General features: G+C 42.5%; 6 protein-coding genes and 2 long non-coding RNA genes across 14 annotated transcripts; 3 read left to right on the top strand and 5 right to left on the bottom strand.

Annotated features, from left to right (window-relative positions):
* Window positions 1-521: 521 nt before the first annotated feature.
* On the bottom strand, window positions 522-19958 carry LOC106562750 (cystathionine beta-synthase). Of its 2 annotated transcripts, XM_045698222.2 has the most exons (15): window positions 19809-19958; window positions 14999-15310; window positions 11574-11680; window positions 11178-11312; window positions 10935-11014; window positions 10608-10812; window positions 10011-10102; window positions 9389-9514; window positions 9046-9130; window positions 8726-8831; window positions 8117-8194; window positions 5260-5394; window positions 4763-4871; window positions 3990-4074; window positions 522-2197 (listed from the first exon to the last, which is right to left on the bottom strand). In XM_045698222.2, the coding sequence occupies exons 2-15, from the start codon at window positions 15301-15303 to the stop codon at window positions 2070-2072; spliced, it is 1776 nt and encodes a 591-aa protein (XP_045554178.1). In that variant the 5' UTR covers window positions 15304-15310; window positions 19809-19958; the 3' UTR covers window positions 522-2069. The 2 variants fall into 2 exon arrangements, with proteins under 2 accessions (XP_045554178.1, XP_045554179.1); XM_045698223.2 differs by lacking the exons at window positions 522-2197; window positions 3990-4074 and adding an exon at window positions 4516-4607.
* A 1579-nt stretch (window positions 19959-21537) lies between these two features.
* On the bottom strand, window positions 21538-34761 carry LOC106596967 (splicing factor U2AF 35 kDa subunit). Of its 2 annotated transcripts, none has more exons than XM_045698221.1 (8): window positions 34631-34761; window positions 33931-34018; window positions 30818-30884; window positions 25591-25640; window positions 23691-23789; window positions 23368-23501; window positions 22655-22747; window positions 21538-21881 (listed from the first exon to the last, which is right to left on the bottom strand). In XM_045698221.1, exons 1-8 carry the CDS (start codon window positions 34672-34674, stop codon window positions 21722-21724), a joined length of 735 nt encoding a protein of 244 aa, XP_045554177.1. In that variant the 5' UTR covers window positions 34675-34761; the 3' UTR covers window positions 21538-21721. The 2 variants fall into 2 exon arrangements, with proteins under 2 accessions (XP_045554177.1, XP_045554176.1); XM_045698220.1 differs by lacking the exon at window positions 30818-30884 and adding an exon at window positions 29647-29713.
* A 3402-nt stretch (window positions 34762-38163) lies between these two features.
* On the top strand, window positions 38164-49202 carry LOC106575803 (uncharacterized). Of its 3 annotated transcripts, XM_045698214.2 has the most exons (6): window positions 38164-38472; window positions 42736-43056; window positions 43190-43237; window positions 43620-43748; window positions 44481-44530; window positions 44744-49202. In XM_045698214.2, the coding sequence occupies exons 1-6, from the start codon at window positions 38391-38393 to the stop codon at window positions 45143-45145; spliced, it is 1032 nt and encodes a 343-aa protein (XP_045554170.1). In that variant the 5' UTR covers window positions 38164-38390; the 3' UTR covers window positions 45146-49202. The 3 variants fall into 3 exon arrangements, with proteins under 3 accessions (XP_045554170.1, XP_045554172.1, XP_045554171.1); XM_045698216.2 differs by lacking the exon at window positions 43190-43237 and having other exon boundaries at window positions 42736-42864; XM_045698215.2 differs by lacking the exon at window positions 43190-43237.
* Window positions 49203-59701: 10499 nt separating this feature from the next.
* LOC106593712 (OX-2 membrane glycoprotein) lies at window positions 59702-96495 on the bottom strand. Of its 2 annotated transcripts, none has more exons than XM_045698212.2 (8): window positions 96288-96495; window positions 89950-90026; window positions 89732-89840; window positions 89205-89528; window positions 85732-86061; window positions 75221-75496; window positions 71346-71447; window positions 59702-61399 (listed from the first exon to the last, which is right to left on the bottom strand). In XM_045698212.2, exons 3-8 carry the CDS (start codon window positions 89805-89807, stop codon window positions 61395-61397), a joined length of 1113 nt encoding a protein of 370 aa, XP_045554168.2. In that variant the 5' UTR covers window positions 89808-89840; window positions 89950-90026; window positions 96288-96495; the 3' UTR covers window positions 59702-61394. The 2 variants fall into 2 exon arrangements, with proteins under 2 accessions (XP_045554168.2, XP_045554169.2); XM_045698213.2 differs by having other exon boundaries at window positions 89732-89813; window positions 96288-96494.
* A 1142-nt stretch (window positions 96496-97637) lies between these two features.
* LOC145861155 (uncharacterized) lies at window positions 97638-102688 on the bottom strand. The gene is made up of 2 exons (XR_014381005.1): window positions 102472-102688; window positions 97638-98269 (listed from the first exon to the last, which is right to left on the bottom strand). It is a non-coding gene; the product is annotated as an uncharacterized LOC145861155 (long non-coding RNA).
* A 2979-nt stretch (window positions 102689-105667) lies between these two features.
* Window positions 105668-116490, bottom strand: LOC145861153 (uncharacterized). Its single transcript, XR_014381001.1, has 2 exons — window positions 116315-116490; window positions 105668-106047 (listed from the first exon to the last, which is right to left on the bottom strand). It is a non-coding gene; the product is annotated as an uncharacterized LOC145861153 (long non-coding RNA).
* On the top strand, window positions 116128-124263 carry LOC106574975 (OX-2 membrane glycoprotein). 2 transcript variants are annotated; one of them, XM_014151111.3, is made up of 5 exons: window positions 116128-116342; window positions 116487-116825; window positions 118481-118816; window positions 119544-119642; window positions 123100-124263. In XM_014151111.3, exons 1-5 carry the CDS (start codon window positions 116174-116176, stop codon window positions 123156-123158), a joined length of 1002 nt encoding a protein of 333 aa, XP_014006586.2. In that variant the 5' UTR covers window positions 116128-116173; the 3' UTR covers window positions 123159-124263. The 2 variants fall into 2 exon arrangements, with proteins under 2 accessions (XP_014006586.2, XP_014006585.2); XM_014151110.3 differs by having other exon boundaries at window positions 116137-116342; window positions 116484-116825.
* Window positions 124264-129565: 5302 nt separating this feature from the next.
* LOC106595274 (OX-2 membrane glycoprotein) lies at window positions 129566-138697 on the top strand. The gene is given in 5 exon segments (XM_082963069.1): window positions 129566-129719; window positions 129721-129961; window positions 130150-130455; window positions 133125-133230; window positions 136221-138697. Coding segments are annotated over 5 exon segments (765 nt in total). The 5' UTR covers window positions 129566-129617; the 3' UTR covers window positions 136231-138697.
* The last annotated feature ends 4338 nt before the right edge of the window (window positions 138698-143035 follow it).

The following is a 143035-nucleotide window of genomic DNA, read 5'->3' as shown; positions in this document are numbered from 1 at the left end:
ACAGAAAACCTGCAGGCCCCGGACCTCGTGGGTAAGAGTTCAATACCCCTGGTAGAGCGTTTGATGTGGTATGTCAGTTGAACTAAGCTCATGGGGCATTTATAAAATGTATTCAAGAAATGTAATTAATTAAAGTCCAAAAATGGATGTACCCTTTAAAACCCTAAACAGTATCTTAAATAACGAAATTGTTGCAAGCCCAGGTAGACAAGAGCAGTCATACATGTAACGTTAGACCAACCAAATATATGCTCTTTCACTGCCACCTAGTGGTAGGGTGGTATAACTGCTGATTCTGTTATTCATATGCACAGCTCGGCTATACATTTTATCACAGAAGGTTCGGTTGTTTAGCTATCGAGAAGAGATGTCCAGAGAATTCGGCCATGCAGCCACTTTGTACATGTTAAACAGGTAATGGCTTAGGGTCAACATAATTAGAATCTCAAACTACTATTAAAAGCTCATGCATTTTCACTATACACATTATACACACAAATAAAATGATTGCATAGCAAATATAAATTCAGAGATGTTTTAACAACTTTATTTTTCATAAGATTATAAAGTGATTTTATAGTACACAAATCCCGATAAGACTTTTTACTCTGATACATCCAAAGTGAAAAGCAAAAACATTGTTGGCACTCCAAATGATCTCTGACCTTGTATTATACTGGCATATCAATCATACTATTTCATTTCATATGATCTTGTCAAAAAGGCTATTTTGGTACTTACCAGCTGGACATATTTGTAAAAAATGATATTTTGGTAGCTACTAGCTAGACATATTTGACCATTCCAGAACAAAACCTCAGATTTTTCATTAAGCATGACGTTGAAGAGTACGGTACAATTCATATGTTCTACATCTGCATTGCTTGCTCTATGAGTTTTTTGTATAAGGACTGTGTGACATCTACAGATATAAAAAGAGCTTTATAAATACATTAGATTGATTGAAAAAGTATGCAATCATTATTGTAAATCACTCGGATAGGAGCGTCTGCTAAATAACTAAAATGTAAATTTCGAAAATTACGATGCCCTTTTAGTGTAAGAGCTGTTTGAAAAGACCGCCTGAAATTCCAGCCTGTTTTGGTGCGACAGCATTTAAACACAGGAAAAACACTTTCTGAAAACTCTGTTTTTCCCGTGTTTTATATCATACAGCTGATGAAACTAACACTGTAAAAATGTGAAGAAATGTGATCAGTGTTATTTCCTGATAGTTGCTGGTTGAAAATGCAACACAGGACCTTCTAATCAGCAGGTTTGCATGGGTGGGAGTTTCGACTTTCCATGGTGACATCATGCGATACATTTTTTAATAGACCAACAGCAAAATGTTCCAATCCTCTCTTCCAATAACAGCTAGTTTTGAGTTTTCCCCTCCCCACTCAGACCACACCCACTGTCCTAGCTAAAGTCTTGCTTGAGAAATTGCTCTTTGCTAAGAAGCTACTTGTTTTAATTGAATACAATCACAGTAAAATACTTATTTGTCATTATGCATAGCGTTGAAATGCGTTGATTGATGTTTTCACAATTAAAACTGTTTTTTTTTCAGTAAAGATTGGTTTCACAATTATTGATTCAGTACATGGGAAGGTGTACAGTCTGATCATTTGAATAAACATTACAGAGCAACATGGCAATTCCCTCTGTAGACAGTGTCTACATTCTATGATCAAGCTAGCAAAATATAGCAAAGATTTAAGACTTTCATATGAACGCATTGTGCTTGCAACGCTAGGGTTGTGGGTTGGATTCCCACGGGGGACCAGTTGGGGGGAAACAGTATGAAAATGTATGTACTCGCTATCTGTAAGTCGCTCTGGATAAGGGCATCTGCTAAATGACTCACATGTCATGAGAAAGCAGCAACAGCAGTTTGTCCACCAATCAAGTTCATACAACCTCATATTCTTTATATTGTCATTAATATCACAGTGTGTTTGTGTATGGTCGTGAGCTGTGTGTGTAAATTAATGTGTTCCATGTGTGTGTACATGAGGTGTGTGTACACGAGGTGTTTGTGCGCACATGACCCAGCCGTCACAGGGTCACAGGTCACTGCACTCAGAGAAGGACCTCTCCCTCTTCTCCCTGGCTGTGACGAAGTTGAGCAGGTCGATGGCCGTCACCACACCAAACACCATCTGCTTCAGGCTGGGGGAGCCGTCCGTCAAGTCTGAGAGTAGGAGAGAGGGAAGGATAGAGAGGGTGGCATTAGCTCCCTCCTACAGCCTTCATTGGACCAGGGAAGGGTGGGGTTATGGTTGGTTGCAGGCCCAAATCAATGTTGGGACCAAACAACTGAGGACTTTGAGACTGGCACATACAGTACATTCGTAAAGTACTCAGCCTCCTTGACTTTTTCCACATTTTGTTACGTTACAGCCTAATTCTAAAATGGATTAAATCGTTTTTTCCCCCCTCATCAATCTACACACAATACCCCATAATGACAAAGCAAAAACAGGGTTTTTAGAAATGTTTGCTAAGAATGTGTTTTTTTTAAATCACATTTACATAAATATTCAGACCCTTTAAATATTCAGACCCTTCCCCAAATACTTTGTTGAAACACATTTGGCAGTGATTACAGCCTTGAGTCTTCTTGGGTATGACGCTACAAGCTTGGCACACCTGTATTTGGGGAGTTTCTCCCATTCTTCTCTACAGATCCTCTCAAGCTCTGTCAGGTTGGATGGGGAGCATCGCTGCAAAGCTATTTTCAGGTCTCTCCAGAGATGTTCAATCAGGTTCAAGTCCGGGCTCTGGCTGGGCCACTTGAGGACATTCTTAGACTTATCCGGAAGCTACTCCTGCATTGTCTTGGCTGTGTGCTTAGGGTCGTTGTCCTGTTGGAAGGTGAACCTTCGCCCCAGTCCGAGGTCCTGAATGCTCTGGAGCAGGTTTTCATCAAGGATCTCTGTGTACTTTGCGCCGTTCATCTTTCTCTCGATCCCAGTCCCTGCGCTGAAAAACATCCCCACAGCATGATGCTGCCACCACCATGCTTCACCTTAGGGATGGTGCCAGGTTTCCTCCAGACGTGAGACTTGGCATTCAGGCCAAAGAGTTCAACCTTGGTTTCATCAGACCAGAGAATCTTGTTTCGCAAACTCCAAGCGGGCTATCTCATGCCTTTTACTGAAGAGTGGCTTCCGTCTGGCCACTCTACCATAAAGGCCTGATTGGTAGAGTGCTGCTGAGATGGCTGTCCTTCTGGAAGGTTCTCCCATTTCCACAGAGAAACTCTGGAGCTCTGTTAGAGTGACCATCAGGTTCTTGGTTATCTCCCTGGCAAGGCTCAGTTTAGCCGTGCGTCCAGGTCTAGGAAGAGTCTTGGTGGTTCCAAACTTCTTCCATTTAAGAATGGTGCAGACATTTTTTGGTAGCCTTACCCAGATCTGTGCCTCGACACAATCCTGTCTCGGAGCTCTACGGACAATTCCTTCAACCTCATGGCTTGGTTTTTGCTCTGATGTGCACTGTCAAATGTGGGACCTTACAAAGAGACAGGTGTGTGTCATTCCAAATCATGTGGACTCCAATCAAGTTGTAGAACATCTCAAAGATGATCAATGGAAACAGGATGGACCTGTGCTCAATTTCGAGTCTCATAGCAAAGGTTCTAAATACTTTTTATAAATGTGCTAAGATTTCTTGAAACCGGTTTTCAGTTTTCAGTCATTATGAGATAGTGTGTAGATTGATGAGAACTTTTATTCATTTAATCCATTTTAGAATAAGGTTGTAACGTAACAAAATGTGGAAAAAGTCAAGAGGTCTGAATACTTTCCGAATGCACTGTATACCAGTTACATGCACACAGCAGACATTAAACCAGGCTGGTTTATAATGGGTTCAGACCAGCCACCTTACCACCTTGTTACTGCCCTCAGAAAAGGTCAATGAACCTTCACTCCTCTTATTGCAACATGTTCTCCACCATTATAGCAGGCAGAAAGACTTACATTGGATCTGTTCGTGTACCACCAGGGCAAAATGGTCCGTCTCCAGGATACGAGACAGCTTCCCCAGGTTATCAGTCAAACGGATCTGAGAATTAGATGAGACGGGAGGTTATCAGTCAGACGGATCTGAGAATTAGATGAGACAGGAGGTTATCAGTCAAACGGATCTGAGAATTAGATGAGACGGGAGGTTATCAGTCAAACGGATCTGAGAATTAGATGAGACGGGAGGTTATCAGTCAAACGGATCTGAGAATTAGATGAGACGGGAGGTTATCAGTCAAACGGATCTGAGAATTAGATGAGACGGGAGGTTATCAGTCAAACGGATCTGAGAATTAGATGAGACGGGAGGTTATCAGTCAAACGGATCTGAGAATTAGATGAGACAGGAGGTTATCAGTCAAACGGATCTGAGAATTAGATGAGACGGGAGGTTATCAGTCAAACGGATCTGAGAATTAGATGAGACGGGAGGTTATCAGTCAAACGGATCTGAGAATTAGATGAGACGGGAGGTTATCAGTCAAACGGATCTGAGAATTAGATGAGACAGGAGGTTATCAGTCAAACGGATCTGAGAATTAGATGAGACGGGAGGTTATCAGTCAAACGGATCTGAGAATTAGATGAGACAGGAGGTTATCAGTCAGACGTAAGATAGAGAGGACCGTTTCATCATATAAACAAACATTGGTGGTTTCAGTGTGTGTGAGACCTATTTACAATACTTACAGAAAAAGTGTGTGCTTGCGAACACGTGTGTGACTGACCTGTTTGAACTGGTTGTAGATCACCTTGTTGACTGGGTCTGAGGGTTTAATCTTCCCAGCCAGCACAGAGGCCAGCATGTTCCCCAAAGTAACCATTCCTAGGACCAGCCTACACACTCACACACACACACACTGTTATTTTAGCAGCAGAACAACACTAACCCATGGATTATGTCACCAGAACAGTTGAATTACTTGAATCAGATGGTCAGTGTCCAGAAGTGAAACATGGGTTTACAACATTTACAAATCAACAATACTAATGAATTGAATTCCAGGGTTATTTCAATGGAAGATATCTTCAGATTCTCTACAATAATTTAATTTCTTCACCATGAACTAGTAAGCGACACAAAGATAATGGATATGTCCCAAATGGCACCCTATTCCCTACATGGTCAACATTAGTGGCCTATGAAGGGAATAGGGTGCCATTTGGGATACAGATCTGGTTAATGAAAGAGGCAGGAGATGAGACAGTGAAGGAGGACACCCACCCAGCCTCGTCCACTACAGGGGCCTGGTCAAAGCCTTTCTCCTTCAGGATCTTGATGGTCTTCTGACAGCTGACCGTGGGCAGGACAGTCAGAGGGGCAGAGAGGTTCAACCCCTGCAGCTTCAGGTTCCACCACCTGGGGAGGGAGGGAGAGAGAGAGAGAGAAATAGACAACCAATTAAATAAATAAAAACAAAATACAACCTTTAAAAGGCACAATATACAGAAATCACCCCACAATTGCCTGGTTGCTAAAATTCTACAATATACGCCTGATATCAGTTTGTGACAAAACAAGCAATGTGCAAAATCATTGTACCATCTAAACCGCTGTGAAACATATTTTCAATTAACAAAATATATAGTATTTAACTGTTTAAAGCTGGTGTACCAAACCGAAAGTAAAAAGACGCAAAACTACACTTAAGGACAGGAAGCACAGAAATAGCACATAGAACGGATCTACTACTTCTTAGACTTGCTTCCAATTAGAATGACAGATCTATAACTCACATTTCTATGTGAGTTCGGTCAGGTCGCCCATTGAGCTTCATATTGCACTTTTAAGAGAAAACTACAAACAAATAGACAATGGAGCACTAGATGAAGACATGCTCAGAGACACAGACATACAGTGGGGGAAAAAAGTATTTGAGCCCCTGCTGATTTTGTACGTTTGCCCACTGACAAAGAAAGGATCAGTCTATCATTTTAATAGTAGGTTTATTTGAACAGTGGGAGACAGAATAACAACAAAAAAATCCAGAAAAACGCATGTCAAAAATGTTATAAAATGATTTGCATTTTAATGAGGGTAATAAGTATTTGACCCCTCTGCAAAACATGACTTAGTACTTGGTGGCAAAACCCTTGTTGGCAATCACAGAGGTCAGACGTTTCTTGTAGTTGGCCACCAGGTTTGCACACATCTCAGGAGGGATTTTGTCCCACTCCTCTTTGCAGATCTTCTCCAAGTCATTAAGGTTTCGAGGCTGACGTTTGGCAACTTGAACCTTCAGCTCACTCCACAGATTTTCTATGGGATTAAGGTCTGGAGACTGGCTAGGCCACTCCAGGACCTTAATGTGCTTCTTCTTGAGCCACTCCTTTGTTGCCTTGGCCGTGTGTTTTGGGTCATTGTCATGCTGGAATACCCATCCACGACCCATTTTCAATGCCCTGGCTGAGGGAAGGAGGTTCTCACCCAAGATTTGACGGTACATGGCCCTGTCCATTGTCCCTTTGATGCAGTGAAGTTGTCCTGTCCCCTTAGCAGAAAAACACCCCCAAAGCATAATGTTTCCACCTCCATGTTTGACGGTGGGGATGGTGTTCTTGGGGTCATAGGCAGCATTCCTCCTCCTCCAAACACGGCGAGTTGAGTTGATGCCAAAGAGCTCCATTTTGGTCTCATCTGACCACAACACTTTCACCAGTTGTCCTCTGAGTCATTCAGATGTTCATTGGCAAACTTCAGACGGGCATGTATATGTATTCTTGAGCAGGGGGACCTTGCGGGCGCTGCAGAATTTCAGTCCTTCACGGCGTAGTGTGTTACCAATTGTTTTCTTGGTGACTATGGTCCCAGCTGCCTTGAGATCATTGACAAGATCCTCCCGTGTAGTTCTGGGATGATTCCTCACCGTTCTCATGATCATTGCAACTCCACGAGGTGAGATCTTGCATGGTGCCCCAGGCCGAGGGAGATTGACAGTTCTTTTGTGTTTCTTCCATTTGCGAATAATCGCACCAAATGTTGTCACCTTCTCACCAAGCTGCTTGGCGATGGTCTTGTAGCCCATTCCAGCCTTGTGTAGGTCTACAATCTTGTCCCTGACATCCTTGGAGAGCTCTTTGGTCTTGGCCATGGTGGAGAGTTTGGAATCTGATTGATTGATTGCTTCTTTGGACAAGTGTCTTTTTTACAGGTAACAAGCTGCGGTTAGGAGCACTCCCTTTAAGACTGTGCTCCTAATCTCAGCTCGTTACCTGTATAAAAGACACCTGGGAGCCAGACATTTTTCTGATTGAGAGGGGGTCAAATACTTATTTCCCTCATTAAAATGCAAATCAATTTATAACATTTTTGACATGCGTTTTTCTGGATATTTTTGTTGTTATTCTGTCTCTCACTGTTCAAATAAACCTACCATTAAAATTATAGACTGGTCATTTCAGACCCACCAGGATTTATTTAAAGACACAGACCCACCAGGGTTTATTCAGACCCACCAGGATTTATTTAAAGACACAGACCCACTAGGGTTTATTCAGACCCACCAATATTTATTTAGAGACACAGACCCACCAGGGTTCATTCAGACCCACCAGGGTTTGTTCAGACCCACCAGGGTTTATTCAGAGACACCAGGGTTTGTTCAGAGACACAGACCCACCAGGGTTTGTTCAGAGACACAGACCCAGCAGGGTTTGTTCAGAGACACAGACCCACCAGGATTTGTTCAGACCCACAAACCCACCAGGGTTTGTTCAGAGACACAGACCCACCAGGGTTTGTTCAGAGACACAGACCCACCAGGATTTGTTCAGACCCAGCAGGGTTTGTTCAGAGACACAGACCCACCAGGATTTGTTCAGAAACACAGACCCACCAGGGTTTGTTCAGAGACACAGACCCACCAGGGTTTGTTCAGAGACACAGACCCACAAGAGGTTTATTCAGAGACACAGACCCACCAGGGTTTGTTCAGAGACACAGACCCACCAGGATTTGTTCAGAGACACAGACCCACCAGGGTTTGTTCAGAGACACAGACCCACCAGGGTTTGTTCAGAGACACAGACCCACAAGAGGTTTATTCAGAGACACAGACCCACCAGGGTTTGTTCAGACCTACCAGGGTTTGTTTACCATGATGTCTGACTCCTTCAGGAAGCCTTTCTGGAACATCCACTTGTCACTCAGGAACTTGGTCCTGGAAAAAAAGAGAAGAGTCGTTATTGGTTACTTCATCCACTAGGAACAGCTGTTAATGGTTCAGATTAAAGAGAAGGGTTATTGGTTACTTCATCCACTAGGAACAGCTGTTAATGGTTCAGATTAAAGAGAAGGGTTGTTGGTTACTTCATCCACTAGGAACAGCTGTTAATGGTTCAGATTAAAGAGAAGGGTTGTTGGTTACTTCATCCACTAGGAACAGCTGTTAATGGTTCAGATTAAAGAGAAGGGTTGTTGGTTACTTCATCCTCTAGGAACAGCTGTTAATGGTTCAGATTAAAGAGAAGGGTTGTTGGTTACTTCATCCTCTAGGAACAGCTGTTAATGGTTCAGATTAAAGAGGGGGTCATGAATCAGCGATACCCACATGAGGCAACAGCTGCAATATTCAGACATGGCCACAAGGGGTCAGGCTAAACTAAACGCTGACAGATCATTAGATTCACTATAGGACTACAGTATATTACAGTCATAATATAACAGTATATTCTAGACCCTGGTTCCTCACATGTAGTTGCGGATGGAGTCTGGCAGGATGACCACACATCGCTGGCCCTCCTTCAGGTCCTTGGCCACCCTCACCGCCGCTGCCACGGCCGTGCCCGAGCTGCCACCTGGCACAGGGGACAAGAGACGGGCACACTGGTTGGCATGATGACTCGTGGGCAGGTCAACCCACAAATCAGAACATGACATAGGTGGCGTTCTAGGTGGTCTTTATTGAAGTGGGAATGTGCAGATATCCCAGTCCCTGGAGAACACGGCCATAGAGTCCACACTGGTGACAGTGAGATGAGTGACAGAGAGACAGAACGGTGAAAAACGTACCACACAGCAAGCCCTCGTCTCTGACCAGCATACGGGACATGTTGAAGGACTCCTCATCGTTAGACTTGTACCAGCTATCCACCACCTACAGGTAGACACACACTGGTGAGGTAGTGGGTGGGTGTGTGTGTGTGTGTGTGTGTGTGTGTGTGTTGTGTTGTGGTGTGGTGTGGTGTGGTGTGGTGTGGTGTGGTGTGGTGTGGTGTGGTGTGGTGTGGTGTGGTGTGGTGTGGTGTGGTGTGGTGTGGTGTGGTGTGGTGTGGTGTGGTGTGGTGTGGTGTGGTGTGTGTGTGTGTGTGTGTGTGTGTGTGTGTGTGTGTGTGTGTGTGTCCATCTGACTCACTGATCTGTCCAGTACAGTGGGGATGAAGTCATATCCGATGCCCTCCACCTCGTACTGGGTCTTGTCTGTCTTGTTCAACTCCTCTGGTTCAGCCAGGATGGAGCCTTCAGGGTCCACACCGATGATCTGACCACACACAGACAGAACCACACCAGACCCGACAGAACCACACCAGACCAGACAGAACCACACCAGACAGAACCACACCACACAAGACCAGACAGAACCACACCACACAAGACCAGACAGAACCACACCAGACCAGACAGAACCACACCAGACAGAACCACACCAGACCAGACAGAACCACACCAGACAGAACCACACCAGACCAGACAGAACCACACCAGACCAGACAGAACCACACCAGACCAGACAGAACCACACACCACGCCAGACACAAGTTAACACCCAGTAAGGACAGCCATAGCCTCTGATCAGAACCAGAACCGTTTCTATTCAGTCATGTTGAAGTAGTGAATGTGAAGATTGAAGTTGAGACTGATTCTATTTGTACGGATCTTTCCATACTTGAATAGGAATTTCAATTGAACTGTCCCCAACCCTAGTCAGATGGCACCTGGGGATGGGAATTGATTCCAGGTGGACAGAGCTCACTCACCTTGATGTTGGGGCACCTCTCCTTCAGTTTGCGGGCAATGCCAGTGATGGTGCCGCCTGTGCCAGCGCTTGCCACCAGCATGTCCACTTTCCCTGCCAGGTCACAGATGTGGAGGGTGTCAGGTTAGCTCATATGTGAGGGCTACAAGCCCACACAACTGCTCAGACAATGCTTTGCTGTTGACCAAAACCACCAGTTAAACCTTATTCAGACACACACGCTTGTTTAACAGCGATTCTCAGCTAGTGGATGACGACGAGGTTCTGAATGGGTCGCGGGTGTCTGAGTAAAAAAAAGAAGTGTTTTTTAATATATATTTTTTTATTACTTATTCTATGAAAAAAATACTCCAGTCTGAACCTAAACCAGGTAGAAAGTGTGTAGAAATAATGAACTTACATTTCTAAATAACTTCCTCTCAACAATTTTTCTTCAATCACAGTATTTTGAGAGAGAGAGAGAGAGAGCGGGAGAGAGATAGAGAGCGAGAGAGAGAGCGGGAGAGAGATAGAGAATGCCAGCAAGACAAGAGAGAAGGAAAGAGAGAACAAGAGAGGGAGGAATAGAGGGAGGGAGCCGAGAGGAAGTCTGTCTCACCATCACACTGCTCCAGTATCTCCTCTGCTGTGGTGTCATAGTGGGCCAGGGGGTTACTAGGGTTACGGTACTGGTCCAGGATGTGAGAGTTGGGGATCTCGTTCTTCAGACGCCAAGCCACGCCCACGTGAGACTCTGGTGAATCGAAACGAGCGCTGGTGGGCGTACGGACGATCTCTGCGCCCAGGGCTCTCAAAACATCCACCTGGGTGCATGCAAACACAGACAGGCAGCGTTTTCATGATCATTTGTGCAGATTTCACAATCAAATAGGTCCTGTCAAATTCCCAGAGGGGAGATTGATGAGGCAGCATACAGCAGTCTTACCTTCTCCATGCTCATCTTCTCAGGCATGACAATGATACAGCGGTAACCCTTCACAGCTGCAGCCAGGGCCAGACCGATACCTGTCACACACACACACACACACACACACACACACACACACACACACACACACACACACACACACACACACACACACACACACACACCAGGTATTAATCAGTGAATCTACTACTAGTGAGACACATTCCTATTCATTTACTGAGGTAACACACACACAGTTACCTGTATTCCCTGAGGTGGGCTCTATGATGGTGTCTCCTGGTTTGAGATGTCCTGCCCTCTCTGCATCCTCCACCATACGCAGACTGATCCTATCCTTCACACTGCCGCCCGCGTTGAAGTACTCACACTTGGCCACTGCACAGAGACAAAACAGAATGGTACACACTGTATTACCACACTGGATCACACACACACACACACACACACACACACAGATGAAAATGTTTTTAATTCTGAATTAAAATACCACCTTGTCTGAAAACATCTGATAATGTAACCAGACCTGGGTCAAACATGTTCATTTCATTTAGTTTAGAGTTTGCACCCATGTAGCAAGTTAAGGTTTCTCCATTCATCTCAAAAGGGAAATGAGAAAAGACTCCCTGATAAACTCACAGATTTCACACTTGAGGCCGAAGGTCTTGGGGATCTTGTTCATGCGCACCAGCGGGGTGTCACCGATCCTCCGGAGGATGTCGGTGAGGATTTTAGGAGCTTTGGTCCTGGAAGAAGGGAGTTTAGATGTCACTGACTAACTCATTGACGTTGATGAATGATCAATGCTCATACCACATTGACATGAATCTGACTAAAAGATGGATAATAGAACAAAGTGGAAATGAGTAGAGGAGGAGACAGGTGGAAGGAATAACATAAAAGGTTACCAGTCTTACTGTTGAGGGTTACCTGTCTTACTGTTGAGGGTTACCAGTCTTACTGTTGAGGGTTACCTGTCTTACTGTTGAGGGTTACCAGTCTTACTGTTGAGGGTTACCTGTCTTACTGTTGAGGGTTACCAGTCTTACTGTTGAGGGTTACCTGTCTTACTGTTGAGGGTTACCAGTCTTACTGTTGAGGGTTACCTGTCTTACTGTTGAGGGTTACCAGTCTTACTGTTGAGGGTTACCTGTCTTACTGTTGAGGGTTACCAGTCTTACTGTTGAGGGTTACCAGTCTTACTGTTGAGGGTTACCAGTCTTACTGTTGAGGGTTACCTGTCTTACTTTTGAGGGGCGGGGTTACCTGTCTTACTGTTGAGGGTTACCAGTCTTACTGTTGAGGGTTACCTGTCTTACTGTTGAGGGTTACCAGTCTTACTATTGAGGGTTACCTGTCTTACTGTTGGGGGTTACCAGTCTTACTGTTGAGGGTTACCAGTCTTACTGTTGAGGGTTACCAGTCTTACTGTTGGGGGTTACCTGTCTTACTGTTGAGGGGCGGGGTTACCTGTCTTACTGTTGAGGGTTACCAGTCTTACTGTTGAGGGTTACCTGTCTTACTGTTGAGGGTTACCAGTCTTACTATTGAGGGTTACCTGTCTTACTGTTGGGGGTTACCTGTCTTACTGTTGAGGGTTAGGGTTACCAGTCTTACTGTTGAGGGTTACCAGTCTTACTGTTGAGGGTTACCTGTCTTACTGTTGAGGGTTACCAGTCTTACTGTTGAGGGTTACCAGTCTTACTGTTGAGGGTTACCTGTCTTACTGTTGAGGGTTACCAGTCTTACTGTTGAGGGTTACCTGTCTTACTGTTGAGGGTTACCAGTCTTACTGTTGAGGGTTACCTGTCTTACTGTTGAGGGTTACCAGTCTTACTGTTGAGGGTTACCAGTCTTACTGTTGAGGGTTACCAGTCTTACTGTTGAGGGTTACCAGTCTTACTGTTGAGGGTTACCGTCTTACTGTTGGGGGTTACCTGTCTTACTGTTGAGGGTTACCAGTCTTACTGTTGAGGGTTACCAGTCTTACTGTTGAGGGTTACCAGTCTTACTGTTGAGGGTTACCAGTCTTACTGTTGAGGGTTACCTGTCTTACTGTTGAGGGTTACCAGTCTTACTGTTGAGGGTTACCTGTCTTACTGTTGAGGGTTACCAGTCTTACTGTTGAGGGTTACCAGTCTTACTGTTGAGGGTTACCAGTCTTACTGTTGAGGGTTACCAGTCTTACTGTTGAGGGTTACCAGTCTTACTGTTGAGGGTTACCTGTCTTACTGTTGAGGGGCGGGGTTACCTGTCTTACTGTTGAGGGTTACCAGTCTTACTGTTGAGGGTTACCTGTCTTACTGTTGAGGGGCGGGGTTACCTGTCTTACTGTTGAGGGTTACCAGTCTTACTGTTGAGGGTTACCTGTCTTACTGTTGAGGGTTACCAGTCTTACTATTGAGGGTTACCTGTCTTACTGTTGGGGGTTACCAGTCTTACTGTTGAGGGTTACCAGTCTTACTGTTGAGGGTTACCAGTCGTCTGTGAGGGTTACCAGTCTTACTGTTGAGGGTTACCTGTCTTACGGGGGTTACCAGTCTTACTGTTGAGGGTTACCAGTCTTACTGTTGAGGGTTAGACTGTTTAGGGTTACCAGTCTTACTGTTGAGGGTTACCAGTCTTACTGTTGAGGGTTACCAGTCTTACTGTTGAGGGTTACCTGTCTTACTGTTGAGGGTTACCAGCTACTGTTGAGGGTTACCAGTCTTACTGTTGAGGGTTACCAGTCTTACTGTTGAGGGTTACCAGTCTTACTGTTGAGGGTTACCAGTCTTACTGTTGAGGGTTACCAGTCTTACTGTTGAGGGTTAATGTTTAGGGTTACCTGTCTTACTGTTGAGGGTTACCAGTCTTACTGTTGAGGGTTACCAGTCTTACTGTTGAGGGTTACCAGTCTTACTGTTGAGGGTTAATGTTGAGGGTTACCAGTCTTACTGTTGAGGGTTAGGGTTACCAGTCTTACTGTTGAGGGTTGAGGGTTACCTGTCTTACTGTTGAGGGTGAGGGTTACCAGTCTTACTGTTGAGGGTTAGGGTTACCAGTCTTACTGTTGAGGGTTACCAGTCTTACTGTTGAGGGTTACCAGTCTTACTGTTGAGGGTTACCAGTCTTACTGTTGAGGGTTAATGTTGAGGGTTACCAGTCTTACTGTTGAGGGTTACCAGTCTTACTGTTGAGGGTTAATGTTTAGGGTTACCAGTCTTACTGTTGAGGGTTACCAGTCTTACTGTTGAGGGTTAATGTTTAGGGTTACCAGTCTTACTGTTGAGGGTTACCAGTCTTACTGTTGAGGGTTAATGTTTAGGGTTACCAGTCTTACTGTTGAGGGTTACCAGTCTTACTGTTGAGGGTTACCAGTCTTACTGTTGAGGGTTACCAGTCTTACTGTTGAGGGTTAATGTTTAGGGTTACCAGTCTTACTGTTGAGGGTTAATGTTTAGGGTTACCAGTCTTACTGTTGAGGGTTACCAGTCTTACTGTTGAGGGTTAATGTTTAGGGTACCAGTCTTACTGTTGAGGGTTAATGTTTAGGGTTACCAGTCTTACTGTTGAGGGTTAGGGTTACCAGTCTTACTGTTGAGGGTTAATGTTTAGGGTTACCAGTCTTACTGTTGAGGGTTACCAGTCTTACTGTTGAGGGTTAATGTTTAGGGTTACCAGTCTTACTGTTGAGGGTTACCAGTCTTACTGTTGAGGGTTAATGTTTAGGGTTACCAGTCTTACTGTTGAGGGTTACCAGTCTTACTGTTGAGGGTTACCAGTCTTACTGTTGAGGGTTAATGTTTAGGGTACCAGTCTTACTGTTGAGGGTTAATGTTTAGGGTTACCAGTCTTACTGTTGAGGGTTAGGGTTACCAGTCTTACTGTTGAGGGTTAATGTTTAGGGTTACCAGTCTTACTGTTGAGGGTTACCAGTCTTACTGTTGAGGGTTAATGTTTAGGGTTACCAGTCTTACTGTTGAGGGTTAATGTTTAGGGTTACCAGTCTTACTGTTGAGGGTTAATGTTTAGGGTTACCAGTCTTACTGTTGAGGGTTAATGTTTAGGGTTACCAGTCTTACTGTTGAGGATGGGTGTGGGGGGAGTCGGCGTGGTTGCCCCCCAGTCTCCAGGTGCACCGGCTGGGCAGGTCGGGACGGATCCACTTCCTCTCCCCCACCGCCTGGATGGTTCCAGTCACGTTCTCCACCTGTAGCTTGTCTCTGACGCCCCCCTTGGTTGGGAGTTGTAACGGCCCTTCCTGGATCTTGGAGGATCCATTGGCATCCCCATTGCCGTTGGTGACGCGTAGCCTGGCAGCGTGCGGGCACACAGGGCCGATAGGACCCAGGACGCTGCTGTCTTTAAGGGAGGGGACCGCAGGCATGTCTCACCTAGGAAGGTAAATGGCACATGGGCTAGTAAATGGTACAGAGCCTCTGTCCTGCTTGTAAGCACAGATCTAGGATCAGATTCCCCTTACCCCAGTCCTATTTGTAACCGTTAGTGGGACAATAAGTGATCTGACCCTGTATCAGTGGTTTGGGACAACGTTTCAACACCATCTAGCAGTCTGAGGGACAGGAGCAGCAGAAGGCCACTCTTCAGAATGTTTGAGGGATTCGAGGAGCTGCTGCTGCTGTCTGTCTCATACTACACACTGCTGGACAGACTGACGACTTCAAACTAATTACAGTCAGGAAGCCATTAAGAACATTCCTGACAAAAATGACACAAAAAAATCTAAAAAGTTTGACCCCGAGAGGCCTAGTGAGGTGCATATTAACATGCACACCTGACACCACCATGCTGTATGTCCCTCTGAACAGTGGTACTGGGAGCCCCACCGTTCAGTTACAAATTACTCAGGCAGACGCAGTACCTCAACACGTTTGATGTTTAAGTCAGTGAACTTCCTCAGGTCAATGAAAAAAACAATCACTTAAAAAATGCGAAAGGCCAATTACGAAATTGCCTCCTATACCAGAGTTGCTAGGCGTGAGGCGCTACAATTGAAAGAAATATCCCTTGTTCAGAAAGGCTAATCATTAACGAGGTAATTGTGTGTGTCCAGCTAATTTGTCTTGCCTAAAGACCCAAGGTTATAGAAGACAACGTCCTGTCCCTAATGTATTAACAATACAACATACTGTCCCTAATGTATTAACAATACAACATACTGTCCCTAATGTATTAACAAGACAACATACTGTCCCTAATGTATTAACAAGACAACATACTGTCCCTAATGTATTAACAATACAACATACTGTCCCTAATGTATTAACAATACAACATACTGTCCCTAATGTATTAACAAGACAACATACTGTCCCTAATGTATTAACAAGACAACATACTGTCCCTAATGTATTAACAATACAACATACTGTCCCTAATGTATTAACAATACAACATACTGTCCCTAATGTATTAACAATACAACATACTGTCCCTAATGTATTAACAAGACAACATACTGTCCCTAATGTATTAACAAGACAACATACTGTCCCTAATGTATTAACAAGACAACATACTGTCCCTAATGTATTAACAATACAACATACTGTCCCTAATGTATTAACAATACAACATACTGTCCCTAATGTATTAACAAGACAACATACTGTCCCTAATGTATTAACAAGACAACATACTGTCCCTAATGTATTAACAATACAACATACTGTCCCTAATGTATTAACAATACAACATACTGTCCCTAATGTATTAACAATACAACATACTGTCCCTAATGTATTAACAAGACAACATACTGTCCCTAATGTATTAACAAGACAACATACTGTCCCTAATGTATTAACAATACAACATACTGTCCCTAATGTATTAACAAGACAACATACTGTCCCTAATGTATTAACAATACAACATACTGTCCCTAATGTATTAACAAGACAACATACTGTCCCTAATGTATTAACAAGACAACATACTGTCCCTAATGTATTAACAATACAACATACTGTCCCTAATGTATTAACAAGACAACATACTGTCCCTAATGTATTAACAATACAACATACTGTCCCTAATGTATTAACAAGACAACATACTGTCCCTAATGTATTAACAAGACAACATACTGTCCCTAATGTATTAACAATACAACATACTGTCCCTAATGTATTAACAAGACAACATACTGTCCCTAATGTATTAACAAGACAACATACTGTCCCTAATGTATTAACAAGACAACATACTGTCCCTAATGTATTAACAAGACAACATACTGTCCCTAATGTATTAACAATACAACATACTGTCCCTAATGTATTAACAATACAACATACTGTCCCTAATGTATTAACAAGACAACATACTGTCCCTAATGTATTAACAATACAACATACTGTCCCTAATGTATTAACAATACAACATACTGTCCCTAATGTATTAACAATACAACATATTGTCCCTAATGTATTAACAATACAACATACTGTCCCTAATGTATTAACAATACAACATACTGTCCCTAATGTATTAACAATACAACATACTGTCCCTAATGTATTAACAAGACAACATACTGTCCCTAATGTATTAACAAGACAACATACTGTCCCTAATGTATTAACAATACAACATACTGTCCCTAATGTATTAACAATACAACATACTGTCCCTAATGTATTAACAATACAACATACTGTCCCTAATGTATTAACAAGACAACATACTGTCCCTAATGTATTAACAAGACAACATACTGTCCCTAATGTATTAACAATACAACATACTGTCCCTAATGTATTAACAAGACCTACTCCTGTCCCTAATGTATTAACAAGACAACATACTGTCCCTAATGTATTAACAAGACAACATACTGTTCCTAATGTATTAACAAGACAACATACTGTCCCTAATGTATTAACAAGACAACATACTGTTCCTAATGTATTAACAATACAACATACTGTCCCTAATGTATTAACAATACAACATACTGTCCCTAATGTATTAACAAGACCTACTCCTGTCCCTAATGTATTAACAATACAACATACTGTCCCTAATGTATTAACAAGACAACATACTGTCCCTAATGTATTAACAAGACAACATACTGTCCCTAATGTATTAACAATACAACATACTGTCCCTAATGTATTAACAAGACAACATACTGTCCCTAATGTATTAACAAGACAACATACTGTCCCTAATGTATTAACAATACAACATACTGTCCCTAATGTATTAACAAGACCTACTCCTGTCCCTAACGTGTTAAAATGGTACTAATTATTTGGATTCCCAGACAGAGAGTTCAGTCCATTTGGTTGCCCCTGTCTAATACTAATAGGCAGTGTACACTTCCAAGCAGCTGTTCAAATGGACCTCTTTCTGAACTGCACTGAAGACACAAACCTCGCCTGAGTGGCTTGATACCAAATGACCAGCACACAATAAACCCACCGGAGAGCATTGTGTCCTTAGGAAACCAACATATGGTTGGAGACAGAGAGAGACCAAAGGAAACGTTCCCTCTGAGCCAGCGCATTTCTTAATGGACCTACTACTGCTGGTCATGCTACTTCTGTTACAGCGTCTGTCTAACTACTGCTACGGCAGATATGGGAGCAGAGGTTTGAGTGTTCCTTGGGTGAGTTCATTTGCAATCTGATCCCCCTTGCAGACAGGTTCACTGAGTGGCAATGAGGCTGAGTTGAGGCTGAAATGTTCAGAGGGCTGTGTTAAGTCACAGCTGGCCTTGGGTGTGTAACCAAACCAGTTGAGCAGACACCCTCCAGACCCAACCCACCGGTTAGAACACTTTTACTACATGAGATAAACTGCCTTTGGAGCTTCTCTCAACAGATATTCTCAATACTTTCTACCAAAAAGTATGTTATTTTTTAAATCTCTTTCAGAATTCCCAAAAGTAGTGGAATTAAAAGATAGCTTGCGATGATATATAGCCTGGCTAAAAACACGGGTAAATAACAGAAAGGACAGTATTTACAACCCCATAATAATACATATAACTGCCCTAAAAAGACAATGTCCAATAACCTCTATCATAACTATTCAGAGCCATCAAGCCCATAGCGGATTAAACTCCATGGTGAAGGAAGTTTCTGACGACTCCACCAGAGTGGAGCAGAGATCAGGCTTTGTGGAATCGAGCTCTGACTAGATTGGCTCTGCCTCTGAATAGTTATGACAGGCATTATTGGGCAATGTCTTTTTAGGGCCATACTAGAAACATGTTTTAGTCAGCTCTCAGGGCCATGGCACAAGAGTGCACTCAACTATGGCAAATTGTGGTGGGCAAAATGAACTAAGGGTGCAGCTCAAATTCATTGCCTGCAGCCCTCAGTCACCAGAACAGAAAGAGACAACAAATGTGATGGAGGATTCACAGGTCAATTCATTCAATAGTGCAAATTATAACTTTATTTCTCAACACAAAGCGATCTTGTACTCAGGTAACTGATGATAGACAGTAGGACCCAGAAATAGTCCCGTATGGTGGGTCAAAGGCAGATGTTTGTGTGTGCATTTTAGCTAACCCAAACCCGTTTCCTAAATGTACCCTAATTCTCCTAACCTACTGTAATACGAAAAGTCAAATCTGACGTAATTTGACAAACGTTGGATCTCTTCTAGCCATATGGTCGGGGGTTTATGGACACCCGGAAATAAACCATGTGCTTGTTTAAAACACGAACTGTCATTGTAATAACCCACCTCTTTACTATTATTTAGATTGCCATGACTCAGTAGGTACAGCATAATTATAAAACTATACAAGGACACGGAACTTTATTTCGATGAATGGAACATAAAAAAAAAAATTGCATAAAAAAATAGCACTAACATCATCATGCAAGTGATCGATCAGTTTGAACTTACCTATGTATCTGATGATCTGGGAATCTGGAGAGGTAAAGAATCTTCCTCCGGCGATAGAAAGAAACTTTTACAACAGTGAGATAATAAAGAGGACTATCAGCGCGAGGAGGTTGGCCAATCGTTGGGGAAGAATGCATGTTTAGGGCGCACTTTGATTGGCTGCAGCGAGGGAGTCTATTTCTGCCCCTTCTCCAATGAGAGATGCAGATTTGGTGAAACGTTGGGGGAAACAAGCCAGTACATGGCGAAAACGTTTAGAAGTCTAACAGGGATCTATTTCTATTCATTTCCAAAAAGCAGAGAACCTTTTCAAATGTTATTTTCAGAAACATCGGAACCTATACGCCACTCGCGCATCCCATGTGCCATTCAATGCCTTAACGTGCCATTCACGCATGGTTTATGGTCGTAAAGACGTTTTTTTTAGGTCTATTCTTTGAGGACTTTATTTTATTTTTCCAACTGGTGATCTTGGTTGGCCAATGTAATTTCCATGGAGTTGTTCATCCTTTCGTAACCATGAAACAAAATCCGGATGGATACATTTGGGTACATGATGGTCATAACATTTGCGGAGTTCAAAACAACTGGGTACTCGGAAAAATCAAGACGTCAGTGATCTTCATGTCGGAGCGCTAGAAAGAGGCTGGCGTTCCCGAGTTTGATCAATTCAAAACGATTTTTCCCAGTGGGCGCTTCTTTTTTCCCGACCGAGATCCCAGTTGTTTTGAAAGGACTGAAGTAGTTCCCAGTTCTTTTGAACGGGGCAACTGTTAAACTCATGACACACTTAACTATTGGCGCATTCAAAATAACTGGGAACTTGGAAAAAAAACGATCCAACTCTGGATCTCAGGCCTTTTTCTAGAGCTCCAAATGACGTCATGATTTGACCTTGTATTTTTCCAAGTTCAAATGCACCATTCAAAACTGGGAACTCTGAAAAATACGAGGTCAAATTATGACGTCAGTGAGCTTAAGGTCGTCTTACACACCCAGTGACAGTAGCGTTACCCTACATGTCAAACTCATACCACAGAGGGCCGAGTGTCTGCGGGTTTCAGCTCCTTCCTTGTACTTGATTGATGAATTAAGTCACTAATTAGGAACGCCCCTCACCTGGTTGTCTAGGTCTTAATTGAAAGGAAAACCCCAAAACCAGCAGACTTTTTTATTTATTTATTTGACCTTTATTTAACTTGGCAAGTCAGTTAAGAACAAATTCTTATTTTCAATGACGGCCTAGGAACGGTGGGTTAACTGCCTTGTTCAGGTGCAGAACGACAGATTTTTACCTTGTCAGCTCAGGGATTCGATCTTGCAACCTTTCAGTTACAAGTCCAACGCTCTCCAGGCTACATTAGGCCCAAACTCCATCCAGCTGTGTAGTGCTAGGATAAAAACCAAAACATGCACCCAGATGGTGCATGGACCGAGTTTGGGAAACCCTGCATACATTCCATTCAAACGTGTGGTAAATGCAGAGGGGATTTCTTAAGCTCATTGCCTATGCCAGGGCTCTCCAACCCTGTTCCTGGAGCGCTACCGTCCTATAGGTTGATATTCTGTTAGTTACAACTGGGGTTGGAGCGAAAACCTACAGGAGGGTATCGCTCCAAGAACAGGGTTGGAGAGCCCTGGCCTATGCAGTAAACCCTTTCACCCAGTCGTATCCCTGCTAGATTGTAACTCCAACCAACTGCAGCAATGAAAGAGGACACAGCAGAGAATCACTACAAAGTCTGTTTTATTGAGAAAGCAACGGAAGCTTGTATTTGTGTCTTTAAAAAAAGGGATAAAAGAAATGAAATTAACGACGATTCCAACATGTTACACACATTTTTCATCATGGGAGAGAGGTAGGAGGAGGGGGACAAGGTTGGAAGAGGGGGATAATTAGGTCTTGGCTCATCTTAAAACCTTCCAGAACGTTCCCGATCCCTGGACCTCCTTTTCTCGCGGTCCCGTCCGCCACCTCTTCCGCCGTCGCCACCACGGCCACGGTCTCGGGAGCGAGAACGCCTTTCCCGGGATCGTGAGCGAGAGCGGTGTCCTCCTCCTCCTCCTCCTTTGCTAGAAAGGGAGAAATAAAATGCTTGAACCACATAACAGCAGCACACAACTTAACCAGCCTAGAGAATACTCAAAAAAAATCAACTAAAAATGAGGCTTTTACTTTAGTCAACTACACAAGTACCAGTGGTGGGAAAAAGTACCCAATTGTCATACTTGAGTTAAAGTAAAAGATACCTTAACAGAAAATGACTCAAGTAAAAGTGAAAGCCATACAACAAAATCCTACTTGAGTAATAGTCTAAAAGTATTTGGTTTTAAATATACTTATCAAAAGTATAAATCATTTCAAATTCCTTCTATTCAGCAAACCAGACGGCACGATTTTCTGGTTTTTTTACATTTACGAATAGCCAGGGGCACGCTCCAACACTCAGACATAATTTACAAACAAAGCATTTGTGTTTAGTGAGTCTGCCAGATCATATGCAGTAGGGATGACCAGGGATGTTCTCTTTGCGTGATTTAGACAATTTTCCTGTCCTGTTAAGCATTAAAAATGGAACGAGTACCTTTCGGTGTCAAGGAAAATATCATGAGGAAATCGTACATAATTTTCTTTAGGAATGTGGCGGAGTAAAAGTTAAAGCCATCAAAGATACAAATAGTAAAGTACAGATACCCCAAAAAACTAAAGTAGTACTTTAAAGTATTTTTACACCACTCCCAAGTACAGTATTGGATGCTTCACCATTCAATCCCATCAAACAGTCAAACATTGACACAGAACAAGGTCTTCCTGGAATACAAACATTCCCTAGAATGTGTCCTACCCTTTTCTGCGGCGTCCATACAGGTCCCGGCGAAGTTCCCTGGAGATGGGTTTCAGGTGCATGAAGTTACAGAAGCCTCCTCTGGTGCACTCTCTGTGGATGGTAAGCAAGCAGAGGGTTAATACTGTTACCGTGAGAAAAGCTTTTCCAATCTCCACCTGTATCCACTGACTAATCACATTTACCACCCTGCACTCCAAACCAGAGGCTTAGCTAGCTACATGTATCTCTCCTGCTGGAGTTAGCCAAACAGTTCAACTGTAGCCTAAGCAAACGACGGGTAGTTCCAATGGAAAAACACTTGTGGTGCCATCCCAAATGACACCCTATATAGTGCACTACTTTTGACCAGGGCCCATAGGGAATAGGATGCCATTTCCTAACACAGCCTGAGTTATATGCTGCAGGGAGACAAGACTACATTCTTCCTGTTGGATAAGAGGTGGCAACTTAAGCCAAGGGTGTAATTAATTAGGAAGCAAATGGAACAAAACAGGGAGGATTCTGAATTTGTCCAATAGAAACTCTAGTTTTCGGTGTAAAACTTTTCCGTTTGGTTTACGTTGAAAAGAGTTTTCTGATTACATGGTGGAACTGTAAAAATATGGTGGAATGCAGTGGTGAAACAAGGCGTCTGGTTATTGTTGCAGGTACACTGACTGTCAAACACAGTAGTGTATAGATATTCATCAGAAAGAGAGATCGACACTGACCCCATCTCATACTGCCGACAGCAGGCTTCCCTGAAGTCAGTGACGGGGGAGAGCTCTGAGTGGACAGGCTGACCGTTGAACCAGCGGTTGTTCAGGTCCATCACCGCTTTCTCCGCATCCTCTTCCCGACGAAACTATACACACAGAGAGAGAAGAGAGGCCATGTTTTAGACAGATTTACACTGATGAAGGTCGATGAACCCAAAGACGAGAGACTATAAAAACAGGACTTTTTCCTGTTTCCCCAGACAGATTAACGCAACACACTGAAGATGGATGAAGGGAGAATTTAACATGGCTGACATGGGATCTCTGACCCTCACCTTCACATAGACGTTGCCGACCAGATGGTCTCCGAGGTTGTCACACACGTTCATCTCCTCCACCTCTCCGTACTTCTCCTCCATCTCTGTGAAGACTTCCTGTAGAGGTTAAGGTCAGAAGATGGGGTTAGGGTCATGTGTGACAAAACAATCACTGATTGATAAGTAAAGCAGCACCATGAAGACCCACTAATAAACTACACTGAACAAAAATATAGAAACAACATGCAACAATTTCAAAGACATTAATGAGTTACAGTTCACATAAGGAAATCAGTCATTGAAATAAATTCATTAGGCCCTATTCTATGGATTTCACATGACTGGGAATACAGATATGCATCTGTTGGTCACAGATACCTTAAAGAAAAAGGTAGGGCGTGGATCAGAAAACCAGTCAGTATCTGGTGTGACCATTGTTTGCCTCATGCAGGGCGACACATCTCCTTCGCATAGTTGATCAGGGTGTTGATTATGGCCTGAGGAATGTTGTTCCACTCCTCTTCAATGGCTGTGCGAAGTTTCTGGATATTGGCGGGAACTGGAACAAGCTGTCGTACACGTCAATCCAGAGCATCCCAAACATGCTGAACGGGTGACATGTCTGGTGAGTATGCAGACCATGGAAGAACTGGGACACTGTCAGCTCCCAGGAATTGTGTACAGCTTCTTGTGACATGGGGCAGTGCATTATGCTGAAACACGAGGTGATGGCGCGTGGATGAATGGCACGACAATGGGCCTCAGGATCTTGTCACATATTGCTGTGTATTCAAATTGCCATGGATAAAATGCAATTGTGTTTGTTGTCCATAGCGTATGCCTGCTCATACCATAACCCTACCATAGGGAACTCTGTTCATAACGCTGACATCAGCAAACCGCTCGCCCACGCAACGCCATACACGTGGTCTGCGATTGGAAGTACTGCCAAATTCTCTAAAACAACAGTGGTGGCTTATGAGAGATATTAACATTCAATTCTCTGGCAACAGCTCTGTTGGACATGTTCTGCAGTCAGCAAGCCAACTGCACACTCCCTCAACTTGAGACATCTGTGGCATTGTGTTGAGTGACAAAACTGCACATTTTAGAGCAGCCTTTTGTCACCAGCACAAGGTGCACCTGTGTAATGATCATGCTGTTTAATCAGCTTGTTGATATGCCACACCGGTCAGGTGGATGGATTATCTTGGCAAAGGAGAAATGCTCACTAACAGGGATGTAAACAAAATTGTACACAAAATTGTAAAGAAATTTGTGCGTGTGGAACATTTCTGGGATTTTTTTATTTTAGCTCATGAAACCAACACTTTATTTAGAGATCCATTAATAACTAGATCTGTTATGATTAGACTTATTCTAGAGACCAACTAGTCTAGACTCTTTTCTTTAAATGTGATCTAAGCAGCAGCAGTAAACAACAGCCTGCTCTTGGAAACAATACTAACATTATTCTATAGTACAGGTCATCACCGCAGGTCAAACCAATGACATAATACACTGACAGGCCCTGTTTGAGAGCATCAAAACCATGATGTATTATGGGTAAATTTTGACTGAGTAATCTACAAATAATATTGAGTAGTAATTTATGATACAAGGCGATTTGTACATCAGTTGTGTCTCGCCTTCAAAGTCAGCTGCAATGTGGAACATACCCATGGTTTCTACACGGCTGACAGACTCACTGAGGGTCTTTTCTATTACCCAACTACATATCCTCTACTGTACAAATACTGCCCCTTTCACATCAGTGAACAGGGACAATATTGGCACAGCAGTATTGATCCTGTTGTGAAAAGTAAATGGGAGAGAGGAAGTTGATACCGTGCACAACAGGCATGTTTGGCAGTGATAAGGTGAAACATCACAAGTCTCTCATGCCGAGGTCACTCACCTCAAAGAACTCGTCATAGTGCTCTTGCATCTCCACATCGCTGACGGCACCTAAAACCATGAACAAATAACCAGTCAGAAAGCAGCTAGGCGGAGGCAGAGTCACTAAGCATCTGCATCAGTGCAATTTCACGTCCAGCGACTTACGAGAATATATAGACAACATACCAAGCTAAACCATGAAACTAACATACAAGTTAACGTTGTGTACGTTTCACATTTGTCTTATAGCCACCATTTTAATTCCCTGTTACTTTATCCCCCTTGGAAATCCCCAGATAAACATTACAATGGTGCAGCAGCTTAGTAAATCAGGCCAGTAATCTATTAGAATTGTATCAATTAAACCAAGTTCATGTATACATTAAGATGACACCACTTTGGAACAACAATCTTAATGACAGTGTCTCAGCACAAGCCAGCTTCAGTGACGGCGTTTGAGAACACTGGCAGTGGAGCTGGCTGGTGCTGAAAATGAGTGCCAACGAAGCTAGTATGAGCAAGAAATGCATGCAAACTAGTCAATTTTAGAAGTTGAAAGTCTAGAAATATACAGAAACATTAACTGCATTTCAGGAGTATTTTACCCATAACATTCAACCTGAAGGACAGGACAGACGGCTCCCCATTTTCCGCTTGCCTGAGGTCTTGGTATTAAACTGAATGACCCTCATGCAAGAGGAAATATAATGCAAGCATGACACATTTACTCATACTAAATCGACATAAGAACCTAGGCTAGGTAAATATATAGCTGATATCTTGCCAGTCAGAGGGGTCTATGGGAATGGTATGCTTTTCAGAGCTATTGATCAAGTGACATGTCTGGCCTTCTCCATGACAAAAACACTACTTCAAAATGTATATTTTGCATGAGCAACAGCATTATTGTGTGCCATGGGGAAAGTTATCCACACTGAGCCCATCACATCAGGCTCACATCAGTGATGCCTCCAGGGAAAACAGTGTACATGTTTGGATTCAGCTAATAGGAATATAATAGCATATGGGTGTTGGCTGGGCACATTGTTTTTAGTAGCCTGGACCTGAATTCAAACTAAACATTTCCCAGGAAAAATATCTAAGATATTACTACTGTTTCCTGGCAAATGGGGGTGTTGTTGCAGCAAAGGTAGGTAGGTGTACACCAGATAACAGTATAATATAATGGAGGTGTTGTAGCGTAGGTAGGTAGGTAGGTGTACACCAGATAACAGTATAATATAATGGAGGTGTTGTTGCAGTGTAGGTAGGTAGGTGTACACCAGATAACAGTATAATATAATGGAGGTGTTGTTGTAGTGTAGGTAGGTAGGTGTACACCAGATAACAGTATAATATAATGGAGGTGTTGTAGCGTAGGTAGTTAGGTGTACACCAGATAACAGTATAATGGAGGTGTTGTTGCAGTGTAGGTAGGTAGGTGTACACCAGATAACAGTATAATATAATGGAGGTGTTGTTGTAGTGTAGGTAGGTAGGTGTACACCAGATAACAGTATAATATAATGGAGGTGTTGTAGCGTAGGTAGTTAGGTGTACACCAGATAACAGTATAATGGAGGTGTTGTTGTAGTGTAGGTAGGTAGGTAGGTAGGTGTACACCAGATAACAGTATAATATAATGGAGGTGTTGTTACAGTGTAGGTAGGTAGGTGTACACCAGATAACAGTATAATATAATGGAGGTGTTGTTGCAGTGTAGGTAGGTAGGTAGGTGTACACCAGATAACAGTATAATATAATGGAGGTGTTGTTGCAGTGTAGGTAGGTAGGTAGGTGTACACCAGATAACAGTATAATATAATGGAGGTGTTGTTGTAGTGTAGGTAGGTAGCTGTACACCAGATAACAGTATAATATAATGGAGGTGTTGTTGTAGTGTAGGTAGGTGTACACCAGATAACAGTATAATATAATGGAGGTGTTGTTACAGTGTAGGTAGGTGTACACCAGATAACAGTATAATATAATGGAGGTGTTGTTACAGTGTAGGTAGGTGTACACCAGATAACAGTATAATGGAGGTGTTGTAGTGTAGGTAGGTAGGTGTACACCAGATAACAGTATAATATAATGGAGGTGGTGTTGTAGTGTAGGTAGGTGTACACCAGATAACAGTATAATATAATGGAGGTGTTGTTGTAGTGTAGGTAGGTAGGTGTACACCAGATAACAGTATAATGGAGGTGTTGTTGTAGTGTAGGTAGGTAGGTGTACACCAGATAACAGTATAATGGAGGTGTTGTAGTGTAGGTAGGTGTACACCAGATAACAGTACAATATAATGGAGGTGTTGTTGTAGTGTAGGTAGGTGTACACCAGATGACAGTATAATATAATGGAGGTGTTGTTGCAGTGTAGGTAGGTGTACACCAGATAACAGTATAATGGAGGTGTTGTTGTAGTGTAGGTAGGTAGGTGTACACCAGATAACAGTATAATATAATGGAGGTGTTGTAGTGTAGGTAGGTAGGTGTACACCAGATAACAGTATAATATAATGGAGGTGTTGTAGTGTAGGTAGGTGTACACCAGATAACAGTATAATATAATGGAGGTGTTGTTGTAGTGTAGGTAGGTGTACACTAGATGACAGTATAATATAATGGAGGTGTTGTTGCAGTGTAGGTAGGTGTACACCAGATAACAGTATAATGGAGGTGTTGTAGTGTAGGTAGGTATACACCAGATAACAGTATAATATAATGGAGGTGTTGTTGTATAATATAATGGAGGTGGTGTTGTAGTGTAGGTAGGTGTACACCAGATAACAGTATAATATAATGGAGGTGTTGTTGTAGTGTAGGTAGGTAGGTGTACACCAGATAACAGTATAATGGAGGTGTTGTTGTAGTGTAGGTAGGTAGGTGTACACCAGATAACAGTATAATGGAGGTGTTGTAGTGTAGGTAGGTGTACACCAGATAACAGTACAATATAATGGAGGTGTTGTTGTAGTGTAGGTAGGTGTACACCAGATGACAGTATAATATAATGGAGGTGTTGTTGCAGTGTAGGTAGGTGTACACCAGATAACAGTATAATGGAGGTGTTGTTGTAGTGTAGGTAGGTAGGTGTACACCAGATAACAGTATAATATAATGGAGGTGTTGTAGTGTAGGTAGGTAGGTGTACACCAGATAACAGTATAATATAATGGAGGTGTTGTAGTGTAGGTAGGTGTACACCAGATAACAGTATAATATAATGGAGGTGTTGTTGTAGTGTAGGTAGGTGTACACTAGATGACAGTATAATATAATGGAGGTGTTGTTGCAGTGTAGGTAGGTGTACACCAGATAACAGTATAATGGAGGTGTTGTAGTGTAGGTAGGTATACACCAGATAACAGTATAATATAATGGAGGTGTTGTTGTATAATATAATGGAGGTGGTGTTGTAGTGTAGGTAGGTGTACACCAGATAACAGTATAATATAATGGAGGTGTTGTTGCAGTGTAGGTAGGTAGGTGTACACCAGATAACAGTACAATATAATGGAGGTGTTGTTGTAGTGTAGGTAGGTGTACACCAGATGACAGTATAATATAATGGAGGTATTGTAGTGTAGGTTGGTGTACACCAGATAACAGTATAATGGAGGTGTTGTTGCAGTGTAGGTAGGTGTACACCAGATAACAGTATAATGGAGGTGTTGTTGTAGTGTAGGTAGGTAGGTGTACACCAGATAACAGTATAACATAATGGAGGTGTTGTAGTGTAGGTTGGTGTACACCAGATAACAGTATAATGGAGGTGTTGTAGTGTAGGTAGGTAGGTGTACACCAGATAACAGTATAATGGAGGTGTTGTAGTGTAGGTAGGTAGGTGTACACCAGATAACAGTATAATATAATGGTGTTGTAGTGTAGGTAGGTGTACACCAGATAACAGTATAATATAATGGTGTTGTAGTGTAGGTAGGTAGGTGTACACCAGATAACAGTATAATATAATGGTGTTGTAGTGTAGGTAGGTAGGTGTACACCAGATAACAGTATAATATAACGGGCAGTCCATGCCGCAGGGCCTTGCAAATGTAGGGGGAACTTACAGCGTATACCATCGGCAGACTGGGCAGTGTTTTGAGGGTTACGGTAAATGTTCAACAGGGCAATGGTCTGAAATACAAAACGGACATTTTTGTGATACATGTCAAGCAGAAATGGGGTTTTGGGGGAAGAAAGTTAAATTAGATAAAGTATCATGCTCCTTACAGCAGGCCCTGAAGAGAACACACTAGGGTCAGCTAATACTTCCTCAATGGACACATTTGAAGCCATAACTAGCTTCATTAGTCCCCTGTATGGAACTCTGCTCTGAAGCATAGAGTGCATGGTGTGATCTGAAATGCTGAAAGAGAAGGTAACGGTGTGTCTCCTGACCACAGACGTCTCTGCCAGGGCTTCACAGGAGGCTGCAATCACAAGGAACTGTGAACGAATCAAAGTAATGCCAGTTAAAAAGAGACATTACTGACAAGTGTTACTGGAGAAGTAGCAAGGACTCTGGTAGGTTCATGTGTTGAACATTCAATCCAACACATTTTCCCAAAGGAAATCGCCGTTTGTGAATAGGTCACAGTACAAAAGCCATCTAAGTAAGCACATGTGAAGCCATCTCTGGGCTATGGAGGGAGGGAGGTGTTTGGCTAGTTCTGAGGTCCTTGTTTGGAAAGTCAGTCATCAGAAGAGAACAGAACCGTGGCCCAGACAGACTCCTGTGAGAGTCCACAGCCATACCTACCTGTGTGAGAGGAGAGGCGTCAGCTCTGGTAAGACAGGGCTCAACACTGGGTACTGCTCACACAGTGGAGGGTTACAACTAGGTCTACCCAATTATAGGTCTTGTGCTCAAGGAAGTTTGGGATTTCAATTGGTTAACATAGCCTATAGCAGAATGGAATATGTTTGTTTTGAGTGGCTGAGAGATTGTGTATAAGAGGGCAAAGACTGAGGCAGAGGAAACAAATATTTGACGATACAAAACAGAGATTGAGGAGCATCCTGTTAATTTATCTGGTAGTAATGGTTTGCCATTCAGGGTGGGGACTGGGAGGAGCAGTTACAGTAGCCGAAGTGTGAGAAAGGTACTATAATGTTGGGTTCCCTGCTAACAGTGCTGAGGCAGTCCCTCACAGCTCGGCTGCTACGTGACCTACATATGGGGAGCAGGAGGGGGGAAAAGGAGGGATTTCTGAACCCGAGGCAGATCTTTGGACTTACAGCGAGAGGCGTCGGCCGTCTGTGCACTGTTTTGGGGGTTACGGTAGATGTTTTGAATCAAGATGGTCTGCCGGGGATGACAAGAATACAAGAGATAAATTATTAAATTTGTGTAAATCCCAAATGAGTCTAGGTCCCTGATTATTGACGTAAATACACTATTGTGTTTACTGACTTAGGAATCGAATCTCTCCTCAGAATCTATGGGCTGTATTTCAGAGAAGTTGGGGTAGAGGAAAGAATGTGAACGGAGCGAGCAGCGAGTTTCCAAAGGCTGGAGCGCCAGCCTTCTCACCCGATTCCAATAGCGCTCACTTCCCGAGCTCAGGGCATGCCCAGCCCAGCATGCATTTGTAGTCTACCTGTGTGCTACTATAGCCCCTTGCTTTAGCTACTGTCATCAAGTATGCTACATATTTCCATAAAAAAATACAAATAATAATAATAATCAAGGTGACTTACAAAGACGAGGAGGATCAAGAGTGAGTGCGGTGATGTAGTCTCTACAACTAAAGAATCATTTTGGTGGCTTCCCGGGTCTAAGGCACTGCATTGCAGTGTTGCGGAGTCACTACAGCCAGGGGTTCGATCCCAGGCCGTGTCACAACCGGCCGTGTCACAACCGGCCGTGTCACAACCGGCCGTGTCTGGGAGTCCCATATGGCGGCGCACAATTGGCCCAGCGTCATCTGGGTTAGGGGAGGGTTTGGCCGGGGGGGGCTTTACTTGGCTCATCGCGCTCTTGTGACTCGTGGCAGGCCAGGCGCCTGAAGGCTGTCTTCGGTCATCAGTTGAACGGGGTTTCCTCCAACAAATTGGTGCGTCTGGCTTCCGGGTTAAGCGAGCGTGTGTTAAGAAGCGCGGCTTGGCGGGTCGTTTCGAAGGACACACAACTCAACCTTCAACTCTCCCGAGCTCGTTGGGGAATGGCAGCGACGAGACAAAATAGTGAACACGAAATCAGGGAGAAAAAGGGGGGGTCAAAATTACACCCCAAAAAAATCATTGTGGAATCTGAAAAAATATCCCGAAAGCATGATGGGAACTTACTACATGCACATGCTAACAGAAAGGAACGAGGCGGGTAGCTAGCTAAGAGTGTCATTGTAGCAAAGTATTTATAAACTAAGTTTTGTTCATTTTGGTTCTATTATCTATACAATAGGCCATAATTGATTTTGGCCCAATAGGTCTGGCATATTACCTCTTTCAAGGAGCTTTCCATTTAAATTGTGATTCAAACGAATGGAGCGGCTGTTTTTTTCTTCTTCTGTGTCTGCGGAGCGTTTTTTTAGCGGAGCAATTGGAAAGGACGTGGATTGCCGCGCAAGCACCCCTCCATGAGCGGGATTTCTGACCGGCTCAACTCCGCCCAGATGCTCTGGTAGAGGATCATCCAATCAGTCTACTGATAGAAAGCTTTGTTTTGTTTCTCATGGTTCGGCATAGGGCCAAGCACAACTATCCTGAGTTGGGAGACCTAGGGTTGGGTCAGATTGAGTCTTTCGATATGAAGTGGCTAAGCTGTTTAATGAAGCACAAGGACAGGGGAACTGAGCTGCCATCGTGTCCATCAAATGTCTACCAAAGAGCCAGGCAAGCCGTCACTAAATGAGGGGAGCAGGTTGGCCACATGTCCATGTGAGCATCGTCAAAAGACCCAGGTTGGAGGAAAATATATACCATTCAGGATAACACTACTTCATTTCATCAAGGTTGTGCCATCTGCCATTGCATCATGCATACCATAATCAGCATTAGCCTACCAGTGGCTAGGGTGACCACATATCCCGGATTGTGCAGGACACTCCCACATTTAAATTAAAACACCACTAACTTACAAAAAAGTTAGTTGTCTGTATTTAAGTCAGATTTCCTATTCATTTGATGAGAATTGACATTCTTAACCGTCTCTTTTGTAGTCATGTTGCACTTTTGACAAGATATTATAAGGCCGTGGTACTGGTAACGTTGAACACTTCTCCAATCGTTGAGGATCTCTGATATTCTGCACAGCGCAAGATGAGACTTAAGCCAATGTCGTATTGTCAACCAAAATCACATTTGTCAAATCCTTTCGAGATTTGCAGCTGACAGTGAGTGACTTACAAAAAGTTTGCTTCTGATGAATAGCTACAAGAGTAAATATTAGACTGACAGATAAGGTCATTTTGTCACACTTGTAAGGCTCTCTACTCAGTTCCTCATTCAACGTAATTGCTGCTACTTCACTCAATCCCGTTTTAAGTCCTCCTTCCTAACTGTATTAAATTCTCTGATAAACCAGAAATGGTTCCTTGGCCAAATATTCCCTGATTTTCATAACAGCCACACATGTGGTCTCTCTTGCGTCACGTGGTCTCTTTTGCGTCACCAAATTTTGTGCGAGCCCGGAAAAAGAGTAGGCTTCATGCGCTTCAATTACCCTGGTGCAGCTGCAAAAAAACATGTATTCATGTAGGCTACACTGTCCCACGAACATCTCGCAAAATCATCCTGTTGTACCACATTTGGGTATTTTAAAAATGTGGTCACCCTACCAACAGCAGTTGCTTCTCTTCTGATGATAAATATGGACTGAAAAGCATTGACATGCTGCCTATCCTCATCAACCATAATGCAGGTTCTCTGAAAGGCAACAGAACACAATGTTATATACACACACTTCTGTAGGTAAGCCAATCGTGGAATCTGAAATGCAAACGTGCACATGGTTAGTGGAAACAGATCGGCAAACATTTAGGTCTACTTTACATCTGCTCACATCTGCTCAGCAACCTGTTCTTCCACATGATGCTATTGCAGTATGTACCTAGGCCCATTGGAACATGGAAGCAACATTGCAAACGTGAATGGAATTAGGGCTAATTGACAACACTGCATGTTTCAGTACTTCATGAATGATTATTTGATCCTACACAAGGTTAAGTCCAATCGCCACACAAACAAGTAAACAATCAAATGTGATTATAATCAGTAACGCGAGCTAGCTAACAAAAAAAGCTAAGGAAGTCCTGATACATTCTAGTGGGCTATATCACAAGCATCGGGCAATTGCTTGCCATAAACCCCTAGCTACCTAATCATATTCAAGACATAATAAGTACACTTACCTGGCTGAAAGTTGGCTTGTTGTGCAACCTAGAGCAGCGGTCCCCATGTCTGCACGCTCCAATTTTAAAGTAGAATGAACAATTGACCCTTGAATATGGACAAGAAAGTAAACAAATTAGATGTTGATAAATGGCTAGATTAGTGTTTGCTTTGTATAGTTTTGTTGCTGCATCTAACTAGCTACAATGGAAAACAAACACGATTCGGTGTGTGCTTGTGCAGTAGCCAACCTAGCCACTGGAGTCGTCTCGAGACAATGCTAAAGAGTTAGCTAGCTACAGTAGCACGCTAGTTAGCTGCAGATTAGCTTAGCAAGCCAACTTTGAGGTTATACTAACTAGCAAACTATTTAACTACTGACTTGTAAAACATTTGATACTAAATTACTCTAGAAAATGAAGATTGATTTAGCTTAGTCTGGCCGATTTGGAGGGATACTGACGCGACGCAGCACATGCCACATTTTCAAACCAAGCCGCCGCCTCCTCCATTCAAGCAAGTTAGCTAGCCCTCTACAGTATAGTCAGGAAGCTACGCTAGCTAGCCACACAAGTCTGAATGAAAAGCAACGGGTGCAGCAGCAGTCGTATTTGTAAGTAAACTGGTAGCTTGTTGGGTTAAAACGTGCACGTTCTACAGAATAGGCATTTTACTAGCATTATTATTTCAGCTTTTTCACAAAAAGACGAAATAACCTACTTGTCTTTCTCTGTTCCGAAAATGGAGGCCAGGTACTCCGCCATCTTCGGTTTGTCAACTAAACTGTGCTCTACGTCATGTATTCAACACTTGCCGCTTTTTTGATAGAGGCAAAAATTGTGCTCTTCGTCATTGTCGTTTGCATACGCTTTTATCTTGTCTGTTTTTTCCCCTTAATACTCCCATGGGGGCGCAATTGCATCCATTTTGGTTTCATGAATAGGGCCAACGATTATGATAACTAAAGCCCTTTCATCTGTTTTAGGGCCCTGTAGAAAATATCTGTCTGTATGCTACGCTGAATGAAGAAGAAGAAGAAGAAGGGGAAGAAGTTTTAAGAAGAAGATGACTTTATTGTCTAACGTCCATTCATAATGTAAATTAGTAGCAAGGGGTTTCAGACTCCCTAGTATCATTCAATGAGAGGATAGTAGAGCTGACAAAACAACAACAGCATAGATCCTAAAGCCACCACACAATGTTGGCACATGACTCAATATTACCCTCTAACCACACAGAAAAGCCACAGCAGGGTTATATTAAAGACTATGTGTATGTTCACACAGAGAGATCTGACAGGTATTGTATGAGATATTGAGCCTACTGTAATGTGTATAACTGTAGCCTACTGTAATGTGTATAACTGTAGCCTACTGTAATGTGTATAACTTTAGCCTACTGTAATGTGTATAACTTTAGCCTACTGTAATGTGTATAACTTTAGCCTACTGTAATGTGTATAACTTTAGCCTATTGTAATGTGTATCACTTTAGCTTACTGTAATGTGTACAACTTTAGCCTACTGTAATGTGCTTAACTTTAGCCTACTGTAATGTGTATCACTTTAGCCAACTGTAATGTGTATAACTTAGCCTACTGTAATGTGTATAACTGTAGCCTACTCTAATGCGTATAACTTTAGCCTACTGTAATGTGTATCACTTTAGTCTACTGTAATGTGTATAACTTAGCCTACTGTAATGTGTATAACTTAGCCTACTCTAATGCGTATAACTTTAGTCTACTGTAATGTGTATCACTTTAGTCTACTGTAATGTGTATCACTTTAGTCTACTGTAATGTGTATCACTTTAGTCTACTGTAATGTGTATCACTTTAGCCTACTGTAATGTGTATCACTTTAGTCTACTGTAATGTGTATAACTTAGCCTACTGTAATGTGTATAACTTAGCCTACTCTAATGCGTATAACTTTAGTCTACTGTAATGTGTATCACTTTAGTCTACTGTAATGTGTATCACTTTAGTCTACTGTAATGTGTATCACTTTAGTCTACTGTAATGTGTATCACTTTAGTCTACTGTAATGTGTATCACTTTAGTCTACTGTAATGTGTATCACTTTAGCCTACTGTAATGTGTATCACTTTAGTCTACTGTAATGTGTATCACTTTAGTCTACTGTAATGTGTATCACTTTAGTCTACTGTAATGTGTATCACTTTAGTCTACTGTAATGTGTATCACTTTAGTCTACTGTAATGTGTATCACTTTAGCCTACTGTAATGTGTATCACTTTAGTCTACTGTAATGTGTATAACTTAGCCTACTGTAATGTGTATAACTTAGCCTACTCTAATGCGTATAACTTTAGTCTACTGTAATGTGTATCACTTTAGTCTACTGTAATGTGTATCACTTTAGTCTACTGTAATGTGTATCACTTTAGTCTACTGTAATGTGTATCACTTTAGCCTACTGTAATGTGTATCACTTTAGCCTACTGTAATGTGTATCACTTTAGCCTACTATAATGAGCTTAACTTTAGCCTACTATAATGAGCTTAACTTTAGCCTACTATAATGAGCTTAACTTTAGCCTACTCTGTAATGTGTATAACTTTAGCCTACTCTGTAATGTGATTAACTTTAGCCTACTCTGTAATGTGATTAACTTTAGCCTACTCTGTAATGTGCTTAACTTTAGCCTACTCTGTAATGTGTATAACTTTAGCCTACTCTGTAATGTGCTTAACTTTAGCCTACTGTAATGTGTATCATTTTAGCCTACTCTGTAATGTGTATAACTTTAGCCTACTGTAATGTGTATAACTTTAGCCTACTGTAATGTGTATCATTTTAGCCTACTATAATGTGTATAACTTTAGTCTACAGTAATGTACATTTGTTTCATTTACTGTATAACTAGTCTCACATCCTGCATCTATCTGTTCATGATCATAGCTGATTTATAGTAACAGGGCCACCGTGGAGGCGGTCAAAAAGATTCAAGTTCCTCGGCGTACACATCTCAGAGGAACTGAACTGGTCTAACCACACTGACACCTTGGTGAAGAAGGCATAACAGAGACTCTTCAACCCACACGGACACCTTGGTGAAGAAGGCACGACAGAGACTCTTCAACCCACACTGACACCCTGGTGAAGAAGGCACGACAGAGACTCTTCAACCCACACTGACACCCTGGTGAAGAAGGCATAACAGAGACTCTTCAACCCACACTGACACCTTGGTGAAGAAGGCACGACAGAGACTCTTCAACCCACACTGATACCCTGGTGAAGAAGGCACGACAGAGACTCTTCAACCCATACTGACACCCTGGTGAAGAAGGCACGACAGAGACTCTTCAACCCACACTGATACCCTGGTGAAGAAGGCACGACAGAGACTCTTCAACCCACACTGACACCCTGGTGAAGAAGGCACGACAGAGACTCTTCAACCCACACTGATACCCTGGTGAAGAAGGCACGACAGAGACTCTTCAACCCACACTGATACCCTGGTGAAGAAGGCACGACAGAGACTCTTCAACCCACACTGACACCCTGGTGAAGAAGGCACGACAGAGACTCTTCAACCCACACTGACAGGAGGCTGAAGAAATCCTGCCTGTTCCCGAGGGCCTTCACAGTGTTCTACAGGAGCACCATCGAGAGCATACTGTAATAGATGGTCTCTATTACAGAAGGTGGTACGCTCAGCCGAACGCACCATTGGGTGTACACTGCCTGCCCCCCAGGACACCTACAACACCAGGTGTCGTATGTGATAAGAAGACCTCAGCCACCCGAGCCACGGCCTGTTCTCCCTGCTTCCATCACTCAGACGTGGGCAGTATAGGTACATCATGGCAAAAACTGTCAGACTTCTACCGCCAGACCATCAGCCTGATGAATAGCCACCACTAGGCAGCTAGCTGCTACCCCTGTGTCCCCAACGGACGTTTATCCTGCCCCCCCCCCATGGACATTTATAATTGTTACAGTTGTAAATATGTATATATTATTATTATTATTTGTATTATTGTATCATCCACTTCTCTTTGACCAGCACTGTTGGAGCTCGGAGCTTAAGAATGTCACTGTACCCTGCTATTACATCTGCAACCTTGTGCATCTGACGAATAAACCTAATCTAATCTATAGTGATCACTACAGTCAATTTTATGTAGATGAGATAGGAAGAAGCACATGGGGAGAGAGAGAACGAGTGAAAGAGAGAGTAGGTAAAGGAAGTAAAACTGAAGAAATGTTACCACAAACACTTGTGCAGTGACGGAGAGACTATGATGCTGGGGTGTGTTCAGACTGATGTGAGAGACATTTGAAATTGAGGAAGAGAGAGCGAGAGAGAGAACAGACAGTGTATTTCACTCACTCTCACACACAAACACACAGAGAGATGATCATCTACCAATGCTGTGGCTGTCTTCCTAAACCACCTCTGGTGTAACCTGCTGATATAGAAGGCCTGTGGGCTACAAGTCACCATGGGGCCCCGTAACTGCTGGTCCTGGACCAGCCTACCTCTCACCATCTTGGTTGTGCTTCTCTTCCCCCGGGATGCCCATGGTAAGTTAGATCCAGGGGGGGAAAAAAACTTTTTGTATGTGATTAAACTACAGCGTATTGTGGTTGGTTCAGTTCCAACACAAAGTAAGAGAAGTGTTGCTGGTAAATAAAAGAACTGGGGTTCTCTTTGAGTGAACATTTTTGTAAATATCTGAAATGTCATCCTCTCATTCAAGACTTCCAGTTTTTGTCATCCTGGCAAAAAACACTTTTTTTATTTGTGTGTAAGAGCTCGATGACAGAAAAAAAGATATCCTGTTGTAGAAAAAGATAAAGGGACTAAAAATAAGAGATTAGCGGGGTAGGAAAATTTGTTCCAAGTCATCTTAATGTCCGCCCGATCTTCCTCCCTAAAGATGAATAATTTATGTTGTTAATGTTCTCCTCCCTGTTTTCCAGTTGTTGTTGTTGAAACAAATCGCTCTTCTGGCTTCCATTTTGTTTCCGCTGAATAGCAAATACTCCACATTTCACACTGGCATTTTGAACCCATCAACATTAATATTTTATAATTGACATTACAGAGATATTGTAGCTTACTGACACCCAGCTGAAATATTTTTTGGGGCACATCTCAGTTGTACCAATACTAGTGTCATGTATTTTAATTTATATGATTTCAACAACAACAATCATGAGTTAATTTAAAAATGTTGTGATTTAGCAGACAAATTTATCCAGAGCTACTAACAGGAGCAATTAGGGTTAGGTGCCTTGCTCAAGGACACATCGACAAATGATTTTACCTAGTCGGCTCCGGGATTCGAACCAGCAACCTTTTGGTAACTGGCCCAACGCTCTTAGCTGCTAGACTACCTGCTGTCCACTGTTATATTAACTTATTATAACTTGATAATTATGAAAATACAGGCCCTATTTTTCCTCAGTAGCTTATTATTAACCACAATGAGTCATACTATATATATCAGATCCCTCTGTGTGAACATACCCATGGTCTCTATTAAAGCTGCGATATGTCACTTTTTGGGCGACCCAACAAAATTCACATAGAAATGTGAGTTATAGATCTGTCATTCTCATTCAAATCAAGTCTAATAAGCGGTAGATCTGTTCTATGTGCGCTATTTCTATTCTCCCTGTTTTTAAGTTTAGTTTTTTGAGTCTTATACTTTCGGTTTTGTACACCAGCTTCAAACAGCTGAAAATACAATATTTTTGGGTATGGAAAATATATACTGCTCAAAAAAATAAAGGGAACACTTAAACAACACATCCTAGATCTGAATGAAAGAAATAATCTTATTAAATACTTTTTTCTTTACATAGTTGAATGTGCTGACAACAAAATCACACAAAAATAATCAATGGAAATCCAATTTATCAACCCATGGAGGTCTGGATTTGGAGTACCACTCAAAATTAACGTGGAAAACCACACTACAGGCTGATCCAACTTTGATGTAATGTCCTTAAAACAAGTCAAAATGAGTCTCAGTAGTGTGTGTGGCCTCCACGTGCCTGTATGACCTCCCTACAACGCCTGGGCATGCTCCTGATGAGGTGGCGGATGGTCTCCTGAGGGATCTCCTCCCAGACCTGGACTAAAGCATCTGCCAACTCCTGGACAGTCTGTGGTGCAACGTGGCGTTGGTGGATGGAGCGAGACATGATGTCCCAGATGTGCTTAATTGGATTCAGGTCTGGGGAACGGGCGGGCCAGTCCATAGCATCAATGCCTTCCTCTTGCAGGAACTGCTGACACACTCCAGCCACATGAGGTCTAGCATTGTCTTGCATTAGGAGGAACCCAGGGCCAACCGCACCAGCATATGGTCTCACAAGGGGTCTGAGGATCTCATCTCGGTACCTAATGGCAGTCAGGCTACCTCTGGCGAGCACATGGAGGGCTGTGCGGCCCCCCAAAGAAATGCCACCCCACACCATGACTGACCCACCGCCAAACCGGTCATGCTGGAGGATGTTGCAGGCAGCAGAACGCTCTCCACGGCGTCTCCAGACTCTGTCACGTCTGTCACATGTGCTCAGTGTGAACCTGCTTTCATCTGTGAAGAGCACAGGGTGCCAGTGGCGAATTTGCCAATCTTGGTGTTCTCTGGCAAATGCCAAACGTCCTGCACGGTGTTGGGCTGTAAGCACAACCCCCACCTGGGACGTCGGGCCCTCATACCACCCTCATGGAGTCTGTTTCTGACCGTTTGAGCAGACACATGCACATTTGTGGCCTGCTGGAGGTCATTTTGCAGGGCTCTGGCAGTGCTCCTCCTGCTCCTTCTTGCACAAAGGCGGAGGTAGCGGTCCTGCTGCTGGGTTGTTGCCCTCCTACGGCCTCCTGCACGTCTCCTGATGTACTGGCCTGTCTCCTGGTAGCGCCTCCATGCTCTGGACACTACGCTGACAGACACAGCAAACCTTCTTGCCACAGCTCGCATTGATTTGCCATCCTGGATGAGCTGCACTACCTGAGCCACTTGTGTGGGTTGTAGACTCCGTCTCATGCTACCACTAGAGTGAAAGCACCGCCAGCATTCAAAAGTGACCAAAACATCAGCCAGGAAGCATAGGAACTGAGAAGTGGTCTGTGGTCTCCACCTGCAGAACCACTCCTTTATTGGGGGTGTCTTACTTATTTCCTATAATTTCCACCTATTGTCTATTCCATTTGCACAACAGCATGTGAAATTTATTGTCAATCAGTGTTGCTTCCTAAGTGGACAGTTTGATTTCACAGAAGTGTGATTGACTTGGAGTTACATTGTGTTGTTTAAGTGTTCCCTTTATTTTTTTGAGCAGTATATTTCATAGCGGTTTAGATGGTACGATGATTCTCTACACTATACTTGCTTTTTTGTCACATAAACTGAAATTAGGCGAACTATTCGAATTTTAGCAACCAGGAAGTGGCGGAACAATTTCTGCATAGTTGTAACGGCTGTCTTCGTCGTCAGATGAAACAGAGAAGTCATCGTCGGAAAAGGTGGACCAATACGCAGCGGAGGATGTGTTCATATTCAATATTTAATTAATAGAAACACTTCAAACAAAACACAAAAATGAACGACAGCCTACAGTTCTGCTAGGTACAAAACTAAACAGAAAGTAAAATTTCCCACAAAACCCAAAGGAAAAACATGCTCCTTATGTGTGACTCCCAATCAACAACAATGAACTTCAACTGTGCCTGATTGGGAGCCACACACGGCCCAAAACAAAGAAATACAAAAAACCTAGAAAAAGAACATAGAACGCCCACCCAATGTAACACCCTGGCCTAACCAAAATAAAGAACAAAAAACCCCTCTCTATGGCCAGGGCGTTACAATAGTGCATCTTTATTTTAGCCCTACTGTGGCTTTCCTGTGTGGTCGGAAGGTATAATCGAGTTGTGTGCCATTGTGTGGTAGGCCTACAGTCAAGTGGTATATGATGCTATCATTTTGTCACCTCTACTGTCCTCTCATTGATACTGGGAAGTCTGACACTCCTTGCCATTAATTGACATTCTGAATGTTATTGATGGTCAGTTATAATGAGTTAAACTGAGACCATTTTGGATATACTCAGTTCCTCAGTGACGATTATGAAGTCTGAAAGTCTTTAGGTTTGTGATAAGTTCCCCCACGGTATGATGAGGTGGTCCTATTTAGTCTGAGACAGGATGCAGCACTGAATAAGTGCAGGTCTTCCTTGTGGCTCAGTTGGTAGAGCATGGTGTTTGCAACGCCAGCATGGTGTGTGCAACGCCAGGGTTGTGGGTTCGATTCCCACGGAGGGCCAGTACAAAAAACGGGGGGCCAGTACAAAAAATAAAAATAATGCATGAAATGTATGCATTCACTACTGTAAGTTGCTCTGGATAAGAGCGTCTGCTAAATGACTAAAAATGAATCTCAATTCCCTAGAACCTGTAGTCCCACTGTTTTATGCTAATTGAGTTCCCACTCTTCAGGATGTGAAATGTGTTTTGTCCTTTTTTTTATCTCTCTGTATGTATCCCCCTTCTATTAGTCATGAACATGTCCCTTTCACTGATACCACGGGGAAATTCTGATGTAGGGGAAAATCTCCCTCACCTGTCTGCAATCTTTAATCACCTCTCATCTCAGTAAAACATTTTTTTCCACCACCTAGGATCCAGATAAACACATTTTAAGGCCTATCCTTGTAGCCATTATTACAATCTATTTTTTATGTGTGTGTGTATGATTTGATATAGAGGTGATGGGTGATCTTATGGGGAACTATTGGTCAGGCAGTGACTTACTTCAGTTTAATTCTTTGCAGGTCAAGATTCTGATTGTTTCCCAGAGATTAGAGTGGCACGGAACACAGTATGGAAGGCTTCACCTGGGAAACAACTGAAGATGAACTGTTCTGTTGATTTCTGTTCCAACTTACCACCACCATCATGGTGTAAGTTTGATGAATCAAACAAATGCAATACTGTCAACACAACAGCTCTCATTCAAACACAGTTGACATATTTGACAAACACTACATGGATCTCATTTCTGACTTTCACAAACATATCCAGAGGTGATGCTGGTCTATACAGGTGTAAATTACACACGGCTGTGGGTCATTCTATAAATGTTACTGTCTCAGGTGAGCAATCTATTAATACATTTTCTCAGTTTGAAATGTTTAATCAGTTAAACAATAAACATTTAGTTATTTTTTCCCATTGTATTCATAGAAGCAAACCCCCGTGATGGGTGTCAATTGTTATGTATTTCAGAGAGAATCGAAGACACCACAGATTTATATCAGAACAATGAAACAACAAGTAAGAGGAGATTTTCGCTCTTCATAGCTTAGCATGCATTGCACACTGAACAGAAAGGTGCTGCAGCATGAATATACATCAAGGCACACCACAACACAATGCTATGTCACACCTAACTCTGAAACACTGTGGTAACCAGTAACACCCTAACAGCCAGTTAAAACTAGCAACCTAGTATCCCTGTTGAGTCAAACCTCCTCTTCAGGGGTGTAATTTTGATTTTAAATGTGTGTGTGTGTAATTAGGCAGAATTATTTTGCCATTGAAAACAAATTTCCTGCATTTCATATTTTTGAGTCTATAGCTTTTATGAATTCAAATGTGGCGTGGGGGGACATTTCCTCCCTGTTCATAGTGGAAATTAGGCCTCTTTCTCTTATAGACAGTACAGTGAGTCAGAGGGACAGCTTCCTGGAGTGGGTGTGGCCTTATGTTTACTCCTCGGTTGGGATTGTGGTGTTTGTCATCGTGGTGATAACCATATCCATGCTCTCAATGCGTGGCTGTAAAGGTAAGATGATCACGATTACCTCAGCATATTAATACAGACTAATGATGACCATAGTACATTAATACAAACTAATGATGACCATAGTACATTACTACAGACTAATGATGACCATAGTACATTACTACAGACTGATGATGACCATAGTACATTACTACAGACTAATGATGACCATAGTACATTAATACAGACTAATGATGACCATAGTACATTAATACAGACTAATGATGACCATAGTACATTAATACAAACTAATGATGACCATAGTACATTAATACAGACTAATGATGACCATAGTACATTAATACAGACTAATGATGACCATAGTACATTAATACAGACTAATGATGACCATAGTACATTACTACAGACTAATGATGACCATAGTACATTAATACAGACTAATGATGACCATAGTACATTAATACAAACTAATGATGACCATAGTACATTAATACAAACTAATGATGACCATAGTACATTACTACAGACTAATGATGACCATAGTACATTAATACAGACTGATGATGACCATAGTACATTAATACAGACTAATGATGACCATAGTACATTAATACAGACTAATGATGACCATAGTACATTAATACAGACTAATGATGACCATAGTACATTAATACAGACTAATGATGACCATAGTACATTACTACAGACATTTATATCTAGGACATGACATCTAATTTCAATGTTTTGTTCATGATTCCCTTGAAATTGCAGGTGCCTGTCCGGCCAGGAAGTCAAGGAAAGAGGACCAAACAGAGAACCAGGTCAAACAGATATACACTTTACACATCTCCCTTTCATTTAGTCCTATATTAGTACTATTAGTACAGATTCTGAATGGTGTTTAATGTGTTTACAGTATGTAACAGAGTCTTTTGGTGCGCTCCTTGTCTGTCAGTCCCAGGTGTGGCCCACTATAATCAATGGTGGGGTTTGCAAATACACAGAGTATTAAAGTTGCTTACTTGTTGTTGCAGTATATGGCTATACCAATGACCCAGCAAGCATTCCCACGACCCAACCCCCAACCCCACCACAGACGAAGCATCCGATCCCACCAAGCCCAGGACCGGCCCCAAGCCCAGCCCCGGCCCCAAGCCCAGGCACAAGCCCAGCCCACCCCACCGCCGGACTGTATCTATGACAACGCACCTGCCAGGGGCCCACGTGGCACTCATCCGGCACCCGTCCAAGATGCAGCCAATCAGGTAGCTGTCCCGGTGGACAGGGATGATACCTATAGCAACGGGAAGGAGAAAAAGGAAGAAAGTGATATCATGTACGCAGCGCTCAACCATCAGGTAAAGCCTCGAGCCGCACCGCGCCCTGCACAGCCTCAGGAGGAGGGCTCAGAGTACGCAGCCATACGAGTGTCCTGAGCCCTGGAACCAGGAAGTAAAACTTCTCTTCCCAGAGGGCCGCAGTCCTACTGGTCTTTGTTTCTCCCTGATTACGAGAAGGGGGTCGCTGCGTCCCAATATGGCGACCGGAATATGGACGAGTGGGTGTGTCGAAAGGGAAGTAGTGGGCGTGTGGAAAGGAGTGGGTGTGTCAAAGCGCTCTGCTATAGGTTAGACGGTTTTGATTGAGCTGTATTTTTTCTCTTCCGTTTCTTGCCACTCAACCAGACTGTGACACACAACTAGGTGCTATCTACAACCAAAAAGGATTATTTGGCTGTCCTCATCAGAGAACCCTTTGAAGAACCCCCGTTGGTTCCAGATAGAACCCTTCTGGGTTCCATGAAGAACCCTTTCCACAGAGGGTACTACATGGAATCCAAAAGAGTTCTACCTGGAACCAAAAAGGGTTCTCCTATGGGGACAGCCGTAAAACCCTTTTGGAACCCTTTTTTTCTACGAGTGTACCTCACATTGAGCTACCATACTGCGAGTTGGGACTTCTGTTTTTAAGCCAGAGGATGAGTCTGAGTGTTAGAATTACATGAACAATTGTACATTTTCCGGTTTAAAACTGAAGATTGTTTATTGGGGTGGCAGGTAGCCTTGTGGTTAGAGTGTTGGGCCGGTAACCGAAAGGTTGCTAGGTCAAATCCTATATTCTGCCCCTGAACAAGGCAGTTAACCCACTGTTCCTAGGCCGTCATTGTAAATAAGAATTTGTTCTTAACTGACTTGCCTAGTTAAATAAATAAAAAATAAAAAAATGGAAGTATTGATGATGGGTGTACTGTTGCTTTATGGGTTGTACGCATGTTCTTACTGTGACTGTCACCCTGATATATTACTGTGACTGTCACCCTGATATATTACTGTGACTGTCATCCTGATATATTACTGTGACTGTCACTTATGATATATTACTGTGACTGTCACTTATGATATATTACTGTGACTGTCACCCTGATATATTATTGTGACTGTCACCCTGATATATTATTGTGACTGTCATCCTGATATATTACTGTGACTGTCACTCTGATATATTACTGTGACTGACACCCTGATATATTACTGTGACTGACACCCTGATATATTACTGTGACTGTCACTCTGATATATTACTGTGACTGTCACCCTGATATATTACTGTGACTGTCACCCTGATATATTACTGTGACTGTCATCCTGATATATTACTGTGACTGTCACTTATGATATATTACTGTGACTGTCACTTATGATATATTACTGTGACTGTCACCCTGATATATTATTGTGACTGTCACCCTGATATATTATTGTGACTGTCATCCTGATATATTACTGTGACTGTCACTCTGATATATTACTGTGACTGACACCCTGATATATTACTGTGACTGACACCCTGATATATTACTGTGACTGACACCCTGATATATTACTGTGACTGTCATCCTGATATATTATTGTGACTGTCATCCTGATATATTACTGTGACTGTCACTCTGATATATTACTGTGACTGACACCCTGATATATTACTGTGACTGACACCCTGATATATTACTGTGACTGTCATCCTGATATATTACTGTGACTGTCACTTATGATATATTACTGTGACTGTCACTTATGATATATTACTGTGACTGTCACCCTGATATATTATTGTGACTGTCACCCTGATATATTATTGTGACTGTCACCCTGATATATTATTGTGACTGTCATCCTGATATATTACTGTGACTGTCACTCTGATATATTACTGTGACTGACACCCTGATATATTACTGTGACTGACAACCTGATATATTACTGTGACTGTCACTCTGATATATTACTGTGACTGTCACCCTGATATATTACTGTGACTGTCACCCTGATATATTACTGTGACTGTCATCCTGATATATTACTGTGACTGTCACTTATGATATATTACTGTGACTGTCACCCTGATATATTATTGTGACTGTCATCCTGATATATTACTGTGACTGTCACTCTGATATATTACTGTGACTGACACCCTGATATATTACTGTGACTGACACCCTGATATATTACTGTGACTGTCACCCTGATATATTACTGTGACTGACACCCTGATATATTACTGTGACTGACACCCTGATATATTACTGTGACTGTCACCCTGATATATTACTGTGACTGACACCCTGATATCTTACTGTGACTGACACCCTGATATATTACTGTGACTGTCACCCTGATATATTACTGTGACTGACACTCGGATATATTACTGTGACTGTCACCCTGATATATTACTGTCACTCTGATATTGGCTACTAGGTAGCTACTTCCCATGCCGTTACCGGACAGTAGTGCCTGTTAAGCGGGAGTGAACGGTACTGTCTCCCGGTGTTGTTGTTTTTCATGCGTACCCTCCCCATTGAGTAGTAGACTGTATGTACTGTATGTATCAAGGTGACATCTAGATGGTTATCAGTATTAGTTACTTCTTGTGTAGGCTGCTATCCTCTTTTAAATAAAATCATTTGAGAGAAAATGTTGCCACGTTAGCTGCCGCCTGTGACATGAATGACCATGATACCAGTGGCGATCGATGCCATTTAAGATTATTTTAACCTTTATTTAACTAGTCAAGTCATTTAAGAACAAATTCATATTTACAATGACGGCCTACACCGGCCAAACCCGGACGACGCTGGGCCAATTGTGCGCAACCCTATGGGACTACTAATCACGGCCGGTTGTGATACAGCCTGGAATCGAACCAGGGTGTCTGTAGCGACACCTCAAGCACTGAGATGCAGTGCCTTAGACCGCTGCACCACTCGGGAGCCCTGATGAGTGATGAGGGAGGACGTCTTTTTTTCTTCTTTCATGAGCATGGCCTTATTTCTATTACGGCTTATTGGATGACTGTCATTCATATTCCATTCACCCAGTTCAATGTAACATCGATAGGTTTAGGCTACTACATGATAGTCAAATTTTCCCTGTACCCATCATGAGGTTTCCTCAACCTATGAATGAAAGCTACAACATGGTGCTCTTTAGGCTACTGTAGACCTACATTGCAAAACAGTGTGTTTTAATCAATTATTTGGTGACGTGAATATATTTAGAATATTTTTTTCTAAAAAGGCTAACTTTTTAAAAATGTTTTACTATTTAATTTATTATGAAATTCACTAAGGAAGATGTTCCTCCCCTTCCTCCTCTGAGGAGCCTCCACTGCATGATACCCATTAGGAAGCAGGCATGTCGATACAACCCTGGTGCGCTGGTCCAGCTTATCGACTCGTCTTGCAGCCCAATCAGCCACGTGAAACAGTATTCAGTGGCAACAAATCTGCCCAATTAGCTGATTTCGCTTTCCATACACCCACTCTCCCATACTTCTGTCGCCATGTTGGGCTGCAGATACCCATACTTCTGTCGCCATGTTGGGCTGCAGATACCCATACTTCTGTCGCCATGTTGGGCTGCAGATACCCATACTTCTGTCGCCATGTTGGGCTGCAGATACCCATACTTCTGTCGCCATGTTGGGCTGCAGATACCCATACTTCTGTCACCATGTTGGGCTGCAGATACCCATACTTCTGTCGCCATGTTGGGCTGCAGATACCCATACTTCTGTCGCCATGTTGGGCTGCAGATACCCATACTTCTGTCACCATGTTGGGCTGCAGATACCCATACTTCTGTCGCCATGTTGGGCTGCAGATACCCATACTTCTGTCGCCATGTTGGGCTGCAGATACCCATACTTCTGTCGCCATGTTGGGCTGCAGATACCCATACTTGGTATAACAGAAATCGATCAGCTGGCTGCCTCTGAACTTTGAACTTCTACCAATGATAACATCAGCCTTAACTATGGTCTTTTGGATAAAACTTTCTTACAGAGGTTGATTCTTGAGGCCTACATGAAATATTCTACTGCACTGTAATCACGTGAAAATCAGTTGACTGTGAATGTAACTGTGATTGATTGTTTTTTTTAATGCATTTTTTTGTGATTGCGTGTTACCTATTTAAACAAATAATCAGATTTGATTTACTATAATATCATTTTCACTGCAATATTACTATTCTCCATTCCTTACTGTAATCAACCAGTTTCAGTGAAATCACTGTGAGTGATGACAATCCCCTGGCCTTGGGTTTAGTTGAGGTGTTACTGTCGTTATGCAGGGTGTTTTGCAGTTTACCTCTTGTGCTGGGATGTGATTAGGAGGTTTCCTGTGCTACACAAACCAAAAACCCCACATGCTGCAGCACACAGTTACATATCCTGTGATGCAGTGAGAAGCTTTCTCTCTCTGTGGTGTGTGTGTGTGTGTGTGTGTGTGTGTGTGTGTGTGTGTGTGTGTGTGTGTGTGTGTGTGTGTGTGTGTGTGTGTGTGTGTGTGTGTGTGTGTGTGTGTTCATGCCTGATCTACTGTTCCTGCATGTGTGTGCATGTATTATCCCAGCTAGCACATAATGTTCTGAGAACCATATATTTCTTAGACCTTGATGAGAGTATGCTTGTCCTATGATTATTTTGCACACATCCTTGCCACAATGTTCTGGGAATGGTGCAGGATACCCAGCTAGCACATAACGTTCTAAGAACCATACTTCAGCATAATGTTTTCTGCAGGTTTCCTCATGGTTCTATTTAAAGGAAAAATCCACCCAAAACCACTCATTCCTATAATTTACAGTGTTGCATAACACTAATATGTGAGAACAATATTTTTTGTGAACACATTTTTTATTTTGTCGTTATAATAAAGTTGGTAGCAACGGGAAAATCATTGTGGAAATCTGTTGCAGCTCAAGATGACTAAAAAACCCACAATGCAATGCTCTCTCTATGGGCTGGCTGGCTAGTAGCTAGCTAGCAAACGTAGCTACACACAATAATACCAAAGTCAATATCAGCATGTGAAGTAGCTAGTTGGCTTTATAATTGCCTAAACAAACTGCAATATTAATTTAGGAGTCTACAATCTCACCATGTTAAACATGCAGATCGATGTGCCTCAGAGTGGAGTCTGACATTCACAACGGCACCATGCAATGCACCCTGGACTGAAGAGGCAGATAAATAGGAGAAATGTGTTAGACCCTCTGTTAAATTACACATTTCTCCAGGTAGGAATATCGTGAAAATATGATCAATGGCTCATTGGAGAGAAGACTACCTCCCACGTTATGACATCGGCCAGTATTAGAATCTGACACGTATGATAGACGTTTTAACGATCTAAAAGTCAGATTCCTATTAACTTCCAGTGTAGTGAGAGACACTTTAACACAATGCTACATCATACTGGCCGAAGTTCTGCCTGCTTGAACGGCAATAACTCAGATACACATGAAAACATGAAATGACCCAGGGAATCGATAGAACATCACTCAGAGACGCACAAAAACATTCTAACATTCAAAATGGGTGAATCTTTACTTTAAAGTCATGTTCTCAGAACATTAAGAAAACTTTCCATAAAAATCACAAGCAAACATTAGTAACATTCTAAGAATGTTATTTAAAAACATATACATTCCATTCTCAACATCAACAAAACTCTCTCTGTACTCTATCTTGTTAAGTGTGTTCAGGTGTGTTGACCTTAATGGGTGCTTGTTTCCTTTGAAATGGGGTCTGTTTGAATAGATTAAAATGAACGGCTTTGTATCAGTACAAATACATGGCATGCTAGCTCCATCTTGGTGGCGCAGTGGACTAATTCCAAAACCTTCGGGAACCGTAGTAAACGTTCTCAGAACCTCCCTGTAAGCTACAAATGAACATTCCCAGAAAGTTTTCACTTTCTGTTTTACCGGTCAGGAAATGTATGTCTTCCTTCGCAGAAGCAATTTGAAACCAAAAACGCACGTTCCCCGGACTTCCAAGTAACCGCATTTAGTAGACTGGATGTGAGTGTTTATGTGCTTGCATGAGTGTGTTATGTGATTGCATGAGTTACTATATGTGATTGTGATCTCCTAACCATCACAAAGACACAGGGCCTTGAACAGGAAACACAGGGCTGACCACAGTGTCGTGAAGTACACCTGACATGGTGGGATTGAGACTGTGTTGTTTTACAGCACAGGTGTCAAACTCATTCCACGGAGGGCCGAGTGTCTGCGGGTTTTTGTTCCTCCCGTCTACTTCACTGTAAAAACAGAAAGTCTCAAAACACCATGCATGATTGTGTAACGAAACCATGGAAAATAGTGCACCTAAGCTGAGATTTGGTGTTTGGAAGGTGTTTGAATGTAAACCCAATGAGAGTGTTTTAAATACAGAGAATGTGTTTTAAAACAGAAATGAAGTACTTTGAAAGACCCAAAGTGGTTCATCAACCTGACTTGGTGTTTTTAAGAGAGTGTTGTGAAAACACTTTTTGTGGTTTCAGTGCATGTAAAAGGCAGCATCAAAACACAAAAACAGTTTTTCTCATGCAATTAATAGTTTATAAATGCAAATGGTTTATAATCCTAAATATTGATTGATGATAAGGTCCTATGGAGAATATTTTTTGTGGAGTTCTACCTTTATTTTTTTTCAATGCTTTTATTTAGACAGATTAGAATCAGGAGGTGCAGTAAAATGGTGCATTTTGTTGGAATTTTACCCACTCACCCACACAGCCACACTGTAAGAATTATTCAGGGGCGAATTGAAATTGAACCACCCCTCCTCCCCAAAAAAGAATACATTTACTTAATCAAAATGAATGCAAGTTGTGCAGAGCCCAAAGAACGGGGTTGAATTCCCCGCTCCAAGCCTTCAATCTGTTTCTCCCACCTATCTGTATCCTCTCTGGCATTTCATAACTGTCTCAATAAAGTCAAAATACCTCAAAAATATCTTTACAAAAAATGTATGCAATCATATTAATGATTTGTTAATTTCATTTTAACAAAATAATGTAAGAATAAATCCAACTTAACATGTTGCTCAAAATGTCAGTATCTTTCATGACTATAACCAAAGAGAGAAAATTAGTGATTGAACTCATTAGAAGTCTGGTTTTAATCATGTTGCATTTTCTATCTTGTCACGTGACTCTGATTTTAGAGGATTGTGTGTAATTTTTTTCTTTTTGACTTTATGATTTTTTCACACAATGATTCATGCATATTTGATGAAATCCAAGTAGATTTCTATATTAGTATTGAGCTTGTGCCATGAAGTGTGATGGATCATGATATCTAAACCGTCAAATTGACGTTCAATGAGGACAGCACCCATTCCCACATTCAAGATTATTAATGGTGAAGTGTAGAATCCCACATTTTTGCAGTTCAACCTCCAGTTACTGCTGGTGACTTGAACACTGTGCTTGACAATGCCTGCCCAAAATGGTATATAATGTCAAATGATCAAATACATAACAATGTTAAACATTAAGGCACTTCAGAGAAAGGGATCTAATTCTGCACTAGACAGGATTCAAAACATCACAATGGAGTTTAGAAGCTTTAAATAGAGGAAAGAGAAGGGATCTAATTCTGCACTAGACACGATTCAAAACATCAGAATGGAGTTTAGAAGCTTTAAATAGAGGAAAGAGAAGGGATCTAATTCTGCACTAGACAGGATTCAAAATATCAGAATGGAGTTTAGAAGCTTTAAATAGAGGAAAGAGAAGGGATCTAATTCTGCACTAGACAGGATTCAAAACATCACAATGGAGTTTAGAAGCTTTAAATAGAGGAAAGAGAAGGGATCTAATTCTGCACTAGACAGGATTCAAAACATCAGAATGGAGTTTAGAAGCTTTAAATAGAGGAAAGAGAAGGGATCTAATTCTGCACTAGACAGGATTCAAAACATCAGAATGGAGTTTAGAAGCTTTAAATAGAGGAAAGAGAAGGGATCTAATTCTGGACAGGACTTGAAAAACCAAAATAGTGTTTTCAACCTTTTCTGTGAGTGCTCCCAGTCTGGCAAGGTGCTGCACACCACACCGTGTCATGTTTCAAAACATCTCAGGATGATGTGTTTCAACACTCCAGCAAAGTTAAGGTTTCGTCTCCTTCAATTTGGTGGCAGCTCAGTTGCCACTAGTTTTGGCATTACAAAGTACTTCATTTTAACAATGTTGATTTATAAATGAAGGTCACTAATTAGTAAGGAACTCCCCTCACCTGGTTGTCTAGGTCTTAATTGAAAGGATAAAACCAAAAGCCTGCAGACACTCAGCCCTCCATGGAAGGAGTTTGACACTCCTGCAGCACAGTATTGTAGACAAGGTGAACCATGGGTGCACTGGTCATCTGACACCATGATTTAAAGAAACAGTAACCACTTAGCTGACTGGCATGTTTAGGCCAGTAATGGGACTTTACCTCTCAATACCATCATGCACATTTACGTAGACACTCTTATCCAGAGCGACATACATTTTCAACACTTTTTTTGTGCCATGCTCTACTGAGCTGCACGGAACACATACATGATAATGTTGTGTGTGATCACATCATAAAGGCTGTATTGTGAACACAGTTAACCCCACAAGGCATCATACTCTGACAAGTTCTTTTTTCTTTTATAGCAAGTCTAACCTGAGAATCTGCATTGTCTCCAGGTCTCTCTTGAAAAATAGATTTGTTTTATATCAACGAGAGTAACCTGGTTAAATAAAGGTTAAATACATTTTAAATAAGTGTTAATCCTTCCATGGTGCTGCTTGTATAAGACACTGCTTTGCTGTTCTCTCACTGAGTGTACTGGAACAGAACAGCAATGATGATTGCCATTGACTGGCTATTTAAAATGAGACTTTTTATAAAATATGTGTTGTTGCTTTTTTAAATGTATTATTCAATAAATGTATGATATTTTCTGAACGGCGAACTGTCCTAAATGATGAACTGTACATGAATTAGGATGAAGCTATGTATTATGTTTTGTTTAACTGCGTCTGAACTGCATATACAGTTAACCTGATTATTAAGCCTGTATGTTTTTTCCCAACCAAAACATGAGTGACATTTAAGACAGTCAGATAGGGAAGCACCTGTTCCCCTACAGACTATGCTCCCCCATGCTCAACGTCTCAACGTCCCACTGAATCCGGGAAATGAGCCATTTCAGTTCAAAACAGTGATCCAAAACTTAGACCACGCGGTGATTCTCTGGTCTCAACCACTTCAGTCCCGTGGTGTGAGGTGGACGTAGGTTGTTCCTGCCACCTCTCTGTGGTCTGTGAGTGGAAATAACTGTTGAAGCCTGACTCTGATAGCACCCTCCCTCCCCCCCACACAGACAGACACGTGGATGGGGTTTAGGCTGGGTTTCTGTAGAAGCACTTTGTGACATCTGCTGATGTAAAAAGGGCTTTATAAATACATGTGATTGATATGTGCACCCACCAAGTGCTACTATACAGCAACACCCAGACTGTGTGGCTGACCCCTGAACCCTGAAACTGAGGAGGAGAGGATGTATAGACCTACACCTACAGTAGACTGTGTGGCTGACCCCTGACCTCTGACACTGAGGAGGGGAGGATGTGTAGACCTACACCTACAGTAGACTGTGTGGCTGACCCCTGACACTGAGGAGGGGAGGATGTGTAGACCTACACCTACAGAAGACTGTGTGGCTGACCCCTGACCCCTGACACTGAGGAGGGGAGGATGTGTAGACCTACACCTACAGTAGACTGTGTGGCTGACCCCTGACCCCTGACACTGAGGAGGGGAGGATGTGTAGACCCTACAGTAGACTGTGTGGCTGACCCCTGACTCCTGACACTGAGGAGGGGAGAATGTGTAGACCTACACCGACAGCAGAATGTGTGGCTGACCCCTGACCTCTGACACTGAGGAGGGGAGAATGTGTAGACCTACACTGACAGCAGAATGTGTGGCTGACCCCTGACCTCTGACACTGAGGAGGGGAGGATGTGTAGACCTACACCGACAGCAGAATGTGTGGCTGACCCCTGACCTCTGACACTGAGGAGGGGAGGATGTGTAGACCTACACCGACAGTAGACTGTGTGGCTGACCCCTGACACTGAGGAGGAGAGGATGTGTAGACCTACACCTACAGTAGACTGTGTGGCTGACCCCTGACACTGAGGAGGGGAGGATGTGTAGACCTACACCGACAGCAGAATGTGTGGCTGACCCCTGACCTCTGACACTGAGGAGGGGAGGATGTGTAGAAGTGAGAAAAACAACACCTGAAAAGATTTTGAGCAGAAAGCTTTCCATGAACATTTATTTTTAAATCACCCTCATCATAAGGCAATCAATAAAGTCTAGCTGGGGTGTGTGTGCGTGTTTGTGTGCGTGTGTTGGTACTATACAAGCACCATAACAGGGGAAGGCGAGTCAGGGGGGACAACTTCCTCCTGTTATTCTCATGTCTCAATTCCCTGTTCTGCTCTCAGGAGGAAGTTGGATATTTCACATACTTTTACTGGTAAACGAGTGTGTCTGAAAAATGTGCTTAACTGACATCAGAGGACCAAGATTAGAGATCTGAAAACTATATAAATACAAAACAGGTGGACTGTCTTAAATTCTCTTCTATTAGAACCCCCACTACAGAGGTAACGCTGTAGGGGGTAATTAAAGGGTTCATTTACAGAAGATCATCTAGAGTGCCCTCTAGTGGATGTATAGTATATAGAACACAATTAGCTAAACCTCCCACTAAGCTGTTATCTTGTTTCGGACTGGTTGTTATGAACGGATTCAATCCACATGTATTCGTCTAGTTTCAACATGAGACCATGATCTGCTGCTCGGGCTCAGGTTAAGAGGCATGGTATGACCCTTAAAATATGTAGGTCCCACATAAAACCAGGCATAACCTTTAAGGCATAATGAAGCCCTATAGATGCTTCATAAGTCATCCATAAGCCAATGTGATGCTATATAAACGGGTAGAAAAAAGGTTATGCCACATTTGGTAAAGAACCAGGTGTACAGTCAGATCTGTCACATGACCCTTTGTAGTGCTTATGAAGACTTTACAAATTTATGTCATGTTATGTCAACTCAAATGAAGAAAAAACACATTCAATATAATGATAAATGTCTTTGGTCTAACAGAGTTGGATATAATGATAAATGTCTTTGGTCTAACAGAGTTGGATATAATGATAAATGTCTTTGGTCTAACAGAGTTGGATATAATGATAAATGTCTTTGGTCTAACAGAGTTGGATATAATGATAAATGTCTTTGGTCTAACAGAGTTGGATATAATGATAAATGTCTTTGGTCTAACAGAGTTGGATATAATGATAAATGTCTTTGGTCTAACAGAGTTGGATATAATGATAAATGTCTTTGGTCTAACAGAGTTGGATATAATGATAAATGTCTTTGGTCTAACAGAGTTGGATATAATGATAAATGTCTTTGGTCTAACAGAGTTGGATATAATGATAGCGGAAGGTGGTGGCTTTGGTCTAACAGAGTTGGATATAATGATACATGTCTTTGGTCTAACAGAGTTGGATATAATGATACATGTCTTTGGTCTAACAGAGTTGGATATAATGATAAATGTCTTTGGTCTAACAGAGTTGGATATAATGATACATGTCTTTGGTCTAACAGAGTTGGATATAATGATACATGTCTTTGGTCTAACAGAGTTGGATATAATGATAAATGTCTTTGGTCTAACAGAGTTGGATATAATGATAAATGTCTTTGGTCTAACAGAGTTGGATATAATGATACATGTCTTTGGTCTAACAGAGTTGGATATAATGATACATGTCTTTGGTCTAACAGAGTTGGATATAATGATAAATGTCTTTGGTCTAACAGAGTTGGATATAATGATAAATGTCTTTGGTCTAACAGAGTTGGATATAATGATAAATGTCTTTGGTCTAACAGAGTTGGATATAATGATAAATGTCTTTGGTCTAACAGAGTTGGATATAATGATAAATGTCTTTGGTCTAACAGAGTTGGATATAATGATAAATGTCTTTGGTCTAACAGAGTTGGATATAATGATAAATGTCTTTGGTCTAACAGAGTTGGATATAATGATAAATGTCTTTGGTCTAACAGAGTTGGATATAATGATAAATGTCTTTGGTCTAACAGAGTTGGATATAATGATAAATGTCTTTGGTCTAACAGAGTTGGATATAATGATAAATGTCTTTGGTCTAACAGAGTTGGATATAATGATAAATGTCTTTGGTCTAACAGAGTTGGATATAATGATAAATGTCTTTGGTCTAACAGAGTTGGATATAATGATAAATGTCTTTGGTCTAACAGAGTTGGATATAATGATACATGTCTTTGGTCTAACAGAGTTGGATATAATGATAAATGTCTTTGGTCTAACAGAGTTGGATATAATGATAAATGTCTTTGGTCTAACAGAGTTGGATATAATGATAAATGTCTTTGGTCTAACAGAGTTGGATATAATGATAAATGTCTTTGGTCTAACAGAGTTGGATATAATGATAAATGTCTTTGGTCTAACAGAGTTGGATATAATGATAAATGTCTTTGGTCTAACAGAGTTGGATATAATGATAAATGTCTTTGGTCTAACAGAGTTGGATATAATGATACATGTCTTTGGTCTAACAGAGTTGGATATAATGATACATGTCTTTGGTCTAACAGAGTTGGATATAATGATACATGTCTTTGGTCTAACAGAGTTGGATATAATGATACATGTCTTAGTTTCAAAAGGCAACAGAGTAAACTGCAACAATGAATTTGATAATGAAGATCAACAGAGTGAAATAAAGAGCATCTCTGGATGGTTTAATTGTCCATGTAGGTCCTGTAATAGTGCATTACATACTGTACATACAGCGCCTTCAGAAAGTATTCACACCCCTTGACTTACTCCACATTTGGTTGTGTTACAGCCTGAATTCAAAAAGGTATTAAATAGATTTTTTTCTCTCTGTTACATCTGCTCCTGCCATGCCATCTACTTCTCATCCTGTGTCTCCCTAACCTGCCGCCACTTCCCCAGTGCTCTCTCCCTCTGTGTGTGTGTGTGTGTGTGTGTGTGTGTGTGTGTGTGTGTGTGTGTGTGTGTGTGTGTGTGGAGACAGGTATGCTGGAGGCGGAGCAGATCCCTACCAGCTGCAACATGTTCCATAATCAAGCCTTTACAAATACTCAGCCCTGCCACTTCCACACTGCTAGTTTGTAGACTCTGCTCAGTCTGCGGTTCAAGCTGTTTGTTCCTGCATAGATCTTGTTATTCTCTTGTGCCTGGTTTTCCCTAGCCTGACTCTGCTTTTCTCTCCGCTACAGTTCCGTCCGCTCTGACTCTGGTCACTGTCTCCAGTCACTCGTCTCGTCAGTCCTGCTTCCCTGCCCTGGACCCCCGCACTACTGCTTCCTTGGATTCTGCTCTGGACTTGCTTACCCTGCCCCTACTCTCCTTGCTTCAGCCTCAGCTCCTGGATCCCTGCTACCCGCCCGAGCTTCCCCTGGCCTGCACCCCCCCCCCATCCCCCCCGCCCCGCTTTTCAATAAATACCTTATCCCTGTCTCCACGTCAGAGTCTGCACTTGGGTTCACCTGCTCCGCCCCGTGAAACACTCTCTTACCCAATCTACACATAATACCCAATAATGACATAAAGTGAACATATGTTTATAGACATTTTTTGATGTCTATGTGTTGAAAATGAAATTGTGAAATATGCCATTTACATTAGTATTCCCACCCCTGAGTCATTACATGTTAGAATCACCTTGCCAGTGATTACAGCCATCAGTCTTTCTGGGTGAGTCTAGAGTTTTTCACACCTGGATTGTACAATATTTGTGCATTATTCTTTAATAAATTATTCAAGCTTTGTTAAGTTGGTGGTTGATCATTGCTAGACAGCCATTTTCAAGTCTTTGTGACGTGGTGAGGTTGGACCCAGGTGCAGAGAAGAGACCAGACCAGGAATCAGTGGTTAAGGATAAACATAATACTTTACTGAGAAACGGTAGTCGCAGGATCACAGTAAGCATAGATGATTAGATGTTAAAATGGTGCTGGAATAGTGGAGGCAGCGCATGTTTTCTTACGACTTGCGGTAACTCTCTGTGGTTCTAAATCAATAGTTTAGTAGTCTGAAAATGTCTGAAAAATGTACTTGTTCTACCATGCTGTAGGTCATGTAACTGTTTGTTACATGCAATAAGCTTTCCAGACAGATGTCGCTCTCCAGTTTTGTGGTGAAACAAAGGTGTGGTTTAATTTATTCTGCCACTGTGTCTTATTGTCTCGGCCTTTAGGCCTATATATCACTGTGTTAAGGCATATGAACTAACAGGTTACAGAGCAAACAATGCAATTATCACAACATATAGGTTGAAAAATTGCTTTTTTCCCCTGGCTTGGCTTCCCCGGTGATTTTACCCACCGCTATTGATCAGCTCTTTTTTGGTGCTCTTATTGGTCAGGCATTGGAAATTCTCCGTGGTCTGTGTTGTTGAATCTGTGTTGGAAATTCACTGCTCGACTGAGGGACCTTACAGATAATTGTATGTGTGGGGTACAGAGATGAGGTAGTCATTACAAAAATCATGTTAAACACTTTTATTGCACACAGAGTCCATGCAACTTATTATGTGACTTGTTAAGCACATTTTTTACTCCTGAACTTATTTTGACTTGCCATAACAAAGAGGTTGAATACTAAATTGACTCAAGACATTTCAGCTTTTCATTTTTAATTACTTTGTAATAGGCCAGTGACACATAATCTCAATTGAATCCATTTTAAATTCAGACTGTAACACAACAACATGTGGAGAAAGACAAAGGGTGATTACTTTCTGAAGCCGCAGTAGATCTATTCACCAGTAATCCTCAGGCATCATTTAGAAACACACAGCTAAGCTCACTATTAGTGCTGTTTGACACTGCAACAGGAATATTCACAGTGTCGTAAGGGACAGCAGACTAAAAAGCTATTCTGATACACACAACCTGCCATCTAATGGCATATTTCATTGACACAATCACGTCAACTTCCATCGTTGTCTAGACTATTTTGGGTAGGCTGATTTGGTGTGACGTTAAACTATAGGGTTTGTAATACTGACTTTAGGAAGATGCTGAAGAGTTTATTGCTAATAAACAGTAGTACTTCATTTGTATTCCTACATCTGTTGTGAGGTTTAAACAGGCTGAAAAGTATGGAACCATTTTCCTGCTATAATTCCACCTTCAATTCAAATGGGCAGATGGTAGGAATATGCTTCAACAGGAAAGGCACACACGAGACAGACATTATGTCATACCCTGTTGTAAATATGTAAGTTAAATATTGAGCATGAGAAATATATATGATATTGTTTGTATTCTAAATGTCATCTAGCTAGCTGTAATATACATGGCAAGTTGCAATTGTATTTTAATACTGGAACTCCCATGAAGTCAACTTGTGTGTTTTTGAGTCATAAAATAAAGATATCTCTCTCTCTCGCTCTCTCTCACACACACACACACACACACACACACACACCCCCCCCCCCCCCCCCCCCCCCATAACAGCAGCAAAATTACACAAACAAATAACAGGAGAACTCCTACACAAAAAAGCAGCCTGGTCCTTAAACACACTGTAACTGTTAAAAAACATTACAGTGTGTAATGAGAACGTTTTTGCGAACATATCATTTAAAAACCTCCTACTAAGTGTCTCTATATCTACTGTTAATAGAAACATGGCTTTAGTGTTGTTGATGTTGTTGTCACTTGTGGGATGAAGGTTTATGTCCAGTTCACCCAGTGGGGCCTGGGGAACTGTTGGTGATGTGTAGTACTGTAGTGAGCTGTTCCTCCTAACAGACATGGAGCGTATGGTGATGTGTAGTACTGTAGTGAGCTGTTCCTCCTAACAGACATGGAGCGTATGGTGATGTGTAGTACTGTAGTGAGCTGTTCCTCCTAACAGACATGGAGCGTATGGTGATGTGTAGTACTGTAGGGAGCTGTTCCTCCTAACAGACATGGAGCGTATGGTGATGTGTAGTACTGTAGTGAGCTGTTCCTCCTAACAGACATGGAGCGTATGGTGATGTGTAGTACTGTAGGTGAGCTGTTCCTCCTAACAGACATGGAGCGTATGGTGATGTGTAGTACTGTAGTGAGCTGTTCCTCCTAACAGACATGGAGCGTATGGTGCTGAGGAGCTGATAGGCCTAGCTGGATGACCAGAACTCTGGCTTTTCATCAAAACAGTCCTTCTTCCACCATTCCAGGTCAAATCTCAATCTGGATGGTGGGAGAGCGAGAGGGTGGGAGGAGGGGGGGCAGAGAGAGGGGGGAGAGACACAGCGAGAGAGAGAGAGAGAGAGACAATTAGACCAAACCAAATCATGAGAATACAAAAAGTTAATTACTTGACACATTGGAAAGAATTAACAAAAAAACTGAGCAAACTAGAATGCTATTTGACCCTAAACAGAGAGTACACAGTGGCAGAATACCTGACCACAGTGACTGACCCAAACTTAAGGAAAGCTTTGATAATGTACAGACTCAGTGAGCATAGCCTTGCTATTGAGAAAGGCCGCCGTAGGCAGACCTGGCTCTCAAGAGAAGACAGGCTATGTGCACACTGCCCACAAAATGAGGTGGAAACTGAGCTGCACTTCGTAACCTCCTGCCAAATGTATGACAATATTAGAGACCCATATTTCCCTCAGATTATACAGATTCACAAAGAATTAGAAAACAAACCCGATTTTGATAAACTCCCATATCTACTGGGTGAAATACCACAGTGTGACATCACATCAGCAAGATTTGTGACCTGCTGCCACAAGAAAAGGTCAACCAGTGAAGAACAAACACCATTGTAAATACAACCCATATTTATGTTTATTTATTTTCCCTTTTGCACTTCCCTTTTGTACTAACCATTTGCACATCGTTACAACACTGTATATATACATAATATGACATTTGTAATGTCTTTAGTCTTTTGGAACTTCTGTGAGTGTAATGTTTTCTGTTCATTTTTATTGTTTATTTCACTGTGTATATTATCTACCTCACTTGCATTGGCAATGTTAACATATGTTTCCCATGCCAATAAAGCCCCTTGAATTGAAATGAGATAGAGAGGGGGGTGGGTGGGAGGAGGGGGGGCAGAGAGGCGGGGGAGACACAGTGAGAGAGAGAGAGAGAGAGAGAGAGAGAGAGAGAGAGAGAGAGAGAGAGAGAGAGAGAGAGAGAGAGAGAGAGAGAGTGTGTAGGAGGGGGGGCAGAGAGAGAGATATTTAATTCATCATCATATCCAAAGACGAGGTGTTATTGTGCTAGTTCTCCCATCATCTACTCCACAGTTTCAACTCAAAACAACAGTCCCCTGTCAGTCAGTCACTCCCTCTTCCTGACACTCTAATGTCGGAGTAGAGACTTCCTCTGGTTTGCTTAAGGAGCAGGACCAAACCTTGTCATATTATTCTTCCTGAAAGTGATTAAATCATGTAATGTTCCCTGCCAAACTCATCATAACATCCTGGCCAAGTGTGACACTCATCCAGACACATTATAGAGCAGTGGATGCTGGAATGGCATCAAACAGTGGAGGCTGGAATGGAATCAAACAGTGGAGGCTGGAATGGCATCAAACAGTGGAGGCTGGAATGGCATCAAACAGTGGAGGCTGGGATAGCATCAAACACCTGGCAACCACGTGTTTGATGTATTTGATACCATTCCACTCATTTCGCTCCAGTCATTACCCCGAGCCCGTCCGACCCAATTAAGGTGCCACCAACCTCCTGTGTTATAGAGGGTGTCTACAGTACACTCATTCCACCCATTTCCAGGAACATAGGAAACCCCAAAACACACAACCTTCCCTGAAAGACCACATGCACACTTAGAACTCATCAACTACTTCTCAGATAGAGTTCAGTGTGTCAAATCAGAGGGCCTGTTGTCCGGACCTCTGGCAGTCTCTATGGGGGTGCCACAGGGTTCAATTCTCGGGCCAACTCTCTTCTCTGTATACATCAATGATGTCGCTCTTGCTGCTGGTGATTCTTTGATCCACCTCTACGCAGATGACACCATTCTGTATACCTCTGGCCCTTCTTTGGACACTGTGTTAACTAACTTCCAGATGAGCTTCAGTGCCATACAACTCTCCTTCCGTGGCCTCCAACTGCTCTTAAATGCAAGTAAAACTAAATGCATGCTCTTCAACCGATCGCTGCCCGCACCTGCTCGCCCGTCCAGCATCACTACTCTGGACGGTTCTGACTTAGAATATGTGGACAACTACAAATACCTAGGTGTCTGGTTAGACTGCAAACTCTCCTTCCAGACTCACATTAAACATCTCCAATCCAAAATTAAATCTAGAATCGGTTTCTTATTCCGCAACAAAGCACCCTTCACTCATGCTGCCAAACATACCCTCGTAAAACTGACTATCCTACCGATCCTTGACTTCGGCGATGTCATTTACAAAATAGCCTCCAACACTCTACTCAACAAATAGGATGCAGTCTACCACAGTGCCATCTGTTTTGTCACCAAAGCCCCATATACTACCCACCACTGCAACCTGTACGGTCTTGTTGGCTGGCCCTCGCTTCATACTCATCGCCAAACCCACTGGCTCCAGGTCATCTACAAGTCTCTGCTAGGTAAAGCCCCGCCTTATCTCAGCTCACTGGTCACCATAGCAGCACCCACCTGTAGCACGCGCTCCAGCAGGTATATCTCACTGTTCATCCCCAAAGCCAATTCTTCCTTCGGCCGCCTCTCCTTCCAGTTCTCTGCTGCCAATGACTGGAACGAACTGACAAAAATCACTAAGGCTGGAGACTCATATCTCCCTCACTAGCTTTAAGCACCAGCTGTCAGAGCAGTTCACAGATCACTGCACCTGTACATAGCCCATCTGTAAACAGCCCATCTATCTATCTACCTCATCCCCATACTGTATTTATTTATTTATCTTGCTTCTTTGCACCCCATTATCTCTACTTGCACATTCATCTTCTGCACATTCTACCATTCCAGTGTTTAATTGTTATATTGTAATTTCTTCGCCACCACGGCTTATTTATTGCCTTACCTCTCTTATCCTACCTCATTTGCACATGCTGTATTTAGATTTTTCTACTGTATTATTGATTGTATGTTTGTTTATTCCATGTGTAACTCTGTGTTGTTGTATGTGTCGAACTGCTTTGCTTTATCTTGGTCAGGTCGCAGTTGCAAATGAGAACTTGTTCTCAACTAGCGTACCTGGTTAAATAAAGGTGAAATAAATAAATAAATAAAAAGAAGTAAAGCATGGCTGAAATTCCATAGTAGTGTACGTTTGTGAGTGTGGGATAGTCAGTGGTGGTTTATCAGTAAAATAGGCATCAACTTTAAAAAATATATTTTACTTTCTTTGCCTTGAAAAGTAAATGAACATGTACAGGCAACCACCAGCAGGTGTCTCCTAACCATCCAATAAGAGGATCTCTAACCAGGTTGCCAGATTGGTGATAGATGACCATGCTTAACGGTTAAGATAACGTGAAGGTGATACAACTAAAAATGTTATTTCCCTTCTTCTCTTAGACTGTTTCTGAAACTGTCTTCCCTACTTCCCCACAACCAATCAGAGTTGTGCCGACAGTGCTGCACTCATGGCGAGGTAAGGTCGGTTGAGCATGTTTGTGTGCCGGACAGGATATGGTTACTCCCCGCACTTCCTCCTGTGTTGCAGATTAAAAGTGCCCTATGCAAACTTACCCTTTCATCAAATAACATAAGTTCTTATCTGGACTTTACTTTCTGCATGACTGGCTGAAGTTCATATCCTACAAGATACACATTAAACCTTTTAACAGTATGTCTGATGACCGGGTCTCCTGCGTGCCACGACTATGTTATCATACAAACGCTAACTCTGTGTAGACATAAATAGAACTGGAGAATTTGACTGGAATACCTTTAGTTCTGGGTTGGGTTCTATTTCCCAGCTGTATTTGAAGCAGACAGACACCACTTTGGCCCATTGATTTAGTAGAACCATAGTAGAACCACAGAAACCCACTTGTGGTTCCATGCTGCTCCCAGTCTCTCCCCACACATGTCAATAATCTACTCCACCATCCAGACTAGCCACATCTCTGAGCTCCAAAAGTATTGGTACAGTGACAAATGTTTTGTTGTTTGTGATTTGAAATGATACAATGACTATGAGGTTAAAGTGCAGACTGTCAGGTTTCATTTGAGGGAATTTTTTTATCTATTTATTTTTGAACCGTTTAGAAATTACAGCACTTTTTGTACATAGTCCACCCATTTTAGGGGACCAAAAGTATTGGGACAAATTCACTTGTAAGTAGTCAAAAGTTTAGTATTTGGTCCCATATTCCTAGCACACAATGATTTCATCAAACTCTGACTCTATAAACTTGTTTGGATGCACTTGCTGTTTGTTTAGGTTGTGTTTCAGATTATTTTGTGCCCAATAGAAATGAATGGTAAATAATGGATTGAGTCACTTTTATTGTAAATAAGAATAGAATGTTTCTTAACACTTCTACATTGATGTGGATGCTACCATGGTTAAAGATAATCCTGAACGAATCCTGAATAATGATGAGTGAGAAAGTTAGACGCACAAATATCATATTTTCAAATTGGACAAAGGTAATTGTCAATTATGAGATTATATTAGATCAATTAGAGAAGCCATCTCTCATTCCATCGCAAGTGTTGGTGTAATTTCAGCCGCTGACATACAGTTGTTCGACCTATAATACAACACAGTGGGAGATAAATCTGAAATCAGAGATGCAGGTGCCTCTCTTGATACAACAACCTCACAGCAACGTCATAATCAAAACCGTCTTCTGACCCCAGCAAGTGTTTGGTCATGTCACTCTGCACAATGTCATTGAGGGCACAGCAATGCGTGAGGGCCGGGCTAGCATGCGGCAGGAACAGTTTGAGAAAAAGAGAGGCGTTGTTATCCACTGGGCAGTTTGTCAGATTTTGGGTTCTTTCTGCCCCCTCTTCCCTCCTCCTGGCCCCTTGTGTGAATCTGGCTCCAAGTAGCGGATTAGAGAGAGTCCTTTCTACTGAGAAACTAGCACTGGACAGCCAGCACAACCACTTGTTATTCTGGGGGGAGAGGAGCACGAATCATAGACAACACTTAAAACAAACTCAATTAGTAAAAATAAATGACCTCTGTGGTGTTTTTTGGCAGGGGTGACAGTAGGTCACCTCTAAGTTCTGTACACACATTAAAATCATAGCGAGTTACATTTACTCACACATATTCTATTTACCAATCAGAATATTTCTCATAATGACTTTATGAGAAACAGCTATGCAAAGTAAATTATGACCTCCACAGGTAATTGCAGGTAGTGCACTACTTTAGACCAGGACTCATAGTGCACTACTTTAGACCAGGACCCATAGGGCACTACTTTAGACCAGGACTCATAGTGCACTACTTTAGACCAGGACTCATAGTGCACTACTTTAGACCAGGACCCATAGGGCACTACTTTAGACCAGGACCCGTAGGGAATAGGGTGCCATTTGGGACGCATCTGTGGTCTTGAATCCACATCATGATTCAGGGGGTGAACCAACAAGGACATGTCTGCCCTCCAGGATGTTGATTTTGGAGCCATTGCTGGCAGTCTGAGAAAAGTAACTCAACAGGAAATAGTGTTGACTAGTTTGGAGTAGATGAGTACCAGTCTCCTCAACACATCTACCCACATGGCAGAGGTCTTCCTCATCAGTTCCAGCCTTTCTTATCACGTAAGAACACAGCAATGAGGAAGAGCAGCATCGTGATGAAAGCTCTGACCGACCAGTGGGTCAGAACTTATTGAGTCAAGTTGGACACTTTCATCAGCTATGGAAACTAAAATAATTACTAAACCTACGCAGTACGCAAACCATGGACGGTTCGTTCAATGACCCTTAAACTTTACAAGAGTGCAAAAGAGATCCGCCGAATCCGATCAACTTTTAAAATGTCTTGACCCATCTGTAAGAATTGAGAAATCAAATTGTCCCTATTGCTAAATGCTAGACCACTTCTAAGATATGGCTATGAGCCAACAGAGCCAACACTCATGGACTGTCATTATAATTCCTCCACAACCCTACCTGGCTTATCTTGACACCTCAGTGCCAGACTCAGCAGCAGTGTTTTGCAGACTACACCTCTCTCAGAATAAGTTGACATACCACTCACCCCTCCCACCACTGCTTATCATAGACCACAGTAACCCCAGAACCACTTCCCTCTCATTGGCTAAATCTTATCATTAGTGAGCGTAATGAGCCTCTTCAGTTTGAACATGTTGAGACGTAAACATGTTGAAACGGCAGGAGGATTTCGCAGTAGGAATACTGAGTAATACTGTTGTGTTGAATTCCTTGAAGGAACTACCTGAAAGTACTTATACAATTTCCTTTTGAATGCCAGGTAAATACCAATGGAAACTAGTGCTGCCAGAAACTGTCCCCACAGGATTTCACAATCGGAAATAGAACAAAAAAAATGGACCATTCCTGAAATCTCTCTCCTTTGGCCGACCAAAAAGCTAACTTCGACGGCAACTGTTGTTGGTAGTGTGATCTGTTCTGTTTCCTGCATCTACCTGGGAACTGGGAAGTCCTGTTATTATTTCCATTTCACCCAGCCCTGAAGAGGTCATGGGAAAAGGTGTTAGAGGTCAAGGGTCAAGGGAGCGATGATGACAGAGGACTGGCGTGCCCCCTTTCCCTTTCCTGTGGACCTCCCACCTCCATGTTAAAAGATGTCATCACTCTCAAAGAGTTATCCTTTTGAGTCATGTTTCCTTACCTTTGTGACATTGGTTTTGTGATTTAGGGGAATGGTAACTTTCCATTAGTGTACATTTTGAAGGTCATACTGTTGTGTTTTTGTTTGAAGCTTTGTGCCAGCTGTTACTGAGTGTTCTTTAACAACACTGATAGTCGCAGAAGTTTGAGATACTTGTTACCAAAGAGATAAAACAATTCGTTTTATCAACTGTTATTACTACTCTCTACTAAGCCCCAGAGGACATCCTGAGAGTCCACTGAAGTCACATAGAGATATGATGATGAGGCCTTGACCCCATATCATAAATACTTTATTCATCCCAGAGGGGAAATTTGTTCAATTAAGTTTCCCATACAGTTCAGTTTTTTTCCCCAATACAGTTAAAGTGATTGACCCAAAACTCCCATGCAACTCCCATGCTAACCAGTGGGAGTTGCAATCAAGATGGAGTCGCAATCAATGAAACATTAGAGCTGCCTTCTACCTTTTGTTTACACGACATGGTCCAACCGTGCAAACTCATAGAGCAAGATGCTAACTTTTCCCTCTGAGATTGACAGTTGGCTTTTAGAGATCGTAGATCTCAGGGAAGGTGACGTCACATTCCGATGCTAACAAAAAGGCTCCTCTTCATCAAGAACACATGAAACAACCACAGTAGGAGACAGATGACTAGGGTTATGAGAAGCACTCATAACTTAGCAAACATAACCCTGGTCACATTGTGTCTGCTGTGTCAGTTCTGAAGAGGCTTGTTCCCAGGACTCTTTAATTTATTATATTTTGCTTTATTTCACCTTTATTTAACCAGGTTGGCCAGTTGAGAACAAGTTCTCATTTACAACTGCGACCTGGCCAAGATAAGACAAAGCAGTGTGACAAAAACAACACAGAGTTACACATAAACAGTCAATAACACAATAGAAAAATCTATGTACATTGTGTGCAAATGTAGAAGAGTAGGGAGGTAATGCAAAAAAATAGGCCATAGAGCCGAAATAATTACAATTTAGCATTAACACTGGAGTGATAGATGTGCAGATGATGATGTGCAAGTAGAGATACTGGGGTGCAAAAGAGCAAGAGGATAAATAACAATATGGGGATGAGGTAGTTGGGTGTGCTATTTACAGATTGGCTATGTACAGGTACAGTGATCGGTAAGCTGCTCGGACTGCTGATGCTTAAAGTTAGAGAGGAAGATATAAGACTCCAGCTTCAGTGATTTTTGCAATTCGTTCCAGTCATTGGCAGCAGAGAACTGGAAGGAAAGGCGGCCAAAGGAAGTGTTGGCTTTGGGGATGACCAGTGAAATATACCTGCTGGAGCGTGTGCTACGGGTGGGTGCTGCTATGGTGACCAGTGAGCTGAGATAAGGCAGGGATTTACCTAGCAAAGACTGGAGCCAGTGGGTTTGGCAACAAATATGTAGTGAGGGCCAGCCAACGAGAGCATACAGGTCGCAGTGGTGGGTAGTATATGGGGCTTTGGTGACAAAACGGATGGCACTGTGATCGACTACATCCAGTTTGCAGAGTAGAGTGTTGGAGGCTATTTTGTAAATGACATCGCCGAAGTCAAGGATCGGTAGGATAATCAGTTTTATTTGTAGTTGTCCACATATTCTAAGTCAGAACCGTCCAGAGTAGTGATGCTAGTCGGGCAGGCGGGTGCAGGCAGCGATCGGTTGAAGAGCATGCATTTAGTTTTATTAGCATTTAAAAGCAGTTGGAGGCCTCAGAAGGAGTGTTGTATGGCATTGAAGCTTGTTTGGAGGTTTGTTAACACAGTGTCCAAAGAATGGTGTCGTCTGCTTTGAGGTGGATCAGAGAATCACCAGCAGCAAGAGCGACATCATTGATATATACAGAGAAAAGAGTCGGCCCGAGAATTAAACCCTGTGGCACCCCCATAGAGACTGCCAGAGGTCCGGACAACAGGCCCTCCGATTTGACACACTGAACTCTATCTGAGAAGTAGTTGGTGAACCAGGCGAGCCAGTCATTTGAGAAACCAAGGCTATTGAGTCTGCCGATAAGAATGAGGTGATTGACAGAGTCGAAAGCCTTGGCCAGGTCGATGAAGACGGCTGCACAGTACTGTCTTTTATCGATGGCGGTTATGATATCGTTTAGGACCTTGAGCGTGGCTGAGGTGCACCCATGACCAGCTCGGAAACCAGATTGCATAGTGGAGAAGGTACGGTGGGATTCGAAATGGTCGGTGATCTGTTTGTTAACCTGGCTTTCGAAGATTTTAGAAAGGCAGGGCAGGATGGATATAGGTCTAAAACAGTTTGGGTCTAGAGTGTCTCCCTTTGAAGAGGGGGATGACCGTGGCAGCTTTCCAATCTTTGGGAATCTCAGACGATATGAAAGAGAGGTTGATCAGGCTGGTAATAGGGATTGCAACAATTTCAGCGGATCATTTTAGAAAGAGAGGGTCCAGATTGTCTAGCTCAGGTGATTTGTAGGGATCCAGATTTTGCAGCTCTTTCAGAACATCAGCTGTCTGGATTTTGGTGAAGGAGAAACGGGGAGGGGGGCTTGGGCAAGGTCCTGTTGGCCGGGGTAGGGGTAGCCAGGTGGATAGCATGGCCAGCTGTATAAAAATGCTTATTGAAATTATCGATTATCGTAGATTTATCGGTGGTGACAGTGTTTCCTAGCTTCAGAGCAGTTAGCAGCTGGGAGGAGATGCTCTTATTCTCCATGGACTTTACAGTGTCCCAAAACTTTTTGGAATTAGTGCTACAGGATGCAAATTTCTGTTTGAAAAAGCTAGCCTTAGCTTTCCTAACTGACTGAGTATATTGGTTCCTGATTTCCCTGAAAAGTTGCATATCGCGGGGGCTATTCGATGCTAATGCAGAACGCCACATGATGTTTTTGTGCTGTTCAAGGGCAGTCAAGTCTGGGGCGAACCAAGGGCTATATCTGTTCTTTGTTCAACATTTTTTGAATGAGGCATGCTTATTTAAGATGGCGAGGTAAGCACTTTTAAAGAGCAACCAGGCATCCTCTACTGACATTCTCTACTGACTCTGAAGGACACTGGTATCATTAGCCTCACCATGGCAACAACACATCCATGGTGTTGGAGACTACACAAAAGTAGCAGTAATGTCCTTTTTGTGACTGTTTACAAAACACCTAGGGAATGTATTGAGTAGGACACAACATTTTAAACATTGCAGATATAATTACAATGTATATTGAATGGACAGGGTCCTCTATTCTGAATGAGAGAATCGTGTCAACTCTCTATGTTCAGGTTACATGAGAATGTTGCGCCCCACTAAATAAGCCCATGGAGTGTCACCTTTTCGACCAGGAAATGGACTCAAGGAGGATCAGAAACTGATTGGCTACTCACAGTCTCGGCACAGGAAGCACTTGCAGAGGCACACACACAGACAGCACAGGAGCAGGGCTGTCACACAGGATACTGAGATGATAGTAGTGAGGGCCGGACCAACTGCAACACACACACACACACCATGTTTACCAACAGACATATGACAACCCATGAGATGTGGATGGCGCCGGAGGGGATGGCTGCCGTCTTATCGGCTCTTAACCAACCGTGCGATTTTGTTTGTTTTTCGCGTCGTTCATAATTTGTTTTGTACATAATGTTGCTGCTACCATCTCTTATGACCTAAAAGAGCTTCTGGACATTAGAACAGTGATTACTCACCTCAGATTAAACAAAGAGTTTTTCTTCAATGAGTCGGACGGGAGGGATATAATACAGACACGCGAACATGCCCAGATCCCTGTCATTGGCTGGAGAAGAAAACTGAGATTTCGCGGAAAAGGATCAGGGTGTCTTGTAAGGATCAGGTGACGAGTGGCTAATCTGCCTTCGCCTTCTGCCTTTGCCTGCTAACTAATGTTCAATCGCTGGAAAATAAATGAGACGAACTGAAGGCACGTATATCCTACCAACGGGATATTAAAAACTGTAATATCTTATGTTTCACAGAGTCATGGCTGAACGACGACATGAAGAACATACAGCTGGCGGGTTATACACTATCGGCAGGATAGAACAGCAGTCTCTGGTAAGACACTTGGCGGGGGCCTATGCTTATTTGCAAACAACAGCTGGTGCTCGATATCTAAGGAAGTCTCGAGGTTTTGCTCACCTGAGGTATCTCATGATAAGCTGTAGCACAACACTATCTACCTAGAGATTCTAGACAACCTTTACTCCACACACAGAGACGCATACAAAGCTCTCCCTTGCCCTCAATTTGGCAAATCTGACCATATTTCTATCCTCCTGATTCCTGCTTACAATCAAAAATTAAAGCAGAAAGCACCAGTGACTCGGTCTATGAAAAAAGTGGTCAGATGAAGCAGATGCTAAGCTACAGGACTGTTTTGCTAGCACAGACTGAAATATGTTCTGCGATTCTTCCGATGGCATTGAGGAGTACACCACATCAGTCACTGGCTTTATCAATAAATGCATCGAGGACGTCGTCCCCACAGTGACTGTATGTACATAGCCCATCCCGAAGCCATGGATTACGGGGAACATTCGCACTCAGCTAAAGGGTAGAGCTGCCGCTTTCAAGGTGCGGGACTCTAACCCGGAAGCTTATAAGAAATCCCGCTATGCCCTCCTACGAACCATCAAACAGGCAAAGCGGTAATACAGGACTTAGATCGAATCGTACTACACCGGCTCCGACGCTCGTCGGATGTGGCAGGGCTTGCAAACTATTACAGACTACAAAGGGAAGCACAGAGCTTCCCAGTGACACGAGCTTACCAGATGAGCTAAACAACTTCTATGCTCGCTTTGAGGCAAGTAACACTGAAACATGCATGAGAGCATCAGCTGTTCCGGACAACTGTGTGATCACGCTCTCCGCAGCCGATGTGAGTAAGACCTTTAAACAGGTCAACATTCACAAGGCCGCAGGCCCAGACGGACTACCAGGACATGTACTGCGAGCATGCGCTGACCAACTGGCAGGTGTCTTCACTGACATTTTCAACCTCTCCCTGTCCGAGTCTGTAATACCAACATGATTCAAGCAGACCACCATAGTCCCATTGCCCAAGAACACTAAGGTAACCTGCCTAAATGGCTACCAACCCGTAGCACTCACGTCTGTAGCCATGAAGTGCTTTGAAAGGCTGGTCATGGCTCACATCAACACCATTATCCCAGAAACCCTAGACCCACTCCAATTTGCATACCACATCAACAGATGATGCAATCTCTATTACACTCCACACTGCCCTTTCATACCTGGACAAAAGGAACACCTATGTGAGAATCCTATTCATTGACTACAGCTCAGTGTTCAACACCACAGTGCCCTCAAAGCTCATCACTAAGCTAAGGACTCTGGGACTAAAAACCTCCCTCTGCAACTGGATCCTGGACTTCCTGACGGGCCACCCACAGGTGATAAGGGCAGGTAACAACACATCTGCCACGCTGATCCTCAACACAGGGGCCAATCAGGGGTGCGTGCTCAGTCCCCTCCTGTACTCCCTATTCACTCATGACTGCACGGCCAGGCACAGCTCCAACATCCATCATTAAGTTTGCTGATGACACAACAGTGGTAGGCCTGATCACTGACAACGATGAGACAGCCTATAGGGAGGAGGTCAGAGACCTGACCGTGTGGTGCCAGGACAACAACCTCTCCCTCAACGTGATCAAGACAAAGGAGATGATTGTGGACTACAGGAAAAGGAGGACCAAGCACGCCCCCATTCTCATCGATTTGGCATGATCCTCAGAAGGTTTTACAGCTGCACCATCGAGAGCATCCTGACGGTTTGCATCACTGCCTGGTATGGCAACTGCTCGGCCTCCGACCGCAAGGCACTACAGAGGGTAGTGTGTACGGCCCAGTACATCACTGGGGCCAAGCTTCCTGCCATCCAGGACCTCTATACCAGCCGGTATCAGAGGAAGGCCCTAAAAATCGTCAAAGACTCCAGCCACCCTAGTCATAGACTGTTCTCTCTGCTACCGCACGGCAAGCAGTACCGGAGCGCCAAGTCTAGGTCCAAGAGGCTTCTAAACAGCTTCTACCCTCAAGCCATAAGACTCCTGAACAGCTAATCAAATGGCTACCCTGACTATTTGCATTGTCAACCCCCCCCCCACCCCCCCCCCCTTCTACGCTGCTGCTACTCTGTTATTATCTATGCATAGTCACTTTAATAACTCTACCTACATGTACATATTACCTCAATTACCTCGACTCCTGTGCCCCCGCACATTGACTCTGTACCGGTACCCCCTGTATATAGCCCCGCTATTGTTATTTACTTATGCTCTATAATTATTTGTTATTCTTATCTCTTACTTTTTTTAGGTATTTTCTTAAAACTGCATTGTTGGTTAAGGGCTTGTAAGTAAGCATTTCACTGTAAGGTCTACACCTGTCGTATTCGGCGCATGTGACAAATACAATTTGATTTGATAGCATATACCATTTAGCAGGCGCTTTTATCCAAAATGACTTACAGTGCAGTGAGCGCATACATTTTGGTAAACAAATCTGACCCTCGGGAATGGAAGCCAGGACCCTGGCGTTGCTAGTGTCATGACCAACTGAGCCAGACAGGACCACAATATTGACTTCAAGGACATTAAACTATGCCTCATGTTGACCATAACTCATGATATGAGCTTCACAACAAGAGAGATAGATGTACTGTGGAAAAGGCTTGATGCTTATTTTGGTTTTCCACTTCCTGGAAACTGTAGCACTTAATGGTCTATCAAACGAGCCATAATTGTACATAACTAGAATAGCAACTGAAGCTTTCCTAGGAATCACTCCCCCAAATGGATACAATCACAAAACTAGATCAGGACAGTGTTACAATACAGGATTTCAACACACAACTCTACACATGTTGAACCACAATGCAGACCTGCGTTCAAACAGTGGTCCCAAGTCCTGGGCTTGATTGACCTCTCCTGGCGGAATGGACCCAAAACAATAGTCCTAAAAGTGCAAACCCTGCCCATCGCACTCCGTGTATGGCATTTGAAAAAAAAATACTATTTGAACCCAGCACTGTCACATTGCGAGGGCTGTTAAGCAGACTTGTCTTCATAAGCAGAACAAATCTGGGTGACACTTTATTTAAAAAAAGTATCATTAATATACCTTTATTAGATCAATTATAAGACATGTATTAATGATTTACTGCTAATATATAAATCTTTATTGAGCCAATGTGATTCTCTGAGCTGCTCACCATTGAGGTTGACGGACATGGGCGAGTCCAGGCCTCGGTGGTGCACCATGCATTTGACGGATAGGTCGTGGGGCAGACCCTCCTGGAGGAGGAGGGTGCTGGTGACCAGGGTGGTGCCGTCCCCCTGGTCGTAGGATGAGGACACGGACGGCCCCAGCGTCCGGTTGTCCCCCTCCACATTCCATACCATCTGGGCTGCAGGACGGGCTGCGGCTGTGCAGTTGGCCTCGATGATCCCGCTGGAGGCCATGTAGGTGATCTCTGGGTTGGGCAGCACTGAGGGAGACATCACACACAATGGATGAGAGATCATGTTTATGGTGAATGACAGTATATACAGTGTAAGACAGTGGTTCCCAACTCCAGTCCTCCAGGACCCCCAACAGTGGTTCCCAACTCCAGTCCTCCAGGACCCCCAACAGTGGTTCCCAACTCCAGTCCTCCAGGACCCCCAACAGTGGTTCCCAACTCCAGTCCTCCAGGACCCCCAACAGTGGTTCCCAACTCCAGTCCTCCAGGACCCCCAACAGTGGTTCCCAACTCCAGTCCTCCAGGACCCCCAACAGTGGTTCTCAACTCCAGTCCTCCAGGACCCCCAACAGTGGTTCCCAACTCCAGTCCTCCAGGACCCCTAACAGTGGTTCCCAACTCCAGTCCTCCAGGACCCCCATTAGTGGTTCCCAACTCCAGTCCTCCAGGACCCCTAACAGTGGTTCCCAACTCCAGTCCTCCAGTACCCCTAACAGTGGTTCCCAACTCCAGTCCTCCAGTACCCCTAACAGTGGTTCCCAACTCCAGTCCTCCAGTACCCCTAACAGTGGTTCCCAACTCCAGTCCTCCAGGATCCCCAACAGTGGTTCCCAACTCCAGTTGGTGTTATCTTGTCTGGTGTTATCTAGTCTGGTGTAATCTAGTCTGGTGTAATCTAGTCTGGTGTAATAGTCTGGTGTAATCTAGTCTGGTGTAATCTAGTCTGGTGTTATCTTGTCTTGTGTTATCTTGTCTGGTGTGGTCTGACTGATCTTGTTATCTTGTCTGGTGTTATCTAGTCTGGTGTAATCTAGTCTGGTGTAATCTAGTCTGGTGTTATCTTGTCTGGTGTAATCTAGTCTGGTGTAATCTAGTCTGGTGTAATCTAGTCTGGTGTAATCTAGTCTGGTGTAATCTTGTCTGGTGTAATCTTGTCTGGTGTAATCTAGTCTGGTGTAATCTAGTCTGGTGTGGTCAGTCTGATGTTATCTAGTCTGGTGTGGTCTGACTGGTGTTATCTTGTCTGGTGTGGTCAGACTGATGTTATCTAGTCTGGTGTGGTCTGACTGGTGTTATCTTGTCTGGTGTTATCTGGTCTGGTGTGGTCTGACTGGTGTTATCTGGTCTGGTGTGGTCTGACTGGTGTTATCTTGTCTGGTGTGGTCAGACTGATGTTATCTGGTCTGGTGTGGTCAGACTGATGTTATCTGGTCTGGTGTGGTCTGACTGGTGTTATCTTGTCTGGTGTGGTCTGACTGATGTTATCTGGTCTGGTGTTATCTAGTCTGGTGTTATCTGGTCTGGTGTGGTCAGACTGGTGTTATCTAGTCTGTTGTTATCTGGTCTGGTGTGGTCAGACTGTTGTTATCTGGTCTGGTGTGGTCAGACTGATGTTATCTGGTCTGGTGTGGTCAGACTGATGTTATCTTGTCTGGTGTGGTCAGACTGATGTTATCTAGTCTGGTGTGGTCTGACTGGTGTTATCTGGTCTGGTGTGGTCAGACTGATGTTATCTGGTCTGGTGTGGTCAGACTGATGTTATCTGGTCTGGTGTGGTCAGACTGATGTTATCTGGTCTGGTGTGGTCAGACTGGTGTTATCTGGTCTGGTGTGGTCAGACTGGTGTTATCTGGTCTGGTGTGGTCAGACTGATGTTATCTTGTCTGGTGTGGTCAGACTGATGTTATCTGGTCTGGTGTGGTCTGACTGGTGTTATCTGGTCTGGTGTGGTCAGACTGATGTTATCTGGTCTGGGGTGGTCTGACTGATGTTATCTGGTCTGGTGTTATCTGGTCTGGTGTGGTCAGACTGATGTTATCTTGTCTGGTGTTATCTGGTCTGGTGTAGTCTGACTGATGTTATCTGGTCTGGTGTGGTCAGACTGATGTTATCTGGTCTGGTGTTATCTGGTCTGGTGTAGTCTGACTGATGTTATCTGGTCTGGTGTGGTCTGACTGGTGTTATCTGGTCTGGTGTTATCTGGTCTGGTGTAGTCTGACTGATGTTATCTGGTCTGGTGTGGTCTGACTGATGTTATCTGGTCTGGTGTTATCTGGTCTGGTGTAGTCTGACTGATGTTATCTGGTCTGGTGTGGTCAGACTGATGTTATCTGGTCTGGTGTTATCTGGTCTGGTGTAGTCTGACTGATGTTATCTGGTCTGGTGTGGTCTGACTGGTGTTATCTGGTCTGGTGTGGTCAGACTGATGTTATCTGGTCTGGTGTGGTCAGACTGATGTTATCTGGTCTGGTGTGGTCAGACTGGTGTTATCTGGTCTGGTGTGGTCTGACTGGTGTTATCTGGTCTGGTGTGGTCAGACTGGTGTTATCTAGTCTGTTGTTATCTGGTCTGGTGTGGTCAGACTGGTGTTATCTAGTCTGTTGTTATCTAGTCTGTTGTTATCTGGTCTGGTGTGGTCAGACTGATGTTATCTGGTCTGGTGTGGTCAGACTGATGTTATCTGGTCTGGTGTGGTCAGACTGATGTTATCTGGTCTGGTGTGGTCAGACTGGTGTTATCTGGTCTGGTGTGGTCTGACTGGTGTTATCTGGTCTGGTGTGGTCAGACTGATGTTATCTAGTCTGGTGTGGTCAGACTGATGTTATCTGGTCTGGTGTGGTCTGACTGGTGTTATCTGGTCTGGTGTGGTCTGACTGGTGTTATCTGGTCTGGTGTGGTCAGACTGGTGTTATCTAGTCTGTTGTTATCTGGTCTGGTGTGGTCAGACTGGTGTTATCTAGTCTGTTGTTATCTAGTCTGTTGTTATCTGGTCTGGTGTGGTCAGACTGATGTTATCTGGTCTGGTGTGGTCAGACTGATGTTATCTGGTCTGGTGTGGTCAGACTGATGTTATCTTGTCTGGTGTTATCTGGTCTGGTGTTATCTTGTCTGGTGTTATCTGGTCTGGTGTGGTCAGACTGGTGTTATCTGGTCTGGTGTGGTCTGACTGGTGTTATCTGGTCTGGTGTGGTCAGACTGGTGTTATCTGGTCTGGTGTGGTCTGACTGGTGTTATCTGGTCTGGTGTGGTCAGACTGGTGTTATCTGGTCTGGTGTGGTCTGACTGGTGTTATCTGGTCTGGTGTGGTCTGACTGGTGTTATCTGGTCTGGTGTGGTCAGACTGGTGTTATCTAGTCTGTTGTTATCTGGTCTGGTGTGGTCAGACTGGTGTTATCTAGTCTGTTGTTATCTGGTCTGGTGTGGTCAGACTGGTGTTATCTAGTCTGTTGTTATCTAGTCTGTTGTTATCTTGTCTGGTGTTATCTGGTCTGGTGTTATCTGGTCTGGTGTGGTCAGACTGGTGTTATCTGGTCTGGTGTGGTCAGACTGATGTTATCTGGTCTGGTGTGGTCAGACTGATGTTATCTGGTCTGGTGTGGTCAGACTGATGTTATCTGGTCTGGTGTGGTCAGACTGATGTTATCTGGTCTGGTGTGGTCAGACTGATGTTATCTGGTCTGGTGTGGTCTGACTGGTGTTATCTGGTCTGGTGTGGTCTGACTGGTGTTATCTGGTCTGGTGTGGTCAGACTGGTGTTATCTAGTCTGTTGTTATCTGGTCTGGTGTGGTCAGACTGGTGTTATCTAGTCTGTTGTTATCTAGTCTGTTGTTATCTTGTCTGGTGTTATCTGGTCTGGTGTTATCTTGTCTGGTGTTATCTGGTCTGGTGTGGTCTGACTGGTGTTATCTGGTCTGGTGTGGTCAGACTGGTGTTATCTGGTCTGGTGTGGTCAGACTGGTGTTATCCAGTCTGTTGTTATCTGGTCTGGTGTGGTCTGACTGATGTTATCTGGTCTGGTGTGGTCAGACTGATGTTATCTGGTCTGGTGTGGTCAGACTGATGTTATCTGGTCTGGTGTGGTCTGACTGGTGTTATCTGGTCTGGTGTGGTCAGACTGGTGTTATCTAGTCTGATGTTATCTGGTCTGGTGTGGTCAGACTGGTGTTATCTGGTCTGGTGTGGTCTGACTGGTGTTATCTGGTCTGGTGTGGTCAGACTGGTGTTATCTGGTCTGGTGTGGTCAGACTGATGTTATCTGGTCTGGTGTGGTCAGACTGATGTTATCTGGTCTGGTGTGGTCAGACTGATGTTATCTGGTCTGGTGTGGTCAGACTGTGATCGGTCTGGGGGCAGCTGGCTGGTCTGGTGTGGTCAGACTGGTGTTATCTGGTCTGGTGTGGTCAGACTGGTGTTATCTGGTCTGGTGTGGTCAGACTGGTGTTATCTGGTCTGGTGTGGTCAGACTGGTGTTATCTGGTCTGGTGTGGTCAGACTGATGTTATCTGGTCTGGTGTGGTCAGACTGGTGTTATCTGGTCTGGTATTTGTTGTTTTATTGTGTTGTCTGGTGTTGTGTTAGTTCCTCTGTCTTCATCATGGCATAACAGACTCAAAGAAATAGGACATGGCCTCCAACCCTCCAGTCTCCACCTGACACAATGAGACCTCACTATATCAGACTGCACAACATGGAAACAGGACATGGCCTCCAACCCTCCAGTCTCCATCTGACACAATGAGCCCTCACTATATCAGACTGCACAACATGGAAACAGGACATGGCCTCCAACCCTCCAGTCTCCACCTGACACAATGAGCCCTCACTATATCAGACTGCACAACATGGAAACAGGACATGGCCTCCAACCCTCCAGTCTCCATCTGACACAATGAGACCTCACTATATCAGACTGCACAACATGGAAACAGGACATGGCCTCCAACCCTCCAGTCTCCACCTGACACAATGAGACCTCACTATATCAGACTGCACAACATGGAAACAGGACATGGCCTCCAACCCTCCAGTCTCCATCTGACACAATGAGCCCTCACTATATCAGACTGCACAACATGGAAACAGGACATGGCCTCCAACCCTCCAGTCTCCATCTGACACAATGAGACCTCACTATATCAGACTGCACAACATGGAAACAGGACATGGCCTCCAACCCTCCAGTCTCCACCTGACACAATGAGACCTCACTATATCAGACTGCACAACATGGAAACAGGACATGGCCTCCAACCCTCCAGTCTCCATCTGACACAATGAGACCTCACTATATCAGACTGCACAACATGGAAACAGGACATGGCCTCCAACCCTCCAGGCTCCATCTGACACAATGAGACCTCACTATATCAGACTGCACAACATGGAAACAGGACATGGCCTCCAACCCTCCAGTCTCCATCTGACACAATGAGACCTCACTATATCAGACTGCACAACATGGAAACAGGACATGGCCTCCAACCCTCCAGTCTCCATCTGACACAATGAGCCCTCACTATATCAGGACTGCCACAACATGGAAACAGGACATGGCCTCCAACCCTCCAGTCTCCATCTGACACAATGAGACCTCACTATATCAGACCTGCACAACATGGAAACAGGACATGGCCTCCAACCCTCCAGTCTCCACCTGACACAATGAGACCTCACTATATCAGACTGCACAACATGGAAACAGGACATGGCCTCCAACCCTCCAGTCTCCATCTGACACAATGAGACCTCACTATATCAGACTGCACAACATGGAAACAGGACATGGCCTCCAACCCTCCAGTCTCCATCTGACACAATGAGACCTCACTATATCAGACTGCACAACATGGAAACAGGACATGGCCTCCAACCCTCCAGTCTCCACCTGACACAATGAGACCTCACTATATCAGACTGCACAACATGGAAACAGGACATGGCCTCCAACCCTCCAGTCTCCATCTGACACAATGAGCCCTCACTATATCAGACTGCACAACATGGAAACAGGACATGGCCTCCAACCCTCCAGTCTCCATCTGACACAATGAGACCTCACTATATCAGACTGCACAACATGGAAACAGGACATGGCCTCCAACCCTCCAGTCTCCATCTGACACAATGAGACCTCACTATATCAGACTGCACAACATGGAAACAGGACATGGCCTCCAACCCTCCAGTCTCCACCTGACACAATGAGCCCTCACTATATCAGACTGCACAACATGGAAACAGGACGGAATGACAGATGGGCATCGGTGCCTGGGTTTACTGCTGTCTTTACAGTGGACAAAAGCAGGGCTGTTCGGATGAGATTGGAGCAGAGGGACTCACACAGAGACATACTGATCAGAGCACCACACACACACAGACACAGACAGACAGAGAGGGCCTGTGTCTAGGGAAAACAGTGACCCAGTCATCCCCTGTGTCTCAGCCCATTTAAATCCCCTCTTTCCTGTCTCCAGAATCATCACCCCTCCCTCTAACAACTTTATCACTCCCAAGTCCCAACACTCACATTCTGTAATCAGTCCATAGCCTGCCACACAGCATCTAAGAGGACTTCTGTAATCAGTCCATAGCCTGCCACACAGCATCTAAGAGGAGTTCTGTAATCAGTCCATAGCCTGCCACACAGCATCTAAGAGGAGTTCTGTAATCAGTCCATAGCCTGCCACACAGCATCTAAGAGGACTTCTGTAATCAGTCCATAGCCTGCCACACAGCATCTAAGAGGAGTTCTGTAATCAGTCCATAGCCTGCCACACAGCATCTAAGAGGAGTTCTGTAATCAGTCCATAGCCTGCCACACAGCATCTAAGAGGAGTTCTGTAATCAGTCCATAGCCAGCCACACAGCATCTAAGAGGACTTCTGTAATCAGTCCATAGCCTGCCACACAGCATCTAAGAGGACTTCTGTAATCAGTCCATAGCCTGCCACACAGCATCTAAGAGGACTTCTGTAATCAGTCCATAGCCTGCCACACAGCATCTAAGAGGAGTTCTGTAATCAGTCCATAGCCTGCCACACAGCATCTAAGAGGACTTCTGTAATCAGTCCATAGCCTGCCACACAGCATCTAAGAGGACTTCTGTAATCAGTCCATAGCCTGCCACACAGCATCTAAGAGGACTTCTGTAATCAGTCCATAGCCTGCCACACAGCATCTAAGGACTTCTGTAATCAGTCCATAGCATGCCACACAGCATCTAAGGACTTCTGTAATCAGTCCATAGCCTGCCACACAGCATCTAAGGACTTCTGTAATCAGTCCATAGCCTGCCACACAGCATCTAAGGACTTCTGTAATCAGTCCATAGCCTGCCACACAGCATCTAAGAGGAGTTCTGTAATCAGTCCATAGCCTGCCACACAGCATCTAAGAGGAGTTCTGTAATCAGTCCATAGCCTGCCACACAGCATCTAAGAGGAGTTCTGTAATCAGTCCATAGCCTGCCACACAGCATCTAAGAGGAGTTCTGTAATCAGTCCACAGCCTGCCACACAGCATCTAAGGACTTCTGTAATCAGTCCATAGCCTGCCACACAGCATCTAAGAGGAGTTCTGTAATCAGTCCATAGCCTGCCACACAGCATCTAAGAGGACTTCTGTAATCAGTCCATAGCCTGCCACACAGCATCTAAGAGGAGTTCTGTAATCAGTCCATAGCCTGCCACACAGCATCTAAGAGGACTTCTGTAATCAGTCCATAGCCTGCCACACAGCATCTAAGAGGAGTTCTGTAATCAGTCCATAGCCAGCCACACAGCATCTAAGAGGACTTCTGTAATCAGTCCATAGCCTGCCACACAGCATCTAAGAGGACTTCTGTAATCAGTCCATAGCCTGCCACACAGCATCTAAGAGGAGTTCTGTAATCAGTCCATAGCCTGCCACACAGCATCTAAGAGGACTTCTGTAATCGTCCATAGCCAGCCACACAGCATCTAAGAGGAGTTCTGTAATCAGTCCATAGCCTGCCACACATCATCTAAGAGGAGTTCTGTAATCAGTCCATAGCCTGCCACACAGCATCTAAGAGGACTTCTGTAATCAGTCCATAGCCTGCCACACAGCATCTAAGAGGAGTTCTGTAATCAGTCCATAGCCTGCCACACAGCATCTAAGAGGCATTCTATCAAAGTCAAATTCTATAACTTAAATTCCATAACTGTGAAATTACAATAGGCAATGTTGAGTTTCCAGTGTGAAATACTCGTATCTATCTCAGTATGCCACCAAGGGCATAACATTTGTGGTTCTTATATTTCAGTGGGCAGAATGCACTAAAACAGCCCAACCCTGTTCCTAGAGAGATACCCTCCTGTAGGTTTAGACTCCAACCCTGTTCCTGGAGAGATACCCTCCTGTAGGTTTATACTCCAACCCTGTTCCTGAAGAGATGCCCTCCTGTAGGTTTATACTCCAACCCTGTTCCTGGAGAGATACCATCCTGTAGGTTTATACTCCAACCCTGTTCCTGGAGAGATACCATCCTGTAGGTTTATACTCCAACCCTGTTCCTGGAGAGATACCATCCTGTAGGTTTATACAACAACCCTGTTCCTGGAGAGATACCCTCCTGTAGGTTTATACTCCAACCCTGTTCCTGGAGAGATACCATCCTGTAGGTTTATACTCCAACCCTGTTCCTGGAGAGATACCCTCCTGTAGGTTTATACTCCAACCCTGTTCCTGGAGAGATACCATCCTGTAGGTTTATACTCCAACCCTGTTCCTGGAGAGATACCCTCCTGTAGGTTTATACTCCAACCCTGTTCCTGGAGAGATACCCTCCTGTAGGTTTATACTCCAACCCTGTTCCTGGAGAGATACCCTCCTGTAGGTTTATACTCCAACCCTGTTCCTGGAGAGATACCCTCCTGTAGGTTTATACTCCAACCCTGTTCCTGGAGAGATGCCCTCCTGTAGGTTTATACTTCAACCCTGTTCCTGGAGAGATACCCTCCTGTAGGTTTATACTCCAACCCTGTTCCTGGAGAGATACCATCCTGTAGGTTTATACTCCAACCCTGTTCCTGGAGAGATACCCTCCTGTAGGTTTATACTCCAACCCTGTTCCTGGAGAGATACCCTCCTGTAGGTTTATACTCCAACCCTGTTCCTGGAGAGATACCGTCCTGTAGGTTTATACTCCAACCCTGTTCCTGGAGAGATACCATCCTGTAGGTTTATACTCCAACCCTGTTCCTGGAGAGATACCATCCTGTAGGTTTATACTCCAACCCTGTTCCTGGAGAGATACCCTCCTGTAGGTTTATACTCCAACCCTGTTCCTGGAGAGATACCCTCCTGTAGGTTTATACTCCAACCCTGTTCCTGGAGAGATACCGTCCTGTAGGTTTATACTCCAACCCTGTTCCTGGAGAGATACCATCCTGTAGGTTTATACTCCAACCCTGTTCCTGGAGAGATACCACTCCTGTAGGTTTATACTCCAACCCTGTTCCTGGAGAGATACCCTCCTGTAGGTTTATACTCCAACCCTGTTCCTGGAGAGATACCCTCCTGTAGGTTTATACTCCAACCCTGTTCCTGGAGAGATACCATCCTGTAGGTTTATACTCCAACCCTGTTCCTGAAGAGATACCCTCCTGTAGGTTTATACTCCAACCCTGTTCCTGAAGAGATACCCTCCTGTAGGTTTATACTCCAACCCTGTTCCTAGAGAGATACCCTCCTGTAGGTTTATACTCCAACCCTGTTCCTGGAGAGATGGCCTCCTGTAGGTTTATACTCCAACCCTGTTCCTAGAGAGATACCATTCTCCAGGGTTGGAGTATAAACCTACAGGATGGTATCTCTCCAGGAACAGGGTTAGAGTATAAACAGTAGCATTGTGACCCATTCTGGCTCCTTCCACCGGCTACATATAGCTCTTCCCTTTCCTGTGCTATATCTGGGAAACACACACACACACACACAGACAGGGAGAAGTGTATCATCTTATTATAATACGACTTCCTTCCTATCTACTATTCCTTCCAATTTACTATTAGAATGTCTACTATGACAACATCATCCGGGAAATCATCACATTTTTACAGTGTGATTACAGTGTGATTACCGTGTGATTACAGTGTGATTACACATGGCCCTTTAATGACCTGGAGTGTATAGACATAAACACACACCCTCTCATCCAGTCTCAATGGGCCTGTTTGGCCTTCAATGAGCACAACAACTGACTACCTTGGGGCACATGGCTACGTTTTCCAACAAACAAAATATAAAGTATACTAGAATGGCTGGGCAGTAGATGACTGCTACTGGTTTTGAGCCACATCTTTATCAGTGAAGATTGAGAGCAGGAAATTCCAGCAAAAACCATTATCAATTAAAACTTTCCTTACAGCAATAGCCTCAGTGGATATACTCCCTGAGATATAAGTTAATTTCAACAATACAACCTTCCAAATGACCCCTAATAATCCCCATCCATACACACCATATACAAAGAGGCAGGCCGTGGCACTCCTGGTGCCTTCTGGGTAGGTGTGGAACTCGCAGGTGTAGCAGCCCTCGTCCTCCGTCTTCACCGGCCTGATGGACAGCAGGGTGTCTCCCAGGGAGGGGTTCAGGGTCATGCGTCCCCGATAAGGTTCCTCAATGCTGGGTTGGCCTCGCTTGGCAAAGGAGGCCAACGTGGTCGTGTCGCCCTGCTCTGCAGTCTTTCTCCACAGGACCTGGCGTACTTTGTCTGGGAGGCCGTACCAGCAGGACATGGTGGCCAGCTTCCCGCTGATGGCTGTTTTATTACCCTCGTTGCCCACTTTGACTGGGTCAGACACAGGGAGACAGAGGAAGGTGTCAGTAGGTGAGCATTGGAATGGGAGGAGCACATTCATAGTAGTGGGTTAGAGAGATATGACAAAGTGTTTGGAGGCTTAAATTTCAGCAAGGCATTTAAATATAGAAATCATTTGGATCCATTTAAAACCTTATGCACACTACATGAACAAAAGTATGTGGACACCTGCTCGATGAACATCTCATTCAAAAATCATGGGCATTAAAATGGAGTTGGTCCCCCTTTGCTGCTATAACAGCCTCCACTTTTCTGGGAAGGCTTTCCACTAGATGTTGGAACATTGCTGTGGGGACTTGCTTCCATTCAGCCACAAGAGCATTAGTGAGGTCGGGCATTGATGTTGGGCGATTAGGCCTGGTCCGCAGTAGGCGTTCCAATTCATCCTAAAGGTGTTCGATGGGGTTGAGGTCAGGGCTCTGTGCAGGCCAATCAAGTTATTCCATACCGATATCAATAAACCATCTCTGTATGGACCTCGCTTTGTGCACGGGGACATTGTCTTGCTGAAACAGGAAAGGGCCTTCCCCAAACTTTTGCCACAAAGTTGGAAGCACAAAATCGTCTAGAATGTCGTATGTTGTAGCGTTAAGATTTCCCTTCACTGGATGGTCTTCAGAGATACAATGGCAAGAGAAAGCATGTAAACCTTTCGGAATTTCCTGGATTTCTGAATAAATTGGTCATAAAATGTTATATGATCTTTATCTATGTCACAACAATAGACAAACAGTGTGCTTAAACTACCATCATACAAATTGTTGTATTTTTCTTGTCTATATTGAAAACATAATTTAAACATTGGGGAAAAGTATGTGAACCCCTAGGCTAATGACTTCTCCAAAAGCTAATTGGAGTCAGGAGTCAGCTAACCTGGAGTCCAATCAATGAGACAAGATTGGAGATGTTGGTTAGAGCTGCCCTGCCCTATAAAAAACACTCACAACAATGTACAAGAAGTATTGCCTGATGTGAACCATGCCTCGAACAAAGGAGATCTCAGAAGACCTAAGATTAAGAATTGTTGACTTGAATAAAGCTGGAAAGGGTTACAAAAGTATCTCTAAAGTATCTCTGTTGCTACTCTCCCTAGGACTGGCCGTCCTGCAAAGATGTCTGCAAGAGCACAGCGCAAAATGCTCAATGAAGTTAAGAAGAATCCTAGAGTGTCAGCTAAAGACTTACAGAAATCTCTGGAACATGCTAACATCTCTGTTGACGAGTCTATGATATGTAAAACACTAAACCAAAATGGTGTTCATGGGAGGACACCACGGAAGAAGCCACTGCTGTCCAAAAAAACATTGCTGCACATCTGAAGTTTGCAAAAGAGCACTTGGATGTTCCACAGCGCTACTGGCAGAATATTCTGTGGACAGATGAAACTACAGTTGAGTTGTTTGGATGGAAAACACAACACTATGTGTGGAGAAAAAAAAGGCACAGCACACCAACATCAAAACCTCATCCCAACTGTAAAGTATGGTGGAGGGAGCATCATGGTTTGGGGCTGCTTTGCTGCCTCAGGGACTGGACAGCTTGCTATCGTCAACGGGAAAATGAATTCCCAAATTTATCAAGACATTTTGCGGGAGAATGATCTGTCCTTTAATTGAAGCTCAACAGAAGTTGGGTGATGCAACAGGACAACGATCCAAAACACAGAAATAAATCAACAGAATTGTTTCAACAGAAAAAATTAAATACACCTTCTGGAGTGGCCCAGTCCTGACTTCAAACCCGATTGAGATGCTGTGGCATGACCTCAAGAGAGCGGTTCACACCAGACAGCCCAAGAATATTGCTTAACTGAAACAGTTTTGTAAAGAGGAACGGTCCAAAATTCCTCCAGACCGTTGCGCAGGTCTGATCCACAACTCCAGAAAACGTTTGGTTGAGGTTATTTCTGCCAACCAGTTATTAAATCCAAGGGTTCACATACTTTTTCCACCCAGCACTATGAATGTTTATATGGTGTGTTCAATAAAGACATGAAAACGTATAATTGTTTGTGTGTTATTACTTTAAGCAGACTGTGTTTGTCTATTGTTGTGACTTAGATGAAGATCAGATCAAATGTTATATTATATGACCAATTTACTAAGAAATCCAGGTGATTCCAAAGGGTTCACATACTTTTTCTTGCCAATGTATATGAGAGGGGTTGGAGGTAGTTGAAGGATGGGATTAAAAACAAACTAAAGATTATTATTGTAAAATACATTGTGTCTGTAAAATGTATATACTATGTATAAGCTGGAAGAAGAGGCCTAAGTGTTGTTGTCCATTAATTTATTCCAATTAGGGCAGGGGTTGATTCGTCCTTTCGGACTGCCAGATGGTGAAGCGTGATTCATAAATCCAGAGAACTCGTTTCCACGGCATCCTATGACGGTGCCACGTTGAAAGTCACTGAGGCCATTCTACTGCCAATGTTTGTCTATGGAGATTGCATGGGTGTGTACCCGATTTTAAACACCTGTCAGCAATGGGTGTGGCTGAAATAGCCGAATCCACCAGTTTGAAGGGGTGTCCACATACACTATATATACAGCAGTATGGTCGTTATAGTTAGAGAAAGTATCGGGGCCCTGGTCTGTTGAGTATGGCTGACCTCAACCCACTTCCTGTTTCTGATTATCCACAACTGATATATTCCGGGACGGGAGGGCCAAGTGAGCATGCTGACTTTTCATTACCTTACACAATCAGCAGACAAATCAACTGTGCTGAAAAACATGGGAACTACAAGCCTTGTAAAAATAAACAAATTCACAGGAGGCTTTGTTTTACAATTTAGAAAAATGTAACAATTGGGAATGTGCCAACCCTATGAGAAAGGTCACCTGGTGCTGGAGAGAGAGTAGGAGGAGGAGAAATTAAGGAAGCTATTGCATGCCATAGTCCTGGAATCTACAGTATATCTGGAAGTCCTTGCTAGTGTGACTGACCGGGGTTCAAATCTTGCTCCCCCAAGACAGGGTTAGCATGCTGAGCTAAAGCCTATGCATTACCTCTGGGCACTAATGCAAGTCTTCAGATCTCAGTCAAGGCTACTCATCACATGAGCGTGGTTTACCAAACCACCTTGTTTAGACTGAGGCCAAACTCACCTTCGATACTGAGGCAGGTCTTTCCCTCCTGTGCTCCGCTGGGGTAGATGTCAAAGATGCAGTGGTAGCAGCCCTCGTCGTTAGGCCCCGCCCTCTTGATGGTGATGGCGCTGACGTTAAGGTGCGATGAAGTTAGCTCCACGTTGTCTTGGCGGGAGGTGGTTCTGACCGACTCGCCCGGCTCGTACGCCAAGAGAACCTGCTTGTGTTTGTTCAGCCAGCGGACCTGCTTGACCGTGTCGCCAGTCGCTATGGTGATGTTACAGCCCAGCGTGAAGGGGAGGCCCGCCACAGCGGTCATGCTGGAGGGGGCGATGACCTCACCTGACACATGACAGGAAGTCAACCAACGAGAAGCACTGAAACTCAATACAATTCACTATTTTAAGGTGGTCAACCACATACCAAGTCAAACATGCTTTCTCAAAGGAAGAATAGCATTTTCTATTGGAAATATCCACTACTTTTAATTCAACATGGCACCTAAACCTACTGTAACGTAGTGAAATATGTTGAGTGTTGGCTACCTTGTGTCCTGAAAACCAGCATCACCAATAGCTGCAGACACAGCATCAGCCACCGAGACAGGGCAGATCCACACATCTTGGTCTGCAGGAGTGTGTGGCATACAGGTTACTGATAAAGAACATGACTACTGTTAAAAATAGCACCATGGAACATCCACAGCCAACAGTCACAATGAACTTCAGCATATAAAGTTTCATCTGATTTTTACTTCCCCTACCTGTGATCCAGTGTGTGAGACGTGTTGTCGGTCAGCGTTGTAGCAACCTCATCTTACTGGCAGACGGACTCCTGTAGCTGGATCCAGGAACCAGAGGAGGACACAACTCTCTCAACATTGTAACCCTTTATTCAGCATTATAACCGATTATAACAGAGCATTATAACCTACAGTGGCAAGAAAAAAAGTTTGTGAACCCTTTGGAATTACCTGTACTGATCATAAAATTTGATCTGATCTTCATCTAAGTCACAACAATAGACAAACACATTCTGCTTAAACTAATAACACACAATTATAAGTTTTCATGTCTTTATTGAACACACCATGTAAACATTCACAGTGCAGGGTGGAAAAAGTATGTAAACCCTTGGATTTATTAACTGGTTGACCCTCCTTTGGCAGCAATAACCTCAACCAAATGTTTTCTGTAGTTGCGGATCAGACCTGCACAATGGTCAGGAGAAACTTTGGACCATTCCTCTTTACAAAACTGTTTCAGTTAAGCAATACTCTTGGGATGTCTGGTGTGAACCGCTCTTTTGAGGTCATGCCACAGAATCTCAATCGGGTTGAGGTCAGGACTCTGACTGGGCCACTCCAGAAGGCGTATTTTCTTCTGTTGAAGCCATTCTGTTGTTGATTTACTTCTGTGTTTTGGGTCGTTGTCCTGTTGCATCACCCAACTTCTGTTGAGCTTCAATTGGCGGATAGCCTTACATTCTCCTGCAAAATGTCTTGATAAACTTGGGAGTTCATTTTTCCCTCGATGATAGTAAGCTGTCCAGGCCCTGAGGCAGCAAAGCAGCCCCAAAACATGATGCTCCCTCCACCATACTTTACAGTTGGGATGGGGTTTTGATGTTGGTGTGCTGTGCCTTTTTTTCCCACACATAGTGTTGTGTGTTCCTTCCAAACAACTCAACTTTAGTTTAATCTGTCCACATAATATCTTGTCAGAAGCGCTGTGGAACATCCAGGTGCACTTTTGCAAACTTCAGATGTGCAGCAATGGTTTTTTTTGGACAGCAGTGGCTTCTTCCGTGGTGTCCTCCCATGAACACCATTCTTGTTTAGTGTTTTACGTATCGTAGACTCGTCAACGGAGATGTTAGCATATTCCAGAGATTTCTGTAAGTCTTTAGCTGACACTCTAGGATTCTTCTTAACCTAATTGAGCATTCTGCTCTCTGCTCTTGCAGTCATCTTTGCAGTACGTCCACTCCTAGGGAGAGTAGCAACAGTGCTGAACTTTCTCCACTTATAGACAATTTGTCTTAGTGTGGACTGATGAACATCAAGGCTTTAAGAGATACTTCTGGAACACTTTCCATCTTTATGCAAGTGTAACGGCCGTCGTCAGAATTAGACCAAGTTGCAGCGGAGGATGTGTTCATCATTAGAATTTTAATTGAAAAAAAGAGAACACTTGACAAAAATAAACCAAAGACGACAGCAAAACAGTCCTGTCAGGAAAACACACTAACAGAAGACAATCACCCACAAAACCCAAAGGAAAAACAGGCTACTTATGTGTGACTCCCAATCAGCAACAAAGAACTACAGCTGTGCCTGATTGGGAGCCACACACGGCCAAACCAAAGAAACAAACCAACATAGAAAATAAACATAGAACGCCCACCCAATGTAACACCCTGGCCTAACCAAAATAAAGAACAAAAAACCCCTCTCTATGGCCAGGGCGTTACAGTACCCCCCCCCCCAAAGGTGCGGACTCCGGCCGCAAAACCTGACTCTGAAGGGGAGGGTCCGGGTGGGCCTTCCAACGGCGGCGGCTCAGGTGTGGGACGTGGCCTCCGCTCCACCCTCGGCTTCGCCCACTTAGGTGGCGCCCCTGGCTGCGCCGGAGGACTGGTGGGCGACCGACCCTGGCTGCGCCCGGCTGGCGACCGACCCTGGCTGCGCCCGGCTGGCGGGCGGCCCTGGCTGCGCCCGGCTGGCGGGCGGCTCTGGCTGCTCCGGGCTGGCGGGCGGCTCTGGCGGCTCCGGACTGGCGGGCGGCTCAGGATTCACCAGGCTGGGGAGACATGAAGGAGGCCTGGCTCTGGGCGCAGGCACTGGACTCACCAGGCTGGGGAGACCCACTGGAGGCCTGGTCCGTGGAGGAGGCACAGGACTGACCAGCATGGGGAGATCCACTGGAGGCCTGGTCCGTGGAGGAGGCACAGGACTGACCAGGATGGGGAGACCCACTGGAGGCCTGGTCCGAGGAGGAGGCACAGGATAAACCGGGCTGTGGGGGAGCACTGGAGTTCTGGTACGTAGGCTATTCACCCATACTCCAGGCTGAATGCCCACTTTGGCCCGGCACGGGCGGCGCGCAGGCATAGGCCGAACTGAGCCCTCCCAGCGCCCTGGAGACACAGTGCGCAGAGCCGGTGCAGGATAGCCTGGACCGAGACAGCGCACCGGAGACCAGATGCGCTGAGCTGGAACACTCCGACCTGGCACGATGCCCGCTCTCACATGGCACTTGCGGGGGGCTGGCCTATAGCGCACCGGGCTATGAGCGCGCACTGGAGACACCGTGCTCTTCACAGCATAACACGGTGCCTGACCAGTACCACGCTGCTTCCGGTAAGCACGGGGAGTTGGCTCAGGTCTAACGCCTGACTCCGCCAATCTCCCCATGTGCCCCCCCCAAAAAAAATTGGGGGGCTGCCTCTCGTGTCTGTCGCGCTCCCTCGGCAGGTTGTTGCAGTGGTCAAATAATTGTTCCCATGTCCAGTCAATCCTTGACTCCAAAACCTCCAGCAACCAGGATGCCATTACCTCCCGAGCACGCTGCTTCATCCCCTCCTTGTGCTGCTCCTTCCTCCGCTGCTTGGTCCGTTGTTGTTGGGTGATTCTGTAACGGCCGTCGTCAGAATTAGACCAAGGTGCAGCGGAGGATGTGTTCATCATTAGAATTTTAATTGAAAAAAAGAGAACACTTGACAAAAATAAACCAAAGACGACAGCAAAACAGTCCTGTCAGGAAAACACACTAACAGAAGACAATCACCCACAAAACCCAAAGGAAAAACAGGCTACTTATGTGTGACTCCCAATCAGCAACAACGAACTACAGCTGTGCCTGATTGGGAGCCACACATGGCCAAACCAAAGAAACAAACCAACATAGAAAAATAAACATAGAACGCCCACCCAATGTAACACCCTGGCCTAACCAAAATAAAGAACAAAAAACCCCTCTCTATGGCCAGGGCGTACAGCAAGTCAACAATTAGGTCTTCTGAGATCTCTCTTGTTCGAGACATGGTTCACATCAGGCAATGCTTCTTGTGAATAGCAACCTCAAATTTTGTGAGTGTTTTTATAGGACAGGGCAGCTCTAACCAACATCTCCAATCTCGTCTCATTGATTGGACTCCAGGTTAGCTGACTCATGACTCCAATTATCTTTTGGAGAAGTCATTAGCCTAGGTGTTCACATACTTTTTCCAATCTACACTGTGAATGTTTAAATTATGTACTCAAAATAGACAAGAAAAAATACAATAATTTGTGTGTTATTAGTATAAGCACACTGTGTTTGTCTGTTGTTGTGACTTAGATGAAGATCAGATCTTATCCAGGTAATTCCAAAGGGTTCACATACTTTTTCTTGCAACTGTATAACATTGCATTCTAACCTTTGATGTACTGTAGCATTATAACACTCTGCTTAGTGGATGAAAACTAAACTCTAATCAATTGGAGCTTATTTTCAGTAGCATTGCACCGCACCAGGTTGGTTACGCTAAGTGACACAAACAGTGTTGTTAGTCTGAGGGGCTATCGCCATGGGGATTGACTCAACAGATCAACAACAGCAGCAGCAGCATACTCATCAGTTCTGTCAGATTATAGGTCTTAACCCCTGTGCTGCACTCCTACCCACTGAGACTGTAGTCACCTGGCAAACAGAAGGCCAGATGTGCTGCACTCCTACCCACTGAGACTGTAGTCACCTGGCAAACAGAAGGCCAGCTGTGCTGCACTCCTACCCACTGAGACTGTAGTCACCTGGCAAACAGAAGGCCAGCTGTGCTGCACTCCTACCCACTGAGACTGTAGTCACCTGACAAACAGAAGGCCAGCTGTGCTGCTTTGATGTCTGCAATGCACCAGGCCCCGGTCTCAAAAAAACACGTTTGTGCAATCAAACCAGAAGCAAAAATCTGTGAACGACGCAAGATGAGTCTATGACAAAAGAAACAGAGGGACCACTATAACAGCCAGTACTAGCCATGATAGAGCACGGTGGATACGTACAGCAGCCTATAGGATTCAGGCGTAGTGTAAAGCACTGTCTGTCTGAGCATAGGCTTAGAGGTCTGCCAGCCAAGCCCAGCGTGGTTCAGCGGCTATAAAAAAACACTTGTGGTTAAGCTCCTGTGTCTGCGTTGCTGGGAAATCCACTTGTTTAAGAGAGCCAGTGGGAAGTTGTGACAAAGTAAGGAGAAACAGCCCTCCAGGCAGAGGGTGTCCCTAAGAGCTGATTTGGGATCCGTTTACACAACCACAATGATTATCCCTTCTCTTGTGGAGGTACATAGCCAAACTGACCTCAGATCAGCTACAGAGGCAACCTTCACTTAGACAATGAAAGAAAAACTGATATAACCACACGGCCAGATCAGAGCTAACCCACCAGTCTTTTATAGGCAGTTCATTGGGTCTTTTACCACGTAAACCGTCTGGGTTCAAACATGCCGTCTGCCCGTTGGGCAAAGTTTAAAACGGCTCCTCTCTTTTTCCACTATACACATTAAAAAAGTAGTTCTGACATCTTATTGTTAATAAAACATAGTATATGGAGTGAATGTAAACATAGAAACCAGTATTTCAAGATGAAACAGTCCCATAACAGACCCTCGAATCCATGCCCCTCAGGCATCTCTTTGAAAAACATGACACAGAAACTCCATTCCTGTATCAAACTGACTTGGATTTCACTGAATATCATAGCATAGATTATTACTGGGCCATGTTTGACTGATTCCATATCAAAGGGTGCATGGCACAGCCAACAAACTTAAAGGTCAACCTCATTGCCACGGAGTAAAGGAAAACCTGGCCATTCACAGGCAGTAGGCCTATACAAGAATGGAACATGTTAGAGTACACTGGTCCTCAAGGGCCAAACAGTGTGCAGGTGTGTGCAGAGCGTTAACATCTTCAACAGCTGTTTGTTTAGTTGTCAGTAACAAGGTGTGTGGACTCCCTAATGTCCAAATCAAAGACTGGGGAGTCCAGACATTCTATGTGATTAGATCACCAGACTTGATTCACTGTAGGCATTTGAGGAGTACAGAGCCTGTTAAGGCTTGTTCAGTTGATGTACCAACCTATGGGTTTTCTGGAATTGTTCTGTTGATGGATTCACTACCATGATTAGGCAATTTGATTATAATAGGACATTGTTTTGGAGGGGAAAGGGGGGTCTATTGAGCATATAAGGTGATACATTGACGATATGAATTCAATAAAAGGTTGAGATAAGCCTACTAGCAATATGTAGGCTAAAAGATGATCCACATGAGTTGAATGAGGTCCTAGTCAAAAAAAGGCAATTGTACAAAATACAATTTAAATTTCATCCAACTTCAATATGATGCAATATTTAACATAATCCTTGATTAAAAACTGCACTGGGATACAAAAATATATAAACATGATATAAACAATTGTTATAACAATATTATTAACGTAATGCTGTGGTGGGAAAATACTAAATGATCATACTTGAGTAAACGTAAAGATGTTTTAATAGAAAATTACTCAAGTAAAAATAAAAGTCGCATTGTAAAATACTACTTGAGTGTACAGTAGTGTCATACTTGAGTAAAAGTAAATGCTATACATCAAAATCCTTATATTAAGCAAACCAGAAGGCACGATTTGTTTTTGTTTTTTACGGACAGTCATGGGCAGACCAACACTCAGACATCATTGACAAACGCAGTATTTCTGTTTAGTGAGTCCGCCAGATCCGAGGCAGTAGGGAAGACAACGCGTTATATTCATAGGTGCGTGAACTGGATCATAATCCTGTCCTGCCTGAGCAGTAAGAGTAAAAAATAAATAAAAGTATATATACCCAAAATAAACGGCTTAAGTAATACTTTAAAGTGTTTTTACTTAAGTAGGCTACTTTACACCACTGACGTAATGTATAGGCTAACCCTACAGACTTCTCCCACCTTTAGAAAATAATGCAATATAGACAACGTTATTATGAACGTATTTATATGCATATTAAACAGAACACAATGTTTTATTTTAACTTGGCCCTATAACAAATGAATACTGGTAAAAAAAAAACGACTTACCCGTTGAGCAGTACATGGAGTTATTTGGATTTATTTAATTCCGTCCTCTGCAATAACACAATATTCTACAATTCGACTATCAAATCTATGCTTCAAAAGTCTTAAAGCTGAACAGATCGGCTGTGATGCGTTCCGCCTCTACATGAGTGGCGTCAGAGAACAGAGACTGCAAGTCAAGTGAACCTATATAGCGGACTGTCTATGGACTGTCTTGGGTAGGCTGTTGGCGATGTTGCATGAGCGCTGCAAAACTATCAAAACCGTTTCTCTACCACCTCTCTCCCTAAATTATATTCAGGCGACCCCTAGTGGCAATTGTTTGCAACATTGGCTGGTCTCGAGTGGCAGAAGAATCAGACAATTCGTTTAAGCTTTGCCAGCAGCAGATTTATGACAATTCCATAAATTACAACATTGTTACAGCATTTGATTTATAAAGTGATTAAATAATGAAACGAAAACGCACACAAAACACACCACAGAGTACATTATGATGACATTGTGTAGGCTACAATATTACAACACCTAGATTTATAACAAACATAAGAATGAAGCATACACTTCTAGGGGTTCTTCATGACCAAACTGCTAATATATTTACATAGGCTACATATGAACATATTTATACAATAACCCGCAGGACTACGTGTGTGTCATTAACCGTTCAGTCAGCTAATCAGTATCTGTCAGTATCTGTCCGAGACAACTCAACTGTCTCCGTGCCACAGATGTGTGTGTGACAGTATGATAGTCACTCAGTCATCCTTTAGAAACGTTTTCATATTGTTCTGTATAAAGAGAGTCATTAACATATTGTTCTGTATAAAGAGGGTAATTAACATATTGTTCTGTATAAAGAGGGTAATTAAGACAAAATATCTGTATAAAGAGGGTAATTAACATATTGTTCTGTATAAAGACGGTAATTAACATATTGTTCTGTATAAAGAGGGTAATTAAAACAAAATCTCTGTATAAAGAGGGTAATTAACATATTGTTGTGTATAAAGAGGGTAATTAACATATTGTTGTGTGTAAAGAGGGTAATTGACATATTGTTCTCTATGAATGGTAATTAACATATTGTTCCGTATAAATAAGGGTAATTCACATATTTGTTTTATGAAGTATGTAAGTGACATGAGTAACATCAGAACAACAATGCAGGAATGCAACTCATTTGAATATGTGTCTTACTAGACCTGTGGATTTCAGTCATCATGTTGAGGGTTGAGTGTTGATAGTTCTTCCTGTTCTATGTTATGGACTGTGGGAATTTGGGCTAAAGACAGTTTTGGTAAGTTTGACAATTAATGTCAAAGTAATACTGTAATTTCTCTTTGTCATCTGAACAGTAAAACCTACCTTCTCATTTTATTTCTCAGTTTGCACCACAGTACCACAGCAGCTCCACAGCACACAGCAATGAAACACAGTGAACCCATCACTGCAACAATCCCTGTTGGCTTAACTGTGAAAGATGACAAGATGAGAATGGTACAATTCACAGATAAGAGTCAGAGATTAGTTGTGGTCATTATATTAATGCCTGACCACTGATCCTGTCACCATCAGTGACCTCAGGTACACCTAGCACAGAACATACAGAGACAGTACTTCAGAATGACACCAGCATGTTGGTTGTTACTGTAGACATGTACTGAACCATTTCTCACCAGGAAATGAAGCTTGAGTTCTAGCTGGAATAACCATGGAAACGTTCTTGGTGACACCTCCAGAGAACAGTGACACCACACAGCCAACCCTGGTGTCTTTGTCAGGTAGTCTGAATGCTGCCAGCGTGGAAGTTATGATGACAGTGACAGTACCATTGAGATGGGTGACATTGATCATTGTGGAATTTTCTAGAATTTCTGTGTTGTCCCAGGTTACTATAGGAACAGGTCGTCCAGTAGCAGAACAGGACAGAGTGGTGTGACTGTTGTTGGTTTGTGTGATGAGGAGTGAGGGTCTATACAGCTCTATAGGAAAACAACAAACAGGTCACAGTCAATGTAAATACTATAATGTTTTCAAGCCCATCACATGGTCAAATTGATCTATGATGTTTGGAGGCCATTGCTCCTGTGATAAATGGATATTACACATTGTTCCTGTGTTAAATGGATATTACACATTGTTCCTGTGTTAAAGGGATATTACACATTGTTCCTGTGTTAAAGGGATATTACACATTGTTCCTGTGTTAAAGGGATATTACACATTGTTCCTGTGTTAAAGGGATATTACACATTGTTCCTGTGTTAAAGGGATATTACACATTGTTCCTGTGTTAAAGGGATATTACACATTGTTCCTGTGTTAAAGGGATATTACACATTGTTCCTGTGTTAAAGGGATATTACACATTGTTCCTGTGTTAAAGGGATATTACACATTGTTCCTGTGTTAAAGGGATATTACACATTGTTCCTGTGTTAAAGGGATATTACACATCGTTCCTGTGTTAAAGGGATATTACACATCGTTCCTGTGTTAAAGGGATATTACACATTGTTCCTGTGTTAAATGGATATTACACATTGTTCCTGTGCTAAATGGATATTACACATTGTTCCTGTGCTAAATGGATATTACACATTGTTCCTGTGTTAAATGGATATTACACATTGTTCCTGTGTTAAAGGGATATTACACATTGTTCCTGTGTTAAAGGGATATTACACATTGTTCCTGTGTTAAAGGGATATTACACATTGTTCCTGTGTTAAAGGGATTTTACACATTGTTTAAGACCTAAAAAGTAGCCTTAATGTTAAGACGAATCCACATTATATGCCTGAACTCCAAATGGATGGAAAAGATGAGCACAGCAGATCTGTAAAGGACATGCTGCTTATCTTCTCCATTGATTTGGGAGTCTGGCAAATAGCTGAATCTTCAAACCAGATGGCCTAGAACATGGACTTATCTCAACTGAAATCTACGTTTAAAGGTCTAAAAACATCTGACAAACTTACCATTTATCCAACTTGCTCATAAGAGAGAGAATTGTTCATAAGAAGGGCCTGAAATCAAAGTCAATATTCAGACCACTAGGGGTCAATGTTTTTAGATAGAATATCCAGTAAGCCTCCCTTTGTAATAGTAGGATCCCGAGGTTTCCTCCTCTCCTTGGTAGAGCAACATGCTCAATGCCTGTGTATTTGAGGGAGGAGATGGGATGGTTAGCTTCAACAAAGTGAGCTGCTACTGGATAGTCAATGTTCTTACACCTGATTGAGCTGCGGTGTTCAGCTATGCATTGTTTTAATTGTCTTTTCGTTTGTCCTACGTAGGCTTTGAAGGAAAAAGTCTGATTCAAAGACAAAGTCGTTTTTGGATAATACCAGTTCAGTAAATTGTAAGATGCAATCATTGGATGGAGCAAGGGTAGTCTCTCGCTGAAGGAAGTGTTGCAGCGCCTGCAAGCCTCAGTATGTGGGACGTTAGTGTACAAGTTCTCCACATAAAAAGTGGCCAGCAGGGTGCCCTCTGGTATCCTTCTAATCTCTCTATCAATGAGATCATGTGACTAGTGTCTTTGACATAAGGATGGGAGATTCTCAACCATCAGTTTAATGTGGTGATCCACAAACTTAGAAATGTTGGCTGTCACAGAGTCAATTGCTGCTACAATGGGCTACCTGCGGGAGAAGACACTTGTTTGTGTAATTTTGCAACTGTATAACAAGTTGGTATCTTAGGAAATTTCACACATAGAAATTCACATAATTTTTTGGTGATTTGTCCTGATTCCAAACAGCTTTCCACTGTAGATGAGATAATATGCTGAAATTCTAGGGTCATTATTCAGTTTGCGATAGAAGTCACCTTTAGATAGTTGTCGGCGATATTCATTCACATAGTCACATTTGTTTTGTATACAAATTCCTCCTCTTTGTCACATTTTTTCATGATAATCGAAGGATCCCACTGTAATATTTACATAAGGCCAGTTTGCGCTGTTCTGTGACGGGAGTAGTACACAGCGTTGTACGAGATCTTCAGTTTCTTGGCAACTTCTCGCATGGAATAGCCTTCCTTTCTCAGAACAATAGACTGATGAGTTTTATTGGAAAGGTCTTTGTTTCTGGCCATTTTGAGCCTGCAATCGAACCCCCAAATGCTGATGCTCCAGATACTCAACTAGTCTAAAGAGGCCAGTTTTATTGATTCTTTAAATCAGAACAACAGTTTTCAGCTGTGCTAACATAATTGCAAAATGGTTTTCTAATGATCAATTGGCCTTTTAAAATTAAAAAACTTGGATTAGCTAACACAACGTACCATTGGAACACAGAAGTGATGGTTGCTGATAATTGGCCCCAGTACACCTACGTAGATCTGCCTTTTCCAGCTACAATAGTCATTTACAACATTAACAATGTCTACACTGTATTTCTGATCAATTTGATGTTACTTTAATGGATTTTTTGTTGTTGTTGCTTAAATAAATAAAAGGACATTTCTAAGTGACCCCAAACTTTTGAACGGTAGTGCAGCTGCAGACATAGCCTATAGGCTTATGTTGACATTGTATAGACAAAGCTAATATTGTGAGGACTGGACTAAATATCAGGCAGAGCCAAAGCGAAGTGTTATATTTGATTATTTCCTACATTTTATATTTTCTACAATTTCTTATGTTAATGTTAAGTGAATATTATCATAATTTATGATTCTATAGAAAATATTTTATTCAATAAATATTTTGTTTGTGCCTCATTCTGTTCTGTATTGGTCTACTTATTCTTAGACAGACAGATGGAGCAAACTGTTTTAAAGGAGGGAGGATTGACGTGGGAGCACTGAGGTGTCAGGTGTGACTGTGTGGCAATGGTAAATGGTTTACATGGCTCACGGGTCACGTAGGAGGGCCCCTTAGCAGAATTTTGCTTAGGGCCCCAGGGAGGTCAGGACCGGCTCTGGTTGCAATACTCTGCTAGGGCATATAAAACTGTGACACAATAATCTACCGTTTCATTTTCCCCCTGTCTCCGCACATTAAAGCGTCCCTCTCATACATCACGTTCTTTTTAACAATAAAGAATGCATGAGATCCGTCTCTTATTTGTCCATAATGTTTTTGCTAGAGTTCGTTTAGGTTTAGACCCCTCAAAACGTAATGTGCTTCGTCGCCCATTACAGTACATGAGAGTGTTCACCTGGTTCTCCTCCGTAGATGTGTGAAGATTAATCGCCTGACAAAAGCGCTCAAACCTCCTAATCCATCTGGTCCATTCTTGAGGTTTAGAAAAATCTAACGGCTGTATGCTAAATGTAGCACTTGGGCCTGTATGAGCGAGTATCTGTGCCCCTCCGGCTGCACCTTGCACGGGAGGCTGGCCTCTTCCCACTGTCACCGGTGGCTTCTGCGCTTCTCCCGCAACGTCTTCCATGCTGATTAGCCTCCTCGATTTTCTTCCCAAAACTTTTCAACCAGGTACTGTAAGCTAAACTCTGTAAGTAAATACACTCGTTCTATCCCGCTTCTGACACCATGTCGTGTAGTCAAACTTGTCTGTATGTGAGTAAAATAACTACTAATGGATGCATCTTTATGAAGGCACATGTATTGCTAACTTGACGTTGCCTCACATTACAAGCCCCCATGCGAGAGATGCTTTCCTCATGAACCCTTACCTTACCACAGGCCCTCATTAGCATATGACCAATCAGGATGCAATATGCACATAACACCACAGACTGGCGCTCCGGGTACCGCTTGCCGTGCGGTAGCAGAGAGAACAGTCTATGACTAGGGTGGCTGGAATCTTTGACAATTTTTAGGGCCTTCCTCTGTCTGAGACCGCCTGGTATCGAGGTCCAGGAAGTAAGCTGGGGTTCAAAGTTAAAAGCCTATATTTATTGGGCAAAAAAAACACCTATTGGGTTTCAGCATAGAGCCTTCATCTGTGTGAAATTCATGGTGTTTTTTTTAAGAGCATTGCACAAAATAACATTTTGAAACATATATTCAATATAACATAATCTTTCACATAAATAATAGTGAGCAATTCATTAAATTAATTATTTTGAGGCCTTGGCTGGACCTTAGATGCTTCAAACTAGTTCACATTATTTTGTTGAATTACATTTTTCCTCTTTGTCTAATATATTGTGCCAATTTCGAAGTGGCTGTCAAATGCAGTATATTATCAATAAAACTAATTAAACTTACCTTCGTGGAGAGCTATCAGCAGGACAAACAGGTAGTTGTTAGGAGCCATGGTAAAATGTATTCTGTAGGGATCGAATAAGCAGCAGAGATGATCCGTCTCTGACCATTTGTGTACACTTGTGCACGTGGTGCCGAGCGGTGTTGCCAGAAAACCCCGCCTCCATTAATTATGAAATTCCGCATCCAATTCATTTTCAATGGAAGGAAAGCGGTGAGAAGCGGCGAGGGCTTGGGAGGCGGTGAAAAAGAAAAACTTTTCCCGACTTTGACGCAAATCACCAGCGGCGACCGCTGTGCGATGACCAATCATATCGAGTGGTTTCCATGACGAATTTGACGCTATGCAACCCATGGCTGGAGACTTTCTTCAGCAAAGATGGCTTGCAAAAATACTAGAAAGTGATAACGTATCATGCAACACATATGTACAGTTGAGAGGAATATGTTAGTTAATGTAGAGACTAACGATTATGCATATGCTTTTGTCATGAAGTTAATTTACAAAAATCGTGATTTAGCAAGCTAGCTGACTAGCTAACATTAGCTGGCTAGCTTTATGGGTGTTGTGACATGAGTTGGACATTGTAATTCTGGTTGTTTAATGTTTTAGGGACACCTGAAACAACCAGCAAACCAGGCTGTCGTCTTGTGAAACAGTGGGTGTAATGTACAATTTTGTAAGCTTGCCTTGCTGATATTTGCCATGCAATGCAGATTAATTAACGTAGCTAGCGAACTATTTTCTTGCTTATTGTGCAGTAGAGGATAAAAATACATGTATTCCTACGGATGTGTAGCTAGCTATGGAGCCGATCTGTGTATGGACCCTAAAACGTTTGGTATACAGTCGTGGCCAAAAGTTTTGAGAATGACACAAATATTAATTTCCTCAAAGTTTTCTGCTTCAGTGTCTTTAGATATTTTTGTCAGATGTTACTATGGAATACTGAAGTATAATTACAAGCGATTCATAAGTGTCAAATGATTTTATTGACAATTACATGAAGTTGATGCAAAGAGTCAATATTTGCAGTGTTGACCCGTCTTTTTCAAGACCTCTGCAATCCGCCCTGTCATGCTGTCAAGTAACTTCTGGGCCACATCCTGACTGATGGCAGCCCATTCTTGCATAATCAATGCTTGGAGTTTGTCAGAATTTGTGGGTTTTTATTTGTCCACCCGCCTCTTGAGGATTGACCATGTGACGTCCTGACCAGTAAAAGGGGTTATTTGTTATAGTAGTTTGGTCAGGGCGTGGCAGGGGGTGTTTGTTTTGATGTATGTTCTATATTTCTATGTTCATTCTATGTTCCCTATCCTTGTTTTGTATTTCTGTGTTTTGGCCTGGTATGGCTCTCAATCAGGGCCAGCTGTACTTCGTTGTCGCTGATTGGGAGCCATACTTAGTTGATTTTGCATTGCTGTGTGTGTAGCCTGCAAAACTGTCTAGCAGTCGTTTGGTTTCTTGTTTTTGTTTAGTGTTCAATAAAAGTTAAAGATGAGCACTCAACCCGCTGCGCCTTGGTCCATTCACTACGATGGCCGTTACAGACCACAAGTTCTCAATAGGATTAAGGTCTGGGGAGTTTCCTGGCCATGGACCCAAAATATCAATTTTTTGTTCCCCGAGCCACTTAGTTATCACTTTTGCCTTATGGCAAGGTGCTCCATCATGTTGGAAAAGGCATTGTTCGTCACCAACTTCCTGGATGGTTGGGAGAAGTTGCTCTTGGAGGATGTGTTGGTATCATTCTTTATTCATGGCTGTGTTCTTAGGCAAAATTGTGAGTGAGCCCACTCCCTTGGCTGAGAAGCAACCCCACACATGAATGGTCTCAGGATGCTTTACTGTTGGCATGACACAGGACTGATGGTAGTGCTCACCTTGTCTTCTCCGGACAAGCTTTTTTCCGGATGCCCCAAACAATCGGACAGGGGATTCATCAGAGAAAATGACTTTACCCCAGTCCTCAGCAGTCCAATCCCTGTACCTTTTGCAGAATATCAGTCTGTCCCTGATGTTTTTCCTGGAGAAAAGTGGCTACTTTGCTGCCTTTCTTGACACCAGGCCATCCTCCAAAAGTCTTCGCCTCACTGTGCGTTTAGATGCACTCACACCTGCCTGCTGCCATTCCTGAGCAAGCTCTGTACTGGTGGTGCCCCGATCCCGCAGCTGAATCAACTTTAGGAGACGGTCCTATCGCTTGCTGGACTTTCTCTCCTTGAAGTTCTTAATGATCCGATAAATGGTTGATTTAGGTGCAATCTTACTGGCAGCAATATTCTTGCCTGTGAAGCCCTTTTTGTGCAAAGCAATGATGACGATATGTGTTTCCTTGCAGTTAACCATGATTGACAGAGGAAGAACAATTATTCCAAGCACCACCCTCCTTTGGAAGCTTCCAGTCTGTTATTCGAACTCAATCAGCATGCCAGAGTGATCTCCAGGTGTGAGTGATCTCCAACACTCACACCTGTGTTAACGAGAGAATCACTGACATGATGTCAGCTGGTCCTTTTGTGGCAGGGCTGAAATGCAGTGGAAATGTTTTTGGGGGATTCAGTTCATTTGCATGGCAAAGAGGGACTTTGCAATTAATTGCAATTCATCTGATCACTCTTCATAACATTCTGGAGTATATGCAAATTGCCATCATACAAACTGAGGCAGCAGACTTTGGGAAAATTAATATTTGCGTCATTCTCAAAACTTTTGGCAACGACTGTACATATTAGTTCAGAACCTAGCTATGAACCTCAGCTATCATAGCTGTATCAACTTCAAAACAGTTTGAATAACATTAATGGCAAATAAAGGTGCAGTTCAGGTATGAATGTCTTTGAGATAATTTTTCAGTCATATCAAATTCCAGTCTTTGAATGATGCTGTGTCTGCATGTATGTATTACAATTATACACTTCAACAGTGTTTATCAATCTTGGTCCTGGGACATTAATGTTTACACGTTTTAACTATGCAATTAACTAGAAACATGATTTAACTAGTTAATTAAAGGCTGATTTGTAATTCATTTATACAGAAATATAATTTAAAAACACTACACTTCCTATGCATCGTGTAAGTACTCTAAAACCAGTTCATCTCAATATCTAATTTCCTTCATTCTGCATTGATCTGATAAACACAGGATAGGTGTAGTATTTCATCAAATCATAAACTTAATTTCAGCCAGTAGAGAATGTGAAACGCTTTATTGAAAGTTCATTATCCATGTGTTATAAATACATTATAAATATTATAATGGTAATATTATAAAGTTCAATCTGTACTTCAATGCACATCTGGTGTGCATTATAAAAATAGAGGAAGAAAGAGGTGGCGAGAGAGGTGTAAAAGACAGAAAGGGAACGAGGTAAGACAAGAGAAGCAGGGAACGCAGCATATGATTAATGAATTACAGTGCTACTAAACTTAATATTCTCTCAGTTCATCACAATTACATAATAGTGTCTTTAGCGCTGTCTCCTAACCAGCCTTGGGCCGAAGGTTCTCTTAAGAGCGGGTGAGGTGGTGATAACGGTACTGGGGATTGGCATCCTCTCACATCAAAACACCTGCAGACAGACAAGAGACAGATTCTTGACGCACAATCGAACTTGCTGCTATATGCTGCAAGCACACCTACCAGCAAGCCACTCTTGGCGGCAGGAGTGGCACGCAGCAATTTACCGCGTACTAAATTAACAATAAATTTAAAATAAAATAATATCATGCTCCACGTCCTCCATAGTGAAATGAAAATGTACTGTCAGTATCATAAACAGTTACTGGTCCCAGAGAACCAACATCACGTTTTGGACCAGCAGGGGTCGCACATGACTGCAAGGAAAGGAGAAAATACATGGGGTCTAAAGAAGCTTTCCATTGAGCTGAAATAAATAAATTAGGGCTAAAATATTGCACATTCACAGAAAACAATGTAAAGTAAAAAAAACAAAACAACTATGACTCTAACATCGCTCTTCTTTCTGGTCTTTCAGTAAGTAAATTGTAGCACAATTCATATATCTGACCGGCCCAAAAGTTAGACAGCACTTGTGAACCCAGAGTTACACTACGTATGTAATTCCAATGTGACATCTACTGTAAAAACCCAAGCTATCCCATTATCACATTTTAGTGGTAAGGCTGAAGCAACTGACTGTAAAGGAAAGTCTAGAGTTGTGTTCCAATACCCATACTAACATACTGTATACTACATACTTAATGAGTATATACTACATACTATTAGTTCATTTTAGTATACTGTAAACGAACAGTATGCTTTCAGTTGAGGGAACTAGCTCTTCGCCTGTCTACCAGAAGTTGATGCTGTTGCTATGCAACCTCTTGCTAGCAAGTTAGCGTAACAAATTACTAGTTAGACATTTTATGATTTCAGGTGTGTTCTTAAATTCAATCTGGGGGGGGGATGCATCTGCGACAGCCGAAAGTCAGACACTAATGTCGTTTTCCAATAGCAAGGCTCAGACCAACATGGAAGAGTTGCCTAAAAAGTTTTTCTTTATAATGTCGAAATAAATATGTTTCCAACCCCCATATCACACACTCACAAACTGATATCATACGAGTGTACATTGTACAATCAATTAGTGAGAGAGAGCCTCAAACATAACATTAATTTGTAAAGATCTGTATGAATCATGGCAAAGTTGATTCCTGTTTCAGTCATGTCTTTGGTCACGTTAGGGTGAGTAAAAAACAGATAATGATTGGTTGACAATAGAGCCTACCACAATGCAGGCAATTGCTGCAGGATGAAGTTAGAAGGGTAACTGCAGAAACCTTTTTTATAAATTCATGTAGTCGTCAAGTTCATGTAGACGCCACTCTCAACTATTATTCTGACATTTCACATTCTTAAAATGAAGTGGTGATCCTAACTGACCTAAGATAGGAAATGTTTACTAGGATTAAATGTCAAGAATTGTGAAAAACTGAGTTTAAATGTATTTGGCTAAGGTGTAGGTAAACTTCCGAATTTAACTGTCTGTACTTCCAAAAAAAATGGCTAAATAAAAATTTACACGCAACTGAAAAAAATAAATGTATCTTCGGCACCTCCAATATATTGAGCTGTTGTAGACTTCTGACCTGTGTGTGGCAGTACTGTATACAGTGCCTTCGGAAAGTATTCAGACCCCTTGACTTTTTCCACATTTTATTACGTTAGCCTTATTTTAAATTTAGATAAAAAATAAAATAAATCTCCAGCATTGAAGGTCCCCAAAAACACAGTGCTCTTCATCATTCTTAAATGGAAGAAGTTTGGAACCACCAAGACTCTTCCTAGATCTGGCCGCCCAGCCAAACTGAGCAATCGGGGGAGAAGGGCCTTGGTCAGGGAGGTGACCAAGAACCCGATGGTCGTTGTGACAGAGCTCCAGAGTTCCTCTGTGGAGATGGGAGAACATTCCAGAAGGACAACCATCTCTGCAGCACTCCACCAATCAGGCCTTTATGGTAGTGGCCAGATGGAAGCCGCTCCTCAGTAAACAGCCCACTTGGAGTTTGCCAAAAGGAACCCAAAGGACTCAGACCATTAGAAACAATATTCTCTGTTCTGATGAAACCAAGATTGAACTATTTGAGAGCAAAGTACAGAGAGATCCTTGATGAAAACCTGCTCCAGAGCGCTCAGGACCTCAGACAACGCAGGACAATCTTCGGGACAAGTCTCTGAATGTCCTTGAGTGGCACAAGCCAGAAGCCGGACTTGAACCCAATCGAACATCTCTGGAGAGACCTGAAAATAGCTGTGCAGCGACGCTCCCCATCCAACCTGACAGAGTGTGGTGTTTAATTTCTTTACTATCAAATGAGAGACAAACGTATCATACAAGTCAGAGTTATACTTAAACTAAATCTTTAATCACTTATTAATAAGGGAGCAGGTCAATACAACACACACAAAGTGAATCGATTGAGTGCTCTCTTGAGTGCTCTGGTCAACGAATCACCCTCAGATGATTCATTGAGAGCCCCGAGACAAAGGTCTTTTATAGCCAAGACACACCCCCTTCAGTCTACATGACAAACAGCAGATGTATGGAATGGGTCACAAGGTTAAGATTTGTATGAAAGATACTGTCTGCTGTGAATTATAAGGATCTACTATAAAAACTGTTCTCATTGTATAGAGACCAGGGTCTGGCCATGGAGTCATCTCTCCCTGGTACCTTATAGAACAGAAACATTAACTCATGCTCTGGAATGTGGTATCACCCAAAGACATGTAAATCTTCCAGAGGCCCATCCTCAGTAAAACACACACACGAGCATTCTAACAACCCCTTATTCTGTTGCATAAAACCACAATTTGATGCAATAACAGCATTATAACAATCTTGTAATTTCTCCACCATAAGAGCTTGAGAGGATCTGCAGAGAATGGGAAAAACTACCCAAATACAGGTGGGCCAAGCTTGTAGCGTCATACCCAAGAAGACTCGAGGCTGTAATCGCTGCCAAAAGGTTCTTCAACTGAGTAGAGTCTGAATACTTATTTAAATGTCATATTTTTTTTTTTTTTTTATACATTTGCAAAAATGTCTAAAAACCTGTTTTCGCTTTGTCATTATGGGGTATTGTATGTAGATTGGGGGGGAGGGGGGGGGACACACAATTTAATCTATTTTAGAATAAGGCCATAACATAACAAAATGTAGAAAAAGTCAAAGGGTCTGAATACTTTCCGAATGCACTGTATATATATATATATATATATATATATATATATCACAGCTGTCGTGGAAGAGAGAATGGGACCGAGGCGCAGCGGGTTGCGTGCTCAACATATTTATTATAATAATGAGAACACCACGGAAAACAATAAACAAACTAACGACAGGAACAGAAGCAGGCTCAACAAAAGCAGTGCTCTCAAACAATTACCCACAAGTGACAAACAAAACACACACCTATTTATAGGACTCCCAATCAGAGGCAACTAGAAACACCTGCCTCCAATTGAGAGTCCAGCACCCAACCTACACATAGAAAAACTACCCTACAATAAACACATAGAAATACAAACATAGACCAGTGACAAAAAAAAACCCGTAATACATAAATAAACTACCCTCTGCCACGTCCTGACCAAACTACAATAACAAAATATCCTCTATACTGGTCAGGACGTGACAATATATATATATATATGCACACAATGAAAATGTTATATTTGGCCTTACTGCTATTAGTCCATAAACATTGACTAACACATTCACTACATGGAACAGATAGTACCCCACAAAAAAATCAAAAGAAAGTTTGTTCTGAAGTGTCTGTCCTATATCTGAGAGATATAAGAAAGATCATGAAACAATCATCTTTTTTTTATTTGCTAAACAGTCTCCATATATACTTCCATTCATTTTTTTCAACTGGTACCGGATACCAGGTGAGACAAGTCTCACCTTTCCACCGAGGTCTCAACTTTCATATTAGTGTGTAGCCAAAACTGTTCGGACGCTACAGACAGAGGTTGGCAGATCGGCTGTACCGACTTCTGACAAGTTCCAAGAAGTCCCAAGCAAAACGGAGAACATAGAGGGGTCCTAATAGGTTTCTAGGCCAAACCATTCAGGCGGTTTTGTGAGAAGACCGATTTTCGGGACGTCTCATGGTCTGACAAACATTGCTTTGTACACCAGCTTCAAACATCTGAAAACACTATTTTTTGTTTAATAAAAATATATTTCACAGCGGTTTAGATGGTACAATTATTTTCTACACAAACCATTGCTTGTTTTGTCAAACTGAAATTAGGCAAACTATTAGAATTTTAGCAACCAGGAAATGGGGATTTCTGCATATTGCACCTTTAAAAATTGGATTTCTAGTACCATTACATCTTTCTTGACAGACATGCAATTTGAACCAGCAACCCTCCAGTTGCTGGCCTGCCTTTTCTACACCAACCGGTCAATCGCGATCAAATGGTCAATCTCCAAGGCGTTCCTAGTCGATCACCAAACGTCTGTAAAAAACCCAACGATAAAGCCTTACCTTCCCATTTTTTTCTTTGTTTCAAGCTTATGGCGGTAGGTGCACTTGATTCAGCAGACCTAGAAGGTAGAACTCCACCTACCAGGCAGGCCCAAAGAGCAAATCAAGTGCACCTATAGAACTACCGCTGGCCAATCAGATAGCTCAGATCACCGTGTCTGCAGTTTCCTTGACTCAGAAAAGGTTATTGACCGCTGCTCTAGGTTAACTACAGTTTTACCAGAGCAGTCTAGTTATCAGATAAGGAGCGCCTCCCGTAAGTATCTTTCTGACTGCGTATCCTTCCTGGATTTGGAATCAGCATATTTGTTTATTAGAATCCCCATTAGCTTTTGCAGAGGCAGCAGCTACTCTTCCTGGGGTCTGCAAAAACCACAAAACATGTAACAAAGTACTAAAAGGCAAGGACTGTCACACACATTTTTTTAAAGCATAACCCTGAGGTTGGGAGTGGCCAGAGTACTGTAATAAACCTCCAGCCCAGATGGTTCCTCTTTCATTTGACTCTTTTCTACAGTAACCCTGACTCAGACCTCCTGTTGGGCCACATAGCTAAGCTACTTGGTACAATTATAGAATGTTTTTCAATTGTGGGAACAAAGTAATGATGCAACAAAGTAATGAATCTCCTCGGCATGGCGGACATGACCACGACCCCTAACACTGGAGAGAGACTCAGGACCAGCATCGGGGAACTTCCTGCTGACTCAATTACCAGAATCGCACATACTATGGGCATGTGAGAAGCATGTGGTGAAAACTGTAAACCTCTATGACACACACACACATACTACTGTAATAGATTTAAAATCTCAAAATAAAATCCTCACCCTATTCCCATAACATGGAGTCATCATTTCCCACATTGTAAAACGTTTAATTATGTAAATTGACTGAAATGTATGCTGCTATTCTTGTTGCAGTTGTATTTTATGTTCTTATCTTTTAGGCCTATGAATTAAGTGTAGGCGTGTTTAGTTTCTTGGGTGGAGCATTAGCAGCCAATTGGTTTGGAACTTGCTGTGGTTATTACAGTACTCTGGCCAGTCCCAACCTCAGGGTTATGTATTTTTTTTAAAGGGGGAAAAATGAGGGCAGCAAAAGGAAGAGCTCAGCAAAAATACATCAAAACACAGCAATCATTCAACAAACAAGAATTATCCATGACCCAGGCCGTCTACTTTATTCTCTTGCATCGTTTGATTGTGTCCTGCATTTTGTGTCCTGAATTTTCTATCCATACCTTTTTATTGTCGTTCCACCTAGTGTTTGCTACTGCGCCATGATCCGCTGGATATTCTACATTAATTGATAAAAGAAGGATGTATACTTCAGAAAATGTATTGTCTGTCTTCAGTGTCTGTGTTTCTAGATTTAAGCATTGAGCTGCAGCTGGAATCGTCCTCTGGTTGAGTGAGACAGGTTCACATGTATCAATGTCACCACAGTAACATAAGACCACACCAGCCAACCAGAATATGAGACAGGTACTTCCCAAGATATAATGAACATGTTTTGTTCAGATTAAAACACCTTGCTGCTCTATTTCTCCTTTCAGGGGTTTCTATGGAAACTACACACATCCATTTGCCACCATACAGTGTTTTGACACTGTAAACACGGACATATGCATACCCTGAGGGTCCGTGTGCTGTGGTGCAGCATCATACTGTATTTCCTGACGGACCTGTGATTCGAACCAGCAACACTCTAGTTACTGGTCCGCCTCTCTAACTCTAGGCTACCTACAGTTCTACCAGATGACCCAGTACACATTTCAATACAATCACAGGATATCAAAGTTTACAGTAGCTTAGTCATCAGATAAGGAGTGGCTACTGTAAGTATCATTCTGACTGCTCATCCTTTCCTGGATTCAGCATAACACTTACCATTGAGGACATATATACACGTCAGAGCGGCATTGGACATCTCATATGTATATACTGTATTCTATACCACTGTATCTTAGTCCAATGCCACTCTGACATAGATGTATATATTCTTAATCCATTCCTTACTTAGATGTAAGTGTATTTTGGGTATATGTTGTGAAACTGTTAGATATTACTGCAGTGTTGGAGCTAGAAGCACAAGCATTTCACTACACCACAATAACATCTGCTAAACATTTACATTTTAGTCATTTAGCAGAATCTCTCATCCAGAGTGACTTACAGTAGTGAATGCATACATTTCATACATTTTTTTGTTGTTGTACTGGCCCCCCGTGGGAATCGAACCCACAACCCTGGCATTGCACACACGATGCTGGCGTTGCAAACACCATGCTCTACCAACTGAGCCACAGGAAACACGTGCATGTGACCAATACATTTGATTTGAGGCTGAGAGTGGTCAGAGTATTGTAATAACCCTACAGCCTAGACAGTTTCTCTTTCATTTATGATTCTATTCTACAGTAACCTTGACTCAGCCCTCCCACTTGGTCAAATACTATTCCCAGCTAAGACTGTCCATAATCAGGTATGACAAGAGGACAGGGGGATACCTAGTCAGTTGTATAGGGAACGAGGGATACCTAGTCAGTTGTACAGGGTACAGGGACAGGGGGACACCTAGTCAGTTGTACAGGGACAGGGGGACACCTAGTCAGTTGTACAGGGACAGGGGGACACCTAGTCAGTTGTACAGGGACAGGGGGACACCTAGTCAGTTGTACAGGGACAGGGGGACACCTAGTCAGTTGTACAGTGACAGGGGGACACCTAGTCAGTTGTACAGGGACAGGGGGATACCTAGTCAGTTGTACAGGGACAGGGGGACACCTAGTCAGTTGTACAGGGACAGGGGGATACCTAGTCAGTTGTACAGGGACAGGGGGATAGCGAGTCTGAATGCATTCAACTGAAATGTGACTTCCTCATTTAACCCAACCCAATTCTGCTCAGGGGCAGAATGACAGATTTTTACCTTGTCGACTCGGGGATTGGGCAACAACCTTTTGGTTGCTGGCCCAACGCTTCTACCCACCAGGCTACTTGCCGCTCGAGATACAGGAGGAATTTATATTCACATTTCATGAGAATATTATATATTTTATGGCAGCCTACAATAAAAATCAGTATTTAAAAACATATCTAACTATGTTATAATACTAAGGTTACGACATGAGCTTCTAGTGATAAACTCACAGATCTTTCGGTTTCACCTTTTCTATAATGCGTCTTGGATACAAGACTCTGGGGCAGTGGTCATCTTGCAAATTTCTCCATTTGCTTTGACATGTGGGAACAAAGTCCCTCACTGCACATCCCCTCAGCATGCACATGACCCTTACCACCAGTCTGGTCTCATAGACGTAACATAGTAAAGCTTTATCCAGGACACTCAATATATAATGTTTTGTTTGGTATGGTTACATAAGACAGATGGTTACTTAATGCAAAAATGTATAACACAAATGTCAAGCAACTCAAAGGTTGCGTGTTTGAATCTCATCACGGACAACTTTAGCATTTTAGCTAACCTTCCCCTAACTCTTTAACCTAATTCCTAACCTTCCCTTAACTCTAATGCCTAACCTAGCTAACATTAGCCAGCCAGCTAACGTTAGCTATCTAGCTAGAATTCGTAACATATCATGTGTTCTGCAAATTCGTAACATATTGTGCGTTTTGCAAATTCGTAACATATTTTACTTTATAGGTTACCCAGCTAGCTAACGTTAGCCACCTAGCTATAATTCGTAACACAGGATACGAATTGTAATTCGTAACACAGGACACGAATTGTAATTTGTAACAGAGGATACGAATTGTAATTTGTAACAGAGGATACGAATTGTAATTTGAAACACAGGATAGGAATTGTAATTTGTAACACAGGATACGAATTGTAACATATCATACGAAATAGGTGATGGATATCCTAGTGGGGCGGCAGGGTAGCCTAGTGGTTAGAGTGTTGGGCTAGTAACCGAAAGGTTGCAAGTTCAAATCCCCAAGGTAAAAATCTGATGTTCTGCCCCTGAAAAAGGCAATTAACCCACTGTTCCTAGACTGTCATAACTGACTTGCCTAGTTAAATAAAAATCCACAAATGAATGTACTCAATGGATGTTTCAGATTTACATACATAACAATGCAATGCTGGTTGCACCCCAGAACAGCATATCCAAGTGACAAATCTGTAAATTCCAATGACACACTTAATTACCTTGAAACTATTTTCTAGTCATTAGATCGTACAGTAAAATCCTCACCCTCTTCCCAACAACATGGAGTCACTATTTCCCCACATTACAAAACTATTTGTAGGTAGATTGACTTCAGTTTATGCTTTGTTCTTCTTGGGTTTTTTTACTGTTTCATCTTTTATACATATTAAGAAGACTATTAATGTGGTATTTAGGAGACTATATTGTTCTATTTTACCTGGAACAACGCAGACTTGCTTTGGAACTAGCTGTGGTTACAGTAGCCTTAATAATGCCTTTGATGTGGTGGCCTTCAAGTGGAAAATACACAGTGCCAGTGAACCATGGGCATAAAATGTACTTTTTATTCGACCAAAATCTACCAGCTACTCAGATTTTTTTACAAGACAAAATGTGTTTTTTTTGCGCTAAAATTACACAAACAAAACACAAAAAAACAGATGAGCATGCTTTGTAATGTTTTACTAGCAAGAAGCAATGTGGTATATTGTTTAATTTAATTTTTTGTGACCTTCGTCTTTTAACCAAAATATCATGAGACACAAAATTCCCCTGCCCCTTTAAAGGGCGGGTGATTACCGTGGTAGCGTGACTCGAGTCGTGTTTGTGTCTTCTAGACTGGGTCAATCTGACTTTTAGAAGCGTTGTTTTCTCTTCCCTAGCAGTTGAAACTCAAACATACAAAATCAACCTAGCTTGTGAACAAAATGTAAACAGCCAAGAAACACACGAACTAAGTGTCACTTCAATGGTCTTTTTTTCTCAAGTAAATTAGAGCTATTTTTATGCCTGTGCTCACAGTGGCGGTTCTAGACCATTTCAACTGGGGGGGCCAGTTGTACTGGGGCCAGTTGTACTGTTAGAGGGGCCAGTTGTACTGTTAGAGGGGCCAGTCACATTAGACGTTATTGTTGTCATATTGTTTTCTTCACTGCGTTGCAGGCATTAGCAGGCAAAATACCATGTTCATAATCAGTAGTGTTCCACGTTGCCACTGTCTAATAATGGATGTAAAAAAAGGACGATAGCAGAAATTAGTTATGTAAAAATGATCCCCCCCCCCCCTCTAGCCACGCAGTGTTGCAGCGCGAGGTGGAATAGGTTATTTAAGATTCGGAGTTCTTTGACTTTGTGCGATTAATTTACCAGCTATGAAACAAAACGGCAGAAATACTCAGAAAACAGTTGCTGCAGCATTTATTTAACTATACATGTGATCATACTTTACTATTTTTATTCACAAATGCGAGTGAAATGCTCGCACTGTGGAGCCATGACCACCCGTCAACGTGTCTGGTGAAATAGACATCTTAACCCGCAAATGCCAAAATCTACACGCATTTGGCAGATGTTTATTTTAGGCCCTGTATATCAGCTACAGTATGACATTAAGCTTATTGTGAGCCACACAGAAATACTAGAACAACCTCGTTTCTTCCACAGAAATATAATAACTTACTCATTCTAGTTCCGTGATAACTTCATTATCGATGTTTATTCTACATTGGTTACCGGAAACCGCCCAACGCCACCCGCTAACTTTCACTTTCACTCGCCAATATTTAAAGGTCCAACGCCAGAAACAGAAACATGATCTTGTCAACATTCACCAGCTGAGAATGAACACTTACCTAATTATCTTATGCATTCTGTCTGAAGGTACGTTATTTTCCATGGATCTGATCAGTTGATTCTGCTCGTATAAGATAAAGGAACATTTCCCACGTTTGACAGGTCATAGATTTTTTTTGTAAGGCTAAACTTTTATTTACCCGATAACATTCCTTCTTCCATTTCTAGCAGTCTCTGTCAACGTCGTAGCTAGAGGAGACACCAGGGTTGACTTCAATGCCGACGCATCATATACCTGCACCCATGCGGACTCGACAGGTGTGCTGCAAGTCACCTGGCAGAGGCTGTTCAAAGACGACTCGGTGGAGAATCTGGCCACCTACAGCAAGCGGTTTGGAGCTCAAATCATAGACCCGCACCGAGGCAAGGTGGTTTTCACGGAGGCATCTCTCAACTCTACGTCCATTACGGTGAAGAATGTAACATGGGCGGACGAAGCCTGCTATATTTGCTCCTTCAATGTTTACCCGAGTGGTTCAATACGCAAGCAGACTTGTCTTACCGTTCAAGGTTAGTCAAGTAATTAATTAACGAATTAACTAATTTACTAGTTACTAATTAATTAACTAATTAACTGCTCAACTAATTATCCAGCCCTTGATTAGGCCTATTTGAATCAGGTGTGCTGGTAGTATAGGAGCCTAAAAAGTCTATGGGGGTATTCTTGGAGAATCCTTTTGGGAAACACTGTTATACAGTATTCATAAAGTGTTAACAATACATATATGCTTCACAAGTAATTATGAGCAAAATCATAAAATAGAGGGTCATGTTAGGCTTTGTTTACACAGGCAGCCCAATTCTGATATTTTGACCAATTATTGGCAAAGGAGCTGATCTGATTGGTCAAAAGACCAATTAGTGGAAAAATATAAGAATTGGGCTGCCTGTGTAAACGAAGCCTAAAGTTCCTTGCATCTGGTTCTTTGCCAAATAGCATAATCCTTTAGTCACCCTTTATAGCGTCACTGTAAAACTTTTCCCTGTAAAATTAAAGCATTATACTTGCACCACAGTGGCCAGCTTAATACTGTATTTTTGCATTACAGCAGAGATGCTGTAATATGTTTTACAGTAATATTTTCCTTACTGTAAAGACATATTACAGCATCCTTGCAGTAAATGTAAATGGATGCTGTAATGTTTTACAGTAAGGAAAATGGTAGTGTAAAGCAAAATTACACTGGTGCACTGGTTATTCGCGTCAGCTTTAGCGGCTTGCGAGTACGGCCCACAACGCGGTTTGTGTTCAATGCGGCTGTCAATCATCTTTTGAACTGCTAGAAACAAGCCATTTTCTCTGTAGTAATGAAGGTCACGAATCTGCGCTTAGTGTATTCTCTATGGCACTCAGAGGCTGCGATACAGCCTATAATTACAATATTCTCTGACGTTTTTCTAGGTCGCACAGCTAGATATCTACGAGCAATTTAGAGCAGACCGAAATGGCTTTTGTCAACTTGAGCTAGCTAGCTAGCAAACGTTAGCCAGCTATCTAGCTAGGTTAGCTAAAGAAACATGCAGTTGAAGGTTGGCTAGCATACCTATGCTTATAAACAAGGCAAGGTACTGAAAATATTATTCCACTTCACAGCCGCTTCAAAAATATATTTACTAAAATAGTGTGAGCTTCATGTGTCTCACCTGACAGCATGAGGTAGGCGCCTGAAAGTGATCATTTGAATCTACAGTAGGCATAAACTATTACTGTAAAGAAACAGTATGTTAGAGTAATTTTTACAGGAAGCTTCCGAACTACAGTTAATAACAGTATTTTTCAGCATTGCACTGCATTAGGGGTAAAATCATACAGCATTGTAAAACACATTTATGGTATTATACTATGCATCCTACAGTGTTTTACTGTTGAAATTACAGAAAAGTCTTAGTGGGACCTTTGCTAAGGCATGATTTCTGAATCATACAGTACAGGCCAAGGGTTAATTATGGTTTTATTAAGTCTTTTTAACCAAAATATAAAATTGAATTATGACTTCTCACATTTATTGTGTTGACTGTCTTGTCCTAGACTTTTAATCCCTGCCCCCTGCGCCACAGGATTCCTTTTGCCATCTTTGTAAATAATAATGTATTCTTAATTGACCTGCTTTGTAAAATAAATAAAATCAATATGATCTAATATTCCCTGTTTCATCTTTTCAAAGGTGTATCTGAAGTGAGAGCCACAATGCAAAAAGTCCCCAGCACTGAATCTAAAGCAGACATGGAAGTTGTGGTCAGCTGCTCTGCCACGGGTAAACCAGCACCTTGGATCCAATGGAACATTTCTGCAGCAGTACCCATAAAGACACCTAACAACTGGACTGTCATTAACAAAGACCAAACTGTCACAGCCATTAGCAACATCACCCTCCAACTGTTGCCAGGCTCAGGTGGATACGTGGACTGTATCGTAAACAATGGGATGAGGACACAGAGACACGAGCGGGTCCCGCTTCCTATTCTCCCTGGAGAGAGTGGAGAGAGGGAGGTTGAAGAGGGTACGTAATGTTGACGTGTCATATACTTTTAGACCGTACACTATTAGCGTGTCAGTACAGAATGGTTCAACTTGAAAACAACATTGAGAAAACATCATCATCCCCAGTGACATGTTGGGTTAGCCTAGTGAACCAGCCAGATCATGTTACAGCTCACTATTCTAACATTCCAACAGAATGGTGAGCACAATGAGATCAGGCTGGTTGCAAGAGCCTAATGTTGTGATGCTAGTAGTGCTGTTATCTAATCTCACCAGTTAAGTTTCATTTTGACTACTGTGGTAAAGAATCATGAGTCACTCCCTGTAGAGTCAATTGTTTTATTGAGTTCTGGGTAGTTTCCGGCCCCTCAGGGAAGCTAAATGAAGGATGGATGATATGTTAAAGGTGGAAATCCATATCAACATGCTATTCAAACAGACTTCTTTGGAAAGAGGATGTACAATTCCCAGCTTCCTCTTCTCAAAAAATTGATCTCTCCAAACACATGATCACTGCAATTTCATAGGGGCGGCAGGTAGCCTAGTGGTTACAGCGTTGTGCCAGTAACCGAAAAGTTGCTAGATCGAATCCCCGAGCTGACAAGGTAAAAATCTGTCCTTCTGCCCCTGAACAAGGCAGTTAACCCACTGTTCCTAGGCTGTCATTGTAAATAAGAATTTGTTCTTAACTGACTTGCCTAGTTAAATAAATGTAAAAAAATAAATAATAATGTTTCACCTTCCAGATGACAGGAGGACTTCCCCGTGGGCGGTTGGCATTCCAGTGTTCCTAATCGTTTCCATTTTAGTCATCTGCGGCAGTGTCATGCTTCAAAAGAAAAAAGGTGAGTCAGCACAAGATTATCTGATGATGTCACTTTTGTCAGTCTTGTTTGCTTAAGTCATGAGAGACTAGATGTGATGTAATAACACCTTAGAAAGACCAATTGAGTGAATGTTTATAATCAGAACCATAGTATATCATCTCTCTCTCTCTCTCTCTCTCTCTCTCTCTATATATATATATATGTCTCTGGCTTTATGAAATAAACTGTGTGAAGCATCAGCTGTGGGCAAGTCATGTCTTAGAGCTCTAGAATGGTTACTGATAAAGTGTACAGTGCATTCGGAAAGTATTCAGACCCCTTCCCTTTTTCCAAATGTTGTTACGTTACAGCCTTATTCTAAAATGGAACCTTATTCTAAAATTAAATACATTTTTTCCCTTATCAATCTACACACAATACCCCATAATGACAAAGCGAAAACAGGTTTTTAGAAATGTTTGCAAATGAATTAAAAATAAAAACAGAAATATCTTATTTACATAAGTTTTCAGACCCTTTGCTATGAGACTTGAAATTGAGCTCCGGTGCATCCTGTTTCCATTGATCATCCTTGAGATGTTTCTACAGCTTGATTGGAGCCCACCTGTGGTAAATTCAATTGATTGGACATGATTTGGAAATGCACACACCTGTTTATATAAGGTCCCACAGTTGACAGTGCATGTCAGAGCAAAAACTGTAGAGCTCCGAGACAGGATTGTGTCAAGGCACAGATCTGGGAGAGGGTAGAAAAAAATGCCTGCAGCATTGAAGGTCCCCAAGAACACAGTAGCCTCCATCATTCTGAAATGGAAGAAGTTTGGAACCATGAAGACTCTTCCTAGAGCTGACCGCCCGGCAAAACTGAGCATTTGGGGGAGAAGGGCCTTGGTCAGGCAGGTGACCAAGAACCCATTGGTCACTCTGACAGAGCTCCAGAGTTCCTCTGTGGAAATGGGAGAACCTTCCAGAAGGACAACCATCTCTGCAGCACTCCACCAATCAGGCCTTTATGGTAGTGGCCATATGGAAGCCAATCCTCAGTAAAAGACACATGAAAGTCCGCTTGGAGTTTGACAAAAGGCACATAAAGGACTCACAGACCATGAGAAACAAGATTCTCTGGTCTGATGAAACAAAGATTGAACTCTTTGGCCTGAATGCCAAGCGTTTTCCAGCGGCAGGGACTGGGAGACTAGTCAGGATCGAGGGAAAGATGAATGGACAAAAGTACAGAGAGATCCTTGATGAAAACCTGCTCCAGAACGCTCAGGACCTCAGACTTGGGTGAAGGTTCACCTTTCAACAGCACAACAACCCTAAGCACACAGCCAAGACAACACAGGAGTGGCTTCGGGACAAGTCTCTGACTGTCCTTGAGTGGCCCAGCCAGAGCTCGGACTTGAACCAGTTCGAAATTCTCCGGAGAGACCTGGAAATAGCTGTGCAGTGACGCTCCCCATCCAACCTGACAGAGCTTGAGAGGATCTGTAGAGAAGAATGGAAGAAACAACCCAAATACAGGTGTGCCAAGCTTGCAACGTCATACCCAAGAAGACTTGAGGCTGTAATCGCTGCCAAAGGTCCTTCAACAAAGTGCTGAGTAAAGGGGCTGAATACTTCAATATATATATATATATATATATATATATATATATATATATATATATATATATACACACTGCTCAAAAAAATAAAGGGAACACTTAAACAACACATCCTAGATCTGAATGAAAGAAATAATCTTATTAAATACTTTTTTCTTTACATAGTTGAATGTGCTGACAAGAAAGTCGCACAAAAAAAATCAATGGAAATCCAATTTATCAACCCATGGAGGTCTGGATTTGGAGTCACACTCAAAACTAAAGTGGAAAACCACACTACAGGCTGATCCAACTTTGATGTAATGTCCTTAAAACAAGTCAAAATGAGGCTCAGTAGTGTGTGTGGCCTCCACGTGCCTGTATGACCTCCCTACAACGCCTGGGCATGCTCCCGATGAGGTGGCGGATGGTCTCCTGAGGGATCTCCTCCCAGACCTGGACTAAAGCATCCGCCAACTCCTGGACAGTCTGTGGTGCAACGTGGCGTTGGTGGATGGAGTGAGACATGATGTCCCAGATGTGCTCAATTGGATTCAGGTCTGGGGAACGGGCGGGCCAGTCCATAGCATCAATGCCTTCCTCTTGCAGGAACTGCTGACACACTCCAGCCACATGAGGTCTAGCATTGTCTTGCATTAGGAGGAACCCAGGGCCAACCGCACCAGCATATGGTCTCACAAGGGGTCTGAGGATCTCATCTCGGTACCTAATGGCAGTCAGGCTACCTCTGGCGAGCACATGGAGGGCTGTGCGGCCCCCCAAAGAAATGCCACCCCACACCATGACTGACCCACCGCCAAACCGGTCATGCTGGAGGATGTTGCAGGCAGCAGAACGTTCTCCACGGCGCCTCCAGACTCTGTCCCGTCTGTCACATGTGCTCAGTGTGAACCTGCTTTCATCTGTGAAGAGCACAGGGCGCCAGTAGTGAATTTGCCAATCTTGGTGTTCTCTGGCAAATGCCAAACGTCCTGCACGGTGTTGGGCTGTAAACACAACCCCCACCTGTGGACGTCGGGCCCTCATACCACCCTCATGGAGTCTGTTTTTGACCGTTTGAGCAGACACATGCACATTTGTGGCCTGCTGGAGGTCATTTTGCAGGGCTCTGGCAGTGCTCCTCCTGCTCCTCCTTGCACAAAGGCGGAGGTAGCGGTCCTGCTGCTGGGTTGTTGCCCTCCTACGGCCTCCTCCACGTCTCCTGATGTACTGGCCTGTCTCCTGGTAGCGCCTCCATGCTCTGGACCCTACGCTGACAGACACAGCAAACCTTCTTGCCACAGCTCGCATTGATGTGCCATCCTGGATGAGCTGCACTACCTGAGCCACTTGTGTGGGTTGTAGACTCCGTTTCATGCTACCACTAGAGTGAAAGCACCGCCAGCATTCAAAAGTGACCAAAACATCAGCCAGGAAGCATAGGAACTGAGAAGTGGTCTGTGGTCTCCACCTGCAGAACCACTCCTTTATTGGGGGTGTCTTGCTTATTGCCTATAATTTCCACCTGTTGTCTATTCCATTTGCACAACAGCATGTGAAATTTATTGTCAATCGGTGTTGCTTCCTAAGTGGACAGTTTGATTTCACAGAAGTGTGATTGACTTGGAGTTACATTGTGTTGTTTAAGTGTTCCCTTTATTTTTTTGAGCAGTATATATATATTTACAAGCATTTCGAAAAACCTGTTTTTGCTTTGTCATTATGGGGTATTGTGTGTAGATTGATGAGAGGTGGAAAACATTGTAATCCATTTTAAAATAAGGCTGTAACAAAATGTGGAAAAAGTCAAGGGGTCTGAATACTTTCTGAATGCGCTGTATGTCTTTACTACCTACAGTAAAGTCTAACCTTCACGTTCTATCTGGCAGGTTACAGGCAAGCAGCAACCACAGCAGACAAGCAGGACGCTTTTGGGGAAAGTGTGTAAATGTTCATCTGTGTTGATTGCTATACTTATGTACTTTAGCTGACAGAGGTTTTTATTGAGCATCGGAGCGCTGTTGATATTTAGAGTCCAGTTGCAGAAGAGCCCTGTTCCTCAAGAGATGAGATCCTCTAAAATGTCTCAACTAGACTACTAATCCATCTTTAGAATATTACAGTATATTCTAATTGTATGACAAAGGTCATATTAAATGCATGGTGACTAGCAAGATACAGTACTACTATTCATGAATGAGGATGAGAGTGTCTGGGAGTCTTGGGAGGATGAACAGTGTGCAGGCCTTCCTGTTCTTTATTAGTGTTCTTTATTAGCCCAGCTCCTACGTTTAGAAGGATGTAGTTATGACAAACATTTCTAATGAGACAGTCAGACAGATAGATGCACTGTGTTCTAGATACATATATTGAACCTTTTTGAGTTGTCAGAGTCATATTTCTTCCCCAGTCATATGTAAGATGATTTACACCTGCACCATACATTACATAATGGCGCTAATATTGTTTTTTTATTTTGAAATTGCACTTTAGTTTTGAGAAATGAGGTTTGTCAGTGAGGAAATAGATTATATTATATTAGAACACAGCACCACCTACAGTTAACTTTATGACACACCAGGAAGAAGACAGGGGAGAATGTCCTTCTATTTCATTTAACATGAATCCGTTTAAATATGATAGCACTTGTGTTAATGTGAGGTTTATGCTGTTATTATTACATACTATACCTATAGTAATACAGATACATGGATGTTTTACCTCCTTTATATCAATACAATGTATGAATGTATTTGAGCCCTGAAAATATAATGATGATGATGATAATGTTTTGCACTTTGATTGTTTGATATACTGTACCTTGTTCACTAGATTTAAGTGTATCACGTTTTAGTTCCTGTTTGTATTTATTTTAATCATGGATGTTGCTTGTTGTGTTTGACCCCACTTGATTTGACACTGTTTATAAATCAGGCTATTATTCTCACTTGAGATGTACAATGTTTTATATTGTTTAAGATTCAAAAGCATTCTTTAAATATATTGTGTTCTCCCCGTTTGATATAAAACTATACGCTGTATTTAAAAAATCACCCATTGTCACCTTGTTTTACAGTAACATCCCCATTTAAAATCAGGACTACTTTGTTCTAGCTCTGTTTACAGTAACATCACAATCAGGGCTAGGTTGTTATAGCTCTGTTTACAGTAACATCACAATCAGGGCTAGGTTGTTCTAGCTCTGTTTACAGTAACATCACAATCAGGGCTAGGTTGTTCTAGCTCTGTTTACAGTAACATCACAATCAGGGCTAGGTTGTTATAGCTCTGTTTACAGTAACATCACAATCAGGGCTAGGTTGTTATAGCTCTGTTTACAGTAACATCACAATCAGGGCTAGGTTGTTATAGCGCTGCTTACAGTAACATCACAATCAGGGCTAGGTTGTTCTAGCTCTGCTTACAGTAACATCACAATCAGGGCTAGGTTGTTATAGCTCTGTTTACAGTAACATCACAATCAGGGCTAGGTTGTTATAGCTCTGCTTACAGTAACATCACAATCAGGGCTAGGTTGTTATAGCGCTGCACCAGGCTCCATTGGCTGTGTGTGTGTAATATGTAAACTCCTATCTGTTTTAAGAAGAGTTCAACTAACACTGGTAATACACCAGCAGAGTTAACTTTCACTTTTAGTGTAAGAGGAGGGGCATCCGGAAAAGCAAAATTCTTCATATTAGAACTCACATTTTCACCATGGCTCCTCTGCTCCACAACTATCTGTTTATTCAGCTAATAGTCCTCCCTAAAGGTGAGTTATATCTGTTTTATACATGATATACTGCATTTGTCAGCTTTTTATTTGAATTGACACAGTATTGCTGACACTGTTGCTTTTCTTTATGAAATGAGGTACTTTCAAACCTATTTAACTGTTCAAACCTATTTATTTCAATACTCTGCTTTCATTATTTAATTTATCTTCCACTACACAGATTCAAATATATACAGATAAATGACATTATGAATGTAGTGAAAGTCACTGTATAAACTGTATAGTGTAGTGAAATTCACTGTATATACTGTGTAGTGTAGTGAGAGTCATTGTATGAACTGTATAGTGTAGTGAAAGTCTCTGTATAAACTATGATTTAATCAGTGAACAAACGAAGGATTGATCTATAGTCATAGTTCCTTCTATTCACTGATGTCCACACATTCTGTAGGTGATGTTACTTTAATAATTCAACACATTGAACCCATACTGCAGTCAGTTACTAACCCATACTGCAGTCAGTTACTAACCCATACTGCTGTCAGTTACTAACCCATACTGCAGTCAGTTACTAACCCATACTGCAGTCAGTTACTAACCCATACTGCAGTCAGTTACTAACCCATACTGCAGTCAGTTACTAACCCATACTGCAGTCAGTTACTAACCCATACTGCAGTCAGTTACTAACCCATACTGCTGTCAGTTACTAACCCATACTGCTGTCAGTTACTAACCCATACTGCAGTCAGTTACTAACCCATACTGCAGTCAGTTACTATTCCATACTGCTGTCAGTTACTAACCCATACTGCAGTCAGTTACTAACCCATACTGCTGTCAGTTACTAACCCATACTGCAGTCAGTTACTAACCCATACTGCTGTCAGTTACTAACCCATACTGCTGTCAGTTACTAACCCATACTGCTGTCAGTTACTAACCCATACTGCTGTCAGTTACTAACCCATACTGCAGTCAGTTACTAACCCATACTGCAGTCAGTTACTAACCCATACTGCTGTCAGTTACTAACCCATACTGCAGTCAGTTACTAACCCATACTGCAGTCAGTTACTAACCCATACTGCAGTCAGTTACTAACCCATACTGCAGTCAGTTACTAACCCATACTGCAGTCATTTACTAACCCATACTGCAAGCCAGTTACTAACCCATACTGCAGTCAGTTACTAACCCATACTGCTGTCAGTTACTTATCCATACTGCAGTCAGTTACTAACCCATACTGCTGTCAGTTACTAACCCATACTGCTGTCAGTTACTAACCCATACTGCTGTCAGTTACTAACCCATACTGCAGTCAGTTACTAACCCATACTGCTGTCAGTTACTAACCCATACTGCAGTCAGTTACTAACCCATACTGCAGTCAGTTACTAACCCATACTGCAGTCAGTTACTAACCCATACTGCAGTCAGTTACTAACCCATACTGCTGTCAGTTACTAACCCATACTGCAGTCAGTTACTAACCCATACTGCAGTCAGTTACTAACCCATACTGCAGTCAGTTACTAACCCATACTGCTGTCAGTTACTAACCCATACTGCTGTCAGTTACTAACCCATACTGCTGTCAGTTACTAACCCATACTGCTGTCAGTTACTAACCCATACTGCAGTCAGTTACTAACCCATACTGCTGTCAGTTACTAACCCATACTGCAGTCAGTTACTAACCCATACTGCAGTCAGTTACTAACCCATACTGCAGTCAGTTACTAACCCATACTGCAGTCAGTTACTAACCCATACTGCTGTCAGTTACTAACCCATACTGCTGTCAGTTACTAACCCATACTGCAGTCAGTTACTAACCCATACTGCAGTCAGTTACTAACCCATACTGCTGTCAGTTACTAACCCATACTGCAGTCAGTTACTAACCCATACTGCTGTCAGTTACTAACCCATACTGCAGTCAGTTACTAACCCATACTGCTGTCAGTTACTAACCCATACTGCTGTCAGTTACTAACCCATACTGCTGTCAGTTACTAACCCATACTGCAGTCAGTTACTAACCCATACTGCTGTCAGTTACTAACCCATACTGCAGTCAGTTACTAACCCATACTGCAGTCAGTTACTAACCCATACTGCAGTCAGTTACTAACCCATACTGCAGTCAGTTACTAACCCATACTGCTGTCAGTTACTAACCCATACTGCAGTCAGTTACTAACCCATACTGCAGTCAGTTACTAACCCATACTGCAGTCAGTTACTAACCCATACTGCAGTCAGTTACTAACCCATACTGCTGTCAGTTACTAACCCATACTGCAGTCAGTTACTAACCCATACTGCTGTCAGTTACTAACCCATACTGCTGTCAGTTACTAACCCATACTGCAGTCAGTTACTAACCCATACTGCTGTCAGTTACTAACCCATACTGCAGTCAGTTACTAACCCATACTGCTGTCAGTTACTAACCCATACTGCAGTCAGTTACTAACCCATACTGCAGTCAGTTACTAACCCATACTGCTGTCAGTTACTAACCCATACTGCTGTCAGTTACTAACCCATACTGCAGTCAGTTACTAAGCCATACTGCTGTCAGTTACTAACCCATACTGCAGTCAGTTACTAACCCATACTGCAGTCAGTTACTAACCCATACTGCTGTCAGTTACTAACCCATACTGCAGTCAGTTACTAACCCATACTGCTGTCAGTTACTAACCCATACTGCAGTCAGTTACTAACCCATACTGCTGTCAGTTACTAACCCATACTGCTGTCAGTTACTAACCCATACTGCTGTCAGTTACTAACCCATACTGCAGTCAGTTACTAACCCATACTGCTGTCAGTTACTAACCCATACTGCAGTCAGTTACTAACCCATACTGCAGTCAGTTACTAACCCATACTGCAGTCAGTTACTAACCCATACTGCAGTCAGTTACTAACCCATACTGCTGTCAGTTACTAACCCATACTGCAGTCAGTTACTAACCCATACTGCAGTCAGTTACTCAGGTTTCTTGAAAATATTATTACATTTTAGAACAAGGCTGTAGCGTAACAAAATGTGAAAAAGTTCAAGGAGTTTGAATACTTTCCTAATGCACAGTATATACTGTAACACTTTCTATGAATCCCATATGCATGATGCATTATACAGCATTATACATGTACTCATAATGCACTATGATAGGTTAATAATGCGGTATAAGCATAGTTATTGACACAAATAAATACTCATTAAGTCTCATAAAGTCTCCTAATGCATTATAATTCTAACCATAATGATTTAGAATATACAGCAACATTGTGCTTCATAACTGCTGGTCACTTTTTCCTCAAGGATCATACAGCATTATAATGACCGTCAGTGTGATGCATTTTTATACATTCTTTGTCAATGAGCAGCACATAATCTTTCTCATGGTGTGTTATAGCATACTTATTAGCCACTATATCAGGGGTACTCAACTACTATTTGAGAAGGTCCAGTCACACAACTTTCCGAGGTGACAAAGGTCCAGATGGATATTGTAATATATCGGCATAGTAACAAACCCCAACGTCACAACCCAAACTGTTCAAACTGTTCATACCCCTCTTGTTGGTGGAGAGAACATTTAGAAGTTGTTAAGCTAATTTCCTGCAATTCTACACATTTTGACATGTCCTTATGTGTGTTCATATGATACTGTACCTGAGTGATTCAACAAAATGTCGGGCCCTTGGGGGTCGAGGCCCCTGGTTACTTAATCTGACCATAACAACTACAAGATGTAGATAGCTGGTTAGCCTAACTTACATATCTAGCTGACTTGGGCTAGTAGTTGATCAACTGGATATTTCTGACAGGTTAGAAATAGCTCTGTCAGGGAATGACATAAGAGGAAAACTGCCCGTGCACTACCATATTTTAAAAGTGTACCTTGTTGATTCTACTATTGCAGCTACCAACAGCAGTAAGTTGAAAGCCTGACTGAGTTCCTAAAAAGATCTTGGGACTCGCGGTCCGTATTAATAGGTGGGGTCCGTATTCTAGGTGTGGATCTGGACTGCGGTCCGCCAGTTGATTATGGCTTCACTATAAAGTCATCTTTGACTGCTTTATGTAAAGTGATGAAATGCCTCATAATAAAGTGGTTGTCTGCTTTCAGTAAAGTGGAACTTTCTGCACATTTCATGATGACATCAAAAAGATGTTTCATTCTGTCTCACTCTTCCTTATTCAAGTTGCATAACGCTACATAACACAACACATCACAACACTACACTACATAACAACACTACATAACACAACACTACATAACAACACTACATAACACAACGGTACGCTTCGCAACACAACGCTACACAAAACAACACTACAATACACTACACTAAACTGCACAACACAAATTGCCTGAAAGTCATACAATTGGCAATGTGGCCCTCCTGCACGTTGTATTAACATAAATAGTCAAAAACAGAAAAAGGCAAAGCCCTGTGCGACAGAATCTATAAATATATATATTTAAAAATATGGCTTTGAGCTGATTCTTTCCTCCAAGCGACTTACATTTTTTTATTGAGTATGGGACTCAAACCCACAACGACCACGTCATGCTCTACCAACTGTGTGTGTGTGAGAGAGTTTGTAATGTAGTAAGTACTAAGTAGTGTGTAACTGTCTTCATGCAGGGCTCTCTCAGTCTGGTGAGAACACAGCAGGTTGTCACAGCAACCCTTGGAGAAGATGCAGTCTTAACCTGTGAGCTCATGACACCCAAAGACGTGTGGGCAAGTCACCTGGCAAAAAGTGACAACAGAGACGAATGAAAATGTGGCCACTTACAGCAAACGAGGTCCCGATGTCAACCCACCTTTTCAAGGGAAAGTGGAGTTTGAAGACGAGGGACTGCAGAACTGTTCTATCGTCATCAGAGGAGTGTCAAGAGGAGACGAGTCCTGCTACAAGTGTCTGTTTAACACCTTTCCAGATGGACCTATCAGTGGAAGGACCTGCCTCCATGTAAATGGTAAAATCTGATAACTTAATGTACTGTAAATGATTGACCCAGAACAACTTCCTCAGAACTTCAGGCAGCCATTTTATCAGATCATACTTCCAATGTCTTGAAACCATTTATCAAAATGGAATCATTTACTAAATCATGTAAATTGAATCATTGTGGTCTCACTGTGAACTGTGTCTGTTGTCCTATAGAGCTGTATGGACCCTCACTCCTCATCACACAAACCAACAACAGTCACACCACTCTGTCCTGTTCTGCTACTGGACGACCTGTTCCTATAGTGACCTGGGACAACACAGAAATTCTAGAAAATTCCACAATGGCCAATGTCACCCATCTCAATGGAACTGTCACTGTCACCATAACTTCCACGCTGGCAGCATTCAGTCTACCTGACAAAGACACCAGGGTTGGCTGTGTGGTGTCACTGTTCTCTGGAGGTGTCACCAAGAACGTTTCCATGGTTATTCCAGCTAGAACTCAAGCTTCATTTCCTGGTGAGAAATGGTTCAGTACATGTCTACAGTAACAACCAACATGCTGGTGTCATTCTGAAGTACTGTCTCTGTATGTTCTGTGCTAGGTGTACCTGAGGTCACTGATGGTGACAGGATCAGTGGTCAGTCATTAATATAATGACCACAACTAATCTCTGACTCTTATCTGTGAATTGTACCATTCTCATCTTGTCATCTTTCACAGTTAAGCCAACAGGGATTGGTGCAGTGATGGGTTCACTGTGTTTCATTGCTGTGTGCTGTGGATCTGTGGTACTGTGGTGCAAACTGAGAAATACAATGAGAAGGTAAGTTTTACTGTTCAGATGACAAAGATAAAATACAGTATTCATTTGACAATTGATTGTCAAACTTACAAAATAAATCTTTAGCCCAAATCCCACAGCCATGACAGGAAGTCAGGAGAACAGGAAGAACCATCAACAGTCAACCTCTCAACATGATGGCTGAAATCTAGAAGTCTAATCTAACAGTAAGACACATAATGTAATTAACAGTAGGGTTTATGGTTTCTAGTAAACAGTGTTTGTTCTTACTGTAAGTAAGAAATAGATTAGAAAACACTGAATTGTTTTTCAGCATCATATGTCCTCCCTGGAGAATATGTAACTGTAAATACCCACAAAGCAGTTATATCAGTACACTATTACAACAGATGATTTGACTCTTATCAGTATCATTGATGTTAATGTATTTCAGGACCACAACAATCTCCAGTACATTCTAAATGTATTAGTACAACCTTATTTGAACATCCTGGTAGAGTGCTGGTCATGGTGACTGAATACATGGAAATGAGTTGCATTTGTTGCATTGCTGCATTGTTGTTCCAGTATGTTATTTGTATTTTGTATTTATTAGGGAACCCCATTAGCTGCTACTCTTCCTGGGGTCCAAACATATGAAAGTACTTACATTATATTTAAAACAAAATATAAAACAGTACATCATATAACATTATTACACTACTACATCTCTACAATACAACATGTTTAATACCACCATACAGCAATATCACAATGTATGCGTATGCATGTGTCTGTACCTTTGTGTGTCTCTTCACAGTCCCCGTTGTTCCATAAGGTGTAATTCTCCATCCAGATTGTCAGACCCTGGTGGCTTGTCACTGTTGATAGACAACAATAATTCTTTTTACCTCTTCCAAACTGACTTTACAGAATGCAAAAGCACTATTCTTGTCTTTCATAATTTGGTCAGATATACTTGGATGTGTAGTGTCAGTGTTTGCTGCTGGCATGTCACACCTAAGTTTTCTTATCTTGCCAATGAAAAAGTCATTCAAGTAGTTGGCAATATCAGCTGGTTTTGGGATGAATGAGCCATCTGATTCAATGAATGATGGAGCTGAGTTTGCCTTTTTTCCCAATATTTCATTTAAGGTGCTCCAAAGCTTTTTACTGTGATTCTTTATATCATTTATTTTTGTTTCATAGTGTAGTTTTATTTTGTTTAGTCGTGATTTCTTCATTTGCAAAACGTTTGCCAATCAGTTGGGCTGCCAGACCTTTTGCCTCATCCCTCTCACCCATACCATTTTTAAATTCCTCAGCAATCCACAGGGATTTAACAGTTTTTACAGTCATTTTCTTAATGGGTGCATGCTAATTAGTAACTGGAATAAGCAATTTCATAAATGTGTCAAGTGCAGTGTCTGGTTGCTCCTCATTACACATCAAAGACCAGCAAATATTATTTACCTCATCAACATATGACTCACAACAAAACTTCTTGTATGACGTCTTATACACTATTTTAGGCTCATCCTTTGGAACTTTTCTAAAATGGATTAAATGAAAGTGTAATGATCACTTTAATTGTACTGTATTTTAAACTCTCTGGTCAGTTCTGTTTGTTTTAGACCATAGCTGTCAACACTTGACAGTTTTAACTTTTCTATCTTATAAAACTGTTAGAGGGTTATGAGAACAGAGTGACTACCATACTGTCTCACACACATCTGTGTGGGTTAAAGACCGTTTCTATCCATAGGCATTGTGGGTACTGAATAGTGGACTGAATGGCTGACACACATAGGCCTGCTGTTTATTTTATACTTAAATACAGTCTGTATGTAAATATGTTTTGTAGTTGGTTAATGATGAAACATGATATATCCACACTAGACTTTTGTGTGGTTTTCATAATTCTTCACTTTTTATAAATCAAATGCTGTAAGATACACAATGTTGTAATGTACTTTGTTGCGTGTGTTTTTGTTTTCTACTTTTATAAATAAAATGTTTAAACAATGTTGTAATGTACGTTGTGACATCGCTTGTTATACAATGTGTCATAAATCTATGGAGACAGATATCTTCCAAAACGTTGATCGTACGTATCGTAAGGATCGTAAGAAAATCCATTCTAAATTGTTAGGATTGTAAGAACAGCCATACATGAAACATAAACGTGAACTTTCATCTGTGAACATACAAACAACATGTTACGATTACGGACTAACATTTTAGGCTTGTACAAATCTTGTTGCAATTCTGATGTACAATAATACCTTTCAGAATTTTGGTAGTTTCATCTCACCAACAAAAAAAGTGTACACCAAACGGCCTGTGAGGAGTGCTGACACTTATCTGTGAATTGTACCATTCTCATCTTGTCATCTTTCACAGTTAAGCCAACAGGGATTGTTGTAGTGATGGGTTCACTGTGTTTCATTGCTGTGTGCTGTGGAGCTGCTGTGGTACTGTGGTTTAAACTGAGAAATACAATGAGAAGGTAAGTTTTACTGTTCAGATGACAAAGAGAAATTACAGTATTACTTTGACATTAATTGTCAAACTTACCAAAACTGTCTTTAGCCCAAATTCCCACAGTCCATGACATAGAACAGGAAGAACTATCAACACTCAACCCTCAACATGATGACCCTGAAATCCACAGGTCTAGTAAGACACATATTGTAATTAACAGTAGGGTTTATGATTTCAAGTAGACCGTGTTTGTACTTACTGTAGGTAAGGAATAGATTATAAAATATTGAATTGTTTTGCCACGGGACGACTCTCTGGTAGTGTCCTGGGACCACACAGAACACATTGCTTTGGAAAAGTCTACTATGGTCAATGTCACCCATCCTAATGGAACTGTCACAACTACTGCATCGGTTTCCAGTCTACCTGACAAAGACACCAAGGTAAAGTGTGTGGTGTCTTCTGGTGATGCCACTAAGGAGGTTTCTATGGTGATTCCAGTCACTGATCAAGTCTCATTGGCTGGTGAAAGAGGCCATGGTTTGTCAATACATACATGATAATTGGCATGTTTGTACTGTATGTGTGTGTGTGTGTGTGTGTGTGTGTGTGTGTGTGTATGTGTGTCGTTTATTTTTTGTGGGCTAGCTCAATCTAGTCTCCAATATCTGGATCAGTGGTAACTCAGTGATTCTTATTGTTATAGTGCCAAGACATAGTCAACCGATTTACTTATTGTTATAGTCAACCTATTTACTTGCCTTCTTATGCTTTGCCTGTGAATCATACCATTGTACTCGTCACTTTCAATATACACTGCTCCAAAAAATAAAGGGAACACTTAAACAACACAATGTAACTCAAAGTCAATCACACTTCTGTGAAATCAAACTGTCCACTTAGGAAGCAACACTGATTGTCAATAAATTTCACATGCTGTTGTGCAAATGAAATAGACAACAGGTGGAAATAATAGGCAATAAGCAAGACACCCCCAATAAAGGAGTGGTTCTGCAGGTGGTGACCACAGACCCCTTCTCAGTTCCTATGCTTCCTGGCTGATGTTTTGGTCACTTTTGAATGCTGGCGGTGCTTTCACTCTAGTGGTAGCATGAGACGGAGTCTACAACCCACACAAGTGGCTCAGGTAGTGCAGCTCATCCAGGATGGCACATCAATGCGAGCTGTGGCAAGAAGGTTTGCTGTGTCTGTCAGCGTAGTGTCCAGAGCATGGAGGCGCTACCAGGAGACAGGCCAGTACATCAGGAGACGTGGAGGAGGCCGTAGGAGGGCAACAACCCAGCAGCAGGACCGCTACCTCTGCCTTTGTGCAAGGAGGAGCAGGAGGAGCAGGAGGAGCACTGCCAGAGCCCTGCAAAATGACCTCCAGCAGGCCACAAATGTGCATGTGTCTGCTCAAATGGTCAGAAACAGACTCCATGAGGGTGGTATGAGGGCCCGACGTCCACAGGTGGGGGTTGTGCTTACAGCCCAACACCGTGCAGGACGTTTGGCATTTGCCAGAGAACACCAAGATTGGCAAATGCCCCACTGGCGCCCTGTGCTCTTCACAGATGAAAGCAGGTTCACACTGAGCACGTGACAGACGTGGCAGAGTCTGGAGATGCCGTGGAGAACGTTCTGCTGCCTGCAACATCCTCCAGCATGACCGGTTTGACGGTGGGTCAGTCATGGTGTGGGGTGGCATTTCTTTGGGGGGCCGCACAGCCCTCCATGTGCTCGCCAGAGGTAGCCTGACTGCCATTAGGTACCGAGATGAGATCCTCAGACCCCTTGTGAGACCATATGCTGGTGCGGTTGGCCCTGGGTTCCTCCTAATGCTAGACCTCATGTGGCTGGAGTGTGTCAGCAGTTCCTGCAAGAGGAAAGCATTGATGCTATGGACTGGCCCGCCCGTTCCCCAGACCTGAATCCAATTGAGCACATCTGGGACATCATGTCTCGCTCCATCCACCAATGCCACGTTGCACCACAGACTGTCCAGGAGTTGGCGGATGCTTTAGTCCAGGTCTGGGAGGAGATCCCTCAGGAGACCATCCGCCACCTCATCAGGAGCATACCCAGGCATTGAAGGGAGGTCATACAGGCACGTGGAGGCCACACACACTACTGAGCCTCATTTCGACTTGTTTTAAGGACATTACATCAAAGTTGGATCAGCCTGTAGTGTGGTTTTCCACTTTAATTTTGAGTGTGACTCCAAATCCAGACCTCCATGGGTTGATAAATTGGATTTCCATTGATTATTTTTGTGTGATTTTGTTGTCAGCACATTCAACTATGTAAAGAAAAAAGTATTTAATAAGATTATTTCTTTCATTCAGATCTAGGATGTGTTGTTTAAGTGTTCCCTTTATTTTTTTGAGGTGTAGTGATTGGTTCATTCTGTCTCTTTTAATGTATGAAAATAACAAATTACCCAAACTTACCCTCCATAAACCCTCAATCTTTAGCTGGGTGATTGAAGATCGGATCTTTTTTCAGATACAGTATCTGAGAGAAAGTACAGTTTTACTATGATCTTGATTGTCAAACTTCCATGTGTTTCCCTGGAACCATTAATGCTGTTATTCTGGAATATGTGCTGTGCCTTCCAGTGGAATATGAGATTTGACTGCTTTCAGATTACTTTATCAAATGTTCTCTTTTTTGATGCACAGAGCCTGATAACCCTGAAATCAGGAGGACTCTCGCAACTAGATTCATTATGATTATATTACTTAGATGTTGTGCATTTGGACAAAATATCATATTTCAATGTTTTTGTCTGTTTGCAAAAACAATCGATTTGCACATATTCCTTTTGAAGGTTGCACTGCAAATTCCAACATTTCATCAAACTATGTTTCACAGTGGTTCCAAGGTTCCACAATGACTGTAGGCCCATTGGCAGGTTTTGCATTAAACCTTTAGACACAATATTCCCCACAAAGATCTCTGAATTTACCAAATTGAAATGTGATGATATATTTCTCTTTCTTTGTTGTTTCTCAGAAACTGCTGAGCATGGTGTTGGTTGAACCAGAGTGGCACTACAAGTCTGAGGCAGAGTTACTGCACAATGTCTGCTCTGGAGCTCAGCTTACCTACTTATCTGTTTGTAAATATTTATCTGTCTGTCTGTCAGGCTCTCTGTCTCTCTGTCTGTCTGTACTTTTAGTTTCAAGTTAAGCTTCTACAACTTGAGCATAGGCTTTGACATCAAGCTGGTTTCATAGAAAATAGACAAACTCATGGTAACATCTGAAGAACCCTCCATATCATGACAATGTAGCCAATGAAAATACAGTGACATTGAAGTGCCTCCACATGGAAAAGCACTTGACTCTGAAACTGGAACTTCCTCTATAGAAGGAATTTGACTTCAACAACGAATCAAGGAGGATGATTCAAACACTTTATTCATAGAAAATACAAAGCTGTTATCCTATTCACTTTATCAAGTTACTTTGTGTGTAAGAGTCCAATAAAATACTTCAAATGTTTTATTATCTATTATTACTAAGCGTGTAGGGCAGCTGTAACACAGAGCAACTGACTTGGAAATGTGCTGATCCCTGTTAGGTAGGTAGGTAGGTAGGTGTGTGTGTGTGTGTGTGTGTGTGTGTGTGTGTGTGTGTGTGTGTGTGTGTGTGTGTGTGTGTGTGTGTGTGTGTGGTGTGTGTGTGTGTGTGTGTGAGAAAGAGAGGGGGGCATTGATCTCCTCTGTGTCATTACTCTAACTCTGAAAATATGATGAAACGTTATACTGGCACCAGTTTCTGTTTCTCTTGCAGTTTGAGGTGCCTTGGCCTGGTGCTGAGATGATGTCCCCTGGAACACCTGAGCCCCTCACCACACCTAGTGACGTCGTTTGGACAGGAACTACTACGAAAGGTAGCCTAGCGGTTAGAGCGTTGGGACAGTAACCAAAAGGTCGCTAGTTTGAACTTGAGCAGGGCACTTAACCCTAATTGTTCCAGGGTCGCCGTTGATAGTGGCAGACCCTGGCGGTGTCTCAGGGGGAGTTGGGATATGAAAAAAAAACACATTTCCAATTCAGACATGCTTATAATACACACTGTGTGAAATAGGACGAATATAAGCACCCACCTAATTATTATTAATCACTACACCTTGGGTCATCTCTGTAAATCAGAGTGATAACACATTTCAAATCTTTTCCATGTTATTTATTTATTTAAATGTTTTTATTTGTGTATTTTGTATTTATGTATTTATTTATTATTTGTGGGAGGCGTCACACTTCATCGTCTATTGACGCTTCCAGTTGAGCATGGAAAGCTTACATCCAGCAGATTACATTCAGCAGATTACATTCAACAGATTACATTCAACAGATTACATTCAACAGATTACATTCAGCAGATTACATACACCATGTTCTAAAACATTTGCAAGTTCCTGAGGTGGATGAGGTAAGCATGGTATCTAATGTCCTGTTGGCTTTCATCCTCATGGTTTTCTGAGGTACTTGGGCTGCGTCTACACATGCACCCCCATTCTGATCCCTTGCCCAATCTAAAGACCAATTCATTAAAAAAATATCTGAATTGGGCTGCCTGTGTAAATGCCGCCTTATTGCAGCCCAATTCAGATTTTTTGACAGTTATTTGCATATATGATACCTATCTGTTATTTTCCTTAATGTGTAAACAGCAAAAAAAACACATTGAATCTGATCTTTTGATTTCCTATTTATAACACCTCCATATGTGGAGCAGAATCCTGATACAAACCCCATCCTCCATATACGACCTCTGTCTGAATACTCAGATTTTTTGTTGTTGTTGGCACGTGACGTTACCATGACCACCACCCCAAAATGGAAAGGAGCAGTGACAGGAAATGAGAATTGCATTTCTGTGTGACTTCTGAGTGTGAATGCCAAAATCTGATATGGGTCTGAAAAAAAGATTGGATATAGAAAGGAAATCAGATTTGGGGTCTTAGGCTGAATGTGTAAACACAGTCATATAACTTCAGAGGAAGCACTCTGCTGCATCTCAGCTGTGATATTTGTAACTTCTGATTGTTCTACAACACACCATACCTCTAGTCAGCTGCTTATCAGAACCTTGAATAGTCAAATCAGATGTGGTAGAACTGTGCTGGAGAAAAAAGCCTGCACAACCATTTTGGCCACCCCTGATTTATATGGACAAAAGTTCCTATGTCTGATGATTTTGCTGTAAATTATGTATTTTTTGATAACTCACTTTTGCTGACAGGTACAGTATTTTAGTACTAGGAGTGTCTTCAGTAAACTTTAAAGTAACTAACAAAGTTTATGTTGAAGATTGTTGTATTTTCCAGGAGCTTGCTCGATTGTCTTGTTAAAAGAGATCAGGGAATAATTTTCCAGTTTATCCCATATTGGCTTAAATGGGTTTCTGGTTTTTCGCTTCCCTCTGGAAAATCAGCTCTTAGTATTTCACAGTAATATTGAATAAATACTAATAACTACCTTATTTCTATTGCCTTTTGTCATTATTGTGTACTTTTACTTCAGATAGACGACACACCTTATTAACAGCTTTTTGCGTGTGGAAATGTTGAGTAATGTAAATCAGCTTTTGATGTAAAACCATGGAAATTAAACACAAAAACTATCAAGGCACAAGGTGAGACCCAAATGCAGACACAGGAGGCAGATGGTTGGAGTCTTACAATGTTTATTAATCCAAAGGGGTAGACAAGAGAATGGTTGTGGACATGCAAAAAGGTCAAAACCAGATCAGAGTCCAGGAGCTACAGAGGTGCAGACAGGCTCATGGTCAAGGCAGGCAGAATGGTTAGGCAGGTGGGTACAAAGTCCAGAAATAGGCAAGGGTCAAAACCGGGAGGACTAGAAAAAGGAGAATGCAAAAAGCAGGAGAACGGGAAAAATGGCACAGAGAGACAGGAAACACAGGGATAAATACACTGGGGAAAATAAGTGACACCTGAGGGGGTGGAGACAATCACAAGGACTGTAGCTCAGTTGGTAGAGCATGGTGTTTGCAACACCAGGATTGTGGGTTCGATTCCCACGGGGGGACAGCACAGAAAAAAAAGAAAAAAATGTATGAAATTGTATGAAATGTATGCATTCAATACTGTAAGTCGCTCTGGATAAGAGCGTCTGCTAAATGACTAAAATGTAAAATGACAGGTGAAACAGATCAGGGTGTGACAAAAACAATGTTTTAAATGAGAAGATCAAAAGCTGAAAAAAAAACAGGAAATTCTAATGAGTACCACGGCCCACTTCACCCATACACTACTAAGGTTTTACAGCAGTCAGCTTTTTTGTACCCATCCTTTGCTTTAAACAGGTGAAGGATCTTAATTTGAGCCAGTTTTCTACAGTAGGAACATAATCCTGCAGCAACAGGAAATGTGGATTATAATTCATGGACATTTTCTGTAGGGGTTGATACATTTTTCGTTAGGGCAAATCAAGTCTGACATTTTAAAGTGGAAATTACTAACTTTAGAAGCCTTTTTAAACCTAAAATACACAAGTTTGCATGTCCTGCTGTGCAGGAAATTCACATTCACTTTTCCCTACATAACTTCTATACTTAGGCATTCACATCCACACCATGTTCATCCTATGCACCATATGTATCTTCAACAGTTCTCTAGCCTCCCAGAGACTATGGTACAGTGGTCCCAGACCACATAGACAATTCCCAGAATTGCTATAGACCGCTACTTCCTATACATATAAAACAACACCAGTGCTCAATAACACCACGTGCTATTATTAGTAGTCCAAGACTACGATGGGAGATGATGGACGGAACCCCTAGATAACGTTATAGATCAAAAAACTCAGCTCACACTTCCCTCCACATTCACACTGGAGCTAATCCCCTGACAGCTCTAATTCACTCAGTCTGTTATAGCTAAATTTCTATCTCTTAATATCCACATTTATATCAGTTTAACATCCAAATTTCAAGCAATTATCTTATTATCCAAATTTCAATCAGCTTAACACAACTTTCACATCCACATTCCAGTGGCTGCAGACCACGTAGACACTTCTCTTATACATTCCTACAGACAGCTGTCAGTGGGGCATGGTACCATTACTTGCCCTTGCTCTAGTTCTCTCTCTAAGACTAGCTCTAGCCTTCTTCCATATCATATGTATCTTCAACTGTTCCTCTACAGTCGCTATAGTCTCTATAGTATCTATATTCTTGTGTATCTATAGTCTCTCAGTGTCTATAGTCTCAGTAGTTTATATAATCATAAATACTATGGTCTCTATAGACTCTATAGTCTCTATGGTCTGTATGGTCTCTATAGTCTTGTGTATCTATGGTCTCTATAGTCTATATGGTCTGTATGGTCTCTATAGTCTTGTGTATCTATGGTCTCTATAGTCTATATGGTCTGTATGGTCTCTATAGTCTTGTGTATCTATGGTCTCTATAGTCTATATGGTCTGTATGGTCTCTATAGTCTTGTGTATCTATGGTCTCTATAGTCTTGTGTATCTATGGTCTCTATAGTCTATATGGTCTGTATGGTCTCTATAGTATTGTTTATCTATGGTCTCTATAGTCTCTATAGTCTTGGCACTTCCCATACATATAGAATAGCAGCTCTTTCCCACCTGACCCAGCTCCCTGACAGCTCTCATTCACTCTTATTATCAAAATGTCAATATCTTATTAACCTAATATCCTCATTTCAACCCTCTTATTAACAAAATGTCAATCTCTTATTATCCTAATATCCAAAATTTCAACCCTCTTATTATCCCAAATGTAAATCCTTTGTTGAACTCAACTTATGCTTATTATCCAAATTTCAATCTCACTAATATCTTCTTACTCACGCAACATTCACATTCACCTTGTGCTATTACTGTCACGTTCTGACCAGTAAAGGGGTAATTTGTTATTGTAGTTGGGTCAGGATGTGGCAGGGGGGTGTTTGTTTTATGTGGTTCGGGGTTTGTTGTTATATGTGTTTATGTAGAGGGGTGTTTGTTTAGAGTATTCTGGGGTTTTGGTCTATGTTCTATGTTAATGTATTTCTATGTTCAGTCTAGTCTATTTATTTCTGTTTAGTTAATTGATTTGGCCTTCAATTGGAGGCAGCTGTTCCTCGTTGCCTCTGATTGAAGGTCCTATATAGAGGGGTGGTTTTTGTATGGGTTTTGTGGGAAGTTGTGGTTGCATAGCTGTGTTTAGCCTGTAATCCTATTCGTTCGATCGGCTTCTTGTTTTGTTTGTTACGTATTAAGTTAAGATGAGCACTCAACCCGCTGCATTTTGGTCCACTACCTATGACGACCATTACAATTACTTAAGGGAAATGGTACCCTCCTTCTACATCTTTATGTTTAGTTTTATCGTTTTTTAATAATTATATATATTTTTTATATAAATTAATTTAAATTGACTTACTGAAATCATTCGCCGCCGCTCAATTGTTCGCAGATGATGTGTCTCAACCTGGGCAGCTCACAGTAAGGGTCTGGTCTGGGCGGGTCCTCTTTTAGTCTGACGGGAACATCCCTCATGCTTCATAAAATGCGGCACCAGTTTTACTCGCAGACCCCCACTGAAAAGCTCCGCAGACAGAATCAATTATCCTCTCTGCTTGTCTCCAGTCATGTAAAATGACTTAGAATTGCATGAAATGCGTTTTATAGAAAGCTATATATATGCTCACTCCTACCCTTGTCCCTGGTGTTCTGCGAATCCACAACCTTCTGGCTACTTTGCCATGTAATGCTTACAAAACTGCATATCTTAGGCTCTGGTCTGTCCTAGGAGTGAGGGTAAACAGTAGGCATGTTCTCTGCTATCCACTTTATATTTCATTATTATTTTGGATATAGGTGACGGTTTTTTGAAGCGTTCAGGGAGGGTCGGGTAAAAATATATTAAACTGAAGGGAGGGCCATCCATTTCCATTTCAGAGAGATTTTCTCCAGGTATCCCTTATTATAAATACCTTACAGTCCCTTAGTGTGGTGGCTAATTTCTGCATTACCAAATGAGGAGAGTTACAAACTTCACACACAAGTTAGTTATACTTAAAACTACATCTTTAATAATTAAGATGCTTTTGCAAAAGCACTTGACCTTCAATGATGCCATTGAAAAGTGATTACACAAAAGTACAAAGATCTTTTATACCCAAGACCCACCCCTCTCAACGTACATGACAAACAACAGATCTTAGGAACAGTTCACAAAGGTTAAGTTCTGTATGAAAGATATCTATAAAACATAGCAGACAGCAACTGCTGTATCAACAGTGTTCATTGTATAGACCCGTACCTGGTCCTCCTACCCCAAACTGGAACCGTCTCTCCCTGGTACGGTATAGAACAGAACCATTAGCTCATCCAATGGCATAAATCAATTGACAACTCTAGATACTCCCATCTCAAGTAAACCCCCTCTTGACTCCACTCCTGGACAAGCTCACTGAGGGGAGTGAGCCTCCAGGTCATACACTATCCCAGGATAAGTGCAAGATCTAGAGAGAGGACATACAATGGTCCCAAAGGAGGGAGTGACTTGCGCACAGACATTGTGGAGACAAGTAATTGGTTCCCCATTAATCACGCCATCCCTTCACATGGTTCAGAATAGGTAAAGACACATTCACATATGAAGACAATGTTTCATTCTGACTTCTCCCCTCTCTGGGCCCCAAGTGACTGAGCCCTAGCTAAGGGAAAAGTACAACTGTCAACACCAGAGTCCAAAGGGCACGCCATCCTAATGACAAGTATCTCACATAAGCATATTATACAAATAAAACATCTTAATTATCTATGTTACCCAACT

This window comes from Salmo salar, chromosome 16 (genome assembly GCF_965601325.2).
Source record: "Salmo salar chromosome 16, fSalSal1, whole genome shotgun sequence".
Taxonomy (NCBI): domain Eukaryota; kingdom Metazoa; phylum Chordata; class Actinopteri; order Salmoniformes; family Salmonidae; genus Salmo; species Salmo salar.
Note: the sequence above shows the minus strand (reverse complement) of the source record. Positions and strands in the feature narration are given on the sequence as shown.

Excerpts from the sequence above, each read along its gene's own strand:
- LOC106574975 (XM_014151110.3), top strand. The coding sequence starts at position 116,174 with ATGTTTATTCTACATTGGTTACCGGAAACCGCCCAACGCCACCCGCTA. Across the intron at positions 116,343-116,483 it reads CTTATGCATTCTGTCTGAAG|CAGTCTCTGTCAACGTCGTA; the intron begins GTACGTTATTTT and ends TTCCATTTCTAG. Across the intron at positions 116,826-118,480 it reads GACTTGTCTTACCGTTCAAG|GTGTATCTGAAGTGAGAGCC; the intron begins GTTAGTCAAGTA and ends ATCTTTTCAAAG.
- LOC106562750 (XM_045698222.2), bottom strand. The coding sequence starts at position 15,303 with ATGCCTGCGGTCCCCTCCCTTAAAGACAGCAGCGTCCTGGGTCCTATC. Across the intron at positions 9,515-10,010 it reads AGAGGTGCCCCAACATCAAG|ATCATCGGTGTGGACCCTGA; the intron begins GTGAGTGAGCTC and ends GTGTGTGGTCAG. Across the intron at positions 4,075-4,762 it reads TCTACAACCAGTTCAAACAG|ATCCGTTTGACTGATAACCT; the intron begins GTCAGTCACACA and ends TCTAATTCTCAG.
- LOC106593712 (XM_045698212.2), bottom strand. The coding sequence starts at position 89,807 with ATGTGTGGATCTGCCCTGTCTCGGTGGCTGATGCTGTGTCTGCAGCTA. Across the intron at positions 89,529-89,731 it reads GCTGGTTTTCAGGACACAAG|GTGAGGTCATCGCCCCCTCC; the intron begins GTAGCCAACACT and ends GTCATGTGTCAG. Across the intron at positions 75,497-85,731 it reads GGCCTGCCTCTTTGTATATG|TGCTGCCCAACCCAGAGATC; the intron begins GTGTGTATGGAT and ends TGTCTCCCTCAG.
- LOC106575803 (XM_045698214.2), top strand. The coding sequence starts at position 38,391 with ATGGGGCCCCGTAACTGCTGGTCCTGGACCAGCCTACCTCTCACCATC. Across the intron at positions 38,473-42,735 it reads CTTCCCCCGGGATGCCCATG|GTCAAGATTCTGATTGTTTC; the intron begins GTAAGTTAGATC and ends AATTCTTTGCAG. Across the intron at positions 43,057-43,189 it reads TATAAATGTTACTGTCTCAG|AGAGAATCGAAGACACCACA; the intron begins GTGAGCAATCTA and ends TATGTATTTCAG.
- LOC106596967 (XM_045698221.1), bottom strand. The coding sequence starts at position 34,674 with ATGGCGGAGTACCTGGCCTCCATTTTCGGAACAGAGAAAGACAA. Across the intron at positions 34,019-34,630 it reads TTCGGAACAGAGAAAGACAA|GGTCAATTGTTCATTCTACT; the intron begins GTAGGTTATTTC and ends TCCATATTCAAG. Across the intron at positions 23,790-25,590 it reads ACTATGACGAGTTCTTTGAG|GAAGTCTTCACAGAGATGGA; the intron begins GTGAGTGACCTC and ends TAACCTCTACAG.